The following is a 144,179-nucleotide window of genomic DNA, read 5'->3' as shown; positions in this document are numbered from 1 at the left end:
CAAAGTTTCAAGTGACTATCACCACTGGGTCCTGATCTAAGCTGATCTAAGCTTCTATCATAAGAAGCTAGAAAAAGAAGAGCAAATTAAACCCAAAAGAAGTAGAAGAAAATCGGGTGGGCGCGGTGGCTCATGCCTGTAATCCCAACACTTTGGGAGGCCGAGGAGGGGAAATCACGAGGTCAAGAGATTGAGACCAGCCTGGCCAACATGGTGAAACCCCATCTCTACTAAAAATACAAAAATTAGCTGGGCATGGTGGTACATACCTGTAGCCTCAGCTACTTGGGTGGCTGAAGCAGGAGAGTCGCTTGAACACAGGAGGCGGAGGTTGCAGCAAGCTGAGATTGCGCCACTGCACTCTAGCCTGGCAACGGAGAGGTTCTGTCTCAAAAAAAAAAAAAAATTGAAGGAAATAATATAAATCAGGGTGGAAATCAATAAAATTAAAAATGTACAAATAATAGAACAACCAATGAAATAAAAACCTGGTTCTTTGAAAAGATCAATAAAACTATAAATATCTAATTAAAATGATCACAAAAAGGAATGAAGACATGAATAACCAACATAAGGTATGAAAGAGAAGTCATCACTAAAGATCCTATAGACATTAAAGAATAATAAAGAAATATTATAAACAAATATATGCCAATAAATCGATAAATAGATGAACTGGACAAGCTTTTTGAAAGATACAAAGTATCAAAACTGACTCAGAAAGACGGTTGACTGGATGCATCTGGTATTCGTCTCTTCCATGGCGAGGAACCAAAACAGCCCACAGGTAATCACACTTTGAATAGATCATCTAAGAGAGAACACTGAATTCAACAGAGAAGCACTGAAAGCAAGGAAGGAGAAAGAAATGAGGCAGCCTATTCAGCTGAGATTGGCTAGAAGTCTGGAGTAGCCCTCTAATGTAGCGAAAGGTAAGTGAAGGACCCTAGCTCCACATTCCTGCCATGGACTCCTATAATCCTAGCCAAGGGAGAGCCTGTCGACCCTCACAAATCCCAACAGGAGCATAGGGAGCTGCCTAGAGGCTATGCAAAGGTATAAATCCAGAAAGACAATTCATGCTGGGTCCCACAAACTCCTGAGTCCTAAGCAGCTGCAACATGGCACCATTTTGAGAGTACAGGCCCCTACTAGACTAAGTCTGCCCTGGCACTGTACTGAGGCAGGAGCCACAGGCAGCAATCCCACCCAGCAGAGGGACGGTTGCACATCTTCATGCACCCCAAGGACAAATTCCACTGCTTACACCACTGCCACTGAGGGCTGCCGGGGGCCAAGGCATGAGTGTGAGCAAAGCCTGTACACTGCCCCACAGCTGCCTGTCTATGGCTGCTGCCAGGGAAACCAACCTCGTCCTCCCCAGTGGCAAGGCCACAGTGCAGCAGCTGATGGCCCGACCTGAGCTTTCCATGAGCAGCCTGGGGTTCACCCCACCTCTGCCTACCAGCCAGAGATTGCATGCAGCACTGGGGGGACCTGAGGACAGGTCCACCTGGCCTGGCTTCACCCACCTTAAAGTATCCAAGCATGCCATCCAGGGGCCTGGAGATCACCTGTGCACACGGTCCAAGGTCCCGGGGATTGCCCAGCCTAGTCCATCACTAGTGGCACCTGAGCCCTCCCCATGGGGTCTGAGGTCATGTCCACTCAAGCTCCCACTACTGCCACAGCTGGTATTCATCTGCATGTGCCATCTGTGGGTCTGGGGACCAGCCTGCCCCACCTGTCACAGCCATTACCAACTCCAGTGTGGACTGCTTGGGTCCCAGAGGGTTGTCTCACCACTGCTACCTCCATTGCTCAGAAGCTCAAGAGCCTGCCCACCCATCTGACTGCTGCCATTCCTAGCACCCAAGAAAGCTAGCAGGAGACCCAAGAATAGGCCTGCTAACACAAGTACCAGTGTATGCCACCCTGAGGCCCAAGAACAGGCATGTTCAATCCATTACTGTCACCACTGGGGACTGAAGACTGGTCCATTTAGCATCCCAGTCCTCAACAAAAGTTCATCACAGCCTCCATTAACAACCACACCCTCAGCCACTGAAGAAATTGCAGACACCACTGGCAATGTCTACAGCCAAAGAAATCATACAGAGACTACACTACTGTACACACCCAGAATTTAAACCAAAGTGCCCTACCTACCAACACCATAGATACCTCTAAAGGAAAAAGTCCTCCCCCATGAAAGCAAATTCAAAAAAAATAAAAAGGAAGAAGCAATTGTTACACCAGATGTGCACATATCAATGTAAGGACACAAGAAAAATGAAAAATGAATGTGACACCTCCAAAGGAATTCCAAGAAATCTCTAGCAACAGGTCTCAAAAATAAATTAATGAAATCCCAGAAAAAGAATTCAAAATATTGATACTAAAGAAGTTCAAGAGAAACAAGAGAATTCTGTAAAACAACACAAATCAGAAAAACAATTCAGGATATGAATGAGAAATTTACCAAAAAGCCAAGCAGAAAAAAGAACCAAGCAGAAATTCAGGAACTGAATAATTTATTCAATGAAATACAAGATATATTTGAAAACTTCAACAATAGACTAGATCAAGCAGAAGAAGAATCTTAAAATTTGGCTGGGTGACGTGGTTTATGCCTGTAATCCCAGCACTTTGGGAGGCCAAGGTGGGCAGATCATCTGAGGTCAGGAGTTTGAGACCAGCCTGGTCAACATGGTGAAATCCCATCTCTACTAAAAATACAAAATTATCTGGGTATGGTGGCACGTGCCTGTAATCCCAGTTACTTGGGAGGCTGAGGCAGGAGAATCGCTTGAATCCAGGAGGCAGAGGTTGCAGTGAGCTGAGACTGCACCATTGCATTCCAGCCTGGGTGACAAGAGCAAATCTCTGTCTCAGAAAATAAATTAAAAAAAAAAAAAAAAAAAAAAAAAAAGGAAAGAGAGAGGGAAAGAATCTTAGAATCTGAAGACAGATCTTTTGAAATAACCCAGTCAGATAAAAATAAAGAAGAAAAAGAAGGAGCCAAACCATCATGACATGTGGGACACTATAAAGTGAGCAAATATTCAAATTTTTGGTGTATCAAAAGATGAAGGAAAAATGAAAGGGTTAGAAACCCTATTTAATGAAATAATAGATGAACATTTCCCAAGACTAGCAAGAGATTTAGACATCCAGATACACAAGGCTCAAAGATCCCCAAATAGATACAATTCAAAAAGATCTTCTCCACGTACCATTATAGTCAAACTGTCGAAGTCAAAAACAAAGAGAAAATTCTAAAAACAGCAAGAGAAGGCATCTAGTCACCTAGAAAGGAACCCCCATCAGACTTATAGCAGATTTCTTAGGGGAAAACTTACAGGCTAGCAGAGAATGGGATGATATATTTTAAGTGATGGGAAACAAAAACAAAAACAAAAACCTGCCAGCCCAGGATACTCTACCCAACAAAATAATCATTCACAAATGAAGGAGAAATAAAATCTTTCCCAGACAAGCAAAAGCTGGGAAATTCATCACCGTTAGACCAGTCCTACAAGAAATGCATAAGGAAGTCCTACACCTGGAAGTAAAAGATCAATACTAGCATCATGAAAATACACAAAAATATAAAAACCACTGGAAGAGCAAACACACAAACAAGAAAGAGAAAAAAAACTGAAATGTTATGAGTATAGAATATCACAAAACCATAGTGATAAACAAAAAGAGAGAAAGAAAAGAACAAAGGGTATAGAAAACAAGCAGAAATCAAGTAATAGAATGATAAGAATAAGCCCTTCCATATCAATAATAACCTTGAATATAAATGAATTAAATTTCAACCAGGTGTGGTGGCTCATGCCTGTAATCCCAGCACTTTGGGAGGCTGAGACGGATGGATCACCTGAGGTCAGGAGTTTGAGACCAGCCTGGCCAACATGGTGAAACCCTGTCTCTACTAAAAATACAAAAAAATTAGCCAGATATGGTGGCCAGCACCTGTAATCCCAGCTATTTGGGAGGCTGAGGCAGGTGAATTGTTTGAACCTGGAAGACGGAGGTTGCAGTGAGCCAAGATAGTGCCATTGCATTCCAGCCTGGGCAACAGAGAGAGACTTCATCTCCCCCCAAATTATAATAACTGTAAAATAAAATAAATAAATAAAAATGGCCTACATTTCCACTTATATAGACTGACTGAATGGAAAAACAACAACAACAACAACAAAACATGACCTAACAATATGCTGCCTACAAGACTGAAAACAAAGGAATGGAAGAATATATTTTATGCCAATAGGAACCAAAAGTGAGCAGGAGTAGCTATGCTTATATAAGTCAGAATTTGTGTCAAAAATTGTATAAAGGAGACAAAAAAGGTCACCATATAATGAAAAAGGGATCAATTCAGCAAGAGGATATAACAATTCTAGACATATATGCACCCAACACTGGAGCACCTAGATATATAAAGCAAATATTATTAGATCTAAAGGAAGAGATAGACTCCAACACAGAAATAGTTGGAGACGTCAACACCCAATTCTCAGTATTAGACTGATCATCCAGATAGAAAATTAAGAAAAAACATTGGATTTAAACTGCACATTAGGCCAAATGGACATAACAGAAATTTATAGAACATTTCATCCAACAGCTGCAGAATACACATTCTTCTCATCAGCACATGAAATATTCTCCAGGGTAGACCATATGTTAAAACACAAAACAAGTCTCAATAAAATTTTTAAAAATTAAAATTATATCGAGTATCTTCTCAGACCATAATGAAATAAAACTAGAAATCAATAAACAGAGAAACTTTGAAAACTGTACAAATACATGGAAGTTAAATGACATATGCTTGAATGACCATTGAGTCAAGAAAGAAAGAGGAGATTTAAAAAATTTATTGAAATAAATAAAAATCAAAACCGAACATATCAAAACCTATGAGATATAGCAAAAGCAGTTCCAAGAGAGAAGTTTATAGCAATAAATGCCTACATCAAAAAGTAGAGAAATTTAAAATAAATAATTTAATGATATACTTCAAGGAACTAGAAAATCAAGAACAAACCAAACCCAAATTAGTATAAGAAAATAAATAATAAAGATCAGAACAGAACTAAATGAAATACAGACTTTAAAAATACAAAGCATAAATAAATGAAATGTTGGTTTTTTGAAAAGATAAACAAAATTGATAAACCACTTGCTAGACTAACTGGGGATAAAAGAGAGAAGGCCCAAATAAACAAAATCAAAAAAAAAAAAAAGACATTACAACTGATACTACAGAAATACAAAAGATCATGAGAGACTATGATGAGCATTTATACACTTACAAACTAGAAAACCTAGAGTAAATGCATAAATCTAGGACACATACAACCAACCAAGATGGAATCATGAAGCAATATAAAACCTGAACAGGCTAATAATGAGTAATGAGATTGAATCAGTAATTAAAAGTCCAAGACAGGATGGCTTTACTGCCAAATTCTACCAAGATTACAAAGAAGGACTAATATCAATTCTCCTCAAACTAATTTAAAAAATTGAAGAGTAAGGAATTCTCCCTACTCATTCTATGAGACCAAAATTACCTTGATACCAAAACCAGACAAAGACACAACAACAAAAGAAAACTACAGGCCAACATCCCTGATGAACACGATTGCAAAAATTCTGAACAAAATACTAGCAAACCAAATCTAGCAGCACATTTAAAAAAAAAAACAATAAAACACAAAACAAATAAAAACAAACAAACAAACAAACAAACAAAAAATAGTGCCTGCCTGTAATCTCAGCACTTTGGGAGGCCGAGGCAGGAGGATCATCTGAGGTCAGGAGTTCAAGACCAGCCTGGCCAAGATGGTGAAACCCTCTATCTCTACTAAAAATATAAACATCAACCGGGCATGGTGGCAGGCCCCTGTAATCCCAGCTACTTGGGTGGCTGGGGCAGAATAGCTTGAATTCGGGAGGCAGGGGTTGCAGTAAGCTGAGATCACACCATTGCACTCCAGCCTGGGTGACAGAGCGAGACTCCGTCTCAAACAAACAAACAAACAAATACACCATGAAAAATTAGCCAGCCATGGTGGTGGGCACCTGTAGTCCCAGCTACTTGGCAGGCTGAGGCAGGAGAATCCCTTGAACCCAGGGGGCGGAGGTTGCAGTGAGCTGAAATTGCATCACTGCACTCCAGTCTGGGTGACAGAGTGAGATTTTGCCTTAAAAAAACAAAAACAAAAACAAACAAAAAACACCATAATCAAGTGGAACTTTGAAAACTATACAAATACATGAAAATTAATCCCAGGGATGCAAGGATCATCCAACACACACAAATCAATAAATGTGATATATCACATCAACAGAATGAGAGACAAAAACATATGATCATCTCAATAGACACAGAAAAAGCATTTGATAAAAACACTGAATAAACCAGGCATAGAAGGAATATAGCTCAATATAATAAAGGCCATACATGACAAAACCAGAGCTAACATCATAATGAATGGGGAAAAGGTAAAAGCCTTTCCCCTAAGAACTGAAACAACACAAGGACGCCTTTTTTCACCATTCCTACTCAACATAGTATCGGAAGTCCTAGCCAGAGTAATCAGACAAAAGAAAGAAACAAAAGGCATCCAAATTGGAAAATAAGAAGTCAAATTGCTGCTCTTTCCATATATATATATATAAACAGGGTCTTGCTCTGTCACCCTGGCTGGAGTGCAGTGGTGTGATCTTGGCTCACTGAATCCTCCTCCCCCTAGGCTCAAGCGATCCTCCCACCTCAACCCCTGAGTAGCTGGGACCACAGGCACACACCACCATGCCTGGCTAATGTTTTGTATTTTTGGTAGCGATGGGGTCTTGCCATGTTGCTCAGGCTGAGTTCAAGTGACCCACCTGCCTTGGCCTCCCAAAATGCTGGGATTACAGGCATGAGCCATCGTGGTGGTTACCACAGGCTGGAAAGGGTAGGGAGGAGAGGGAAATGAAGACAGGTTGGTCCATTCTACAAACATACAGGTAGATAGGAGGTGTACATTCTAATAACAATACTCTAATAGCAAAGTAGGGTGACCATAGCTAACAACAATGTATTGTATGTTTCTTTTTTCTTCTTTTTTCTTTTCTTTTTTTCTTTCTTTTTTTTTTTTTTTTTTTGAGACGAAGTCTTACTCTTGTCCCCCAGGCTGGAGTGCAATGGCACAATCTCAGCTCACTGCAACCTGCGCCTTTCAGGTTCAAGCGATTCTCCTGCCTCAGCCTCCCGAGTAGTTGGGATTACAGGCACCTGCCACCATGCCCAGCTAATTTTTGTATTTTTAGTAGAGATGGGGTTTCACCATCTTGGCCTGGCTGGTCTCAAACTCCTGACCTCAGGTAATCTGCCCATCTCGGCCTCCCAAAGTGCTGGGATTACAGGTGTGAGCCATCACACCTGGCTGTATTGTATGTTTCAAAGTAGCTGGAAGAGAGAACTGGAAATGTTCCCAACACAAAGAAATGATAAAAACTAGAGGTGATGGATATCACAAATACCTTGACGTGATCATTACACATTCTACACATGCAATAAAATATCATATGTACCCCATAAATATGTAAAATATTACGTAGCATTTTTTAAAAAAAGCTCAAAAAACTGGCTCAGGAAGAAATAGAAAGTATTAATAATCCATCATCTGTTTTTAAAATTTTAATTAATTCATAATTCTAAAATTTCTGGCAAATTTTATGTATTTATTTGAATTTATTTTCTTTTGTTGAGACGGAGTCTCCCTTTGTCGCCCAGGCTGGAGTACAGTGGCACGATATGGGCTTACTGCAACCTCCACCTCCCTGGTTCAAGTGATTCTCTTGCTTCAGCCTCCCGAGTAGCTGGGATTACAGGTGTGCACCACCATACCTGGCTAAATTTTTGGATTTTTAGTAGAGACGGGGTTTCACCATGTTAGCCAGTCTGGTCTCGAACTCCTGACCTTAGGTGATCTGCCTGCCTTGGCCTCCCAAAGTGCTGAAATTATAGGCATAAGCCACCGTGCCCAACCAGAAAATTTTAGGCCAAGATGATTTCACTGGGGACTTCTATCAAACACTGAAAGAGTAAGTCATTCATAAGCATACATAAATTATTTCAGAAAGTAGAGAAGGAGAGAACATTTCCCAACTCATTCTATGAGGCAAGCATAACTCTAACAACAAAACCAGACAAAGGCATTACCAAAAAAAAAAAAAAAAAAAAAAAAAACCCCAGACCAATATGCTTATTAAATTAGGTGTATAAGTCGTCAACAAAACATTAGCAAATTAAGTTCAATAACATATGACCAAATAGGGTTTATCTCAGGAACAAAAAGCTGGCTTAACATTTTCAAATCAATCAATATAATTTACTACATTAACAGAATAAAGAAGAAAAATTCATATGATTGTCTCAATAGATGCAAGAAGAAGCATTTGACAAAATTCATCATTCATTCGTGTAAAAACAAGTTCAGCAAAAACTTGTTTTTGGACTAGAAAGGAACTTCTTCAACCCAATGAAGGGAATCTGTGAAAAATCTACAGTTAACATCACAGTCATGAAAGAGTTAATGTTTTCATCCTAAAGTTAGGAATAACAAAACATCTACTCTCACCACTTCTAGTCAGCATTGTACTTTACATCCTAGCTAATGCAATAAGGCAAGAAAATGGAATAAAAAATATACGGACCCTATAGAAAGAGGTAAAATTTTCTTTCTTCAAAGATGACGTAATACTATACATAGAAAATCCCAAGGAATGTCTGAAAGCCTACTAGAAATAAGTGAATTTGGTAAAGTCTCAGGATACAAGCTTTTATATATATGGTATATGTTACATACTAAAATATGTATATATAATATATTGTATGTATAATATATGTGTATTATATATAATATATGTATATAATGTATGTATATAATATGTATATGTTGTATGTATATATGTATATAATATATAAATAATGTATATAATATACATAAATATATATATCCAGATTTTTCTCTGCATACTAGCACGAAACAACTGAAAAATGAAATTTTAAAACATTTGCTATAGTGTCTAAAACAATGAAATTATATAGAAATACATTCAATAAGATAGGTAAGACCTTTGCACTTAAAACTACAAAACGAGATAAACGAGAGAAGACCTAAATAAGCAAAGACAGTTCATGTTCACGTTCAGTGTTACTAAATGTCTATTTTCTTGTAGTAGATCTATGGATTCAAAATAATTCCAATCAACAAAATATCAGCAGGCCTTTCTTTTTTTGGGGGGGGGTCAAAATTAACAAGTCAGTTGTAACATTTACGTGGAAATGTAAAATCCTAGTATATCCAAAACAGTTTTTAAAAAAGAAAAGCAAAGTTGGAGGACTTACAGTTAACTTCAAGACTTTCAATAAAAATAATAGCAATTAAGACAGTACGGTGTTGATGTCAGGGTAGACAGATAGATCAGTGAATATAGATTCTGAAATATAGATCAGAATAGAGGTCCAGAAATAAACCCACCGTTCTCTCGTTACTTGATTTTTATTTTATTTGTATTTTGTTGAGACAGAGTCTCACTCTGTTGCCCAGGCTGGAGTGCAGTGCTGTGATCTCGGCTCACTGCAACGTCCGCCACCCGGGGTCAAGAGATTCTCATGCCTCAGCTTCCCGAGTAGCTGGGATTACAGGCGTGTGCCCCCATGCCCAGCTATTTTTTTTTATTTTTAATAGAGACGGGGTTTCACCATGTTGACCAAGCTGGTCTCAAACTCCTGACCCCAAGTGATCCACCCGCCTCAGCCTCCCAAAGTGCTAGGATTATGTGAGGCACCGTGCCCGGCAAGGTTGCTTGATTTTTGACACAGGTGCTAAGGTTATTTAGCATCAGGAAAATGACAGTGTTCACAGAAAATGGTCCCAGACACTTGGGCATCCTTAGGCAAAACCTTTATGTCTCACCTTACACAAAAATTAACTTGAAATAGAGTAGTAGACTTAAATGCAAAATATAACATTAAGAAACTTCTATAAGTGAATAGAGGCGACAATCTTTGTGAGCTTGGGATCGGCAAAGATGTCTTAAACAAGACATAAAAGCACTAATCATAAAGGAAAAACTTGACAATTTTTTTTCCTTCATCAAAATAGAAAAAACTGCTCTCTGAAAGGCACTTTAAAAATAAAGTCTTGAAGTCAGGAGTTTAAGACCAGCATGGGCAACATGGTAAGACCCCGTCTCTACTAAAAATGCAAAAAATTACTCAGGTGTGGTGGTGCATGCCTGCCATCCCAGCTACCTGGGGGGCTGAGGTGGGAGAATTGCTTGAGCCTTGGGTGGTGGAGGTTGTAGTGAGCCAGGATCACACCACTGCACTCCAGCCTGGGTGACAGAGAGAGGCCCTGTCTCAATAAATAAATAAATAAATAAAGTCAAGACAAAAGGTATAAGACAATATTGTCAATACACAGATCTTACAGAAAGACTTGTATAATATCTTACAAAAGATTCAATAAGAAGAAGACAATTGAATTTTAAAATGGGTGAAAGATTTGAACAAACATTTCACAGGCTAAGAATCGCATGAAAAATGCTCAACATTATTAGTCATTAGGAAAATATTAATTAAAACTACAATAAGATATCAATAAGCATCCCCACTAAAATGGGCTAAAATGAAAAACACAGATAATTCTGAGCTCTGGTGGAGGAGCTAGAGCTCGAATCCCTGGCTGAAGGAAGTGTAAAATCACTCAGCTACTTTGCAAACAGTTTAGCAGTTGTTATAACATTAAACATACACTCGATAAAGAAAATGTGATATATAAATACCATGGAATGCTACTCAGCAATAAAAAGGAATGAATAATGGCATTTGCAGCAACCTGGATGGAATTGGAGATGGTTATTCTAAGTGAAATCACTAAGGAATGGAAAACCAAACATCATATGTTCTCGCTCATAAGTGGGAGCTAAGATATGAGGATGCAAAGGCATAAAAATGATACAATGGACTTTAGGGACTCAGAGGAAAGGGTTGGGGGGTGAGGGATAAAAGACTAAACATACAGTGTATAGTATATATACACTGTATCTATGTGTACACTGCTCGGGTGATGTGTGCACCAAAGTCTCAGAAATCACCACTGAAGAACTTACGCCTGTAACCAAACACCACCTGTTCCCCACAAAACCTATTGAAATAAAAAAATAAAAACGAAGTTGAACAGGGGAAAAAAATACGCTCATCACATGACCCAGAGATTCCACACTTAGATATTTACCCAAGGGAAAGAAAAATATACACCCATTAGTTAGGTGTACCGAGACTTGTACACAAATGTTCATAGCAGCTTTACTCATAAAAACCAAAAACTGGAAACAATCCAAATGACAGATAAGTGAAAACACAAATTGCGGTACGTCCATACAACAGAACACTATTCAGCACAAAAGAGGATAAACTGCTGGTATGTGCAATGGCATGGCTGATTCTCAAAAGCGTAAGTGATCTCTCAAAAGATGCCTTGGCAGGGAGAGGTGGCTCACGCCTGTAATCCCAGCACTTTGGGAGGCCGGGGAGGGCGGATCACTTGAGATCAGGAGTTCGAGACCAGCCTGGCCAACATGGCGAAAACCCCATCTCTACTAGAAAAGAAAAAAAAAATTAGCCAGGCATGGTGGCGCATGCTTATAATCCTAGCTACTCGGGAGGCTGAGGCAGGAGAATCGCTTGAACCCAAGAAGCGGAGGTTGCAGTGAGCTGAGATCATGCCACTGCACTCCAGCCTGGGCAACAGAACAAGACTCCATCTCTCCATCTCATAAAAACAAAAAACAAAACAAAATGATGCCTCAAAAATATGATGCGGGGTACGGCAAACCACCATGGCAAACCTCCCAGGTAAACACGGTACAAGTTTACCTATGTAACAAACCTGCACATGTACCCCAGAACTAAAAAAAAAAAAAAAAGCATGTTGCCAGGCACAAGAAGCCAGATACAAAAGAGTATGTGCTGTACTATTCTGTTGATATGAAATAGAAATGCTGACAAAAAGCAGATTGGCCACTGCCTAGAGCAGGGGCTAGGAAGGAAGATTACCTACTAGGCAGGAGCCGGGAAGCAGCTATAGGGTTGGAAATGTTCTATATCTTTTTTGAGTGGAGGGTGGTTACATGGTTGTATACATTTCTCAGAATGCATGGGTGCATTTTATTTTGTAAAAATTATGCCTCAATAAGTTGGAATTAAAGAAAAAAAGAAATAAAAATATTTTTATGCCATTGGGGGTAGAGAAAGTTCTTTTTGAATAATATATAAAAACTATAAACCACAAAGGACAAAGAGAATTCTACTACATTAAAATTCACAACTTCTACATATCAGAAGACACCAACCTCAATATTAAAAAACAACTGACAGGCTGGGCGCAGTGGCTCACGCCTATAATCTCCACACTTTGGGAGGTTGAGGAGGGTGGATCACCTCAGGTCAGGAGTTCAAGACCAGCCTGGCCAACATGGTGAAACCCTGTCTCTACTAAAAATACAAAAATTAGCCAGGCGTGGTGGTGGGTGCCTGTAATCCCAGCTACTCCGGAGGCTGAGGCAGGAGAATTGCTTGAACCTGGGAGGCGGAGGTTGCAATGAGTCCAGATCGCGCCACTGCACTCCAGCCTGGGTGACAGAGTGAGGTTTTGTCTTAAACAACAACAACAACAACAAAACTCCGACAGACTGGGAGAGGATATTTACAACCCATACAACAACAGCAACAAAAAAGATTAGTATCCAGAATATTTCATAAACGATTATAAAGCAATCAGAAAAACACAACCTAATGAAAAATGGCTGGGATATCACTAGGCAAATCATGAGTGAAAAAAAATCAAATCATCCACAAGCAAGTGAGAAGTTGTCAACTCACTCTCAACCAGGAAAATAGAAATTAGAATGGCAAAATGTGATTGTCAGATAACAGACTGTTGGCAAGGATGTGGGGAAATGGGAACCGTTCTGTGTTCCTAATGGGAGTGTATCTTCAGAGAACAAATTGATGAGGAATTTGGCAAGAGCTAGGGAATTTGAAGATGCACTTCCCCACATCACCTGACATTTCTTCATTTAGCTATCTGCCCTGCAATGCTCAAGGTTATGTGCACTAGGTTAGGTGCTCAAAATGTGTTGAGCACTGCACTGGTTTTTTTGCTTCGCTTTTTTTTTTTGACACGGGATCTCGCTCTGTCGCCCAGGGCTACAGTGCAGGGGCATGATCATGGCTCACTGCAGTCTTGACCTCCTGGGCTCAGGGATCCTCCCACCTCAGCATCCTGAGTAACTGGGACTACAGGCATGCTCTACCACGCCTGGATATTTTTTGTAGAGACGGGGTCTCACAGTGTTGCCCAGGCTTGCGCTTGCGTTGTTAGCCCCGAAGGAATATGCTGAATTTCTAATAATTGAGCAATAGGTTTAAAAAAAAAAAAAAGTATAGATAATGCAATGGAATACTATTGAAGAATCAAAATGAATAAACTAGATCTAGTTCTATATGTATCAACATGGTGAGCTCATATATATGAGAGAGAGGGAGAGCCAGATAGCAAGAGAGAGAATGCGCTACAGAAGGATATATACCGCCCAGAAAGAGAGGTGCTCAGCAGGACCCTAAGAAAGGGTTCCCACTGCAGCCCCATAAAAGGGGGCAGTATTGGAGCAAGTGGACAACTGAAAACTGCCTACAAATAAGGAGTTTCCCAGACTCTGGGGTGTCTCTGCAGAGATCCAATCCCCAGCTCTCTGAGAGCGATGCAGGTCTTTTGAACGCCTGGGCTGCTGCTGCCCGCACGCCTCCCCCGTGGCAATAAGCTATGAACAGGCGCTCGCAAGCGCTGCGATCCCACACCACCTGCGCGCTGCAGAATGCGAGATGAGCGAGCCCACAGGGCCTCCAGCTCCGTGCCGCATCACAGCCTCGCCTGCGTCTTTCTTCTCTGCTACCATCCCACTCACTTTGGCTCCACAGACTTGCTTTGAGGTTTGGCACTTCCACATTTTTAATATAAACTCAGATTCTGAAGACTCCAGCATCAAATCCTTTTTTTAAAAAAAAAAAAAAAAAAAAAAAAAAAAAAAAAAGAACCCCCAAAGAAATTGACTTCCTAAAGAAACTGACTTCCTAACTTTCCACCTGCCCATTGTCTTCTAAAGAACAGGTGTTTGAGTAGCTTGTAGATTGTAACCTTTTTTCCTAAAACAGAAATCTATTTTCTCCTTCCCATGCACTCTAACTTCAACAATCCCAAATCATTTTGGAGATGGAGCCCTGCTGTGATTTTATTTTATTTAGAGAGAGGGTTTTGCTCTATCATCCAGACTGGAGTGCAGTGGCACGATCATAGCTCACTGAAGCCTCCAACTCCTGGGCTCAAGCGATCCTCCCACCTCAGCCTCCCAAGAAGCTGGGACTACAGGTGTGCACCACCATGGCAAATTTCTTTATTTTTTGTAGAGAGGGGGTTTTGCTGTGTTGCCCAGGCTAGTCTCTAACACTCAGCCTCAAATGATCTTCCTGCCTTGCTTGGCCTCCCAAGTCACTGGGATTACAGGAAACAGCCACTGTGCCTGGCCATGACTTCTGATCTCCCTTCTGAGGTTTGGTACTAGGAAGGTGCGGGATGAATGGATGTGTTAGAGGTCTGCCTCTAGCCACATTTCTTTCTTTCTCTTTCTTTCCTTCTTCCTTTCTTTCTTTTTTTTTTTTTTTTTTGTTTTTTTTTGAGATGCAGTCTTGCTCTGTTTGCCCAGGCTGGAGTGCAGTGGCATGATCTTGGCTCACTGCAACCCCTCAAGCAATTCTCCTGCCTCAGCCTCCCAAGTAGCTGGGATTATAGGCACCTGCCACCATACCTGGCTAAGTTTTTGTATTTTTAGTAGAGATAGAGTTTCACCGTGTTGGGCAGGGTGGTCTTGAACTCCTGAGCTCAAGTGATCTGCCCACCTTGGCTTTTCAAAGTGTTGGGATTACAGGTGTGAGCCACTGCACCCGGCCTCTCACCATATTTCTACCTGAGTCTCCCTCTGCTTGTCTTCTATGGGGGAATTGAGAATCCATTGGTATCTGAGCTGGAGAGGATCAGCAAAGCTGTATGAAGGCCCCTTGGTACAGATCAGAGAAACCTGCTGAAAAACGAGAACCACTTCCCTACCTTTCCACGGGAGCCCAAGTGTTTCCTGTGCCTTTCATATCCGCCCTCAAGGCTGGCCCGTGTGGACCGCATCAATGTCTCCCGAGTTTTAGTTGGATCTGGCTCCTGGGATTCTCTGGCCCAAGACGGGAATGAGAGAGGAGAGTGAAGAAGGCCATTTATTCCCTCCAGGGCCATCCTCCTTCAAGGTCACAGCCCAGAGGGGCTATCACATGGCCTTTGGTTTTTTTCCCCATCCACCCACAACCAGAATTTTGTGACAGTATCCGGAGAGTGAAATAAACCTGCATTGCCATTTTCTCGGTAATTTCCGTCTCCCCCTCCCTCTTCTCTACGAATGCACTCACAGCATCTATGTGCAGCGTCTGCCACATTCTAGATGCTGGAAGGATGCTGCCAGGCGAGGGATGGATGGAGTCCCTGCCTTCGAAGAGATGTTGATGTGTCCAGAAGAGGGAAGTGCAGACACAGGGCTGCCAGCGCCGATGTGAAGGCAGGACTTCTGACCATCTGACCATCTAAAAGGCAGCCTCTCGGGCTTTCTCTATCTCTTTACTAGATAATCTTTACTAATCTTTAATAAAGATTAAATGAGAAAGGTGGCCAGGAGCAGTGGTTCACACCTGAAATCCTAGCACTTTGGGTGGCCGAGGCGGAAGGATCACTTGAGGTTAGGAGTTTGAGACCAGCCTGGTCAACATGGCGAAACTCCATCTCTATTAAAAATACAGAAATTAGCCGGAAATCGCTTGAACCAGAGAGGCAGACATTGCAGTGAGCTGAGATCGTGCCATTGCACTGCAACCTGGGCAACAGGGCGAGACTCCATCTCAAAAAACAAAACAAAACAAAACTGCCAGGCGCAGTGGCTCACACCTGTAATCCCAGCACTTTGGGAGGCTGAGGTGGGTAGATTACCTGAGGTCAGGAGTTCAAGAGACTGGCCAACATGCTGAAACCCCATCTTTACTAAAAATGCAAAAATTAGCTGGATGTGGTGGCGTACCCCTGTAATCCCAGTTAGTGGGGAGGCTGGAATGGGAGAATTGCTTGAACTCAGGAGGCAGAGGCTGCAGTGAGCTGAGATTGTGCCACTGCACTCCAGCCTGGGCAACAGAGCAAGACTCCATCTCAAAACAAACAAACAAAAAGATTAAACAAGAAAGATGATTGATAATAACTTGGCATTTATAAGTACCATCAGTCACTAAAGGGTTTCCGAGCACTTGTCACAGGGGAGGCCTGTGTTAAGTATCCCAGCACTGAGGGCAGGGGCACAAGGCAGGGTACAGCTCCTTTTCTGCTCTTCCTTGAAGAGTACAGTCTCTTGGGGGCATCAGGTGAGTGAGTGGTCAACGCGGCTGAGGGATTTCTGGTGAGGCAGCGGCCAGCGGGCCCTGGGGTGAGTGAGGAAGGTCTTGGAACAGCAGGGATTTCACTAATGCTCTCCTCCTACATGGAAGGGGCTCATTGAGTCCAAGTACCCAAAAATGCTTACAGAACAAAATGGTTTAAAAAAATCTAAATCACAACTGCTGGACTCTTATGTCATCTAGTGACTAATCAGTTCCTGACCAAGTGTTTGAACTGCTGGGAAGTTGCCATCTTGAATGAACGCCTGGCAGCAGCCATCTCAGTTTTCCCAGGGGGCCTTGCGAGCAGCTCCACACACAGGACCTGGAAGTGGGCCCGGGGGGTACGGATTCAGGTCGCTTTGTAGGACAGCATGCCCAACTCTTCCCTCCTACTAACAATACCGAAACCCCTCATCACAAGCCAATCCGCCAACAAGTATTCATTCAATAGTTGCTGTCTCTGCCCTTGCTGTTACCCCAGCAAAGGTAACAGCTGTTACCCTTGCTGTTACCCTTGCTGTTATCTCAGCCCTTGCTGAGCCCAGACAGGGCTCAGCTGTGGTGGTCAGTGGGGAGGAGTGAGCTGTTTGCTGAGAAGAGGTGAGACGGTGAGTAGTAGTAGTAATAATAATAATAATAATAATATAATAATAAAGACAATGGGCCAGGAGAGCTGGCTCACGCCTGTAATCCCAGCACTTTGGGAGGCCAAGGTGGGAGGATCACTTGAGCCCAGGAGTTCAATACCAGCCTGGGCAACAAAATGAGACCCTGTCTCTGAAAACAAATAAAAAGGTAATGTATCTTCTAAAATTATCTTTTCTAAACTTTTTGTAAGACTGAAAAAATTGAAGCCAAGTACACAGTGGCTCACACCAGTAACCCCAGCACTTTGGGAGACTGAGGCAGGAGGATTGCTTGAGCCCAGGAGTTCAAGACCAGCCTGGGCAACATAGCAAGACCCCCCCCCACCCCAATAAATAAATAAATTAGCTGGATGTGGTGGCGTGTACCTATAGTCCCAGCTACTTGGGAGGCTGAGGCAGGAGGATCACTGGAAGCCAGGAGTTGGAGGCTGCAGTGAGCTCTGATTGCACCACCATACTCCAGCCTGGGCAACAGAGACCTGTCTCTAAAAATTAAAGAAAAAAGAGAGAGAATGCACAACAAATGTTATCTGTGTCCTAGGCCACGCTGAGGGCTTCCCGTGAATTTTCTCACTCAGTCCTTGCTGGAGCCCTTTGGAGGAGGCATCAACATCCTCAATTACAGATGAGGAGACTAACAGGGAAACAGCATTGGACCTGCCCAGTAACCCAAATGTGCCTTCTCCATCGTGGTGCCAGACTGACCTGGGAGAAGACAGTTGATGGGTGCAGCGGGAGGCCAGGCAGGCTGGAGCAGGGGCCTGGAGAGGGGATGTGGAGTGGCAGGGGAAGCCTCTGCTGAGGCCTTCCTGGGCTAGGCCAGGGAGTCAGCGCTGCAGGGGGAGGGTGGAGAGGGGGAGGGGGTGGGGGTGGCGAGAGCCCAGGAGGGGAGCCTGGCCTGCAGTGGTGCTTCAGGCGGAAGCGGTCCTCCCACCAACCCCTTTCCATTCACATAAAGCTGGGTTTGTTTCCATTTATCTGCATGACTTTTCAGCCAAGATGCTGTTTGAAAAACATATTGCTCTAATTTAATCCACATGGGCACCCCAGGACAGAGTCTAAAGAAAGCTTCAGTCATGGCCTCAAAGTCTCAGCCTCATGGAGGTGGTAGGGGTGGGCCTTGTGAGTGACCCCAACCCACCTTTTAGGGCCCACCCTGAAGCCAGGGCCCACCCTACTTCTGTCCTGGACAAGCAGGTGGGGGTGTTGGTGGGACAGGGAACTCCCAAGGTAGTGTCCATGGCCCGCTCCCTGCACCTGCCCACGGGGGAAGGATGCAAAGAGGAGGAGGCCAGTGGACACATTGGGCATGATCTCGGGGTAGGGTTGGTGCTTGAGGGGGTTTGACTTTTTTTTTTTGCAATGGAGTCTCACTCTGTCACCCAGGCTGGAGTGCAGTGGCGTGATCTTGGCTCACTGCAACCTTCATCTCCCAGATTCAAACAATTCTCCTTCCTCAGCTTCCCAAGTAGCTGGGACTATAGGTGTCTGCCACCGTGCCTGGATATTTGTTTTGTTTTGTTTTTGAGACAGAGTCTCGCTCTGTCCCCAGGTTAGAGTGCAGTGGCTTGATCTCAGCTTACTGCAACCTCAACCTCCTGGGTTCAAGCGATTCTCCTGCCTCAGCCTCCTGAGTGGCTGAGGTTACAGGTGCATGCCACCACACCTGGTTAATTTTTGTATTTTTAGTAGAGACAAGGTTTCACCATATTGACCAGGCTGGTCTTGAACTCCTGACCTGAAGTGATCCACCCACTTCGGCCTCCCGAAGTGTTAGGATTACAGGTGTAAGCCACCACGCCTGACCCAGCTACTTTTTTCTTTTTGGGTATTTTTAGTGAAGACAGGGTTCTGCCGTGTTGGCCAGGCTGGTCTCGAACCCCTGACCTCAAGTGATCTGCCCACCTCGGCCTCCCAGAGTGTTGGGATGACAGGTGTGAGCTTCTAATCGGCTCCTTTCTCTCTCTTCCTCAGATACAGACTCGAACTCTGGGGCACACAGTGGTGACATACGGCAGTTTATCCAAGCATGTGGAGTGGGGGGAGATGCTGTCTACAGGGTGGAAGCCAGGATGAGCCAGGAGCAGGGCTCTGAGATGGGGCACAGGACCACCTACAATCTTGCCTGAATGCCTGGCTGCGTGTGAGGTGAGTTTAGGAAGCTTGTCTCACAGCCACAGCCCACTGGCAAGAAGCCAGCAGGGAGCAAAATCAGTATGTTCATTTCAGTATTCTCTCCCAAGTGTGCGCCTGTCACATAACTTATTTTGAATCAAATTATTTATATTATTTGGAGGGATTGGTTGCCCAAAAGGAGAAAAGCTAGAAGGACCTGTCTCACACAGGTTTATTCAGAACTGAGACCCGAGATACAGCACTAGAGCATGGAACCGAAATGTCTGACTTTGATTCAGGGCCTAGGACCCTTCTGGTGTCCTACGAGTCAGGATCCTGGTGCACTGGTCCATGAAGAAATGACACTTCCCTCTCCTTCTAGAGTCATTCCCTCCACTCCACAACTCATGGTCCGCTTGGACTGGGCTGGATTCCTGAGCAAAGACCAAGGTGGGAGGATCGCTTGACCCCAGGAATTCAAGACTAGCCTGAGCAACATAGTGAGATCCCACATCTATAAAAAAATTTTAAAAATTAGCCAGGCATGGTGGTGCACACCTGTACTCCCAACTACTCAGGAGGCTGAGGCAGGAGGATCACTTGAGCCCAGGAGTTGGAGGCTGCAGTGAGCTGTGATCACACCACTCACTACTCCAGCCTGGGCGACAGAGCGAGACCCTGTCTCTAAAAATTAAAAACAAAAGAAAAAAATTACAATGCACAACAAATGTTATTTGTGTCCTAGGCATCATGCTAAGGGCTTCCCGTAAATTATCTCAGTCCTTGCCCGAGCCCTGTGGAAGAGGCACCGACATCCCATCTTACAGGAGACCAGACTGACAGTGAAACAGCACTTGACCTGCGAGGCCATTGTGTAATGTATTCTGTCTGCTGTGGTGCCAGACGGACTTAAGAGAAGATGCTGGCCAGAGGACACCTTAGAACGCCTGGTTTGTTCTAGCCCGTTTTTATGTTGCTAAAAAGGAATACCTGAGACTGGGTAACTGATAAAGAAATGAGGTTTATTTGCCTCACAGATCTGCAGGCTGTACAAGAAGCATGGCATCAGCACCTGCTTCTGGTGGGGCCTCAGGAAACTTCCACTCATGGCGGAAGGAAAAAGGGAGCTGTGTGTCACATGGCAAGAGAGAGGGGAGAGAGGTGCCAGGCTCTTTTAAACAGCCAGATCTCGAGGGAACTCAGAGCAAGAATTCACTCATTACCACGAGGAGGGCACCAAGCCATTCACGAAGGATCCATCCCCATGACACAAACACCTCCCATCAGGGTCCCCCTCCAACACTGGGGATCACATTTCAACGTGAGGTTTGGAGGGGACACACACCCAAACCATATCACCTGGCATTTGAAGAAATCAATGTCGGGGGCAGCTCCAGAGTGTCTATATAAGCAGCGTACATCTGGGACCCTCAGAGACTCCATCTCCCCTTGTGACTTCTAAGAATTGAGTTCAGGCCAGGCAAGGTGGCTCACACCTGTAATCCCAGCAGTTTGGGAGGCTGAGGTGAGCAGATCACCTGAGGTCAGGAGTTTGAGACCAGTCTGGCCAACCTGGTGAAACCCTGTCTCTAACTAAAAATACAAAAAAAGTCAGGCATGGTTGGTGCATGCCTGCAATCATAGCTACTGAGGCATGAGATTCACTTGGACCCAGGAGGTGGATGCAGTGAGCCGAGATCGCTCCACTGCACTCCAGCCTGGGTGACAGAGTGAGACTCTGTGTCCAAAAAAAAAAAAAGAAAAGAAAAGAAAAGAATTGAGACCCCCTCTGCTGGGAAGGGCCAGGAGCAGCCCTCAGAGCCCATCTGGGTGGCATCTCAAAAGATGCTGCTGGAAAGAAGGAATTTGGGCAGATTATGGGGTTTCTGAAATGCACTAATGTATTTCTATCAGAAATGGCAAAGAAGTTGAAAATAGTATCCGAGAAGGTCAGAATGGAATGAGTTTCCATTGCCATCTTCTAACCAGAGAATAGGTCTTGTTCATGTCTGTGACCGGACAGGATTCTCAGGACTGCCTCCACCAAAGGCCGAGTATGGGGGTCTCTGGGGTCTTACATGGAAAGCTTTGGAATCTCCCAGGCTGCAAGATACTCCCCTTGGTCTCAAGACAGGGGCTCAGCTGTGCAGCCAGGATGCAGCCGTCAGGAGCTTCACTGATGCTGGGAAGGGCTTGGGAGACCCTCCTGGGGCATGGCTGGCTCCACAGATGGGCAAAGGCAGGGAGGACGTCCTGCATTTTTCAAGGACGGACATCCACGCCAGGTCTCAGTGGTTCTGGTCCTATGGGGGTATCTCCTGGCCAAATCTTTAGTGAACCCCACCTGAGAAGCCAGCAGGCATTTGCATAGCACAGACAGCGAGAACCCAGGGTCGGCAAGCAGGCAGGCAACAGAGGGCTGGAACGCTAGGTCCACAAATATCAGTCCTGTGCTTGAAGTTACCTCCAGAGGAGGAGGCCAAAGTGAAGGCCCAGGACTCCACAGCTCCTGCTGGGGAGGGAGGGACGGGAGTTGAAGGCAGGGAGGCACCCAGATACACTAGGTCCAGTAGCGGATGCTGGCCACTACACACAGGCTCCAGGGAGGAAACCTGGCCTACACAACAGTAGAGTACCTCTTCCGTAACCTCTGCAGTTTGGGAAGCCGAGGCACGAGAATTGCTTGAGGCCAGGAGTTTAAGACCAGCCTGGGCAACATAGTGAGATCCCCATCTCTACAAAACATAATTTTTTTTTTTTTTTTTTTGAGACTGAGTTTCATTTTGTTGCTCAGGCTGGAATGAAGTGGTGCAATCTTGGCTCACTGCAACCTCTGCCTCCCAGATTCAAGCGATTCTTTTGCCTCAGCCTCCCCAGTAACTAGGATTACAGACATATGCCACCAGGTCCAGCTAATTTCTGTATTTTAGTAGATATGGGCTTTTGCCATGTTGCCCAGGTTGGTCTTGAACTCCAGAGCTCAGGCAATCTGCCCACCGCGGCCTCCCAAAGTGCTAGGATTACAGGTGTGAGCTACCGAGCCCAGCCAAAACATAAAAAATTTAAAACAGTTAAAAAAAAAAAAGATTTAAAATGTTTTTGTTTTGTTTTGTTTAAAGTAAAGCACCTCCTTAGTTGGGCTGGGCCTACATTTTGGTTTATCAGATTGGTCTTTTCAACTTCCAGTGACCAATTAAGATGAAACTGCCTTTCACCATTCACTCAGTTGATAATGGCAGCACGAACATGTACTAGCTCCTTGGTTCACATGGCCAAGGGTAACAACAGCTGCCCATATTCTCCTGATGGAAACTTTTTTATGGTTTCACAAGTATTTGATGTGATTCTTTTTTCCATGAAGGGCTGGGACTCTCAACACAACACTATACAGTAACCCTGTAATCATATTCCAACAGCCTATTCTGGTGCCACGAATGAATGTTTATTTTAAACAATTTGCTGTGGCTTTTTTTTTTCTTTTAAGAGAGAGAAAGAAGGGAATTTCTGGAAGGCAAATTTCTGCCTGCCCCTAAGCTTGTCTCTCCACTCGAAAGACTGTGTCAGACACCCAAGTCGTAATTAACCACAGAGCTGTTTGGGAGAAAGGGAGACCGAGAAGGTATTTGACAAAGAATTAACAGATGTCACTTCGGCGGCGGCTGGCCCACTGCTGCTGGGCCATTTGTTGGATGGAAGCTGATTCGGCTGCTGTCGTAAACAGAGAGTAGTAATAATTATATTCAGGCTGCATTAAGCATAGCAGATTGGATGTATAACATTCTGTTGAAAACCAGCTCCTCTCCTGTTTCTCTCGAGACACAATGGAGACGACCCCCAGTTCCCCAGTTTTGAAAGTCATCTCCAAGGATCCTGACAGACTTTCCAATAGGGAAATAGGTCATGTTCTTTCATGGCTAATTCTGCTGAGGTTCCTGGGATGGCAAAGGGATCTGCTCAAAAGCGAGTTCCAGGCACACTTCAGTAAGCCAGCCACACCGCACACCACAGAGCTGCCTTTTTCCATTTGAAAAATGAAAGAATTAAATTCAAAACAAACAACTTCAATTTAACACCAAACTACAGGATAACCAATCTTAAAAATGTCACAGCGTAATGGATCTTAATACCCATAGAAAACACAAGAACAACACCATTGTTCCCCAGCAAATGCAGAGCAACCTCGCAGAATTTCAGTGAAGGAGAAAGAAGGGAAAAACACCTTATTACTTCCAACCCCTGCGAGCCATTTTGGTCTCCAAAGGTTTTAGGCTGCCTGAGGCCGTGTGTCTGCAGTGTTTCGGGAAATGACTTGCCTTAGCACGAACGCTGTTCTGTTCTGCAGCGAGGCTGCCTGCCCGGGAGCGGTGCCGCTCCATTTCTGGTTAACTCTTCCTTCCCGGGCCTGCCGCTCGAAGGAGCAGTGCGGGCAGGGCCCAGGGACTCCACTGCAACCCAGCCTCCTGCAGGGCAGCCGGACTGGCCCCTCTAGGAGCAGCTTCTCCAAGAAAGTGGCTTCAGCAGAACGGCCAGCTACCCCCACGGCTCTGGAGAGTCTGTTCGCAAACCAAGCTGTAAAGCGACTGTCATCAAAACGCACGGCACAGCTGAAACCAGGGGACAGAAACGGGGCCTTGTGGGCCAATACTGGCCGATCCAGTCTCTCAGGGTGCCCTGCTGGGGACAGCTTCCCATCTCTGCCACAAACCCAGGAAGGACACTCTTCTGGTTAGCAGGGTACAAGCAGAGTCCAGCCGGCTACCAGGGCACGACTTGGGCCTGAGGACATGGAGTGAAGGAAGCACAGGGACAGAAACATTTTTTGCCACATATCTGAGCTGAAAGATGACAGAGAACCACTTAGCACTTAAGAGGTTAATACAATTCCTAACTGTTCAGCAATCATGGCAATTTAGTGCCATTTCGATTATTACACAATAAACAGACCATGTTGTCTGGAAGCAAATTTTTATGAGTATAGCTGAAGGGGCTGCAACTTATTTAGCTGTGGAAACTCGAAGGGAAAGAGACTTCCAAATGCTAACACCATGGAGCACAAACACAGGTAGCAGAGAAAGGTTATTCTCAGGTCACCGCTCTGGCAAGTCACCACCATGACCTTCAAAATGAGTATGTCCTTAGAGGGAAATCCAGTTCACCAAAGGGTTCTTTACACAGGTTCTTGAAGCCAAATTTCTCCCTGCCATTTGAATGATAATGTTGTCGAGTTTCAGAGCGAAAGATTTGAGAATTTCCAGAAACGCGTTATGTTCGGCAAAAAAACATGATGTTAACATGGGATGGGGATGTATACAGTGTTTTGGCTACTCGGAATACGCATTGAATACAAACACCCGCAAGACAGCCCATTCATAGATAGTGGTTGCTGCTGTAGTTTATAGATACTTCAGTACGATGATCACAAACCTGATCAAATTCCTAATACAACAAGAATATCAAATATATAAATAGAAATGTGAGAGATGCTGTAACTCTCAAAGCCTCTGCAAAATGTTATGGCACACTGAGCTCCAAGAGCACATTTTTCCATTAAGGCACACGAAGGTTCGGATTTGGGGAGGAGGACAGACTTGCCCCAGCTCCACCAATGGAGGAAGGAAATCACCCCAGAGGTACTTCAGGACTCAAGGTTAAAATGTGCACGTGTGCATCTATACCTTTATGTTTGTGCATTTTTAGGCTTGTACAAGGCACCCACATTCATGAAGTGTCTGGAACGACCAAGCTGCCCTCTGCTGAACAAAGCAAAGAAGTTATTATTTTTACCCCCATTTTACAGATGAGCTAACTGAGGTTCCACCTAAGAAGAAACAGTTTTGTTAGCCCACCCCAACAGCTGCTATATTCCAGGAACTCCTCTCAGAGGAGATGGAATCTGGGGAGAACGAATACCTAGGGCCTCTTCTTGAGGGTAATTGGACAGTCTTGTAGTTAGCCTTTGTGCATAAACTGCAGACCCCGAGAGGTTGGAGGACTTTCTCCTCAAGGGTTCCTGGGACCCATGGAGCTGGCTGTGCGTGGCAGTGGAGTGGAGGGTGGGGACAAGAAAAAGCTACAAAGGCGCACCCTGTTCCCAGGGTGTGAAAAGTAATCCTGCTCTGGGTAGAATTGGGTGGGGGCTGAGAGCATAGCCTCTGCCTGGTGGCATCCATCTACCCACCCATCCACCTACCCATCCATCCACCTACACAATCATCCATCCATCCATCCATCCATCCATCCATCCATCCATCCACCCACCCACCCATCCATCCACATACCCACCCATCCACCTACCCATCCATCCACCTACACAATCATCCATCCATCCATCCATCCATCCATCCATCCATCCACCCACCCACCCATCCACATACCCACCCATCCACCTACCCATCCATCCACCTACACAATCATCCATCCATCCATCCATCCATCCATCCATCCATCCATCCACCCACCCACCTATCCATCCACATACCCACCCATCCACCTACCCATCCATCCACCTACACAATCATCCATCCATCCATCCATCCACCCACCCACCCACCCACCCATCCACATACCCACCCATCCACCTACCCATCCATCCACCTACACAATCATCCATCCATCCATCCATCCATCCATCCATCCATCCATCCACCCACCCATCCATCCACATACCCACCCATCCACCTACCCATCCATCCACCTACATAATCATCCATCCATCCATCCATCCACCCACCCACCCACCCACCCACCCACCCATCCACATACCCACCCATCCACCTACCCATCCATCCACCTACACAATCATCCATCCATCCATCCATCCATCCATCCATCCATCCATCCACCCACCCATCCATCCACATACCCACCCATCCACCTACCCATCCATCCACCTACATAATCATCCATCCATCCATCCATCCATCCACCCACCCACCCACCCACCCATCCATCCACATACCCACCCATCTACCTACCCACCCACCCATCCACCCATCCATCCATCCACCCATCCTCAATCTCATGTTGAGGAGGGCTGGGCTGGATCCCAGGGCTGCCATGGCTGATGCAGAGAGCAAAAAGAAGGTCTCAGCTGCCAAGACCAAGTAAGACTTTCTACCCCATCTGCAATAAACCAGACCGCCTAACTCCTGAAAGCTTACCTGTAGAAAAGCAGTGGTCTCAAACAGTGAAATGCACAAGAGTTACCTGGGGTGCCTATTGAAAACATGCATTTCTGATTCAGTAGGTTTGTGGTGCTGAGGCAGAGCTCAGGGACTCAAATGAATAGGGAACTCAGGTGATTCTCTCTCTCTCTCTCTCTTTTTTATTTTTATTTTTTTTTTTGAGATGGAGTCTTGCTCTGTCACCCAGGCTAAAGTGCAGTGGTATGATCTCGGCTCACTACAGCCTCATCCCCGGTTCAAGCAATTCTCCTTGCCTCAGCCTCCTGAGTAGCTGGGATTACAGGTGCCCACCACCACGCCTGGCTAATTTTTGTATTTTTAGTAGAGACAAGGTTTCGCCATGTTGGCCAGGCTGGTCTGAAACTCCTGACCTCAGGTGATCTGCCTGCCTCAGTTTCCCAAAGTGTTGAGATTACAGACGTGAGCCACCATGCCCAGCCTCAACTCAGGTGATTCTCAAAACAGATGGTCAGATGAGCACACCTTCAGAAACCTTGATTTGGGGTCACATTTTTTGGGTAAAGTATTCTTCTTAGGTCTTTCAAAAATGCTATGTTCCTTGGTGATGCAGCATATTTAGTTCTTAACAGGAATTTATAAGATACTGTCAACCACCCTCCAATCTGTTCATCCATCCACCCACTCTTCTTCCCACCCACCTACTCACCCATCTACCTATCCATCCATCCTTTCATCTATCCACCTACCCACCTACCCATCCATCCACCCATTCACCCATTCACCCACTGTATTAGGCCATTCTCATGCTGCAATGAAGAAATACTCGAGACTGGGTAATTTATAAAGAAAAGAGATTTAATTGACTCACAGTTTTGCATGACTGGGAGGGCCTCAAGAAACTTACAATCATGGCAGAAGGAGAAGCAAACACGTCCTTCTTTACAAGGCGTCAGGAGAGAAAAGTGCCAAGCAAACAGGGAAAAAATCTTTATAAAACCATCAGATCCTGTGATAACTCACTCACTATCACAAGAACAGCATGGAGGTAACCGCCCCCATGATTCAATTACCTCCCATTGGATCCCTCCCATGACACGTGGGGATTATGGGAACTACAATTCAAAAAGAGATTTGGGTGGGGACACAGTCAAACCATATCACCCACCTACCCACCCACCCACCCATCCACCCATTTACCTGTCCACTCATTCATCCCTCCACTCATCTATCCACCTACCCACCCATCCATCTACCCATTCATTCACCCACCTACCCACCCACACATCCATCCACCCATTTGCCCATCCACCCATTCCACCCAACCACCCACTCACCCATCCACCCACCCATCCACCTACCCATGCATCTACCTACCCATCCATCCATCCATCCGTCCATCCATCCATCCATCCATCCACCCACCCATCCACCCATTCATCCTCCCACCCATTTGTCCATTCATCCATGCTTCTGTGCAACAGATCTTTCCTGGACACCGATTCCATGAAAAGCCATGTTCTAGGTGCTGGAGTGGTAGAAGAGGTCCTAGCAGGCACATGAAGGGGCAGGCCCTAAAGGGAGCTGGTGACTCAGAGAGGGGACACCACTGTGGGATGCCCAGAGGTAGATGGGTTCACCGCAGTGGTATACATTGCTGACCCTAGCCTTAGGGTCCCAGAAGCAGATGTGACGGATGGCTCACAGCACATTTTGGGCCCTGAGGACACCAATCATCTGAAAGGGCCAAATTCTTTTCCCCTCAGAATGAAAAATATGATTCATGACTATTGCATGGTGAGAAAGAGGAAGAGGTCTGGGCATGAAGGAAGAACAGAAATAGAAGGAGAATGACAATGGCAGCCACAAAGAGTGCGCAGATAAAAACACCTGAGGCTTCTTTAGAGACCCAGGCAAGGCCTGTTGAGAGCCCAGAGCCACTGGGCTTAGAGCTTTCGTGTCCCTGTGCTTAGTCTTGATTTGGAATTCTCTTTGAAACATTGTTTATAATGGGCCATTCAGAACAACCTTAGTGCTTATAAAGCTGTCACCCATGTGGTCCAGTCTCAGGTCAGTGTCTCAGACAAAGAAACTGAATCCATCAGCTTAAATGTAATTTCAAAGTCAGACAAGTTCAATCCTGTCATTTCTCAAACACTCTGAAGGAGATACAAGATCACAAGTGCTGCGTCTTAAACCTGTCCCTTCTCTCCTGCCTCTTGTCTGGAAGGCTGCAGTTGCTGGTCTTTTCAACACTCCGCGGCACTCTTCCCAGGTCTCTCCCTCTTGGCCCTGACCTTCCCTCCCTCCCCTTTATTTCCAATCCTGCTGCACACAAACCCCAAAAGGGCTGGCCTGGTTGGCCAAGGAGGGTAGTGACTGGGTGATTGTGGGGCCCTTGGACTTCTTATCTGAAAAGTGGAGACTATACCATGACCTCATGGATTCGTGATCCGTTAAATGAAAGAATAGAAATAAAACAGCCTGTAATCCCAGCACTTTGGGAGGCTGAGGAGGGAGGATGGTTTGAGCCCAGGAGTTTGAGACGAGCTTGGGCAATATGGTGAAACCGTATCTCTACCAAAAATACAAAAATTAGCTGGGTATGGTGGCATGTGCCTGTAGTCCCAGCTACTTGGGAGGCTGAGGTGGGAGGATAGTTTGAACCCAGGAGGTGGAGGTTGCAATGAGCTGAGATCATGCCATTGCACTCAAGCCTGGGTGACAGAACCAGACCCTGTCTCAAAAAAAAAAAAAAAAAAAAAAGAAATTAGTGAAGTCATCAATACATGGTAGCCAATTAACAAATATCACTGTTCTCACAGGAAAACCTAAAATAGGGAGGAAATCACAGATTTTATTATTTCAGTATTTTTTATTTCATATGGGATGATTCTATATCTTATAAAAATAAATTTATAACTTTTGGAGAATGTTTGTCTAATTTATGGCAAGAAGTGGAGTGTAAAGTTACTATTATGCAACATTTTCCCCAGATAATTCCCGTATTGATATTCTAATGAAAATAGGCTCCCAAATTCTGCATTTTTATCGTGTGTGTCTATGCTAGCATTTATGTTATATTCCGAATTAACAAACTTCAAACGCTAAAAAAATTACATATGCAGAAAAATAGGGAAAAAGGATATGCATCTTTTGTAAGTCTCAGTGGAGCGTAGGCAAACCTCTAGCCCTATCTGATACTCCTAGCTTAAACCACATGGTAGTTTTGGAATGGGAGAACATTAATGACTACAAAACAATAAGAAGGCTGTTTAGACGTATGCAAAAAAAAAAAAAAAAAAATCTTTAAAATCAGGCTGTGTCCTTATCATTGAATGACTACTAATGAATATCATTCTCAATAAAGAACCTTCTGGCTCTCTCATGTTTTGTTTGTTAAAATAGCATCCAAGTCATTTTTTATAACACAAAGTTAATGCAAACCCAAAACAAAATATAAAAGAAAGAATGTCAAAAGAACAAACTTTTAAAACTCTGCACTTTTTTTTTTATTATTATATGCTATTCCTGACTTGTTAAAATTGATCAAATAGAAAGCTGTGAAAAGAGAAAAAATTAAGCCAACTAGAAAAGTGTGACTTGGATTTAATATTTTATAATTGCCAAGGGACATACTGAGATCAATGAATTTTTGCCTGAAATGAACGTCAGAAAGAGATGTACTTCAGTCTTTTAGGGAACATTGGTCTATTTAATTCTTGTGTCTGATGCATGTGAAATAGGCCTGCCTCGGCCTTCTTTCCCTGCCGGGGGCATTGCTGGCAGCGGACATTACCACTTTTAATAGGCCGCTGTCTGAGGAGTGGCAAGGGAGCCCATAACCCATCGACTCTAATGGATCAGCCTGTTTATTCACTTACACCTTTTTTTTTCCCAGCTAATTTTAGTTTTGCATGCTGAGTTGTTTCGCTTTGAATTAAATGAATAGAAACAAAGGGAAAAGCCTGTGCAGCTAATAAACCATGGTGATGTTCACGGCCCTCTCACTAGGCTTCTCCACATAGCAGGTATCCCATCTGAGAACAGATTCACTGTGGCATTTTCTCCACTTGTTGACGAAATTAACATTTTATACATGCTCACATTCAGAGGAAAAAAATTAAATTATTCAAATCGCTTGATCAAGAATGCGCCGTTGTTTGGAGTAGACCTACTCGCCCAGCCTCAGGCCACCGACATCCTCAGATTTCAGACACCGGTCAGTGACTTTTTCTGCCTGGGGGGTCATCCCAGAGCTCTCCATGGGGTCACACAAACAGGAAAAATGCCCCAGTGCTTTGCTTTGTCTAATGAAAAACCAGAGAGACACAAGGAGGCTATGTCTGCGTACCCTTCAACAGAAATAACAGGAGTCAGTGGTTTAAAAACATCCCCCTCCCAAACTCCCTCTCTATGCCCAGAGAACTTGAAGAAGGTTCCAGAAACCTTTTAGGTCGATAGCTGCCAAGGGATATGAGACAAGAATGTCCGATATAAGAGGGGGGGGAAAGGGGTCAGCTTCCCCTTATCTTCTCAATAAGACCCATTTTCCATTTGGGGTTTGGAATTGTCACAAAGACCCCAACTGCAGAGGAGGGGGCTGCACCCGCCTTTCCCCCACTGGAAACTCACACCGATTCCCTGTGGTCTCAGTAGGTTAGAGGGGCTACCATGTCCCCGCCACCGGTAAAGCCTAGGAAGGGGGGTAGTGGCCTGAACTCCAGAAAAGGCATTCTCCACTTGTGGGAGAAACAGTATTCCGCAAAAGACCACCCCAGGAGGTTGAGATGAGAAGATTGCTTGAACCCAGGAGTTGGAGGCTGCAGTGAGCTGTGATCACCACTGTGTTCTAGCCTGGGCAACAGAGCAAGACCCAGTCTCAAAAAAAAAAAAAGAACCACTCCAAAAAATTCACCCTCCAAACAGTTCAACCCCAAAGGTTACTGCTCTAAGGGTGGTGACATACGGCACGACTGTGTTGTCTCCTGGCAAACAATAAATAAATAAATAAAATTAAAAAAAATAAAATAAAATAAAACTGTTGCCCAATCAGATGCTAAGATAACTTACAAAGTAATCTGGAAAATACTGACAGAATTTAGACTAGTTGGGAAAAATAGAACGTGAACCATCATTAAATCAAATAAAAATAGGTCTCTTGGAGTATGAAGCAGAATGTCAACAACTATCTGAATGAAATCTATTTTAGACACAACAATAGTGTGATACCCCACTTTTGCCCTCATGCACTTAAAATAGGGTAATTTTTTAGACCATTTCTCGCAGCTATAATCTGTCACTAGGAGGAGAAAGCGCTTAGTGCCCCAGCTGTATCCAGTTTCACACATGGCTTTTCTTTCCCTTCTAGCCCAGAAATCTCAATAAAGCCAGAAGTCAGTCGGCTCAAACTCCTCAGCCCTGCCTTTTTAGGACTCACATTTCTTAGCTGTGCTTTCTTCCCTCAAAACCTCAAGTCACCCAAATAGCATTTTCTCCATTCAGCAGCATTTTTTTTTCTTTTCTTTTCCTTTTTTTTTTCCGAGACAGAGTTTTGCTCTTGTTGTCCGGGCTGGAGTGCCATGGCACAATCTCGGCTCACTGCAACCTCCGCCTCCCGTGTTCAAGCGATTCTCCTGTCTCAGTCTCTTGAGTAGCTGGGATTACAGGCGCACGCCACCACACCCAGCTAGTATTTGTATTTTTAGTAGAGACAAGCTTTCATCATATTGGTCAGGCTGGTCTCAAACTCCTGACCTCAGGTGATCTACTTGCCTTGGCCTCCCAAAGTGCTGGGATTACAGGTGTGAGCCACCGCGCCTGGCCATTCAGCAGCATTTCTTATACAAATATGCACTGACTCCTACCATATGCAAAGCACTGAACCTAATGTTTAATCGTGGCCATAGAGCTAAGTAATGCACATGTCTTTTTTTTTTTTTTTCTTTCTTTTTTTTTGAGACATAGTCTCACTCTGTCACCCAGGCTATAGTGCAGTGGTGTGATCTTGACTCACTGCAACCTCTACCTCCCAGGTTCAAGGGATTCTCATGCCTCAGCCTTCTGAGTAGCTGGGATTAGAGGCATGCACCACCACACCTGGCTAGTTTTTGTATTTTTAGTAGAGGTGAGATTTCACTATGTTGGCCAGGACGGTCTCGAACTCCGGGCCTCAAGCGATCTGCCCACCTTGGCCACCCAAAGTGCTGGGATTAGAGGTGTAAGCCACTGCATCAGGCCGCACATTTTTATTTGTTAAAGAATGAAGGAATGTAGTGTGTAGGGTTCCTGGCGGAACTCCCTGCACAGTGTCCTTCCACCCAGAGTCTAACAGGCTCTCTCTCATCAATACGCAAGTTACAATAAAACAGTTGATGGGCCCACAATGCATACTCACAGGATGACCGTGAGCAAGAAAATCTCACCATGCAAGAAACCATACAGTCACAGAATAATTCTGCTTCCCCTCCATTTGTGTGCCTGGACCCGGATCCTCGCTCTCAGACCCAGTGTGCAAAGCGGAGAGGGAACAACAGACTCAAGTTGGAAGTGATTTACTTCATTAGCTGGGATTACAAGTTTAACTTACAAACCAGAGGTCAAAATTTCTCATTAACAAGGGGGCCGTGAATCGCTGCAGGCTTTGGTTCAAGAGGAGACCACTCTTATTACTAACTACACATTTCAATCTGTCTTTGATGTTCTCCTTCTTCCCTCCTCCCTTTTATTTTTTGGCAGAGGAGCTGATTTTAATTGTGGCACTACAACAAGGCTCCCTCCATCCCAGGGAGCAGCCTCCTGTCTGCTGCTGCCTGGCGAGTGAGTTTGCAAGATTGGGTGCAGTCTATTGCTCAGGGCACATTTTAATGGCTCGCCTCTCCTACAAGGCTTGGATTGTTTTCCACGTGATTCTGGTTAATTTCGCTGCAGGAAAGGGCATTGGTTTTCCTTGTGAGCTTCTGATCCGTCTGCCTCAGCGAGGTGAAATAGATTAAAACAGAGAAGGAGCCATCGTCATTCTAACTTTCCCGACGCGAGGACCAGACCCAGCACATCTCCAGCACTCAGAATAGAGAGAGAGATTTGACAGAGACCATTATGCTACAAAAAGCGCTCTTTTGAGAAATCAGCTTTGGTTGTTTACAAAATACTCAGGCTGCCTTCAAGTGCCCCTTCCCTTCAAAACCACCACCAAGGGTTAAAAGAAACAATTCAAACGAGATAAAACCTCTGCAGCGTGCACTTTTCCTGGGCATCTCAGAATCCCACACCGCAGAGTCCTTTTCCAAATAAGAAGACCAGGAAATTATAGCCGCGGTTATGTAGTATTGTCCAGCACAAATAAAAGTGCTTAACACACACTGTTTCTAAAGACCAAGACCCGTGTGCAGGTCACAGTGGCACAATGACCAATGTCACTGAACCGGGGCTTCGAATGGAGTCACTGATGGAAAGGATTCCACTATCTAATTATTTCGAAGTACAGCCGTTATTGAAAATAACTAAATTGTTATTCCAGTCTAGTCTGGGAAGAAGGTCACATTCAAACCGCATAAGCTCTAAATACTCCTCAGTTACTATTCATGTGCTGTAATTGTTTGTTCTCCCTGAGAAATGTTTTCTTAGTCGCTGGGTGAAGAGCCCGTAGGTAGCACAGAAGCTATGGATGAGGGCCAGTGCCCCGTGCCCATTGGAGAGCCTACTAAGTCGCCCCCACTGCAGAGAGTAGAGGTAGCTTCCTGCAACTGCGCTGGCCTGCCCGGCTGCCCGGGACTCCCAGCATGTTCCAGGTGTGGCAGCTTGCTGTGGAAGCCACGGTGCGAGGGGAACAAAAACTCCTCGTGCAGGACCAGCACAGTGGCTCATGCCTGTAATCCCAGCACTTTGGGAGGCTGAGGCGGGAGGATCCCTTGAGCCCAGGAGTTCAAGACCAGCCTGGGAAACATAGGGGGACCCTGTCTCTACAAAAAATAGAAAACAAAAAAAATTGGCCAGGTGTGGTGGTGTGCACCTGTAGTCCCAGCTACTCAGGAGGCTGAGGTGGGAGGATTGCTTGAGCCCAGGAGGTCCAGGAGGCTGAGGCTACTGTGAGCTGTGATCACACCACTGCCCTCCCGCCTGGGTGACACAGCAAGGCCCTGTCTCCAACAAACAAACAAACAAGAAACCCCCCAAACCACAACTCCTCGTGCAAAACAAGCAGGGGTGACTGCAGTGTCCTGCCCAGCTCCCACCCTGAACCCCCAGGGGAAGCAGGGGGCTTCTCATCCGTGGAGAAATTACTGCCTTCTTTGCTTTATTTTATTATTATTATTTAGCTGCTAATGTTCAGTTTTAGTTCCTTTTATGTCTCCAGTTCCCTTTAACAAAAACACTGATTAGAACTCAAGGAATCTGTGTGACCTGGAGGTGAAGAGCAGTTCTCAGCGGGGACAATCATCGGGCTCAGACCCGGGAAGCATGGGTGGCTCCGGGTCACAGGGGCCCGAGGCACCCCAGCCATCTGGGCCCTCAGCCACTTCCTGGCGCCACCCGGCGGCACCCCAGGCCAGGCCTGGCAGTCACCTTGACCGGGCTGCTGGGGTGTCTCACCCACGCACTGTCCCTCCCCGTTCCCACCCCCTTTCTGGCAGGCAGCTGTTCAGCTCCAACAGGGGCCTCTATCTTAACAAATGAAACATCTTAGAAAGGTCCTTATTGCTGGTCTAATTTCAAACAGGCACCACAATGAAGAACTGTCTTTGTGTGGGATTAATTTTAAAACCTCAGGATTTGATGTCAGTGGGAAAAAACCAGTGTGGGGGTCAAACTGCTGCCTTCTCCTGCTTCTGGCCAGCCCGGGGGCTCATTTCTTAGGAGATGAAAACTCTGACAAGCCCTTCAGTCAAGCTGAAAGCAGGCAGCAGTCCAGCCACAGCCACAGGCCTCCCAGGCATCCTGTGACCCCTCCGAAAAGTCACATTCACTTTGCTCTTGAGAAAGGAAAAATCATGCTGGAGGCATTTTATTTGAAACCATGTGAAATAAGGAAATGTGAAGATGCGAAAATGAAGTGGAAAAAAAAAAAAGTTAGAATTCATTTCCGTCCTTGCAATGGCTGAGAAGCCAAACTGGTTCATTTTGAAAGCGTGTAAAAATCTGATCCATTCACCAGTAGGCAGAGACTACAAAATGCTTAAGGTAAAATATGTAAATATGTAAAATTATCTGTTGAAAACCATCTCCTTTTGTGCTTGAAAGAATTTTTTAAAGCATCTTTATTTCTATTCTGCATTAATGTACTATTGAGCAGAAAAGTTTCTTTTTGGCAAAACAACAAAAAAACTAAGGTGATTTAAAATTTAGTGATTCTGAAATGAAGTCCACGGGAAAAAAGGAAGGACAAAAAGGATTTCTATCTTCTCGTGCACTTGTATGGCATTTTCTTGGGATAATTTAAAGTATATCATTAATATAACAAACTATAGAATTCTTTTTTTAAAAGCATCGTTCACCTGAAAAGGAAACAAATCCCACCTTCAGGCCTCTGCTACTGTCTCTTTTGGAAGTGGGGTCCCTCTTCTCCCTGGGTGTCCTCCGCCTCACCTGACCCAGCCCCTGCTGTCCTTGATAGATCTGGGGACCTCCCAGCAGTGTGTTTGGACCCATCCCACAAATAATTGGCCACAAACAGTTTATCTCATTTCTAAATATTTCCAAATTAATTTTTTTTTGAAATATGGAAAAGAATGGCCGGATGTATGCCTATAGCTATGTAATTATCATTTATTCAGTTGGATTTGAATCCGTTGTATTGCAACAAACGTGGTTTCATCACACAACCTGCAACTTCCAGAAATAGGTGGGTTGGTGGTTGTCTTCTCCTCTCCCCAATCCCATTTCTTCTGGAGGAGGTTCAACCAATGAATGTTTTGTCTCATAAGCCAACACCTCGTATGTAGATTGCTGTCACTTCTTGTCTCCTCCACAGGCGGTGGGGATCTATCCCTGTGGACTGGGCTTCCAGCCCCACTGGCCAGGGTTGGAGGCATGAGCCTCAGACTGAGAAGGGGTGTGCCTGAAACCAAATCCACTGAGCTCTCAAGCCAGATGAACAAAACCCTCAGATCCTGGAGGGGAAGACCGTGTGTACACTTGACCCTGTACGTATGGCAGCAGCTTTGTTTGGGGAAGGGGAAGGCGCTTAAAACTGAGAAATTGTTCTTGGTTTTGCAAATCCTTGGGTATTTTCTGAAAGATCAGACAATGGAAAGTAGAAAGCTTTCTCCAAAACAGTTTTGAAATCTGCTTATTCTACTAGACACCCTCGTGTTCCTAGCCTTGTTTCTAAGTTTTCTTTTGTTTAAATCTCTTATTGTCTCAAAAAGATTATCAAAAAAATAAAAATTTTAAAAAAAAATGCATACACACACACACACACACACACACAAAAGATTGTGTCCAGAAGGCTTTCCAAGGGCTGGGAGTGGTGGCTCACACCTGTAATCCCAGCACTTTGGGAGGCCGAGGTAGGAGGATCATTTGAAGTCAGGAGTTCAAGACCAGCTTGGCCAACATAGTGAAACCCCGTCTCTACTGAAAATACAAAAAAATTAGCTGGGCATGGTGATGCACGCCTGTAATCTCAGCTACTCAGGAGGCTGAGGCAGGAGGATCACTTGAGCCCGGGAAGCGGAGGTTGCAGTGAGCCGATACCACGCCACTGCACTCCAGCCTGGCTGACGGAGTAAGACTCCGTCTCAAAAAAAAAAAAAAAAAAAAAGACAGGTTTCCCAGCTCATCCCCACAAAACCTACCTCCCAGCTCCCTTCCTGTAGACCTAGGCAGACACAGACCAGCTCTAGAGAACCCAGGAAAGGTAATGTTAGGAACCTGAGAACGGATAGGGTCAGGAAGATAGCCTGAGCAGCAAGAAGTGTGGTCTAGTATGGTGAAATTTTGTGCATCTTAGATTTTTTTTTTTTGCATTAGTTTTTATTTTTAAAATACTGCATTAAAATATTATCTATTTATTACTGAGCTCTTGGTCACCTCCTTAAAGGCTGCCCCCAGACAAGTGCTTCACTGCCGTCATCCTGGTCCTGGCCTTGCCCTGGGGAAGAGATGCCTGCCGACCCCCTGCTTCGGCCTCGCCAGGCTCCAGCCTGGACCAGCTAACATGGTTGTGGAGGAGCCACTTCTCTCAAAACTCAGGGAGGAGGAGACAACTTCTTTTTTTTTCTTTTCTGTTTGTTTGTTTGTTTATTTATTTATTTATTTATTTATTTACTTACTGAGAATGGGGTGTTGCTATATTGCCCAGGTAAGGTCTCAAACTCCTGGGCTCAAGCTATCCTTTTGCCTCTGCCTCCCTAGAAACAACTTCTTTACTGGCCATTGGCAAGCCGAGCTCATTGGAGTCTCCCTCCTAAACCTTCACAAAGATTTAGGAAACAGATTAACAATAAAACTTCAACAAACCCAGGATGGGAGAGTTACTGAATTGAATTAGAACTTTTCTCATACATCATGCTAAAGGTAAATTATTTTGTTTAAATACCATTGGAAGCCACATTCATGTTATATAATGGTTTGCTTCTCTCCCTCTCTCTCTCTCTCTCTCTCTCTCTCTCTCTCAATGAGATGAGGTCGCACTGTGTCACCCAGGCTGGAGTATAGTGGTATAATCACAGCTCACTGCCGCCTCCAACTCCTGGGCTCAAGAGATCCTCCCACTTCAGCCTCCTAAGCTGCTAGGACTACAGGTGCACATCACCACCCCTTGCTAATTTTTAAAATTTTTTGTTGAGACAGGATCCCGTTATGTTGCCCAGACAGGTCTGGAACTCCTGGCCTCAAGCAATCCTCCTGCCTTGACCTCCCAAAGCGCTAGGATTACAGGTGTGAGCCACCACACCCAGCTGGTATGCTGTTCTGATAAAGGTCTTGAAAAGACAGGAGGGGATGTATTTTATCAGCATCATTATCACTAACTAGCACCATCACTTACTGAGTGCCATGCATGGAGCTGAGAGCTCTACAATACACATTATTTTGCTTAGTCCCGAGCAACTGCGATGGCAAGTTTGAGGTTGCGCAAAGATACACATGCGGGCCTCAGGGCTGAGCTGGGATGTGAAGTCAGATCAGACTCCAGAGCCCACATGCCATGGAGCCTTGGAGACAGGTTTGCTTTCACTCTGTTATCTTGCACAGGCCTAACTCTGGGCAGGGATGCTGAGCCCAGGGCTGAGGCTTGGCCAGGCGGCCACAATCGTGGATCCACCCTGTAAGCCTGAGGACCCGCAGCTTCCGTGGGAAGGGGTAGACCTCCTGCCCTGCTGCATGGCCCTGCGCAGAGCAGGCATGCCCAGGACCACACTCCACTTCCTCTGGATGGTGCCTCCGGACCACTGATTTTTCATTCTAGGTCCCTATGCAAAAATAATCAAGACTTCCTGTCTGAGCAGTAGGGTAAACAGATCTTAGCTAAAGGGAGAAGGAGGGGTTGTGGGAAGAACCTCTGTTGTCCCAGCTGGAAACTTAAGCACCAGGAAATGCATTTCCGCGTGTTCCCAGCCTGCTGAAAAGTCAGGCACACTAAGGACAAAGCAATCTCCAATGCCTGGTCCAAATCTGGCTTTTCCCTTCCCCGCCTGCTGCTCCAGGCTTCCTGGCTTTCTCACTCTCCTCCCTTTCCCCCTGAGCAAGTCCAGAGGGTGTTTGTTTAAAGTACCTTTCACTAACATTCCTTCCCAGCCATTCTCTCAGCTTTTCACTTTGCATTACGCCCAGAGCCCCTAGATGCAGTCTCTTTACCCAGCCAAGCCTCTTTCAAAAACTAACCTCTATTTTACATGGGGAACTTTAACCCGTTTGCCTCCAAAAGACCCTGTAACATTACAGAGATGCCTAAAGTCTCCTTGGACCTCTAAAAATCCATGGCTACCCCCTTCAGCTCCCCAATAGGTAAGCACTGAAGCACTGACTTTGGAATATTTTTTTTTTCAGAAATGTTTCCTGTTTTTGCAACATACATTGGACTTCATTAAAACTATGGCGTGTGAATTTCTTTATTTTTATTTTTATTTTTGAGACAGAATCATGCCAGGCTGGAGTGCTGTGGTACGATCTCGGCTCACTGCAAGCTCCGCCTCCCAGGTTCAAGCGATTCTCCAACCTCAGCCTCCTGACTAGCTGGGACTACAGGAGCACACCACCACGCCCAGCTAATTTTTGTATTTTTAGTAGAGACGGGATTTCATCATGTTGGCCAGGCTGGTCTCGAACTCTTGGCCTCAAGAGATCTGCCCACCTCAGCCACCCAAAGTGCTCAGATTACAGGCGTGAGCCACCGTGCCTGGCCAAGGCATGCGAATTGTTGGTGAGTTTGATTGATTTTTTTTAACACATATAGTGTTCTATACTTTTTTTTCACTCAACCATACCTCTTAAAGATCTATTTGCATACACACAGATCCAAGTCACTTTAAAAAAATTTTTGTATAAAGCCCCATGCTGTGAACTGCTTCTATCTACTGAGGCATTTTGATATTGATGGGCATTTAGGCTTCTGCTATTTCCAATGCTGCTTCAAAGATGCTTTCTTTGTGCACATATACATTTCTCGAGGGTAGATAAGACAGAAGGGAAATTGCTGGGTTTCACGGTATGCACATTTCTAGCTCTAAGGGCTTCCAAAGTGCAGCTGTGCTGATACACGGGGCACCAGCATTCTCTGGGAGCAGCGCCCTTACAGGCCTGCTAGTACCTATGGAACTTTTAAATTGCTGCCCTTTTGATGGGTGACAAGTGTTGCTTAATTTGTATTTCCCTTAAGATTTGGTAGGGTCAAACTTTTTTTTTTTAAATACATTTTACAAGTCCTGTTTCACACTTCTTCTGTGAATTGCCTGTTCATATTCTTTGCCCCTAAAAAAAAAAAAAAAGAGTAGTTTGTCTTGAAAAAAAGGACACTTTACGGAGCTATGATTGACATGTAAAAAGTTGTACATACTGATACATACAACTTGATGGAGTACTTATACACAGCCATGAAACCATCACCACTATCAAAGCCATAAATATATCCACCACCTCCCAAAGATTCTCCCATTCCCTTTATTTATTTATTTATTTATTTAGTTATTTATTTATTTATTTATTTAGAGACAGGGTCTTTTTTTGTCACCCAGGCTGGAGTGCAGTGGCACAATCACAGCTCATTGCAGCCTCAACCTTTCGGGCTCAATCAATCCTCCATCCTCAGCTTCCCAAGTAGCTGGGACTATTACTTTTGAGACGGAGTCTTGCTCTGTTGCTAGGCTGGAGCGCAGTGGTGTGATCTCAGCTCACTGCAACCTCTGCCTCCTGGGTTCAAGCGATTCTCCTGCCTCAGTCTCCCAAATAGCTGGGACTACAGGCGCCCGCCACCACACCCAGCTGATTTTTGTATTTTTAGTAGAGACGGGGTTTCACCATGTTGGCCAGGATGGTCTCAATCTCTTGACCTTATGATCTGCTCACCTCGGACTCCCAAAGTGCTGGGATTATAAGCATGTGCCACCGCACCCGGCCAGGTTCTCCTTGTTTAAGGCTGAATTGTATTCCATTGTGCATATACCACATTTTCTTTATTCATTCTTCCATCAATGGACAGTTAGGTTGTTTCCATATCTTGGCTATTGTGAATAGTGCTGCAACGGACATGAGAGTGTAAGTATCTTTTTGAGATACTCAGCATTGCTGGATCATATAGTAGTTCTGTTTTTATTCGTTCCAGTAACCTTCACACTGGTTTCCATGATGGATGCACCAATTTACATTCCCACCAACAGTGCACCAGTGTTCTTTTCTCCATATCTTTGCCAGCACTTATTGCCTTTTTTTTTTTCTTCAAATAATAGCCATCCGAGCCAGGCACAGTGACTCATGCCTGTAATCACAGCACTTTGGGAGGCTGAGGTGGGTGGATCACCTGAGGTCAGATGTTCAAGACCAGCCTGGCCAACTTGGTGAAACCCCGTCTCTACTAAAAATACAAAAACTCGACTGTCGTTGTGGCGCATGTCTGTAATCCCAGCTACTTGGGAGGCTGAGGCAGGAGAATCGCTTGAACCAGGAGGTGGAGGTTGCAGTGAGCCAAGATCATGCCACTGTACTCCAGCCCGGGTGACAGACTCCATCTCAAATAATAATAATAATAATATCCATCCTAACAGGTGTGAGGAGATACCTCACTGTGGTTTTCATTTGCACTGCCTGATGATTAGTGATGTGTATTTTTTCATGCACCTGTTGTACATCTCGTTTCTCTTTTCAAACCATTGCTGCTTCCCTGCTTAGGCACACACAGGTCCTGGGGACATGTGGGATCTCAAACCACCTAATTCTCTTTGGAGATGGGTGTAGGCTACAGCAGCTGTAGACTACCCTGTGAACGCACAGAGCTGTGCAGCCACAAATGGGCTGGCCTCCTCACTGCCCTTGGCCTGGGATGTGATGCTCTGAGGGGCTCCACCTGCAGGAGCCTCCACAGTGAGTGCCTGCTTTACGCAAGTCCTGAACAAGCACAGTTGCCACTTCCTTTAACCCCACGACACTGACAGATACCAACACCTGGTTCTGAGAGTTGCCCCAAACCTCCCAGTGGGGCCTTGGGAAGATGGATTTGAGTTCATATCAGCCTGTCTGCAGTGCCCATGACCCTGGTTGAGCTGAGCCGGACTGCTCCTGGATGATGAGGAGTGTGCGGGTGAGTGTGGGCAGGGCCTGGCCTCAGCGCCCTGTACCCCTAGGCAACACCCATACTCTTCCTACGGGGTCAGCACCCTGGTTCATCCCCTGAGCCTCTGGATGCAGAGTACTGGGGAGCTAGGCTTCTTAGCGAGAGGAGCCCTCCTAATCCCCCTCCTCGCAGCTCCCACCTCAGAGGATGCTGGGTAACAGGAGCACACACAGAGTGTCCCCCAACCCCCACCGCTGAGAAAACCTTGGTGGGGGCCAGAGGCAGCAGCCAGAGGCCCACGCACCCTGGATACTCCTGCCCCAAGAGCCGAGAGAGAGAGAGAGAGAGAGAAAGAGAGAGAGAGAGAGAGAGAGTTGGGGGAGGGGTTCCTGCAGGTGAACAGATCAAATTTTGGTCAAATTCCAATAAATTCTCACTTAATATTAACATTTAATGTTGAAAAATCCTAATGGTGACCTGATTCCCTCTTTTGAATTCCAGCCTTCCCAGATAACCTATCTCTCGAGGTGACAAGCTGGTGCCACCTGAATTCATTACTGCCTGATTAATTATGCTGCCTTTGTACCAGGGAAACAGGGACTTCAATCAGCCACGGCCGCCATCCCCTGGCCGTCGCCTCAACAGGCCGGCCGCTGTCAGGGAGCCTTGCCCCTCACCCAGCTCAGGGGAATCGCTTGAACCCAGGAGACAGAGGTTGCTGTGAGCCGAGATCACGGCACTGCACTGCACTGCAGCCTGGGCGAGAGAGCGGCACCACGTCTCTCTCTCTCTCTCTCTCTCTCTCTCTCTATATATATATATATATATATATGCCCATTACACTGGTAAGAGATTAAGGGATTGGCCCAAAGGCAAAAACCCAACTGCTATATACTGAATTGTATTCCCCTAAAATTCATATATTGAAAACCCCCCACCCCTACCCCCAACAGGATGGCATTTGGAGACGGAGCCTTTGGGAGGTAATTAGGTTTGGATGAGGCCATGAGAGGGGGGCCTCATGATGGGATTAGTGCCCTTAGAAAAGGAAATACCAGAGAGCTCTCTGCCATGTGAGGATAAAGGAAGAAGGCAGCTGTCTGCATGCCCAGGAGGGAGCCCTCACCCGAATCTGACTGTCCTGTCTCTGCATCCCGAGTAGCTGTGATTACAAGCACGCACCACCACACTCAGCTAATTTTTGGATTTTTAGTAGACATGGGGTTTCACCATGTTGGCTGGTCTCAAACTCCTGACCTCAAATGATCCACCCGCCTCAGCCTTCTAAAGTGCTGGGATTGCAGGTATAAGCCATCATGCCTGGCCTTATATTATGATTTTAAAGGGGTAGTGAGTAAGAGCCCCTGCCCTGCTGTCTGCTCTTCATCCCGTCTTTTTCAGAAGCCTTTTGGCAGAGTCACACCTGGAGTACAGGAGAGTGCCAGCCTCCCCTGCTGAGAAAAATGGCCCTCCAGTGGGCTTCATGCTGTTTTCCCAGTGAGCTCAGTGGGGTAGGGGGTGGGGAGGGAAGATCCCCCTCCAAGGAACTTGGGCTAGGCACCTGGAATCCAAAGAAGGTGGTTACTGCCCCTATTTGAAGGTGAAGTCATTGATTAAGTGGCCTGTGTATCTTTTATATCCTTCAAAATTCGCTTATTTTTAAACTCTAAAGTTTGAACTTTGTAGGTTTGGCTGCCAAAGAGATTTTACAGACGCCATTGCCCCATTTTCCCCTGGGTGTGTGTACCTCAGCCTCCCTGCCCCAGCCACCTCCCTCCTATCCTCAGGAGACCTCAGGTACTAACCAGATCTTTCTTTCTGGAACCCAGCCACTGGTGTCCGGCAGGACCTCAACCTGTGTGCTCTGGGTGAAGTCAGGGCTCCGAGTGAAGGTTTAGATGCCTCAGCCCTGCTCTGCCTCTGCTTCTCCACCACAGGATCTGCACCATGGATCATCCTGATCTTGAACTTCCCAGCCTCTAGAACTTCTGTGGTTTAAGCCACCCAGGCTTTGGTATTTCATTATGGCAGCCCAAGCAGACTAAGACACCAATGATGAGTCTTCTTTTCTCTTTTCTCCCTGTCTAGCTGTGGAGTCATATTGTTGGCCAAGTGGATCAGGAGAATACCTTGCTCCAGCTAAAGAAGACATTTTACGTACACACCAGTTCCTAATGAGTATGTGAACCTTCCAGAAACTGTCAAGGGAAAGCCAGGACCATGATGGCCAGAGGATCCCCCACAAGGACCAAGGCCTTCTCCCACCTTCCCCTGCTCATCCTATCACCTGCCAGGAGACGCCAGGCTGGTGCTGAGTCCGCAGGCAGGGGGCCACAGGGTGAGCAAGGGGTGGAGGAGGCTCCAGCTTTGAACCTTACCTGGGCCATCTCTACCCATCAGGAGAGCAGATGCAGAGCCTGAAATGTGTTCCCCTGGTCTCCCCAAATGCCACTCCCAAGCCCAGGGGCTCCACAAGTGTAGAAGAAGATCTCTAGGGAGCCCACCTCTCAGCTGCCTAGTGTGCCAGGAAGAGCACTAGACCAAGAGTCAAAAGACATGGCATCTGTAGGTCAGCGCCTCAGTGTATAAGCTGGGATCTCAGAGTAAGTTACTTCACCTCCTGGTGCCCTAATTTCTAATCTCTAGTGTACCAACACCTCTCCCATCAGGTGATTATAGAGATCAATGAAATAAAAAATAATAGAGGCTTGGCTGGGTGCGATGGCTCACGCCTGTAATCCCAGCACTTTAGTAGGCAGAGATGAGCGGATCACTTGAGCGCAGGAGTTTGACACCAGCCTGTCCAACACGGTGAAACCCCGTCTCTATTAAAAATACAAAAATTAGCCAGGTGTAGTGGCTGGTGCCTGTAGTCCCAGCTACTCAGGAGGCTGAGGGAGGAGAATTGCTTGAACCCAGGAGGTGGAGGTTGCAGTGAGCCAAGATGGTGCCACTGAACTGCAGCCTGGGGGACAGAGCGAGACTCAGTCTAAATAGCAATAGTAGTAATAATAATAATAATAATAATAATAGCTCTCTAAAGGTGGATTCCCTTCCTCCTCCTTCCCTCTTTTTTCTTTCTTTGTTTTTTTTGTTTTTTTTTTTTTGTTTTTTTTTTTTGAGATGGAGTCTCACTCTGTCATCACTCAGACTGGAGTGCAGTGGTATGATCATAGCTCACTGTAGCTTTGAACTCCTGGATTCAAGCCATCCTTCTGCCTCAGACTCCCGAGTAGCTGGGACTACAGGTGCGTGCCACCATGCCTGGCTAATTTTTAGCTTTCTGTAGAGATTGGGGTCACATCACATTGCCCAGGCTGGTCGTGAATTCCTGGCCCCAACTGATCCTCCTGCCTCAGCCTCCCAAAGTCATGGGGTTATAGGCGTGAGCCACCGCATCTGGCCTGTTAGCTTTGAATTTTGTAAGTATTTCACAAAGATCAATAACTAGGAAGAAAAATCTTCCACACTCACTTTTTTTTTTTTTAGATAAAGTAGTATTTTGGAAAGAATATGGGTCTAAAGTCAAGGGGAAAAAACAGGCTACGTAGAATAGTTCCTGCCACCACCTAAGATCTCAGGCAAGTGAACTGTTCTCTTCAAAGCTTCAATGTCTTCATCTAAAATATGAGGGAATGAATCCTACCTTGTAACGTGGCTGTGAAGAACAAGATGTTACTGTGTCAAGTGCTTTAAATAAGGGCCTGGAAGAGAATAGTAACAGTTGCCGTAGCTTATTAAATGAATCTGCAGATGGAGATAATAATGACACCGAACTCTTGATGTTACAAAGATGCCCAGAGTTAAGACACTTGTGAACTGTTGAGTAGAGTCCCCCCTCTCATTTTCAATGGTTAAGCAGTTATTCAAAGGAAAACAGAGTTTCAGCCATCCAGTTGTAGGGGTACTACTACTTTATAATTACATGAAAATCATATTTTTCATCTATGAGCAAGGGGTTTATCATCTGAAAACTTAAATGATGAAGGCATCTATTTAACAGTCTCTGCAGAATTACCTGCTTTCTCTCCCAGTGTGCTAAGATTACTCCATTAGTGAGAGTCATGTCTCCAATTTCTCTTCTGAGTCAAACATCGTAACTTCAAAACAACTACAACAAAACAACATTTCTCTGGACAAAAAGGTCTCTTTTGACTAAGGTAAGGTGTGATGACAGTTTTGCTCTCAGGGGTTTGCCGGCCTTCTGCAGGAAGTTCTCTTCTCTTCTCTTCTCTTCTCTTCTCTTCTCTTCTCTTCTCTTAACGGAGTCTCGCTTTGTCACCCAGGTTGGAGTACAGTGGTGTGATCTTGGCTCACAGCAACCTCTGCCTCCCGGGTTCAAGTGATTCTCATGCCTCAGCCTCCTGAGTAGCTGGGACTACAGGCACCCACCACTGCACCCAGCTAATTTTTATATTTTTAGTAGAAATGGGGTTTCACCATGTTGGCCAGGCTGGTCTCAAACTCCTTACTTCAGGCAATCCGCCCACCTTGGCCTCTCAGAGTGCTGGGATTACTGGCATGAGCCACCGTGCCCAGCCTCTTTTTCCTTTTTTTAAATAGATATGATGTCTTGCTGTGTTGCCCAGGCTGTTAAACTCCTGGGTTCAAATGATCCTCTCACCTCAGCCCCCCAAAGTGCTGGGATTATAGGTGCGAGCCACTGGCCCCAGCCTCTGCAGTAAGTTTTTTAATCAGGAAGAAAATGAGGCTGTCCACAGCTTCTCAAAGACTCCTACCCTGAGAGGGGAGAGGCAGTAGTACAAGTTCATTTCTCAATGCTAAGCAAAGAGTCTTTTTCTCGAACGTTATTTGATTCATGATTCAAGCCAAATGGGCTGTGAAACTAAAGATGGACCCTTTCCAAATACTCACAGGTGACATGGTCCAGGTACAGCCAACTCCCAGGGAAAGGTGTCTGGAAAAGGGATACCACACTGAGGTTCTCACACAGGAAGCTTCGGCAGCTGAGAGGGGATAGAGGGGTATTCAAGGGAAAGGCTGCCTGCTGAAGAGGAAGGGAAGCCTTGGCGGGGGGCACCCCTGATCTTCCAGACAACAGATTCTGGTGTCACAGATGATTGTCACTCCCTGGCCAATTCCTGAACCAGGCCCAACGAACTGTCCTTGCCTCTGCATCCACTCCCAGTGCCCCACTGCAATGCCATGCACACGCCCTGCCCTTCTGCATCCACTCTCAGTGCCCCACTGCAATGCATGCACACACCCTGCCCTTTCTGCCTCCACTCCTGGCACCCCCACTGCAATGCCATGCACACACCCTGCCCTTCTGCCTCCACTCCTGGCATCCCCACTGCAATGCCATGCACACACCCTGCCCTTCTGTATCCACTCCCAGCTCCCCACTGCAATGCGATGCACACGCCCTGCCCTTCTGCACCCACTCCCAGCGCCCCACTGCAATGCTGTGCACACACTCTGCCCTTCTGCATCTGTGGCTCCCTCACCAGAAATGCCTGACTGTTTTCTATTCCTCCCTAGATACCTTTTCACAGTTTTAGAGCTGGCTGAAATGTCACCAGCACCAGAAGGTGAGCTCCATGGTTTTGTCTTCTTCAGCATAGAACCCACAGTGCCTCAAACAACACCTGGCACAGAGTAGGTGCCCAATACATATTTGAGGGAGGCCAACAGGAAGGAGCAAACAGACTCTCCAGGAAGAGCAGGTCGCTCGGTGGTCAGGTTCCTTGGTCTTGGGGACAGCACGTGCTCATTGATTTGGAGTCCTCTCTGTACATGTCTGCGTCTCTCTGGAGCTGTGAACTCCACCAGCTTCTGTGAGTATGGACAAGAGAGAGTGTGACCCTGTGTTTGAGCTGCTATATGAAAATGAGTAGCTTCACAAGTATCCAGGACCTAGTTGATCTGATGTAATGCACATCAGAAGAACACATTTCTACTAACCGCCACTGATAGTGGCTAATTCATGTGGTCACATTAGAAAGATCCATCCTGCTGCTGCTCAACTATTTTTGTCATTGTTGGCATGGTAGATCTTTTTCCATCTTTGTACCTTTTTTTTTTTTTTTTTTTTTTTGAGAGTGAGTCTGACACTGTTGCCCAGGCTGGAGTGCTGTGGTGTGATCTCGGCTCACTGCAAACTCCACCTCCTGGGTTCAAGCGAGTCTCCTGTCTCAGCCTCCCAAGCAGGAATTACAGGCATGTGCCACTATGCCCGGCTAATTTTTGTATTTTTAGTAGAGATGGGGTTTCACCATGTTGGCCAGGCTGGTCTCAAACTTCTGACCTCAAGTAATCTGCCCACCTCAGTCTTCCAAAATACTGGGATTACAGGCGTGAGCCATCGCGCCCAGCCCATCTTTGTGCTTTCTGCTTTTCTTGTTCTTATGCTTAAGGTGTGTCTCAACATGTAGTTGGATTTTGGTCATTTATGTAGTATGACAATTTTTGTAGTTTGATAGCAGTATTTAGTCTATTTACATTTCATCTAATTATTTATACATTTGAATTTAAATCTACAGTGTTTCTACTTCTTTTTCTATTTGTCTCATTTATTTTATGTTCCTTTTGTTCTCTTTCTTTTTTTGCAAAAAGGTGAAGAACAAGGAGGTGAAGAAAAACAATTTTTGGCCAGGCGCAGTGGCTCATGCCTGTAATCCCTGCATTTTGGGAGACTGAGGTGGGTGGATCACCTGAGGTCACGAGTTTGAGACCAGCCTGACCAACATGGTGAAACCCTGTCTCTACTAAATTAAAAAAAAAAAAAAAAAAATAGCCAAGAGTGGCAGTGCATGCCTGTAATCCCAGCTACTTGGGAGGCTAAGGTAGGAGAATTGCTTGATCCTGGGAGGCAGAGATTGCAGTGAGCTGAGATTGTGCCATTACACTCCAGCCTGGGTGACAAGAGTGAAAACTCCATCAAAAAAAAAAAGGAAGGAAGGAAGGGCAGGAGGAAGAGAGGGAGGGAGGGAGGGAAGGAAGGAAGGAAGGCAGGCAGGCAGGAAGGAAAGAAAAAGAAAGAAAAACTTTTTTTATATCATTTCCCACTCTTTTAGCTTGTTAGTGATATATATGTGTGTATGTATATATATGTGTGTGTGTGTTTGTTTTTATATATATACATAATTTTTTTTTTTTTTTTTTTTTTTTTTTTTTTTTTTTTACCATTCCTTTAGTAGTTATGCTATAGTTATGCTATGGACTGGACTGCATTCCCCCAAAATTCATATGTGAAGGCCTAATCCCCAGTGTTACTGTATTTGGAGATAAGGCCTTTATGGACGTCATTAAAGTTAAATGAGGTCATAAGGGTAGGGCCCTGGTCCAATAGGATTAGTGTCCTTATAAGAAGGGGCTCCAGAGAGCACACTCTGTCCCACCTTCACCTCCCCTCTCTCTGCCACGTGAGGACACAGCAAGGAGGTGGATATCTGCAAGTCAGAATAAGAGCCCTTCCCAGAATCTGATCTTGCTGGGATTCACATCTTGGACTTTCTAGCCTCTAGAATTGTGAAAAGTAAATTTCTTTTGTTTAAGCCACCCAGTCTGTGGTATTTTGTTAATGCAGCCCAAGAAAACTAAGATCACAAGATTCATCCTTAACTTATTAAAATCTAAAATTAACAAGTAATTTTTACCATTTGGTCAAAAATGCAAGGACCTTAACATAGCTTATAACCCTCTATTCACTCCCTCCTACTTTTTGTTCTATTGTAATGCGTTCTAATTCTTACATACAGGCCAGGCACAGCAGCTCACACCTGCAATCCCAGCACTTTGGGAGGCCAAGGTGGGTGGATCACTTGATGTCAGGAGTTGGAAACCAGCCTGGCCAACATGGTAAAACCCTGTCTCTACTAAAAATACAGAAATTACCCAGATGTGATGGGGGTGCCTATAGTCCCAGCTACTCCAGCCAGATTTGGTGGGCACACCTGTAGTCCCACTGCACTCCAGCCTGGGTGACAGAGCAAGACTCCACCTCAAAAAAAAAAAAAATTCTTTTGTACATTTTGTTAAAAATAAAACCAGAAAAAACATTATTTTTGTCAATCTTCATTAAGATTTATCCCTTTACCCTCTCTGCTGTATACTGCCTTCCATTCCTTCCTGCATTTCTAAAGTTCCATCTGTCATTTTCTTTCTGCCTGAAATATTTCCTTTAGTACTTCTTTTAGTGCACAGTTACTAGTGACAAGTGCTCTCATTTTTGTCCATTTAAAAATACCCTCTTTTAATAAGTATTTTTACTGGTTATAGAATTCTAGATTGACCTTTCAGCACTAAAATGTCATTCCACTGGCTTCTGGCTTCCATGGTTCCTGTTGAAAAGTTAGCTGTCAGTCTTATTGTAGTTCCAGTAAAGGTAATCTGTCATTTTAGTTGGATGCATTTAAGAGTATCTCTTATTATTTTGTTTTCAGTAGTTTTTCTGTAATATGCCTATGAATGATTTTCTCTGTATTCATAATACTACAATACTACAGGGCTTCTTGGATCTGTGATTCATGTCTTTCATCAATTTTGGGGAATTCCTGGTCATTATCTATTCAAATATTGCTTCTGTTTTATTATCTCTCTCCTTTTCCTCTTCTTCTGGGACTTCAATTACACTTACGATAGTATTATGTTCAATATGTGATATGCCATTTCTCTATTTTCCATACTTTCGTTTCTTTGTTTTCAGTCCAAATAGTTTCTTCTGATGTATCTTCCAAATCACTAATTATCTCTTCATCTGTGTCTAATCTGCTTTAAACTCATCTAATGTATTCTTCATTTCAATTATATTTTTTGGTTATAGAAATTCCATTGATTCTTTTTTATATGTTTCCATTCTCAACTGAAATTCTCCACTTTGTCTTTTGTCTCCTTGAATTATCAATCAGAGGTTATTCTAAAGTTTGCATCTGATACTCCAATAACTACATTTCCTGTGGGTCAGTTGCTATTTTCTTTCTTTCTTTCTTTCTTTCTTTCTTTCTTTCTTTCTTTCTTTCTTTCTTTCTTTCTTTCTTTCTTTCTTTCTTTTTCTCTCTCTCTTTCTTTCTTTCTTCCTTCCGTCCTTCCTTCATTTTTCTTTATTTCTTTCTTTTTCTTTCTTTTTTTCTTTTTCAAGGTCTCACTTTGTTGCCTAGGCTGGAGTGCAGTGGTGCAATGACAGCTCACTGCAGCCTCCATCCCCCAGGCCCAAGTGATCCTCCCACCTCAGCTTCCCAAGTTGCACACCCAGACTACAGGTGTGCACCACACACTAATTTTTTTTAATTTTCTGTAGAGATGGTGTCTCACTATGTTGCCCAGGCTGGTCTCAAACTCCTGGCCTCTAGTGATCCTCCCACCTCCCCTCTCAAAGTATTGGGATTATAAGTGTAAGCCACCATGCCAAGCCTATTTTCTATTTATTCTCTTGGTTTTGAGTCATTTGGTCTTGTCTTCTGATATGCCTCATATATTTTGAACAAATGCTGCATGTTTTGTATGAAAAATTGTAGAACCAATTCACATGCTGTAGATGATGGTATCTTTCTCCAGAGAGTTTATTTTGCTTTTGTCAAGCAGTTAGTATAGAGGCAGAGCATCTTAATCTGATTTGAATAAAAGCTGCATCTTTTTGAGAGTTGATCAGAGGCTCTAACCAAAAGCCTAGGGTATTACCAGAGCCTTTCTGAGACTGCCAGCTTCCTAGCCTTTAAATCACTGCTCCTAGAAGCAAATGCCTGGAGGAGAAGAACAGTGCCAAATGTTAGGCTTATCTTTCTAGGCACTTCCCTTTCTCTAGGATCTTCCCTCCTCAAGTCCTCACTGGGTAGCTCTCTGATTTTTTTTTTTTTTTTTTTTTTTTTGGTAGCAGGGTCTCATTCTGTTGCCCAGGCTGGGGTGTAGTAGCACTATCTCGGTTCACTGTAACCTCTGCCTCCTAGTTTCAAGTGATTCTCCTGCCTAAGCCTCCCAAGTAGCTGGGACTACAGGTGCATGTCACCAGGTCTAGCTAATTTTTGTATTTTTAGTAGAGATGGGGTTTCAGCATGTTGCCCAGGCTGGTCTCGAACTCCTGGACTCAAGTGATCCACCCCTCTTGGCCTCCCAAAGTGTTGGGATTATAGGCATGAGCCACCATGTCTGCCCAGTTTCTGATATTTTAAAACAGATTTTTAAAATTATCTAACTGTTCCGGTTGTTTAAGGTGGGAAGTTTCATTTGATCCAGACTGGCGTTCCAGAGCCAGAAGAAGAGATTTCAACTGTTTCTTTAGCATAATTCCTCACCTATAACGATGGTTAGCACAAAAATTAAGATTTAGGGTACTGGCTTTGAAGTAAAAAATTCCATCTGGGTGGGTTTAAAAAGTATAAGATGGTAAAACTGGTTGGAAAGAGTAGAAAATTATAGTTCTCTGTTAAGGTAAATTATTCTAATTAAATTAGTATAAGAAGCGTTTGAGCAGTCACTGGAAACATACAATATATCCCAGTTAACTTTCCAGTACTTTTTCTCGTAGTGAAGTATACCTTTGGTTTATAGCAGCAAGAATTAGGGATGCTTCTAGCCTTCTCAGCCTTCTGTCAGGCTCTGGGTCATCTTGTAATATGCTTGCTAGGTCCCTAAGAAGACACTGTGTTTGCCTCTCTGTTATGTCTCAGGTAAACCCATTCAATAAACACATAGCAATCATATTTAAAGATTCTCATCTTACTTATCCAAAAGTTTCAGAAATTGTCCTTTTAAAGTACACACATCCACAAAAACTGAGAAGATGGGCCGGGTGCGGTGGTTCATGCCTATAATCCCAGCACTTTGGGAGGTTGAGACAAGGGGATCACCTGAAGTCAGGAGTTTGAGATCAGCCGGGCCAACAAAACTGTCTCTACTAAAAATACAAAAAAAAATTAGCTGGGCAAGGTGGCACATGCCTCTAAATCCCAGCTACTTGGGAAGCTGAGGCAACAGAATCGCTTGAACCTGGGAGGTGGAGGTTGCAGTGAGCCGAGATCACGCCACTGCACTCCAACACCTGGGTGACGGAGTGGGACTCTGTCTCAAAGGAAAAAACATAAAAAACAACCCTGAGAAGATGAAAAGAATAAACAGAACACACACAAACAATTTTGCACAACAGAGTGGAGAGGTGATAACAGCCAGCCACTTATCAAATAACTACAGCTGTTGCAAGCTTGACCTTAGCAGGTTGTTCGTGCCACATAGGGAAAAAGGCCTTCAAAGCACAAAGTTCGACACATTCTGGGAGAGTATCAGGATGAACTAGTTAACCTGAAGGCCAGGCTGCATGCTGGACAAGAACAGCTGGGAAGACTGAGGGCATCTGCTGCAGGCACTCACATTTTGAAGCACAAGTAGGTTTTATTACCAAGGCTGTGCATAGCCACCAGCAAAAGTATAGGTAAGGCTGTTTAGTGAAATGCCTTGGGAACTGAATGAGCAGAGATGAATCTGTGAGCCCGAGAGACCATCCTCGAAAAAGACCATGGACTTGTTGTATGACAATATTTGGGTCTCCAAACACAAGCGAGAGATTCAAGACCAGGCACTCAAGTCAGATTGCTTCAGCGAATAAAATCAGGGACGATGACAGGAAGTACATGGTTTGGGGGCTGGTCCTCTCAACTCCTTGGAGAGACACACAGAATAAAACAGCTAGGCTATAATTACAGAATCGTTAGGACTAAACGGATCCTCCTTGTAGATATAGTCTAACTTTAACCACCTTATGTTACAGATGAATAGACACCATGCTAAAAACTCCTTTTCACCTGCCAGTCCTCATATCAAACATTGATTCTTCTGCAAAGCCTTCCCTGCTTCCATTTGGTGGCTCTCTCCTTCATTCATTTATTTTATTTTATTCTTTTTTTGTTTTAGAGGGAGTCTCACTCTGTTGCCCAGGCTGGAGCGCATGGCACAAAATCTCGGCTCACTGCAACCTCCGCCTTCCCAGTTCAAGTGATTCTCCTGCCTCAGCCTCCCTAGTAGCTGGGATTACAGGCATCCACCACCATGCCCAGCTAATTTTTGTGTTTTTTAGTAGAGATGGGGTTTCATCATGTTGGCCAGGCTGGTCTTGAGCTCCTGACCTCAGGTGATCCGCCCTCCTAGGCCTCCCAAAGTGCTGGGATTACAGGCTTGAGTCGTAGCACCTGGCCTTCTTCATTATTTCCTAATCTCAAGTGTGAGCTCCATCATTTCAGGAGCTCAAGAAAACAAAAGGTCCTCAGTATCATTTGCCCAAGGGACACGTGAGAAGGGGTATCTGCAAAGTGCACTGAGTCTCCATTGTCCTGAGCCCCAGCCCAGGCAATTCAGCCACACTCCAATACCGGTTCACAAGTTTCAGAATACTCTGAAAAAACAATTTAAATATGATATGAAATAAAGAGAATAACAGAATGACCCGCCATGTAGCCATTACTAATGCCCCATCATTTTCCTATCTATACTTCACTCACTTCCCTTTTCCCATATAAAACTACTTACACATAAATCCCAGATACGCTATCATTCCCTCTAAATATTCTAGCCTGTATTTTCAAAAGATAACTTTAAAAATACCACCGTAATATTACCATTTCTAAAAAATTTAAGAAGACTTTTAAAATATCAAATAATCCCATCAGTATTGAAATTCACAAGTGTCCTAAAAACGTTAGGGTTTTTTTTTTTTTCTTTTTATCATTTGTTTGACTCAGAATCTAAATGTGATTATTTTCCTTGCAATTCATTATTGAAGAACTGGGTCGTTTATCCTGCGGTTTTACAAGAGCTGGATTGTTTTGATTATGTCCCCATAGTGCTGTTTAACATGTTCCCCTGTAGTTTGCATTTCATGTAAATTAGTACAAGAGTCCCCCCTTATCCTCCAGGATACATTTCAAGACCCCCGGTGACTGCCTGAAATCATGGACAATAGCAAACCTTACATACTGTAGAGTATGTTTCTTCATATATATATGTATATATGTATCATATATAATATATATGATAAAGTTTAGAAACTAGGCACAGTAAGAGATTAACAATAATAACTAGGCACAGCAAGAGATTAACAGCAATAACTAATAATAAAATAGAACAATTACAACAATGCACTGTAATAAGAGTTACGTGAATGTGGATGTAGTAACCCAGACGGGTACTGAGTGACTAATGGGCAGGTGGCATGGACAGTGTGGATACACAAGGGGATGATCGCATTAGGGTGGTGAAGTGGCTTCATTGTCTGGGGTAAATACCTGAGGTTCATTGCCTCACGCCAAGGAAATCAAGGACCCAGACATACGTGGAATGAGATTAAGAGCGGAGGTTTAATAGGCAAAAGAAAAAGAAAAGAGAATTCTCTCCCGCAAGAGACGGGCGGCGGAGGGGGGCCCAAGTAGGAATTCCAGCCCTTGAGGAGTGCACTGGATTTCACAGACAGGCTTGAGGAGGCGGTGTCTGATTTACATCGGGAGATTGGTTGGACTACATGTGATGTTTACATAACTCGCAGGGAAGCTGGCTACCCCACCTTAATCTTTTTTTTTTTTTTTTAAACAGAGTCTTGCTGTGTTGCCCAGGCTGGAGCACAGTGGCACAGTCTTGGCTCACTGCAACCTCCACCTCCTGGGTTCAAGCGATTCTCCTGCCTCAGCTTCCCAAGTAGCTGGGATTACAGGCGACCACCACTACGCCTGGCTAATTTTTGTATTTTTAATAGAGACAAAGTTTAACCATGTTGGCCAAGCTTGTCTTGAACTCCTGACCGCAAGTGACACCCCTCCCCTGGCCCTTGGCTTCCCAAAGTGCTGGGATTATAGGCTTGAGCCACCTCGTCCAGCCCACCCCACCCTAATCTTATTATGTAAACAGAGTCTTTGCTTGGTCGGGGCCATGTTGCCTGCTCCTTACTGTACACATGTCTAGCAAAGAGAAGGGAATATTGAGCTGCCTTTTTGAACATGCCTAGTCCTAGGTAGCCATTTCCTATTGGCACAGCTGCTGGCATTCACCTGTGCAAGCTTCTAGCTTGCGTGTCTGTCTGCAGCTCGATTTTACAGGCTGCTCTTTGTTAGAAAAGAATATGATTTGGGGGCTGCTTTTCATTAAAAGGAAAACCTTACCAAGGCCTTCCTTGACCCTCATTATCTGCCTAAGTCATTTCTTCTTAACTCCTCTATCAGTGGGACAGAGCGGGCCAGCATGAGATTTCATTGTGCTACTCAGAATGGCACAAAATTTAAAACCTACAATTTTTTTTTCCTGCAATTTTCCATTTACTATTTTTAGACTGTGGTTGACTTGGTTAACTGAAATCAAGAAAAGCAAGACGGTGGGTAAGGGGGACCACTGTGGTTGATCTCAGTGGTTTAGGCACCTCTTGGGATCCCCCAGAGCTCCATATATCAAACCTGAATCTGATCAATCATGGGGGTTCAGTGGGGCCCCAAGAGATGTCTAGACCACTTCATAGTTGGTGCTGAGTTTTTTTATTTCAAGGCACATAATGTGGGGAAATGGAGTGGTCTCTTTTTCTGATGTCAGCAGCCACCGCTAATCGTGCCTACATCCATTCATTCATCAGGGATGCAAAATGGTGACATTCTATTGATTCTTCCTCACTTAATAGCTGGAAATACTTTAGGAGAAATACCCCCCTCAGATTACTTTGTGGCCACCAAAGCCCAATTTTAACACAATTGTAACCAAGACAATGCTTTCTCTCCTTACAGTCCTCTGCAGGAGCCTGAGCAACTTTAAGCAAACCTTCCTTTTTTTTTTTTTTTTTTTTTTTTTTTTTGAGATAGCGTTTTGCTGTTGTAGCCCAGGCTGGAGTGCAATGGCGTGATGTCGGCTCACTACAATGTCCACCCCCAGGGTTCAAGCGATTCTCCTGGCTCAGCCTCCTGTGTAGCTGGAAATACAGGCACGTTCCACCACGCCCAGATAATTTTTTGTATTTTTAGTAGAGACAGAGTTTCACCATGTTGGCCATGCTGGTCTCGAACTCCTGACCTCAGGTGATCCACCCATCTCAGCCTCCCAGAGTGCTGAGGTTACAGGCATGAGCTACTATTTATTCTTTATTTTCTAGCCAAGAACTGACTGGAAGAGGTGGGCCTGGCAGCTGTGGGAAACATATTCTTGCCTGGTTCTCCCGGCCAGTCAACTGAAGCACAGGCCCTGCCTACCCAGAGATTTTCTCAAAGCAGCACGGCTCCAGGGCCTGCTCTAAAGGTCTGGCCTTTCTCTTTGAAAATGTTTTCTCCTGTAATTAAGGGATTTTCTAACTTGAGGAATAGATTAAAATTCATCAAAATTATGTTTTCAGAAAGCCATAAACCTGAAGCTACTAAGGTCTGGCTCCAGGAAATCCTGAATCCAGGAAGGATGCTCAGCAGGACAGAATTGAAGACAATAGTTCATCATCTTTCCTTCCCAGGATCGAGAATATCCCAAGGAAATGCCAAGTAAAAAAGTAAAATCAGCGATTGATTTTGCGTTTGGAGAACTGACCATGTTTCTTGATCAAATGCGATTGCAAGTCTGAGTCAAGGTTGAGCATATAAAGGAATCCTCCCGGGTACCTCCCCTTGGGGTCTTCACATGATGTGATTTTGAAAAACCAGACTCGGGCGATCAGAGACCTCACTGCAGAGGAAATGAAAGATGCCTCGCTTCCAATATCTGGCTCCCGGGAACGCTCCCTCGGGTCCCTGCTGGCGCCAGCCTGGGACGGAGAGCGCTTCCTGTCCTGCTGACTGCAGAGGTTAAACGGAATCTCCACTCCCGGATTGAGGAAAGAAAGGCGTCTTCCCCGTTGATTTTCGCGAGGCTGCGGACCTTTGCGGCGCCCCGACTGGGCTCACCCCGCGGAGCTGTCGGGGCAGCAGGCGCCCAGGCCTTCCTGAATCCCCGGCCTCTCTGGTCTATCCTAGACCCCCCAGGACTCAGGCCTGGGAAAATCACGGCCTCCGCCAGGCCCCTCCTCGCAGGTTTTGCACTTTGCTAACTCGCGGTGCGGCCTTGGGGCAGTGCCTCAGTTTCCCCAAGTGTAATGAAGTAGGGCTGGACCGTGATTCTCAGAATCACCCAAGAAGCTTTTCCAAAACCCTCTGCCAGGGTGTCCCTTGGGACCCACTGGATCGGAGAGGTGGTCGGGGGCGAAAAGCGCCAGGAGTCTGGCAGCCCAAGCTGGAGCCCGGGACTCGGGCTCGCCCGCCTCGGCAGCTACTCCACCGTCGGCCAGGCCCCGGAGCTCGCCTTCGGCCTGGGCGGGGTCTTGCGCGTCTCCGGGCCGGTTCCGGGAGGCCGGGCGGGGCGGGCCGGGCTGGGCTGTCCCACCGGAAAGACTCGTTTCAGCCGGATCAGGCGGAGGCCGGGCGGAAACAGACTTGTCGCCCCTGCCTCGGGCCCTCCCCGCCCCCCGCCACCCCACTGTCCTCCCACCCCACCCCAGCGCAGCCCCGCCAGTGTTCGGGAATCGCGGGCAGGCAGCTGGGGCAGCCCCGGGTCACCCCGCCCACGCCTGCCCCGCCCACAGGACGCGCCCCCTAGGCCACACCTGAGCTCGCCCTGCGGTCCCCGGACTGTGACTCTGCAGAGCCTCGGTGGGGGAGGGGACAAGGGAGAGAATAGGGGAGGGGGCGCGATCTGAGTCTGGGACCCGTTGCCAAGAAACCCGACCCTCGGGCTCTGGCCATCAGCAGCCGCGGTGCAGCTGCCCCTCCCTCCCCCCAGGAAGCCCTGCAGAGCTTTCTAGAGCTGGGTGCTCAGAAGACTCCAGGCGGAGGCAAGAACCTTGGGCCGCGGCTCTGTGGGAAAAGCCCTCGGGGAAGCCAGACGGCGCGCTCCAGCTCCCCATCGCTGGCTTGGGCCCCGGGGTGGAGGCAGTTGGGTCGCGGCCCTGCCACCCCCATGCTGCACGGCCTCGGTCCGGTGCCACCACCTCTGTGGGCCGCCGTTTCAACCTCCAGATGGGGTGCTTGGCTCTGGGTGGCGGCGGGCCCCAGCCTTTGCCCAAAGTCTCTAAAGAAGGGTCTGGCCCGGCCAGCCCAGATCCGAGCTGCTGCGTACGCGCGGGGTTGGGAGCTGCAAGAACACGCCCGGAGCCTGGGGTGAGCAGCTGGGCCCTCGGGGCAGCCAGCGCGCGCGGGGTCTCCAGTTCCGCCCTGGTAGGGGCCAGAGCAGGAGGAAGGCCACCCCAGCTTTTTCTGGGCTGCAGCCCTGCCGGCCGCACAGGTCGGAAGATGGGCACCCCAGGTCTCCGCACACGGCCTTCCCAGGGCCACCGGGAAACATGGATGAGACACTCAGACACCTTCCCGGCCGCCGGCAAAAACGGAAAGCCTGAGCCCACGATGGGCGCGGAAGCTCTGCGGGATTGAGTCATCAGAGGAATGCTGATCTGAAGTACAGTGGCCGGAAGACACCCGCAGAAACCGCGGAACTGGAGAGCAAGTGCAGCTTTAATCTCCAGGCGTGATTTAGGGGGAAAGCAGCCTGGAGACCAGTTAAGAGAACCGCGAGCAGAGCGCACTGAGCTAGCACCAGCAGACATGAGTTCGAGACCGTCCTGCCCCTTAATCCTGTGTGACCTTGGTCCATTTTTTTAATCTCTGAGCCTCGCAGTGTTCTCATTCCTGAAAAGAGTCTGCCCCGCCTCCAGACTGCAGTGAGAACAAAAGGAGACTGTAAATATTACTTTTTGCCACTTTTGGAGCCCCACACTGAGGAAAGATTTTCCTAGCACCTGGGAGATTTTCTTTAGCACCAGCTGCTAAGAATGCTGGGAAGGAGACAGCCGCATCCCAGAAGGAAGACACCTTAAATAAGAACTTTATTTTTCCTCCTATAAAAATACAATATAATACTGGAGAAGTGTCAAAATTAAGGAGTCGTTAGAAGCCATTCGTTGTTTTAACTTTTTTTTTTTTTTTTTTTTTTTTTTGAGACAGGATCTTACTCTGTTACCCAGGCTGGAGTGAGGTGGCACGATCATTGCTCTTTGTAGCCTCCAACTCCTGGGCTCAAACAATCCTCCTTTCTCCGCCTCCCAAGTACCTGGTACTAGAGGTGCACCGGGCATGGTAGTACACATCTGTAGTCCCAGGTACTTTAGAGGCCCAGAAGGGAGGTCACACTATTTTGCCCAGGCTGGTCTCCAACTCCTGGGATCAAGCCATCCTCCTGCCTCGGCCTCCCCAAGTGTTGGGATTACAGGTGTGAGCCACCACTCCCAACCTGTTGTTTTAACTTTCTATCAAAGAAATGGATGGAGGGTGAACAGGGATGCTGGATGCTTTAGATTAGACTTGAAAGAGTTAACAGCAGAGGTGATGGAATCACACATACCCAAGTTGGAATCTTGTCTCGACCCTTTACTACCATTTTTTCGTTATGTTAGTGACTTAACCTCTCTGTGCTTCAGTTTTTTCATCTGTAAATTGAAGAAAATGGCACCAACCTGTGGGATTGTTGAGAAGATGAAATGCAATAGTGAATGTGAAAGTGCCTGACAGGACCCAGCACGTGGTAATACATAATCAATGCTAGCTAGTTTCGGTTTCCATCCTTCCTTCCTACCAATTTTTATTGTAAACTATTTTTAAACATGCAGAAAAATTGAAAGACTCGTACGGTGAATACCCACACACATTCCACCTAGCTTCTGCATTAACATTTTTACTCTATTTGCTTTATCACATATCTGTCCATCTATCTTTCTTTTCCTCTATCCATATATCAATCCATCTGTTCTGGTTACAACTGTTATGTAACAAATTCCTCAAAACTTAGTGACTTGAAAAAACAGCCATTTTTATCATGTTCTTGGATGCCATGAGTTAGGAATTCAGACAGATTGGCTTGTTGCTGCTGTAGGATGTCTGGGGTCTCAGCTGGGAAGACTTGATGCCTGCGGGCTGGAATCATCCTGAGGCACCTTCACGCACATGTCTGGGAGTTGCCAGCACTGTTGCCTGTGATCTCATCATGAAGCTCAGACTACCTCCCAGCATGGTAGCCTCAGGGTAGCTGAATTTCTCCCACGGCGGCTCAGAGCTCCGAGAGTGTGTTCTGGCAAACGAGGCAGAAGTTGCAGTGCCTTTATAACCCAGCCTTGCAAGTTACATATCATTGCTTCCTGTTGGTCAAAGCAGCCATAGATTCAAAGAGGGGAGAATTAGGTTCCACCTCTTGCTGGTGATGTGGGAGGGTCATTTTGTAGATCTGTAGCACAGGAACTGTTGTGGCCATCTTTGGAGATACCACATTTAGCCCTTTGGTCACAACAGTGCTTCTGCAATATGCACAAAATCTAATTCCATGAAATCATCAGGCTCAGGCTCAGAGTCCAAATTTATTTTTATTATTGTTGTTGGCCCTTGTTTTTTAGAGACAGGGTCTTGCTCTGCTGCCCAGGTTAAGTGCAGTGGCACCATCATAGCTCATTTGAGCCTGCAGTTCCTGCTCCAGTGATCCTCCCACCTCAGCCTCCTGAGTAGCTGAGACTACACACATGCACCGCCACACCCATCTAATTTTGTTTTTATTTTGCAGAGACAGGGGTCTCGCTATGTTGCCAGGTTTTGAACACCTGGCCTCAAGCAACTTTCCCACTTTGACCTCCCAAAGTGCTGGGACTACGGATGTGAGCCATTGTAGATGTGAGCCAATAAACCTCTTCAAAATAAGCCTTTTTTGTCCGGGTGAGGTAGTTCACGCTTGTAATCCCAGCACACAGGGAGGCCAAGGTGGGCAGATTACCTGAGGTTGAGCAACAAGGTGAAACCCCGTCTGCACTACAACTACAAAAATTAGCAGGGTGTGGTGGTGTGTGCCTGTAATCACAGCTACTTGGGAGGCTGAAGTAGGAGAATTACTTGAACCTAGGAGGCAGAGTTTGCAGCAAGCTGAGATTACACCACCACACTCCAGCCTTGGGCAACAGAGCGAAACTCTGTCTCAAAAAAAAACCCCAAAAACTAAAATAAGCCTTTCTCTCTTTTGAGTTCCCCATGAATTTGCTGTGGGACAATGCCCTTAAGATTCCTAGAAATCAGCCGGGTGCAGTGACTCATACTTGTAATCCAGCACTTTGGGAGGCTGAGATGGGTGGATCACCTGAGGTCAGGAGTTCGAGACCAACCTGGCCAACGTGGTGAAACCCCATCTCTACTAAAAATACAAAGAATTAGCCGGCCATGGTGGCAGATGCCTGTCATCCCAGTTACTGAGGAGGCTGAGGCAGGAGAATCGCTTGAACCTGGGAGGCGGAGGTTGCAGTTAGCTGAGATCCCGCCCCTGCACTCTAGCCTGGGAGACAGAATAAAACTTTGTCTCAAAAAAAAAAAAAAAAAAAAAAAAAAGATTCTTAGAAATTCTATTGTTTAACACAGAGGATCTACAAAGTATGCTGTTAGTTTCCTTAAGAAGCTTTTTGTCTGGTTGAAAGGGTCTACAAGGCACCACCATAAAATTATTTCATATCTTAAAGAAGAATTTTTACAGTGGGGCACTTGGTTTTACCCTTACCCTGAGCTGCTTTCCTAACAGTGACCTGGGTCTGATCTTTGCCCTTTTTGAATCTTCCACTGGGAGAAACCTAGAATGAGAAATAGTTTTTTGTTTTGTTTTTTGAGACAGGGTCCTACTATGTAACCCAGGCTGGAGTGCAGTGGTGCAATCATAGTTCATTGCAGCCTCAACCTTCTGAGCTTAAGCGATCCTCCTGTCTCAGCCTCCTGAGTAGCTGGGACTACAAGTGCATGTCACCATGCCTGACTAACTTTTTAAAAAAATTATTGTAAAGAACATTTTTAAAAATTTTATTTTTATTTTTTGTAGCTATGTTGCCCAAACTGGTCTCAAATGCCTGGGCTTAAGCAATCCACCCACCTTGGCCTGCCAAAGCACTGGGATGACATACTTGAGATACTGTGCCCAGCTGAGAAATAGTTTTTGAATCCACCTGGTCCCGACTTCTAAATTCTGCTTGAAGCTGAATATTTCCTTCTCTTCCTCTATGATACAGAGCTGAGAGAAACCACATGGTAGCTCAACACTCTGCTTGGAAATCTAGAAATAGCTGGAGGCTGGGCTAGGATGACTTGAAAATTAAGACAAGCAAATGGAGGAATTTCATGTGGCTTCTCAATGGAGTTGGCATCATGAGTTCATGGTGGCCTCAAGATGGTCAGACTTCTTACTGGATGGTTCAGGGCTCCAATCACAAGTGTTCCAGTGAGTAAAATGGAAGTGTCAGGAACTTTTCTGGCCCATTCTTCTAAGGTACACAGTATCACTTCCACTCAACTCTGTTGGCAGTTGAGTGACCGCTCCACTCAACACTGATGGCAGTCACAAGCCCATCTAGATTCAAGGAGAGGGGAATTAGACTCTATGTCTGGAAAGGGGAGTGTCACAGCTACATTTACCAGAGCACGTGGGAAGGGAGATGTTGTCGTAGTCATTTTTGGAAAATACAATCTGCCCCACTATCCATGTTTCGATGCATTTCAAAGGACTTTATAGACATCATTACACTTCCCCAAAATTCACCAAAAATGTGTGAAAGTTTTGACTGCCCCCGTTCTCACCCACAGATGGAGCTGAGGGCCGTTTACATTTTAATCATTCTGGTTGGTGTGTAGCAGTATCTCATTGTGGTTTTAATTTGCATTTCCCAGATAACTAAAGATATTGAGTAGTTTTTCATGTTCTTATGCACCACTCATATCTTCCTTGGTGAAGTGTCTTTTCAAATCTTTGGCCCGTTTTTTGGACTTTATTTATTGATTTTTTTTTTTAATAGAGACACCCCTTGGCTCAAGTGATCCTCCTGCCTCAGCCTCCTGAGTAGGTGAGACCATAGGCACATGCCACCATGCCCAGCTAATTTTTTTTTAAAATCTTTTGTAGAGATGAGGGCATCCGTATGTTACCAAAGCTGGTCTTGAACTCCTGGCCTCAAGTGATCCTTCCACTCGGCCTCTCAAAGTGCTGGGATTACAAATATGAGCCAAAATGCCCAGGTTGAGATTATATGTGTGTGTGTGTGTGTGTGTGTGTGTGTATATATTTTTTTTTTTTTTTTTTGCCAAATGGAAATCCGGTTGATCCAGTACAATTTGTTCATGACTTTCCTTTTCCTGTTGGATTGCATTACATTTGTCAAAAATCAAATGGTGGGGGGGTGCAGTGGCTCATGCCTGTAATCCCAGTACTTTGAGAGGCCAAGGTGGGAGGATCTCTTGAGCCCAGGAGTTCATTTGGAAAACTCAACTGATTATCTTCCTGTTCCAGCCTGGGCAACATAGTAAGACCCCATCTCTATTTTTTTTTTAATAAAAAAAAATCAAATGGCTATATTCATAAATATCTGTTTCTGGGTTCTCTATGCTGTTCATTGATCTATTTATTCCTCCTATTGCCAGTCCCACACTGTCTTGATTACTGTAATCTTACAGTAAATCTTGAAGTTCCCGTTCCTTTTTGAGTAAGATGATCCCTTTTTAATGGACAAAATATTGCTGACTTCTACATAGCTGTTGTATTTCTAGCATGTTGATTTAGCAAATAAAAAGAGTAAAAAGAACTTGTGAACACCTGAAAATGATCTTGGATCTTAGTGATCACAACGACAACTACAGATATCTAGAAATCTGTCACCTGTGCACAGGTGGGCATCACATGGTGATGTGTGATGGCCCTGAGGTGACCACACATTCCTCAGCAGGAAAAGGGGGTATTTTTCTGCTGCTGGAATCACTGGTAGCCATGAATTTAGGTGAGATTCCCAAAGCAGTGGATTTCTTTTCAACGGGAAGATAATCAGTTGAGTTTTCCAATTTGTCCAGGTGAGATTTCTTCCAGACTGAGCGAGATACACCGGGGTGAGAAAAGGTACTCTATGGGACTTAGTCTTTCCTGGGAGACACTGGACTGGATGTCTCAAGAGGACCATTATGAGTTGTGTGTCCTGCAAATTCATGTTTTAGTCCTCCCCCCTACTGCCTCAGAATATAGCCTCATTTGAAAATAAGTTGTGTCTGAGTCCATTCTTTCACAGCTATAAAGAAATACCCGAGACTAGGTCATTTACAAAGAAAAGAAGTTTAATTGGTTCACAGTTCTGAAGGCTTAACAGGAAGCACAGCTGGGAAAGCCTTGGGAAACTTACAATCATGGTGGAAGGCAAAGGAGAAGCAGGCACATCTTCTATGGCAGGAGCAGGAGGAAGAGAGAATGAGGCGGGAAGTACTACACACTTTTAAATAACCAGATGTCTTGAGAACTCACTCACTGTATAGTACCAAGGGGGATGGTGCTAAACTATTAGTGAGAACTCCGTGCCCATGATCCAATCACTTCCCACCTGGCCCCACCTCCAACACTGGGTATTACAATTTAGCATGAGATTTGGAGGATCTCCATATCAAGGTGGTTGCAGATGTAAAATGAGGTCATGTGCACTGTGACATTATGAAAAGAGGACACGGAGACAGACATGCATAGAGGGAAGATTCTATGAAGATATTTGGCGAACACCCTCTTCAAGCCAAGGAGGGCCTCAGACTGCAAGAAGCAGGACAGAGGCATAGAAGAGGACCTTCCTCAGCCCTCAGAAGGAACCACCCATTGTGCTGACACCTTGACTTCCGATTTCTGGTCTCCAGAATGGAAACAATACATTTCTGGTTTTTGTTTTGAAACAGGGTTTTGCTCTATTGCCCGGGCTGGGGTGCAGTGGCGTGAGCTTGGCTCACTGCAACCTCCACCTCCCAGACTCAAACGATCCTCCCATCTCAGTCTCCCAAGTAGGTGGGACTACAGGCACAGGCCACCAACCATGGCTAATTTTTTTTTTTTTTTTTTTTTTAGAGACAGGGTTTCGCCATGTTGCCCAGGCTGATCTCGAATTCCTGGGCTCAAGTGATCCTCCCGCCTCAGCCTCCCAAAGTGCTGGGGTTATGCGTGTGAGCCACCGCACCTGGCCACATTTCTGTGTTTTAAGCAACTCATTCTGTATTATGACAGCCCTCAGAAAAAAATACAAGTCCCCAGCTGTCTGCTTTCAGCCACGCATGCCTGCTCTTCGGTGCGCAACGAGGCCCCACTTTGCCCTCAGGGACCCACCTCTTTCCTATTTCATGTGGCTCTGGTAGGAAGTCAACCCCAGTGCCCACTGCCTGGCAAAGGGTTCAGCTCAATGCCCAGCCCCTGCTAGGAGTTTTGAGGGTTTTTTGTTTTGTTTTTGTTTTTTTTTGAGACAGAATCTCACTCTGTCACCCAGGCTGGAGTGCAGTGGCGTGATCTCGGCTCATTGCAACTTCCGTCTCCCGGGTTCAAGCGATTCTTTTGCCTCAGTCTCTCAAGTAGCTGGGACTACAGGCGCACGCGGCCACGCCTGACTAATTTTTGTATCTTTGTAGAGATGGGATTTCACCATATTGGCCAGGCTGGCCTCGAACTTCTGACCTCATGATCCACCCGCCTCCCAAAGTGTTGGAATTACAGGTGTGAGCCACCATGCCAGGACTGAGTCTTGAGTTTTAAGTGGAGGGACCTGGGTACAATGGTTTGTGCTGAGCCATTCTGACGGCAGCACCCCCAAATCCTGCTTGGACCCCCACATCCTCAGATCACCTTGGTTCCTGACCTACCTGAGGCTGATTGTCAAGCTTTTGTGTTGTCCCATGTCCTTTCAATAACAATAATGATTATTTTGATTTGCTAACATTAGCCAGCGTTGGTTTCTGTTACATGGAACAAAAAGCCCCCGCTGATCCAGTCATGCCCTTGGCCTCGGCTCAGTTCTTCTTCCCTCCTATCTAAAAGCCATTAGGTGAAGCCGAGGAAAACAGGCACCTGCTGCAGGGTGGAGGTGGGCAGTGCCAGTGCCGGCAGCCTGGCGTGGAACACCAGAGCCCAGCAAGGTGAAGGGAGTTGGTGAAATCTGGTGTAGGATTCTGGAGCCCAGTGAGATGAGGAGGATGCACTGGGAGGTGGCAGGAGCAGGCTGGGTAGCTGCAGCCCCAGCCCAGCACAAGGCGTTGCAACAAAAGCAGGAAGAGCCAGGAGTCCAGTGTGAAAAAGTAGTCTCAGTTGGATGAGGCAGTGACTGCACAGAGTGGAGTGGGGGTGGGAGGTGGTGCTGTGTGGGGTGATTCCAAAGGGGATGTGACCCGAGAGACCACAGTTGATGCCCCCTTTATCAACTAAGATGGACCCTAAGGTTAAGGAAACAAAAATTACATATGGGTTGAGGGTTCAGGGCCTGGCTGATACGGCAAATTTCTAAATTCCTACAGTTACAAGAAAAACCACACTCTTGCTACACTCCTTAACGATAGGAGCTATTGGGCAAATTGTCAGCTGATTTAAGATCAGATCACTACAACTCTGATTGGACAGGGGACCGCCCTTACAAACATTCTCTTCTGATAAGCAACTTCACCTTAGGCCAGTCTCAGCAGCTGATAGAGGCTGTGCACAAACTGTCTCTGCATCTTATAGTTCACTTTTTAATGTAAGGAGCCAAATTCCATTTCATTTTAATCCTGAAACCCCATTTCAAAGTGAACATGGGATATATGTTACATACACATACCACATACTACATATACATACATATATATTTTTCTTTTTTTTTTTTTTTTTTTTGAGACTGAGTCTCACTCTGTCGCCTATGCTGGAGTGCAGTGGCGCGATGTCAGCTCACGGCAACCTCCGCCTCCCAGATTCAAGTAATTCTCCCTCCCTCGGCCTCCCGAGTAGCTGGAATTACAGGCACCCACCACCATGCCTGGATAATTTTTGTATTTTTTAGTAGAAATAGGGTTTTGCCATGTTGGCCAGGCTGGTCTTGAACTCCCGACCTCAGGTGATCCGCCCACCTCAGCCTCCCAAAGTACTGGGATTACAGGCGTGAGCCACCACACCGGGCCCATAAATACTTTTCTAAGTGAAACTTTACAATATATTAGGAAAACATTTTTCTTTCCCCATGGGGCCCTCATAGTTCCATAGAAGCATCCAACAATAAAAGGCAAATGGAATCATGTTTTCTTTCAAATGCGTCATAAACTGTTTTCTTTCAGTGAATGGAAGAGTTCGACACAGGAATTTTAAAGAAAACATTGAGAAGAAGTTATTAGAACATGTTTCTTTGTTCAATAGGTGCTGAAAGGCCCATAGAGAAATCCACTCATAACCGAGTACAGTGGCTCACACATGTAATCCCAGCACTTTGGGAGGCTGAGGTGGGTGGATTGCTTGAGCCCAGAAGTTCAAGACCAGCCTGGGAAACCTGGTGAGACCCTATCTCTACCAAACAAACAAATAAAACAAAATATTAGCCGGGTGTGGTGGCGTATGCATGTAGTCCTATCTACTCAGGAGGCTGAGGTGGGAGGAACATTTGAGTCCAGGAGGCCAAGGCTCCATGTAAGCCATGTTTGTGCCACTGCATTCTAGCCATGGTGACAGAGTGAAAAAATAAAAAAAAAAAAAGAGAGAGAGAAAAATCCATCTATTGCACATGAACTCAGCTCCCCTCAAAAATACATATCACTTTTCCCTACAACTTGCTGAGTACATAGGACTCTATTGTGAGATACAGACCCTGCGAGGCATAAAACCAAACCTGCCCCTTCCCTCATTAAAGAGAGGGCACCTTGTGCACATGACAGAGACTGTCTCTTCCCAGTCTGCAAATTGATACCATCAATAAAGCTCTCCTTTCTACTTTTATTTATTTATTTATTTATTTGAGACGGAGTCTTGCTGTCACCCAGGCTGAGTGCATCGGTGTGATCTTGGCTCACTGCAACCTCCACCTCCCAGGTTCAAGTGATTCTCCTGCCTCAGCCTCCTGAGTAGCTGGGATTACAGGCACATGCCACCACACCTGGCTAATTTTTGTATTTTTAGTAGAGACGGGGTTTCACCATGTTGGCCAGGCTGGTCTTGAACTCCTGACCTCGGGTGATCTGCTGTCATTGGTTTCCCAAAGTGCTGGGATTACAGGCATGAGCCACCACGCCTGGCCTTCTTTCTACTCTTTAGCAATCCTGGTGGTCTTTTGGATGACATGAAATGAGGAGGGTATCTGTGTGGGAACAGGGGCAGCAACTGGTTGCATATAGAGGACTTCAATCTAATACATAAATATATGGGTATAATGAGAGCCAGGTTTCTCACAGTTAGAAAGGGGAGTTTCAAATATGGAAAGGGAGGAAAACACTAAAATGAAGCCATTATGGGCTGAATTCTGTCCTCCCAAAATTCATGTTGATGTCTTGACCCTTAGTATCTCAGAATGTGAGGATATTTGGAGATGGGGCATTTAAAGGGGTGATTAGGTTGAAATGAAATCATTAGGCAGGCCCTAATTCAATTTGACTGATGTGCTTATAAGAAGAGAAGGTGAGGACAAACAGAGAGACCCCAGAGGCATGCGTGTACACAGGGACAACCATATGAAGAGGTAGCAAGAGAGTGGCTGTATGCCAGCCAAGGAGAGAGACTTCAGGAGAAACCAACCCTGCTGGCACCTTGATTTTGGACTTCCAGCCTCTAGAACTGTGAGAAGAGAAACGTCTGTTGTTTAAGCCATGTAGTCTGTGGCATTTTGTTATGGCAGCCCTAGCAAATTAATACAGAATCTTTTAGGATTAGATGAAAATTGGAGTTATCAGGGTAGATTCATGGTTTTCAATATACATATAAATAGATGTAAAAATAAATGCAGATAGAAAAGTGCATGTACGTATATAAATGTATGCATTATGTATATTTGCATATATATTATGCACACACATACACTGATGTATTTCCTACTTCTGTTCACTGAGAGCCCCTGGGAGCAGTGACTCCCCAAAAGCCATGAGCTCATCTAGTGTCCAGATCTTGTTTTCTTTCGTTCTTTCTTTTTTAAGTGACAGAGTCTTCCTTTGTCACCCAGACTGGAGTATATTGGCACCATCATAGCTCACTGCAGGCTTGACCTCCAGGGGCTCAAGTGATCCTCCCATCTCAGCGTACCAAAGCACTGGGATTATAGGTGATATAGTTTGATTGCGTGCCCACCCAATTCTCATTTTGAATTGTAGCTCCCATAATCCCCAAGTGTCATGGGAGGGACTAGGTGGAGAGAATTGAATCATGGGGGCAGTTTCCCCCATCCTGTTTCTGTAATAGTGAGTTAGTTCTCACATGTTCTGATGGTTTTATAAGGGGCTTCCCCCTTGGCTGGGCACTTATTCTCTCTCCTACTGCCCTGTAGGGAGGTGCCTTCTGCCATGATTGTAAGTTTCCTGAGGCCTCCCCAGCCATGCAGAAGCTTGAGTCAATTAAACCTCTTTCCTTTATAAATTACCTAGTCTTGGATATGTCTTTATTAGCAGCATGAGAACAAACTAATAAAATAGGTGTGAGCCACCACACCCAGACCAGATCTTATTTTCTAAATATCAGTCTCCACTAAAAGGGTTGAGCAGGGACAGTAAAGGTGAGCTTTAAGCATCTTCTTGTCAGAAGAGTAAGGAAGTGCTTATAGGATGATGGAGGCATGTCAAGAGGACACAGAAACAGCTCCCACTGACCACATCTGGGGCAATTATAAACCACTAAGAAAAATACAAATCCATGAGTCCACACTCATATAACTAAATAATTGTGGAGAGAAACAGCAGAATGCTTCCCTGCAGTAGAATGCCAAGTGTATAAGGAATCATGGGGTGAGAAAATCATCGTCTCGCTACCTCCATAGCAATAGCTAATTCATCCAAGAATCATCAATGTGTGCTAAAACTGGTGGGTAGAGGTTTGATGAGGAACAAGATATTTAGTCTCAAAGGCACCTCCTCACAAAATGTTTATTAATTACAAAGCTAAAAAGAGTGATTTTGTAGTAAAGAGGCTTGGCAGGTACAGATATGTCTTCATCAAGTTAACATCATCAGCAACAGGAGAAATTGGAAATGTGTGCCATCTGGTAAGAAGAACAGAGCCTCACCTCTCGGATATTTCTGCCCAAAATACATAACCTGAATCTAAACACAAGGAGACACCAGTCAAACCAAAGTGAGGGGACAAACTGGCCGGTAATCTTCAAGATAACTGGCCAGTAATCTTCAAAATAACTACAAAAACTGGCTGGTAATCTACAAAATAACTGGCCGGTAATCTGCAAAACTACCAAGGGCAAGGAGAGACTGAAAACAGTTCAGACTGACAATTAAATGCATCATGTTATCCTAGACTCAATCCTTCTGCTCTTGAAACAACTGATTACATTTGAATGGGGTCCAAGGAGATGATAGTTATATATCGGTGTTAATTTTCTAAATTTAGTCATGTATTGTGGTTATTTAGGATAATCTCCTTGTTTGTAAAAAATAGACATTCAAATATTAGCAAGTGGGCCAGGCACAGTGGTTCACCTGTAATCCCAGCCCTTTGGGAGGCCAAGGTGGGTGGATCACCTGAGGTCAGGAGTTCGAGACTAGCCTAGCCAATATGGTGAAACCCCGTCTCTACTAAAAATACAAAAATTAGCCAGGCATAGTGGCGGATGCCTGTAATCCCAGCTACTCAGGAGACTGAGGCAGGAGAATCACTTGAACCTGGGAGATGGAGGTTGTAGTGAGCTGAGATAGCACCACTGCACTCCAGCCTGGATGACAGAGTGAGATTTGGTCTCAAAAAAACAAAACAAAACAAAAGCCAGCAACTTATTCTCATGTTTCAAGAATAAGGGGGTCTTTGTACTGTAAGTACTTGCAACTTTTATGTAAGTTTAAAATTATTTAAAAATAAAAATTATCTTTAAAATTATCTAAAAACTATCCTTAGAAGATACACAGATGGCAAATAAGCATATGAAAGGATGTTCCATGTCATTTGTCATTAGGGAAATGCAAATTAAAGCAATAATGTGATATTACTGCACACATATTGGAATGGCTAAAATCCAAAAAACTGACAATACCAATGGCTGGTAAGAGGGTGCAGAGCAACGGGAACTCATACATTGCTGGTAGGATTCCAAAATGATGCAGCTATTTTGGAAGACAGATTGGCAGTTTCTTACAAAGCTAAGCACAGTTTTACCATGCAATCTGGCAATCATGCTCTGATATGGCTTGGGTGTTTTTCCCCTCCAAGTCTCATGTTGAAATATAATCCTCAATATTAGAGGTGGGCCCTGATGGGAGCTGTCTGGGTCATGGGGGCGGATCCATCATGAATGACGTGGTGCCATGCTCGCAGTCATGAGTGAGTTCATGTGAGATCTGGTTGTTTAAAAGAATGTGGCATCTCCTCCCTCTCTCTCTTGCTCCTGCTCTTACCATATGACACACCAGCTCCCACTTTGCTTCCACCATGATTGTAAGCTTCCTGAGGCCCTCACCAGGAGCAGATACCAGCACCATGCTTCTCCTAGAGCCTGCAGAACCGTGAGCCAATTAAACCTCTTTTCTTTATACATTACCCAGCCTCAGGTATTTGTTTATAGCAGCACAAGAATGGACTAACACTAGTTGCTCAGCATCCACCCAACTGATTTCAAAACATATGTCTGCACAAACATCTGCATGTGAATATTTAGGGTAGATGTATTCATGATCACCCAAAATCCTAAACAACTAAGATGTTCTTCAATAATTGAAAGGATAAAGAAACAGTGGTAGGTCCACTCAGTGGGATACTATTTAGTGATTAAAAAAAAGTGAGCCATGCAAAAATATGGATGAATATTATATGTATTTTGCTAAGTGAAAGAAACCAATCCGAAAAGGCTATATGCTATATGATTTCATTTGTATGATATTTTGGAAAAGGCAAAACCTTAGAGACAGTAAGCAGTTGCCAGGGGTTCTAGGAAGGAAGAGACTTGAATAGGTGAAGCATAGGTGGTTTTTTAGGGTGGTGAAACTATTCTGGGTAATACTGTAATGGTGGATACATTACATTGCATTTATCAAATCTGTAGACCTTTACGACACAAAGAGGAACTCTTAATTACACAAATTTTAAAAATCATTTAGGAGATTGGAGGATCCCAGGAAGAATGTAGATGGTAACAAAAGAATCTAACTGTATTATAAGGGTATGAAATAACTTTACTGAAAAGGTAGGGTGCTGACCTACATAACTGTGGAGATAAGTGAAGACTTAAGGCAAAAGGAATTGTACATTGGAACTGAAGTCTAGTTGATGAAATTATTACTCAAGGGGGTAAGAGTTAGAAGTTTGAAACCACTACACCAGCATATTGGAATTGAACAATTAAATACATGGGTGGTGGAAGGTTGGAGCCAGGTTTCTCACTATTAGAGTGTAGTTTACAGATCAGTGAGGGGAGAACACTAGGATGACCCATGTGGTAATGGATTAGAGTTGGAGGCATCAGTATGAATTCATGTTTAGCTGCTTATAGATAAGTTTGGCTATATAAAAATATAGCTACAGGTATGAATTTACACTGGTTAGTATATATACTTATATTTTGTTGCTCTGTCATTTGAAAGGGTCTAGAAGCAATAAGACCCCAATAGCAGTGAGCACATCTAGTTCCCAGATCTTGGTTTCTAATACCATTCTCCAATAAAAGGAACCCCAGGATAGGATGGTTAATTTGATGTACCAATTTGACTGGGCTATGGGGTGACCAGATATTTGGTTGAACATTATTCTGGGTGTGTCCATGGGGGTGTTTCTGGAGGATGAAATTCACAGTAGACTGAGTAAAGCAGATGGCCCTCCCCAGTTGGTGGGTCTCATCCAATCTGTTGATGCCTTGAATAGAACAAAAAGGCTGAGTAAGGGAAAATTCACTCTCTCTGCTCAACTGTCTTTGAGCTAGAACATCAGTCTTCTCCTGCCTTCAGGTTTGGGCTTGGAAAGAACTATGCCATTCTCTCTCCTGGTTCTCAGGCCTTCAGACTGACTGCAGCTATACCATGGGCTCTCTCAGGCCTCCAGCTTGCTCACTGCAGATCTTGTGACTTCTCAGCCTCCATAATCCTGTAAGCCAATTCCTTATAATACTTTATCTATCTATCTATCTATCTATCTATCTATCTATCTATCTATCTATCATCTATCTATCATCTATCTGTCTCTGATTGATTGATTCTGTTTCTCTGAAGAATCCTAATACAACTGGAGAAATGGCTCATTCTAGGACTGATGTATATAAGTCAGAAGCATTGTATAGTGTGAGAAAGTAAAGACGTGCTCCCCATAAAGCGTATTTATGGAGTTACATTAAAAAGACTTGGGAACCAATTGAAAGAACTTCCAATGGCAAAGATGGGACAATTTGATCAATCAAGTAGATGATACAATGTTAGATTATAACTGAAAGTGTATTATAGATAGCCATGAGTCCATATTAATATAAATGAATTATTGAATAAGTGACTAAATGGGAGGAAATAGACAAATCTTCCATGCAGGTTTTGTTCGTTTGTTTGTTTTTGTTTTGAGACAGGGTCTCGCTCTGTTGCCCAGACTGGAGTGCAGTAGTGCAGTCTCAGCTTACTGCAATCTTGACCTCCTGGGCTCAAGTGCTCCTCCTGCCTCAGACCCCCAAGTAACTGGAATCACAGGCATGTACTACCATGCCCAGCTAATTTTTGTATTTTTTTGTAGAGATAGGGTTTTGCCATGTTGCCCAGGCTGGTCTCCTGGAGCTCAAGTGATCCACCCACCTCGGCCTCCCAAAGTGCTAGGATTACAGGCATGAGCCACCGTGCTCAGCCTCCATGCAGGATTTTATATAACTTCCACATACACCCTGCCCTCAAGGAGGTGGAACATGGCTGCCCACTCCTTAGGCATCATAACCTCTTTCCAAACAGTACAACGTGGAAGGGGAATGAAAGGGCAACTTTGCAACGGAGAACTGTGACAAACCCTTGCTCAACCAGTGACCAAGGTCATGCTGATCGCATGTACCCTTGATACCACGTGATGGGAATGGCATATCACCACCGTAGTCTTCCATCCTAAAACCCAAGTCTAATCATGAGAAAATCAGCAGTCACATTCCAACGGTGGGACCTTCTACAAAACACCTGCTCTCAAATCTGTTAACGTCATAAAGGCAAGGAATGCCTGAGAAACTGTCAGAGCCAGGAGAAGCCTAAGGAAGTATGATGATTAAAAGTCACGTGGTTTCCTCGATGTGATCCTGGAAAAGAAAAAAAAGGACATTAGGTAAAAACTAAGGCAATCTGAATAAAGCATGGACCCTACCCAACAGTAATCTATCAACACTGCTTTGTTAGTTATGAGAAATATATCATGCTGATACCAGATATTAATAATGGGGAAATTGGGTGTAGTGCGTTTTGGAACTCTCTGTTCTATCTTTGCAAATTTTCTGTTGGTCTAAAAGTACCCTAAAAGAAGACATCGATTTAAAATTACCTTTAGCATTTGAAAAGGTTTGGTATTCTGGGAGGGAAATCATCATCCTTTAGATCCATCAGTTCCTCTGGTCACTGTGCTACACATTTGCGACGCTAGTAGAGGGTCCTGCTAGATGGCAGTTATATCAAAGAGACATGGGAACCAACTGAAAGAACTTCTAATGGCAAAGATGAAACAATTTCATCAACCAAGTAAATGACATAGTGTTAGATTATAACTCAAAGTATATTATAGATAGCCATGAGTCCATATTAATATAGATAGATTATTGAATAAGTAACTAAATGGGAAATAGACAAATGTTTCATGCAGGATTTGTTTGTTTGTTTGTTTTTTTAGACAGGGTCTCGCTCTGTTGCCCAGGCTGGAGTGCAGTAGTGCAATCTCAGCTCACTGCAATCTTGACCTCCTGGGCTCAAGTGTTTCTCCTGCTTCAGTCCCCCAAGTAACTAGAACCACAGGCACATACTACCAAGCCTGATTAATTTTTCTATTTTTTGTAGAGATAGGGTTTTGCCATGTTGTCCAGGCTGGTCTCCTGGAGCTCAAGTGATCCACCCACCTCGGTCTCCCAAAGTGCTAGGATTAGCCCTTTGTGTGGAGGGGTGAGACGCACTTGGGAAGCTCTGATAGTTGGGGTGACACTGCTGTTGCTGCCACCCCTGGTCCTGAAGCTGTCCTTCCTAACGTACTTGACTAAGGCACAAGTGTAATCTGCTCCTCCAACCCTGAATGTGGAGATGCAGTCATGGCTAAGATGCAGCCTCACTCAAGAAATCCCTCCAGCTTTGTGTGATGCCTGTAAAAAAAAAAAAAAAAAAAAAAAAAAAAAAAAAAAAAAAAAAAATAGTTTCTGGGTGCTTCAGAAGTAGACTTTAAGATTGCTGCCCTCACATATTTTTTCCCTAATATTTTGGCATGTATTTGCTGCTTTGTGCAATCATTTCTGAAAATTTCTTCTTTTAAACTCTACCTCTAGAAATGCAGCAAGGCAGCAGTGTCATTGGTTTTCTATGTAAGAAAATCATCTCTGTATTAAAAAAATAAAATAAGCTGGGTGTGGTGGCTCATGCCTGTAATCCCAGCACTTTGGGAGGCCCAGGCAGGAGGATCACTCGAGCCCAGGAGTTCAAGACCATCCACGGCAACATAGTGAGACCCTGTCTCTACAAAATAATAATAATTATTATTATTTTAAAAAATAAAGGCTGGGCACAGTGACTCATGCCTGTAATCCCTAGCACTTTAGGAGCCCGAGGTGGGTGGATCACTTGAGGTCAGGAATTCACGACCAGCCTGACCAACATGGTGAAACCCCGTCTCTACTAGAAATATAAAAAAATTAGCCAGGTGTGGTGGCAGGCACCTGTAATCCCAGCTACTCAGGAGGCTGAGGCAGGAGAATTGCTTGAAACCGGGAGGCGGAGATGGCAGTGAGCCAAGATCACGCCATTGCACTCCAGCCTGGGCAAGAAGAGCAAAAGTCTGTCCCAAATAAAATAAAATAAAATGGAGTTAGTAACCAACCCGTGTTTTCTTTGAGGAAATGCAGAGTAAGGCAGACACAACATCTGTTTCTGTCTCAGACCTGAGCTCTAGCCTGGTCTCAGCATGGTTTGAGTCTTATGGATTGCCACTGGAAGAAGCTCCAGATAAAAACAGCAAAAGAATAAAGAAATGGCTCCCAACCTCTGGCCTTCTTCAAAAGCTGATGAGCTGATGGAGAGAAGCTCGGCAAACCAAAAACCTCTGCGTGTGCCCAGTTAGAGAAGTGGAAGGCTGCCTCTTGGCTTTAGTAGGAAGCTTGCGGTGGTTTCAAGTTCGTACAGAGGAACCACCTTACTCTCACAGCAGTATTCTTAGGAGTCAACCATGGCCAATGTCACCCTCTCTTTATAGAGGGGCTGAGACTGGGAGGGCAGACAACATGCCCACTGCCAGGCACAGGGTATACACCGCCCCTACTACTATCACTGTGACTGCTATTTCTGCTACTACTACATACTATGGAAAGGTGGCCTTATCTTCTAGTCAGGTTTTTAGATTAGTCAAATTTACTACCAAATGGATGGATTCATAGAAAGTTTATATTATTTATTTATTTTTGTAGAGATAAGGTCTTGCTCTGTTGCCCAGGTTGGAGTGCAATACCACAATCATGGGTCACAGCAGCCTCGACCTCCTAGGCCCAAGCGATCCTCCCACCTCAGCTTCCCAAGTAGCCGGGACTACTGGTGCCTTCCGCCATGATTGTGAGGCCTCCCCAGCCATGTGGAACTGTGAGTCCATTAAACCTCTTTCCTTTATAAATTACCCAGTCTCAGGTATGTCTTTATTAGCGGCATGAGAAGGGACTAATACAGAAGCCAACTTGCTTCTGAGATGGAGTTTTGCTATGTTGCCCAGACTGGTCTCGAACTCCTAGGCTCAAGTGGTCCTCTCTCTTTGGCCTTCCAAAGTGCTGGCATTACAAGTGTGAACCACTGCACCTGGCCAATTTTTTAAAAAAACAGGCTTTATTTTTTAGAGCAGTTTTAGGCTTATAGATAAATTAAGTGGAAAATACACTCAGTTCTCATATACTCCCTCACCCTGGCAGTTTCCCCTACTACTAACATCCTGCAACAGTGGCTACATTTGTTAGAATTCATGAGCCAATATCGATACATTGTTTGCTTCATTTGTTAGAATTCATGAGCTCATATTGATACATTGTTATTAACAAAAGTCCATAGTTTACATTAGGGTTGACTCTGTGTTGTACACTCTATGGGTTTTCACATGGATCCACCATTATAGTATCATACAGAATAGTTTCACTGCCCCAACCAACTCCCTTCATTTCTCCCTCACTCTCTCTTCCCATGAACCACTGAACCATTGTTCTTTTTACTGTCTCATAGTTTTGTTTTTCCCAAAATGTCATACAGTTGGAATCATATAATATGTACCTTTTCAAGTTGGCTTCTGTATTAGTCCTTTCTCACGCTGCTAATAAAGACATACCTGAGACTGGGTAATTTATAAAGGAAAGGGGTTTAATGGACTCACAGTTCCACACGGCTGGGGAGGCCTCACAATCATGGCAGAAAGCAAAGGAGAGGCAAAGGCACATCTTACACGGCACCAGGCAAGAAAGCATGTTCAGGGGAACTCCCATTTATAAAACCATCAGATCTTGTGAGAACTTATTCACTATCACGAGAACAGGATGGGGGAAACCGCCTCCATGACTCAATTATCTCCACCTGGTCCCTCCCATGACACGTGGGGATTATGGGAACTACAATTCAAGATGAGATTTGAGTGGGGACACAGCCAAACCATATCAACTGCTTTCACTTAGAAATATGCACTAAAGCACTTTGGGAGGTTGAGGCGGGTGGATCACGAGATCAGGAGATTGAGACCATCCTGGCTAATATGGTGAAACCCCGTCTCTACTAAAAATACAAAAAATTAGTCGGGCGTGGTGGTGGGCACCTGTAGTCCCAGCTACTTGGGAGGCTGAGGCAGGAGAATGGCGTGAATCCGGGAGGCGGAGCTTGCAGTGAGCCGAGATCGCACCTCTGCACTCCAGCCTGGGTGACAAAGAAAGAAAGAAAGAAAGAGAGAAAGAGAGAAAGAGAGAAAGAGAGAGAGAGAGAGAGAGAGAGAGAGAGAGAAAGAAAGAAAGAAGAAAGAAAGAAAGAAAGAAAGAAAGAAAGAAAGAAAGAAAGAAAGAAAGAAAGAAAGAAAGAGAAAGAAAGAAAGAAAGAAAGAAAGAAAGAAAGAAAGAAAGAAAGAAAGAAAGAAAGAAAGAAAGAAAGAAAGAAGGGAGGGAGGGAGGGAGGGAGGGAGGGAGGGAGGGAGGGAAGGAAGGAAGGAAGGAAGGAAGGGGAAAGAAAGAAAGAAGCACTTAAGATTCTTCCATGTCTTTTCATGGCTCCATAGTTCATTTCTTTTTATTGCTGTATAATATTCCACTGTGTGGTTATACCTCAGTTTGTTTAACCATTCAACCTATTGAAGGACACCTTGGTTGCATCTGAGTTTTCCTAATTATGAATGAAGCTACTGTAAACATTCATGGGCAAGTTTTTGTGTGGATGTAGGTTTCCAACTCATTTGGATAAATTCTGAGGAGCACATTACTGAATCCCGTGGTGAGAGTACATTTAGTTTGCATTCCCGCCAGAAATGAATGAGAGTTCCACTGCTCCCCATCCTCATCAGCATTTGGTGCTGTTGGTGTCTTGTGTTCAGCCATCCTAACGGGTGTGTAGTGTAGTGCATTGCTGTTGAAATGTACAATTCTCTGATGACATGAGGTTGAGCATCTTTTTGATATCTTCATTTGCTATATTTTAACAAGATGTCTGTAAACGTCTTTTATCCATTTTTAAATTGGATTGTTTTCTTATTGTTATTTTTAAGAGGTTTTTTGGGGGTGTGTATGTGTGTGTGTGTGTGTGTGTGTGTGTGTGTATTTTTAAATTTTCAGACAGAGTCTCACTCTGTTGCCCAGGCTGGAGTGCAGTGGTGCGATCTTGGCTCACTGCAACCTCCACCTCCCACGTTCAAGCAATTCTCCTCCCTCAGCCTTCCAACTAGCTGGGATTACAGGTGTGAGCCACCATGCCCAGCTAATTTTTGTATATTTAGTAGAGATGGGGTTTCACCATTTTGGCCAGGCTGGTCTTGAACTCCTGACCTCAAGTGATCTGCCTTGGCCTCCCAAAGTGCTGAGATTACAGGTATGAGCCACTAAACCCAGGCTTTTTTTTTTTTTTTTCCAATTCTTCCTTTAAAAGATCACGTTTTTGGTGTTGTATCTAAAAGGTCATTGCCAAACTCAAGGCACCTGATTTTCTTTTTCGTTATCTTCTAGTTTTATTGTCTTGCCTCTTACATTTAGGTCTATGAAGACCTCTTTTTAATTGCAAACCTCAAGTGTGGAACCAGATTATCAACATTTGGAATACCTGAAGTGAAAATAATAAATAATAATGGAAGTCTGGGGTTGAAAACACAAGCATGGCAGGTGAGATCCAATTCTGTTGGGAAGATGGCAAGCTTCTCTTTTACAAGGAGACACCAGGGATTTCTCCCCTAAGGATACACTGCTTCCCTCATCTTTCCTGATTCCTTTCCAGCCACATAGGGAGCTGATCTTATCAAGGGCAGAGTTAGGGACGGACGTATTCCTGCTTGGGAGCTATAGGTCTCCATCCTGAGTCATTTCTACCCTTACAAGGAAGGGCAAGTGAATAGATCTGGCCCCACAAGCAAGAAGGAAAATCCATTCTGCTGCTCAGGTTGTAGATGGGGAGCTGAGAAGAAAAGAAAGGGTGAGTGAGAATTTGGAATTATTACCTATTTTCAGTTAATTCTTTTCCTGCTGCTGTATTGTGTCTTTGCATCTGATTCCAAGAAAAGGATTGACCCCAAGGGGGAGGTGGGGCATCAATACAGATGACGTCACCATCACTGCATGACTGCTTTGCTCAGAGCTGGGAGCCAGGAAAGGGATGCTGCCAAGTCTGGCAACGGAGGCTGGTGCTTCACAAGGGGAGTTTTCCTGGTGGATGTGAGCCTTGAGAAAATCCCTCCTGGGGCTGGGGCTGGGTCTTCTCTTCTCCAAGTCAGTTCCAAACTCTTTTAGGAGAAAACACACCCTCCGTTTGGAATATACTGAGAAGTAGAATTGAAAGGTCTGGGTGAGGGATAGGAGGAAGGATGAATGGAGGAGGGCCAGGGAGGACTCCTGGGCTTCTGGCATGGGCAGATCTCTCCAATGAGGAGGGGAATCCAGGGATCACTGTTTAAATGTGCAAAGTCTATGCCAGGCATGGTGGCTTATACCTGTAATTCCTACGTTTTGGGAGGCTGAGGCAAGAGGATGGCTTGAGGCCAGGAGTTCAAGACCATGCTGGGCAACAAAGCGAGACCCCATCTGTACTAAAATAAAACAAACAAACAAAAAAATTAGCCAAACCTGGTTGCACACACCTGTAGTCCCAGCTACTCAGGAGGCTAAGGTGGGAGGATCGCTTGAGCCCAGGAGGTGGAGGCTGCAGTGAGCTATGATTGCATTACTGCACTCTAGACTGGGTAACAGCAAGACCCTGTTGCAAAGTAAATACTTAAATAAATAAATGTGCTTAGTCTAAAGTGCCGCTGGGATGTCTGAAAAGCAATGAATGCCTTGTAGAGAGCCCACTAAATGGGCGCAAGGGTTCTCTGTTTTCTGGGGGGTGCCCAGGGTTCTAGCTGGAATGGGACAGGCATGGAGATAAGTGGCCCCACAAAGACTCTTCTCCTTTTCCAACCTTAGTATTAAAAATCCCTTTGATGGTCCAGTGGGCCTTGGGCCAAAGGAAGAAAAGAGTTTATGAAAACCCATTCGAAGAACTAAAAATAACTTGCTCATTTCTCAGCTAGACTGGCTTTGTTCAAGACTTGGAAAAGGCAAGAAAAAAAAAAAAAACAAAAAACTTGAGAACAAAAATTCCATGGCAACAAGCATCTTCTGTTTATGGCTAGCATCCCGGGGAAATTAAGTGTCTGACTGCTAGAGAGTAGAAGTGAAGTCAAAGTCATTGTATCTGTTTACTTTTCTCAGATTGAGGGAACTGAAAGCCCATACCTGTTCTATATCTCCACCAGAAGTAAATACTTGTATTTTGTTTGACAAGACATAGCCAAATTGTTTTGGGAGTTTTGAATAAAGATGATAACATATCACTACGATTGTTGGATGACAGACTGGCTTCCATAGCATGGATTGCCAAGAAGGGAGGGCAAAATGAATTCAGTGGGTGTTGGTAGGTATAGGTTCTAATTTCTAATAAAAATCACTATCGTGTTTTCATTTAAACTGTTGACTGTTTTTCCTTCTTTGATTCTCTTTTTAAAATTTATAATTAATTTCAAACCCACCGAGAAAGTAAAGTGAACCATCCTCAATTATCTCTAAATAAGGTAAACATTTTTATTTTATTTTAATTTATATTCATTTTAGAGATGGGGTCTCTCTATGTTGCCCAGCCTGGACTGCCATGTCTATTCTCAAGAGGAATCGCACTCCCTTTTTTTTTTTTTTTCCTTTCTTTCTTTTTTTGAGGTGGAGTCTCGCTCTGTTGCCCAGGCTGGAGTGCAGCGGTGCGATCTCGGCTCACTGCAACCTCTGAGGCCTCCAGGGTTCAAGTCATTCTCATGCCTCAGCCTCCTGAGTAGATGGGACTACAGGCATGTGCCACCAAGCCCGGCTAATTTTTTGTAGTTTTAGTAGAGACAGGGTTTCACTGTGTTAGCCAGGATGGTCTCGATCTCCTGACCTTATGATCTACCCACCTCTGCCTCCCGAAGTGCTGGGATTACAGGAATGAGCCACTGCACCCGGCCGAGCAATCACACTTCTGATCACCACAGGAGTTTTGACCTGCTCCATTTCCGACCTGGGCCGGTTCACTCCTTCTTAGGCAAGCTGGTGGCCCTCTGCTCCTGGGAAGTCACTATATGGATGCCAAACAGCACATGACAGTGCAGAACTCCTAGACTTCAGTGATCCTTCTGTCTCAGCCTCCAAATAGCTGGGACTGCAGGTGTGCACCACAGCACCCAGCCATACTTATTTTAGAATTTATTTCATGTGTTCTTTTATTCCCAGTTCTTAAAATGCAAATTCTTCACTTGTTGCACACCCTCTCCCACACATTATTTATTACTGGGAATTCAACTTCAGGAAGGGGTTTTCTGAGGGTCTCACATGCTTGACCTGCAAAAGTCACATAACTGAAGCCCCTGCTGGTGGTTTATTCTCACCCAAGACCCTGGACTCAGCTCTCATCTCTAACCAAAGCCATCTGCAGGATCTGGCACAGACACCATTTACAGGTGTTTATGTCAGAGCTCATCTCTCAGGCCCAGGTCCAGAGAGAAATAATAAGTGCCACAGGTGACCCCAGGTGTTTCTGAAGTCATTACCCCCTCCCTGAACTCTGGTGCCTGTCCTGAAACTCCTTTCGCAAATGAAGACATTTACATTTCACGTCTTCTGCATCCTCCTGCCAGGGCCTTTGGCCGATCAATACTTTTAGCTGACAAGACAATATTCCCCACAAGCGAAAGAAATGACTCTCTCACCATAGAGCTGAACAGAGGCTTCTTCATAGGTTTACTGGTAATATCAAGTTTCCGTTTTACAGCTTTGTGAAAGCATTTAGAAAACCATGGTTCCTAAGTAGTGTGAACAGAAAAGAACCTATTTGTTATGACAATTTATCCTCCTCTATAGACTCAGCGATAGCCTGACTTTAGCCATACACACCTCACTTTCTTGGCTGCCACGTGTGGGACCCAGCTCAGAGGGCTAAAGAGATGGGTGACACAGAGGTGGAGGAGGGAAGAACCACTAGAAACCTTGGAGTTGGTGCGAGAGGCAAGATACAAGGAGAAGGAACCAGACCAGACACCCAGGCTTACTGAATGATGATCACAGAAGCCCAGAAAAGGAAGGCACCCGGGCAGCTAGAGGATGGAAGTTGGAAGCTGGGCACAAGGTTGTGAGCAGGTGTGCATGTGTGCGGGTATGAGGTGTGCAGTTGTGCAGTTGTGCAGGCGTGTATTTGTGCAGCTATGCAGGTGTGCAAGTGTGCAGTTGAGCAGGTGTGCAAATGCACAGGTGTGTAGATGTGCAATTTTGCAATATGCAGTTGTGCAGTTGAGGTGTGCAGGTGTGTAAGTGTGCGGGTGTGCAAGTGTGCAGGTGTGCGAGCATGCAGGTATGCAATTGTGCAAGTGTGCAAATGTGCGGGTATACAGGTGCGCAGGTGTACAAGGGGGAGCCTGGGAGACAGCCTAACCTCTCCGAGGCCTGGTTGTCTGACAAGGCCAAGGTTCCAGCATCGACCAAGAGGTTGTCATCACTGCAGCCACCTTATTGTGGGGGATCCTGGGGATCTGGGACCCACAGTTGGATCTCCATCAGCCCTGCTGATGGACTACATTGGCTGAAGGGAAGGTCTGGAGCTAGAAGACATTTCCAGGCTCCGCAATACAGCAGCCCAGGAAAACTGGAGGCTCCTCAATGAGGAGAAGCAGCCAAGCCCAGCCCTGCCAGGGTCCTGTGCCTGCTCTGCTCAGAGTGCCCCCTCTCAGGGATGCTCCGGTCCTAACCTCTTGGGTCATTTTGGTGAAATGAGAGCTGCAAAGGTCAGGCCAGAAAAGAGAGGGGAACAAAATTCCAGAGATAGGAAGAGTGGTGGAGTGACAAAGGGTCCTGTAAGACCCCACCACCCGAAAAGGACTCTGCCTGTTGCCAAATGGCAGGTTGGTAAGCAAGTGATTTCTTGCAAGGTGTCTATAAGTCAGGAGCAGGCGACTGGAAGTGCACCTGACACACACACCCAGCCCAAGATACCCAGATATGAGGATGCGAGGTGGGGCTTTCATAACACCGGCTGGCTCTGAGCCCTCCAGGTCTAATCAGTTATCCAAATACCAAACCTGCTCAAATGGCAAGGTTTTCATCTGGGCCAGGGGCCGCACGGGGTAAATGCACAGCATGTATCTGCTGTTCATTCTGTTATTCAACCAGCATTTGCAGAGTGCCTTGCAAGGGGCAGCACGGTTCTATTACTCTTTTTATTTTCATTTTTTAGAGACAGGGTCTCACTCTGTCACCCAGGCTGGAATGCACTGGTGCGATCATAGCTCACTACAGCCTCAAACTCCTGGGCTCAAGCAATCCTCTCAACTCAGCCTCCTGAATAGCTGGGACTACAGGTGCACATCACCACATTTGGCTAATTTTTTTCATCTTTTGTAGAGATGAGCTTTCACTATGTTGCCCAGGCTAGTCTCAAACTCCTGACCTCAAGCAACTCTATTGTCTCAGCCTCCCAAAATGCTGGGATGACAGGCATGAGCCACTGCACCAGCAGGGCATGGTTCCGAGAGTCAGTGTGAGTGAGACAGATTAGGCCACCGACCCGTCCTCAGGAAGCTCACATTCAGGCAGGAGAGACAATACAATGACAAATAAACAAGAGCATTTCAGAGATCCTTCTGAATGCCAGAAAGAAAATAATAAATGCTATTAATAGTGGCATACAAAGTGACATGGGGGTGGGGGTGGGGCAGAGTTGGTGAATGGGAAAAGTGCCTCACACAAGGTGGTTCGGAGCTGTGATCTAAATAGCAAGGAGAAGCCAACTGTGAAGATTAGAGAGAAGTTTCCAGGTAGAGTCACAGCCCGTGCAAAGGCCTCAAGGTAGGAAGGGGCTTGAGGAGTTCCAAGGACTGGCAGAGACCAGGGTGGCTGCAGCCTTAGGGAAGGAGGAGCGGGGAACTAAGAGCTGCTGAGGACAGGCAGGCCTGGGGCTGCGGCTACAGCTCAAGCCTACTCTGGGTGCAGTGGGAAACCATTAGCCGGGTTTAAATTGGGAGTCACATGATCAAGTCATCTTTCTAAAATAACTTTTTGTTTTATTATTATATATTTTTAGAGACAGGGTCTCACTTTGCCACCCAGGCTGGAGTGCAGTGATGCAATCATAGCTCACTGCAGCCTCCAACTCCTGGGCTCAACAGATCCTCCCTTCTCAGCCTCCAGCCTACAGACACATGACACCACACCCGGATAATTAAAAAAAAAATTTGGCCGGGCGCGGTGGCTCACGCCTGTAATCCCTGCACTTTGGGAGGCCGAGGCAGGCGGATCACGAGGTCAGGAGATCGAGACCATCCTGGCTAACACGGTGAAACCCCGTCTCTACTAAAATACAAAAAAAATTAGCCGGGCACGGTGGCGGGCGCCTGTAGTCCCAGCTACTCGGGAGGCTGAGGCAGGAGAATGGCGCGAACCCGGGAGGCGGAGGTTGCAGTGAGCCGAGATGGTGCCACTGCACTCCAGCCTGGGCGACAGAGTGAAGACTCTGCCTCAAAAAAAAAAAAAAAAAAAAAAATTTAAGAGACGGGGTCTCGCCATGTTGCCCAGGCTGGTCTCAAACTCCTGGACTCGAGTAATCCTCCCACCTCAACCTCCCAGGTTGCTGGGACTACAGGTGTGAATCACTGTGCCCGGCCATCAAATCATCTTTTACGAAGTCCTCTCTGGCTTTGTGTGAAGAGTGGGCTACAGGGGACCAGAGAGTGGCAGGACACCGGGTACAGGGCACCAGATGGGATTCTGGAGCATTAGTCCAGGAGAAAGGGGATGCAGGCTGAGCTAGGATGGGAGGGACAGCTCGCATCCCTCTCCTGGAGTACCTCCCAAACTGATTTAATGGCAGAACGCTTTCACCCTGGTGCTGTCTTCCACTGGTCCCTGCAGCATGGGAAGAAGGAGTTTGTTCTGCTCACTTCAGCTAAATTCTTCTTCACAAAAGCATCTCCTTTGCTGGTCTTGCCTCTGCCAGTTGGTCTAGGCACAAGCCTGTGTGCTATGTTTACTTAATTACAGGAGACAATTATTCTGGAATCTTGGGACACTTAGGCACTGCCTTTACCTTTCTTAACATAAGGACTCAGAAAAGAATTTAGAAAATGAACCAACCACCAGATTCCTGACCAAATGTCCCGGAGGATGTTAGAAATGGGGATAACCTTTTCTTTCCTTTTCTTTTCTTTTTTGAGACACAGTGGCACTCTGTCTCCCATGCTGGAGTGCAGTGGCGCGATCTTGGTTCACTGCAACCTCTGCCTCCCAGGTTCAAGTGATTCTTATGGCTCAACTTCCTGAGTAGCTGGGATTACAGGCAGCTGCCACCACGCCCAGCTAATTTTTTTGCATTTTTTTAAGTAGAGACGGGGTTTCACGATATTGGCCAGGCTAGTCTCAAACTCCTGACCTCAAGTGATCCACCTGCCTTGGCCTCCCAAAGTGCTGGGATTCCAGACATTAGCCACTGCACCTGGCCAGGATAACATTTTCTGTCCATGAGCAGACCCTTGTTTTTTCTCTTGAGTTTTCTTTTTGCGGGGGGTGATACAGGGGATATCATTAGGATGGGCAAAACTCTGCAAAAGTGACATTAGCATAGAGATTCAATGGTGACTTTAAGTGCAAATTATACACTTTAAAAATACCAGCCATTATTCTAATCAGAGTAATTGCTAATACTCTATGTGTGAAGACAAAGGTGAAATTCAAGAGATACAGTTTGCCTGGGTTGGGATCAATTATCAGACCTCACTACACTACAGTGCACTTCTTTTATTACCAGGAGCAATAGATTTTACACTAAAGATTCTCACTTAAATCCTACTGCTATGCATCATCTGCAAAACATGACACGAATGTAAGCATCTTAGAAAACACTTACATGTACACATGTAAATAGTGGGAAAATCAACTAAACTCAAATCAGCAAAGTCGTTGCTCTTCAGGGAGTGAACAAAAGGTAGCTCTGCAAACAAAGGTACATTGGCACCTTCAAGAGTGAGGATGGTTTACCGTCCCAAACTGTTTGCAGGACTAGTGTTGAATGATGTCACAGGGCCCCACAACCATGGCTGCTCCTTGGATTCTGGCTCCAGGCTCAGATCTGCTGCTGAGCCCGGAAACACATTTTATTTTATTTTATTTTATTTTATTTTATTTTATTTTATTTTATTTTATTTTATTTTATTTCATTTCATTTCATTTCATTTCATTTCATTTGTTTTTAATTGAGACATGGTCTCCCTCCATCACACAGGCTGAAGTACAGTGGCACCATCTTACCTCACTGCAACCTCCACCTCCCGGGTTTAAGCAATCCTCCCACCTCAGCCTCCCAAGTAGCTGGGACCACAGGCATGCCTCACCACACCTAGCTAATTTTTTTTTTTTTTTTTTTTTTTGTGGAGACAGGGTCTCACCATGTTGCCCAGGTTGGTCTCAAACTCCTGACTTCAAGTGATCTGCCTGCCTCAGCATCCCAAAGTAGTGGGATTACAGGCATAAGCCACCGCGCCCAGCCCCAGGGACACATTTTAGAGCCTATCTGACAGCACACAAAACATATCTCACACTTCCAGATTGACACGGAATTTGAGAGTTAAATCAATTGCCTTAAACTGTAATCCTACAATGTACCATAACTGAAATATCGTGAAATGGGCTGTGCTTGAATGACTGAAGCCTGCTAGAATTTATACATTAAAACCCAATTATGACAACGGTGATATGTAGAATCTCTTGTTCTATCAATAAAAGGAGAGGACAAAGGAGGCATGTGAGCATGTGGCACTTGGTTTTTCTGCCTTTTTGTTTGTCTGTTTGTTTGTTTTTTATAGAGTCTTGCTCCTCTGTCACCCAGGTTAGAGTGCAGTGGTGCAATCATAGCTCACTGCAGCCTCCAACTCCTGGGCTCAAGCAATCCTCCTGCTCAATCTCCTGAGCAGCTGGGACTATAGACATTCACCACCTCTGGCTAATTTTTTGATATTTTTGTTTCACCATGTTGCCCAGGCCAGTCTTGAACTGCTGAGCTCAAGCATTGAGATTACAGGTGTAGGACACCATGCCCAGTCAATTTTTGCTGTGTTTCTAAGGCCGAACAGGAGATGATGTTTAGGCACAGGACCTAGAAGATATTGTGCACCTAGACAGGCACTTTTCTCTCCACCCAGAAAAAAGAGCTCAAATGAGTTCAGTTCACAGCCTTTCAAGGGAAGGAGGCTGTCAATGCTGTTTGGTTCTTTCTCTGTGCCTCATCTGAGCCAGTTCTTGTTTCTACATCTGTGGGCAAAGAGAGAGAGTTGTCCTCCGATTTCCCTTTCCACATTACTGTTATGACTGTTCACAAGCATGAGCCTATGACCCACGGGGAGAATACAACCTCCACCCACACTTTCCAGAGACTGCAAGCAGCATGCCAAGACAGTGGCCTGCTTGAGACTGTGTGTGTGATTTTAGATCTTAAACTCTTGATAATGGCTTTCATTTCTGGGCAAAACTGATGCTTTCCTAAGAATCCCATTAGCTGCAGCACCACAGAGAGATGTTCAACGGATAAAGAGCTGGTCAAAATGGGATAAGGCTTAGCTTGCTGGCTTATCTCACTTCATCCCTCTCCAGGTTTCCTCCTCTATTCCTGGGACCTCAGGTGTGTCCAGGAGCCACAAGGAACTCTCGTGGGTTGGTAGGGAGACCTAATTTCCCTGGGGAACAGCACAGGGAGACTGTCTATAAAAAGGCACACAGAGGCTCTGGAGCAGGGACAAGGTTAGTGCTGTCTGGGTCTTGAGCAGGTGCCTTTGCTGCTGAGACTAGGACAGAGGTGGGGTTGGACAGAGGTGGCCAAGGGAAGGTGAAGGGGTGATGGCGGGGTGTTCTGGGGCACTGCGTAGGTAGCAGCTTGTGCTCTAGTGCCGAGTAGGGTCAGTCCCGGTGAGACTGGCCTGACTGGAAAGGGAAGAGGGGAGGTATAGAGAAAAATAGTGGGTGCCACGGCTGGACTTAGGGATTCTCAAAGAACCCCAAGAGACTGTTAGTAGAAGACAGCCCAAAGACCACTGCCCATAAGGAAATATTTTGCCATTGTATAGAATAAGGCTCTAGAGAAACAAGGCTGACAAGGGTGTATTTCAATGGCATGATCACACCCTGACCACAGACAAAGATAACAAGCTAATTCCTAAGAGCTGCAGTTGGAGAAACTGAGGCAGGATCCATGGTGACAGCACGGGATGCTGTGCTGCACTCTACAGCTCTTAGTACCACATGGCCTTCCACCGCTGTCAGGTGGCACATGTGTGATTCTGAGCGGGACTGGGGGAAACAGCCTTCCCTACCCCCTCACCCCTGAAATGAGGACTCCCATGCTCCTCTAGGGGAGCTCTGCAGCAGGGTTCAGCAGCTGCCCTGAAGCGGCACCAAGGTCCTAGTGGCTCAGACACACTGCAGCTGGCTCTACCCTGAATCAGAAAACCCAGCTCTGAGGATGACTTGAGCAGCTAAATGAAAGCTTACATCTTGGTCCCAACTTTTCCTCCTGGAATAATTACCCTGCACGTTTCTCGGGCTTCAGAATCTAAAGCTTCTCATTTAAGATCAAATCCAATGACTCCAAACAAATAAAAAACAAAGAAGTCTTCTTTCTGGCTAATAACAATTTTTGCATGCAGGTCTAAAACTTCCTGGGAGCTTCTGAATTCAGCCTTCCCCTCCCTGGGCACCAATTCAGCAGGGGCAGGTACAGCTCTGTCAACAGACTCCAGAGCAAACAGACACCCACAAGACCCAGGAATCAGACAAAAGAAAGGGGGAATGCGGGACACGCAGGGAGTGTTCATGGGACATGGAGGAAGTCCTCAAACCCTTTCTCTCCCGGCAGCTCATTGTCGGTTTTCACCTGGAATATCTTTGGCCCACATCCAGATTAAATGCCAGTTAGAAAGCTCTGCCCGCTCGGCTTTTCTGGGCAGACAGCAACGATGGTGAGCTCTAATCATTTACAAAGGTCACGATCCAGAGCGAGCCCCGGAGCAGTCATTTAAAATTCGATTGATCCCTATTTGTAGTCGGGGAAAGAAAATGGGCACTTGGACTGTATTGTAATTATGAGGCTTCCAGGCAACCATAAATAGATGTGCAATCTCAGTACTGGAAAATACCTGGAAGAAGAAATTATTACTCTGGCATGGCACGTTGCTAAGAAAGGTTGAAGACAAAATTGCGCATAAAAAAATCAATCATCTTTTAGCTAATTTGCCTCTCTCGCCACTCGTCGGGGTTATCACAATTATCAGATGTCTGCTGAATATATTAGGAGGATCTGCTGGCTGAAAATGATCCTCAAGAAAGCAAAGTCCTCAAATTTGGTGGGGACTCTGGAGATCTGGGATTTGGGACTGGGTGGGCTCCAGGGGCCATGAGCATAAGGGAAGAGCCTTGGGGTGGCTCTCTCAGAGCCTCTTGCTGAGGGATAGGTTCCCAGAGTTCTTGAGAGCGTCAACCCTGTGTGGGCACTGCAAATACCATCTCGATGCCCACCCTGCTGGGGAAATCAGCCTGGGAGGAGGAGGGTCTGCTCATTCTGTAAGTGGCAGAAGATCAAGTGGCCGGCACATCCTCTGCTGCTTAGTTCCATGGGGCTGGCCCTGGTATTTGACATTCATAACCTTAACCTTAACCACACCCCCAGGAATGAGTATTACCAGCCCCCTATTCCTGATGGGGAAACTGAGGCACAGCAAGATTCAGAAGTGTGCCCAAGATCACCTGGAGGTATGTGGCAGAGCTAAGCCCAGAGCCACCTGGAGGTGGGGACCAGGGGGCCTGGGGACCCCACTTTGTTCCAGGCAGGGCCATACCAGTGCTTTTGGAAGAGCCGAAGGCAGGGGTGCCCACTCTCCAGCTCTGTCCCTGCCCCTCTTCCATGCCCCTGAAGAATCTCTCCCTTCGAATGCTTAGGTACCTACAAGGCTCTAGGCAAAAACAATGCTTGCTGGATGGCAAATGTTCCCCATGGGAACTGTCGGGCCTTCTGAGTCTACTTCCTGAGCCTGCCACAGTCTGGAGGGCTGGCCCCAGTTCTGTGTCGGGAGGATCTCTGCTGCTCACTCTATGGGGTCACCCCACGTTCTGAGCTGGTGCTTCCAGCACCTTGACATCCCAGAAGCCCCATGACGGCCCCCAGTGGGATCAACAGAGCGCTCCCAGGAATGATGCCAATTAAATCAAGGTCCCCTTTTATCCACACGGAATGAGCCAACACCAGCCAGCAGTGCCAGACCATGAGCTGGGCTGGGCACTCCCCAGCCAGGTGAGGGTGACAAACAGGACAGCCCACTTGGGAATCACCTACTACTATGGAACTAGCATCTAAAGGGGCGTAATATGCTCAAGTCATTCCTTTTACTTTTTTCTTATTTTTAAAAAATAATTGAGATGGGGTCTTGCTGTGTTGCCCGGGCTGGTCTTAAACTCCTGGGCTCAAGCAATCTGCCCTCCTTGGCTTCCCAAAGTGCTGGGATTACAGGTATGAGTCACCGCGCCTGCTCATACTGAAGTAATTCTACTTTTACAAATCTCTCCCAGGGAAATAGAATGTAGATGGATGCACGGAGATGCTGATCCCAATGTCATTCTACAATGGCAAAGAATCTAAGTATTCACCACTGGGGACTGGTCAGATGAAGTAACGCCTACGAATTGTGTAAATATTACACCACCATTGCAAGGCTTTATATAGAGTTTCTAGTGTTGTGGGAAATATTTATGAAATAAGGCGAAACAACTACCTCAACAAAAAAACAGGAATAAAATTATATAGAACCTTGTGGAGGATAAGTGAATGGATAACTATGAAGATTACTAATGATGAGGCTCTACTTTCCTATCTTTTGGTTCTTTTCAAAATTGTCTGAAATTCAAATCAAAACCACAATGTGATACCACTTTACTCCTGCAAGAATGGCCATAATTAAAAAAATTAAATAATAATAGATGTTGGTGTGGATGTGGTGAACAGGGAACACGTCTGCACTGCTGGTGGGAATGTAAACTAGTACAACCACTGTGAAAAACAGTGTGGAGATTCCTTAAAGAACTGGAAGTAGAACTACCGTTTGATCCAGCAACCCCACCACTGAGTATCTACCCAGAGGAAAAGAAGGATCATACAAAAAAGATATTTGCACATGCATGTTTACAGTAGCACAATTCACAATTACAAAAATGTGGAACCAACTCAAATGCCCATCAATTAATGAGTGGATGAATGAACTGTGGCATAAATATACAACGGAATACTACTCAGTCATAAAAAGGAATGAATTAATGGCATTCACAGCAACCTGGACGGCATTGGAGACTATTATTCTAAGTGAAGTAATTCAAGAATGGACAACCAAACATATGTTCTAAGCGGGAGCTAAACTATGAGGATGCAAAGGCATAAGAATAACACAATAGACTTTAGGGACTCAGGGGGAAAGGGTGGGAAGCTGGTGAGGGATAAAAGACTACAAATAAAGTTCGATGTATGCTGCTCGAGTGATGAGTGCACCAAAATCTCACAAATCATCACTGAAGAACTTACTCGTGTAACCAACCACCACCGGTTCCCCCAAAGCCTATGAAAATAAAATACATAAATAATAAAAATAAAAATACATTTTTAAAAATCGTCTACAATTAGCTACCATCATTCTCTTCCCAAATCCTGTGGCCTCAGAGTGGCGGTTGGGGTCCTGGCCTGCAGCCTGGGTCATCCATGCCAACAGCAACTCAGGAACCCCAAATCTGAGTTTATCAGAAGGTGCTGGTCTTTTTTTAAAAAAAAATTTACCCTTTCAACCATTTTTAAGTGTAAAATTCAGTGGCACTAAGTATATTCACAATGTTGTGCCACCATCACCACTATCTATCTTCAAAACTTCATCTCCTTAACCAGAAACTCTGTGCTGGTTAAATAATAATGCCCTGTTCCCCCTCCCCAGGCAGCCCCATCCTGCCTCCTGTCCCTGTGATTTGCCCAGTCCCGCAGCTCCTACAAATGGAATCACACAGTCTCTGTCCTTCTGTGTCCGGCTCTTGCACGTAGCATGGTGTCTCCAAGATTTGTCCCTGTTGGCCCGCCCACCCGTCCCTACCTCCATTTAATTCTCATTGAACTCAGGATGGACAGGGCTGTTCCCATTTAACAGTGGGAGAAACTGAGGCTCACAAAAGTTGAGCCAGGACTTGTTCTCGGTTTGACCCTGAGTCCATCTCTTCTGCAGCCACCGAGACCTGCTGTGTGTGTTCCATAGTTAGGCGAGGAAGGAACCATGGGAGGTGTGGCCTCTCCAGCCACATCACCTGTGCTGAGCTGAGTATCTGCACGTCCTTCCACCCCCACTCCTGAGAATAAACAGTCCATTCACCTCGTAGCTTTCCTGAGGTCATGAAGGTCTTGGGCAAGACTCCCAGCTTTTCTGGGCAGCTGGGCCCCAACTGGTTCCTTCCCAGAGCCCGGCTCTGACACCCTGGCCACCCAACTCTCCTCCCTACTCTCAGGGAGGTAGACCTGGGCAGACGTCCTTGTCCTCACATTGGCCTACTGCCCTCCCTATGTTCTGTCTTCTCTCAGCAGCATCTCGAGGCTCCTCGAAGGTGTCAGATCCAGATGGCTGACCTGTACATGGGGAAGGCTGGGCTGCAGCCCTGGGGCCCCTCGACAGCCACTTTCACCCGAGGTTACCAAAGTGCTGAGCACGCTCAGCCAAGGATCCCAGCCAGCCGCCATAGCGAGCAGAACAGCTCCTGTGCAGGCCCCATCAGGAGCCACCTTGAATCTTCCTTCAAACCAGTCCTCCAAAGTGACCTGGTGACACTGGTCCCCAGGGGCTCACTGTCCCCAGAAACAGGACTTCTCCCAGTCCTGGCTGTTTCCACCCACCCTGGGAAGCACCCCCACTCTGAACACTCCATCATAGCCATGGGGTCTTTGTGAAAAGTATATCCCCAGTAAAGATGCCTTCTCCACAACCAAATCAGAACAGTTAAGTAATGGATGGAGTCCCCTTAAACAAGTATAATACCTGCTAACAATGCTCACCTCACATTACCTGTGAAGTAGGCAATTATCGAGTTTCCACTCTGTTTCCACAACACAATTCTTTACTACTGAGGCAAATATACCTTAGAAATGATCATTTCATCTTTCTGTCTCAGGTGTCTCTCTCTCTCTCTTTTATTATTATTATTATTATTTTAGAGACAGAGTCTTGCTCTGTTGCCCAGAGTGGCGTGCAGTAGCACGATCACAGCTCACTGCAGCCTCGAACTCCTGGGCTCAAGGGATCCTCCCACCTAAGCCTCCCAAGTAGCTGGACTACAGGTACTCGCCACCACACCTCGCTAATTTTGTTTTTACTTTTGTAGAGATGGGGATCTCAGTGTGTTGCCCAGGCTGGGCTTGAACTCCTGGCCTCAAGCGATCCTCCTGCCTCAGCCTCCCAAAATGCCAGGACTACAAGTGCGCACCACCATGCCTATCCCTGCATATCATTTTAGTCCTATAGTGATTAAACCAAAAATCCAGACAGGTGGTCCCTGTGATGCTCTGATGCTTGTGTTTGCTCCAGTCTCTCCTACCATCCCCAGCTTGGACAGCCACGGGAGTCCCTTCACCAGCTTCCCTGCCTTTCCCCTTGCCCCCTTTGAAACCATCTCTCTCACAAAAGCCAGAGGGACATTTAAAAAGGTAAATCAGATCATGTCATCCCTGTTTCAAGAGTTCCAATGGCTTCACACAGCGGCGCATGGTGCCCCGCATTAGGACCAAAAGCCTCCTGACCTCGTCCCCCCACTCACCGTCTCTCTCACTGCTCCAGGCACATGGCTTCCCCTCTCCTCCTTGAACATCTGCCCCAGGCACTTTGCACTGGCACAGCCTACCCCAGTTCTCTGCCCATCTGGTCCTTCTCGCCACCCATAAGTTGGCACAATTGTCACCTCCTCCAAGAGGTCTTCCCTAACCAGTCTAGCTGAAGTGGCCCTGTGTTATTCTATTGCATCACCCCAATTTATTTCTTCATGTTTCTTCTCAGCATCTGAAATCATGTATTTTTTGCTACATGTTTACTCTCCAAGGACAGAGCTTTGTCGTTTTTGGGTTTTTTTTTTTTTTGAGACTGAGTCTTGCTCTGTCCCCCAGGCTGGAGTACAGTGGCATGATCTTGGCTCACTACAACCTCTGCCTCCCGGGTTGAAGTGATTCTCCTGTCTCAGCCTCCCAAATAGCTGGGATTATAGGCGCCCACCACCACACCAGGCTAATTTTTGTATTTTTAGTAGAGACGGGGTTTTACCATGTTGGCCAGGCTGGTCTTGAACTCCTGGCCTCAAGCAATCCACCCACCTCAGCTTCCCAAAGTGCTGGGATTATAGGCATGAGCCACCGTGCCTAGCCAGCTTTGTCCTTTGATAACCACTGTATCTTCAGGGACTATTACAGATTAGGTGCTCAACAATGTTTGTCGACTGACTGATGGAATAGTTGGGGTTTCTTTAAGCCTTTTATCCAAGGCTCCCTTTGGCCTCTGTCCCATCCTTCTCCTCAGAGGAGTTGTCCTCACTTACTATCGTAGTCCATTTTGTGTTGCTATAAAGGAATACCTGAGACTGGGTGATTTCTAAAGAAAAGAGGTTTATTTGGCTCACAGTTCTGCAGACTGTACGAGAAGCATGGTGCTGGCATCTGCTTCCAGTGAGGCCTCAGGGTGCTTCCAATCATGGCGGAAGGGGAAGGGGACCTGTGTATCAAGTGGTGAGAGAAGGAACAAAAGAGAGAGAAGGTGCTAGGGTCTTTTTAACAATCAGATTTCGTGGTAACTAATAGAGTGAGAACTCACTCATTACCAAGCCATTCATGACAGATCCATGGCCACGGCCCAAACACCTTCCACCAGGCCCCACCTCCAACATTGCAGATTACATCTCAACATGATATTCAAAGGGGACAAAACATTGAAACTATATCACTTGTTGTCTTACCCATTCTGATGGCTCCCAGAACTTCTGCTGTGTCCTGGGTCAACCTGCCTGGACCCCCCAGGGGATGCAAATACAACCCATTGCTGAGTCAGCGTTGTCTCTCAGTCCCCTGCTCTTGTCACTGGGTTTCTCCCCCAGGGACTTGCCTAAGCCAGAAACTCAGGAGCCTGAAGCAGGTGCAATTTTTTTTTCTTTTTTTTTTTTTTTTGAGACAAGGTCTCACTCTGTCATTCAGGCTGGGGTGTAGTGGTGCAATCACAGCTCACTGCAGCCTCAACCTTCTGAGCCCAAGCAGTCCTCCCACCTCGGCCTCCCAAGTAGCTGGGACCACAGCCACATGCCACCACACCTGGATAATTTTTGCTTTTATAGAGATGGGTTCTCCCTGTGTTGCCCAGGCTGGTCTCAAACTCCTGAGCTCAAGCAATCCTCCTGCCCCAGCCTCCCAAAGTGCTGGGATGACAGGCATAAGCCACCGTGTCTGGTCTCAGATGCATTTTGTGTCCCCCGCTTCCTGTCCTTTTGAGAGACAATTTGGAGGTGTGTTTCACATGGAGTCCTCTGCAGGACTGCAGGCTCCAGCACAATCGCCCACCTTTACAGGGGTCTCTTCCCTGCCTTGCTCTCTCTGTGTTCTCTCTCTGGGCTCCCCTCCAACACCTGTAGCTGAGTCTCTGACTGACTTTCCAGGGCACCCATTGTGATGGCCCCCTAGGTGCTTCCTTCACCAAGCACAAGCAGTCAGTCCCCAGTCTGGTGGATTCCACTCATAGGTCTCTCTGACACTGTCTGAATTCATTTTCTATGTCTGCTGTAACTAATTACCACCAACTCAGTGGCTTAAGACAGCAGAAATGGACTCTCTCACACTTCTGGAGGCCAAAAATTCAGTATCCGTGGGCTGCAACCAACGCGTTGGCAGGCTCCGGAGGAGAATCTGTTCCATGCCTTTTCCAGTTCCATATTCCTTGGCTGGTGGCCACATCACTCCTGTCTTTGCTTCCATGGTCACAGCACCTTCTCCTCTTCTGTCTGCATCAAATCTCCCTCTGTCTCTTTAGAAGGACATGTGTGATTGCATTTAGCGCCCATCTGCATAATCCAGGAGACACTCCTCATCTCAAGAGCCTTAACTTAATCACATCTGCAAAGTCCTTTTTTTCTTTTTTTCTTTTTTGAGACGGAGTCTCGCTCTGTCACCCAGGCTAGAGTGCAGTGGCCTAATCTCTGCTCACTGCAAGCTCCGCCTCCCAGGTTCATGCCATTCTCCTGTCTTAGCCTCCCAAGTAGCTGGGACTACAGGTGTCCACCACCATGCCTGGCTAATTTTTTTTGTATTTTTAGTAGAGACAGGGTTTCACTGTGTTAGCCAGGATGGTCTCAATCTCCTGACCTCGTGATCTGCCCACCTTGGCCTTCCAAAGTGCTAGGATTACAGGCATGAGCCACTATGCCCAGCATTTTTTTTTTTTTTTTTTTTTTTTTAAACAGTCTGACTTCGTCACTCAGGCTGGAGCACAATGGTGCTATCTTGGCTCACTGTAACTTCCATCTCCCAGGTTCAAGCGATTCTTCTGCCTCAGTCTCCTGAGTAACTGGGATTACAGGCATGCACCACCATGCCCAGCTAATTTTTGTATTTTTAGTAGAGATGGGGTTTCATCATGTTGGTCAGGCTGGTCTCCAACTCCTGACCTCAAGTGATCTACCTGCCTTGGCCTCCCAAAGTGCTGGGATTACAGGCATGAGCCACCACACCTGGCCCTCCATTTTTTTTTTCTTTACAAGGTAACCTTCATAGATTACAAGGATTAGGACCTGATATCTTTGGGAAGCATTATTCAGCCACCACATGTCCCACCATCACCCCCCTGCTCCCAACTATCAGGAATGATCTCCTGTTTGGCCCCATCAAATCCCAGCTATAATCAGAGACATCTTTCTGAAGGCAAATCTGCCCTGGTAGCTCCACACTCAAAGCCCTCGCCTGGCTTTCTGCTGCCTGCAGGACATGGAGCCCACGGCCTAGCCAGGCCCCACTCCCTCTCTGCACCAGCCTTTCACACCACAGCTCCCAATGCCTCGAGGGACCAGGAAGGCTCTGCTGCCCCGTGAATGCACAAGGTGCGGGGCACAGCTCCAGCTGACGGCAATCAGGTGGGAATGCAGATGCCAGAGTTTTAAGAGAACCCAGAAATCCAGGTTTGTTCGCTTTTAGTTTGAGTGTGAAAACTCTCTGTATTTATATGCTGACAGCTAATGAAAGAAGAAAATGTGACATAGCACAGGCCACACAAAGCAGTCTTCCATCTGCCCTTTGGCAACCTCGGCAGGAGGATGTGGCTCCCTTCTGTCACCCGTCCTCTGCCTGTTCTCACCCCTTGCCAGAAACACCCCCGGCCCTGTCCTTACCCCCTAAGATGCCCCTTGCCTAATGAGCCCTAGTTCTCCCTTGTCCTCTGCATGGATGCCATCTTCCTGAAGACTGACCAAGGTATTCTCATGGGCTGACTCCCATCCCGGCTCACATCACCCCGCAGAGATGGCGCCTACCCAGGCTCTCTGTCTCCCACAAGACCGGGAGCACCTGCAGGGCAAGGATTTATGCCCCCGCCACCTGGCGCATAGAGCGTGCTCAGCAGATATTTGCAGAATTATGAATACAGTTCTCTCCCTCAGGAAAACACCAAACATTTTATTTTCAGGGTGTAGCCACAAATTTACCAAAGTTGGGAGCAAACACATGAGTTAAAGTGTTTTGGAATGAGTCCTTCAACTCAGACTTAAGGACTGTTGGCTACTCTTGCAGAAGACCAATAGGAAAGACGAGAGGCTGCCTGCGTTTTATGGGCAGAGTCGCTATTCACTGACTGTCAGGGTTTGCTGCTAGCACATGGAAGGCCCACCAAGACTTCCGTAGTTTGGATATTTGCATCCATTTGCACGCCGCTGCACACCCCCATGAAGAAAAGAGTCCAGCAGCACCATTGCTCTTGGGCTTTCGGTTGATAGACTCGTATTCAAGTCTTTTTTTTTTTTTTTTTTTTTGTGGAGTGTGGCTCTGTTGCCCAGTTTAGAGTGCAGTGGCACGATCTCGGCTCACTGCAACCTCCGCATCCCAGATTCCAGTGATTCTCCTAGCTCACCTCCCTGAGTAGCTGGGGCTACAGGCATGCTCCACCACAGCCGGCTCATTTTTGTATTTTTAGTAGAGGCGGGGTTTCACCATGTTGGCCAGCTGGTCTCAAACTCCTGACCTCAAGTGATCCACCCACCTTGGCCTCGCAAAGTGCTGGGATTACGGGAATGAGCCACTGCCCCCAGCCAACTCTTACCCAAGTCTATCAACACCATAGTGGCCAACATTAACCATTCTTATGAGTGTAAATGACACTCACTTATCTGCCTTGTGTGCAATACCTTGAACCTACCTGACATTGTAGCATCCCAACCCACCCATTGTAAGGAGGTGAACGTTACCACTTTAGGAGAATCAAGCAGCTAGAAGTTTACAACACTGGTAGTCATTATGACTGCAAAGGAATATCACTAAATTTAGAATGCTTCCTGACTCCCCACCCCCCAAAAATTGCACTGGAAGAGTTAATTTTACAATAACCATCACAAAGGACTGAAACAGAAGTCCAGCAATTAAAGTATAAAATCAATTAGCATAGAAGCAGAGCCTGGTATAGGTGAATTTGGAGGCACATATTTGACCAAAACAAGCGGGAACAGTTGCTTTGGAAAGAGTTTGAAAACTTTGCACTTTCCAAATTGTCTGCCATTAACATGCAGTACCTTTATAGTCAAGCAAATGGTGAAATATTTAAGTGTCTGGAGAAACAGGTATTCAGTTAGCAGAAGCCTCCCAACAGCCCACGGAGCTGCGGAACTCCAGGAGCAGAAGACGGACATGGCGAGCCTTTGCCCTGCAGGGGGCGCAGCACGGACTTGGGGGAAGCTAAAGCACCCAGTGTGGCGCTCAGACACCTCCCACCCCAGAGGCAGCTGGTGGTGTGAGGACCGTCTGGGGCGGGACCGTAAACACAGCTCCAGGTCCAGAGAGGGATATGGGGGCGGGGGTGTCGGAGAGGGTCTCATGTCTAGGAGTAAATCTTGTGAGGCTTTCAGTTGCTTTTCTTTTTCTTTGAGACAGAGTCTTGCTCTGTTGACCAGGCTGGTGTGCAGTGGCGCCATCTCGGCTGACTGCAACCTCCGCCTCCCAGATGCAAGCTATTCTCGTGCCTCAGCCTCCCGAATAGCTGGGATTACAGGCACCCGCCACTACACCTGGCTAATTTTTGTATTTTTAGTAGAGACAGGGTTTTGTCATGTTGCCCAGGGTGGTCTCAAACTCCCGAGCTCAAGAGATCCTCCCACCTAGGCCTCCCAAAGTTCTGGGATTACAGGCGTGCGGCACCGCACCTGGCCATCAGTTGCTATTTTAATACTGCTTTTATTCCACTGTGGGTTTTTTTTTTTTTTTTTTTTTCCTTTCATCTCTTCACTTTCTTGTAACTCTTGCTACCGAAGCAAATTGCTTGCTAAAGAAACAGCCCGGCACCGAGGCATTCTTTAAATGCAGGGAAACACAGGTTTTAGACTGAGCACCAATCTGAGGTGCACTGGGGCTGTGAGTGATCGTGTCAGTACGTATGTCGGCACGCTGCCTGGCATACATAGGTGATGGCTGAGTGAATCTTGAAGTATTAGAGATGCTACATTTTGGGTATTTGACCTTCCAAACCTCCTGTTGAAATGTAATCCCCAATGCTGGAGGTGGAATTTGAAGGGAGGTGTTTGCATTACGGGGGCGGATCCCTCATGAATAGATTAATGCGCTCCCAGAGGGGTGAGCGAGTTCTCACTCTTCTTAGTTCCCGAAAGAGCTGGGATCATTTGATGTCAGGAGTTCGAGACCAGCCTGGCCTACTAAAAATACAAAATTTAGCTGGACCTGGTGGCAGGTGCCTGTAATCCCAGCTACTTCCGAGACTAAGGCAGGAGAACCGCTTGAACCCAGGAGGCAGAGATTGCAGCGAGCCGAGATCGCGCCACTGCACTCCAGCCTGGGTGACTGAGCGAGACTCCATCCCCAAAAAAACTCAAACAAACAAACAAAAAACCTAGCATCTTTCTTCTCTCTCTCCCTTCTTCTCTTGCCCTATGATCTCTGCACACCAGCTTCTCTTTCCCTTCCACCATGGGTGGAAGCTTCTTAAAGACCACACCAGAAGCAAATGCTGGCACCATGCTTCTTGTACGAGCTGCAGAACCATGAGTCAAATAAATCTTTTTCTTTTTTTATTTTTTAAGAGACAGTGTCTTGCTCTGTTGCCCCAGCTGGAGTACAGTAGTGTGATCATAGCTCACTGTAGCTTCCACCTCCCAGGTTCAAGCAATGCTCCTGCCTCAGCCTCCCAACTAACTGAGCCTACAGGTGTGCACCACCATGCCAAGCTAATTTTGTTTTTACTTTTGTAGAGTTGGGGGTCTTGTTATGTTGCCCAGGCTGGTTTGGAATTCCTGGCCTGAAGCGATCCTCCTGACTTGGCCTCAAAAAGCACTGGGATTACAGGCGTGAGCCACCACATCCAGCTCTCTTTTCTTTAAAAAATGACCCAAACTCAGATATTTGTTTATAGCAACATAAACAGACTAAGACAACAGATTATATCCAAGCTTCTTCTCTAACTGAAAACAGAAAAGCTTAATGCTGGTTGTGACCACCATGGAGACAGAGTAGGGCCTTGACCTCTCTCGACCTTTCCCAGGGAGAAGAGGCTAAGGAGATTATTTGAGGGCTGCTGGCATCCACTAAGTCAATATTTAAACATCACATGGAGCCTCCCGCCACAGACAGGACTTGTCTGAAAAGGAGAAGGTGGTTTCACTCCCATGGAGGTGCCCCCGGGGTCCTTTAGTTAGAACGGGGCCTGGCTCTGTGTCCCCTGGCAGCCTCTCCCTCATGTCTAGTACAAGCTGGACCAGTCACCATAGCAAAGAGGGACTTGCTTTAAAAAAAAAAAAAAAAGGTGGGAGACACACCATATGAAATTGATGGGGATGCCACAGTTTGCAACTGCCATTTCACAACCACTTTAGAAGAGGCAGTGTGTTCTGGTGGTAATGAATTCATCATCGTATTCAGCACCACTTGGACGGTGGGTGGGAATGTGGCTGGATTTTCCATTTCCATGGCTGTAAACCAGTAAGCTGTGAAGCAGGAAGTCTCACATAGCTACAAGATGCAACTGCTAGACTCTAGAATAGAAGGGTTTTAATTCACTATTACGCTGTCTCCTGAGCTGGAAGCTTCCTCATGGGTAGCCCTCACCTCTCACCACTCACAGACCTCAGAATCCTCCCTCAGGCTGTGCTGGTTCAGGCCCTGGCGAGATCTTGCCTGGTTGGTAAAATAGCGTCTACCATGGCATTGCACAAAACCTTAGAAAATCATGTGAAAAGCGCCCCTGGCATTGTACAGCTGCAGTCAGCAGAAGTCTCTTTTATAAATTCAGATCCAAACCTGTTTATACTTGGCCCTCAATGCTGCAGTCCTCATTGCCCTGGGCCCTAACGCACACCCTCCAGGCTCATTCTCTGGGTCAGAACCTTAGCGAGTCCTTGCAGTCCCTGGACATACCATGCACATTCACTTGGCCTTGCTCTTGAACTTGCTGTTCTTTGTCCAGAGAAGCCTTGCCCTCCATTCCGGTCTAATGAGCCCCTATTCATTCTGTAAAACTCAATGCCAGTGCCACATTTCTCCACGATGCTCCCTGCTCCTGGCTGTCGCTTTCTCACTTAACAATGAGCTCTCTACCTCTGCAAATATGCATTGCTTCTGCCTGGCTCTTGCAAGCTTCTTACAGGCAGGAGATGGTGTCTTTTTCCCCTTTGTATCCCTGGTTATTTGCACTGACTCTAGCAAAGGGCAGGTGCCAGATCATGTCGGAGGAGCTGAACTAAGTGTTTGTAAGTACTGCATGAGGGCCTGTGGTTACACCCTGGATCTTCAGTAAAATTCTCAAGGTCGAACAGGTTGAGGCTCTAACAGAGGTAGCTGCTTTTGCCTGTGAGATTTCTGGCAGGTCAGTATCTATCCACCATCACCCTCCCCTTTTTTTTTTTTTTTTTTTTTTTTTTTTGACAAAGTCTTGCTCTGTTGCCCAGGCTGTAGTGCAGTGGTGCAACCTCAGCTCACTGAAACTACTGCCTCCTGGGTTCAAGTGATCCTCCCACCTCAACCTCCTGAGTATCTGGGACTACAGGCATGTGCCGCCACAGCCAGCTAAACTTTTTATTTTTGGTAGAGACGGGGTTTTTATTGGCCTGGCTGGTTTTCAACTCCTGACCTCAGGTGATCCGCCTGCCTCAGCCTCCCAAAGTGCTGGGATTACAGGTGTAAGCCAATGTGCCTGGTGGCCTCCCCTCTTTACTCCCTATGTCTGCTGGTTCCTGCACTCAGAGCTGGAACTGTGCAGAGGGCAAATGTGTCAAAGAAACCCCGCACACTCCTGCATCCTCCTAAGGTGTCCCAGAGACCTGCCTGGGCTCCTGCTGAGCCAAAAAGTCCATTTGGGGTGCCCAGACATTGACTTCTCTGCCCATCCAGCCAGAGCTCAACAGTGCACACACTAAGTACTTCTGCACCCAGAAGCATGCCCAGGTCACATTTGGAGGCTGGAGTGGCAGCCCTTTGGGACTTCACCCTATCTGCCTGCTTTTGCAGCTATCTCTCCTCTCATTCACCCATTCTCTGGCCTTCCTAAGCCACTCACATCCCGGAATGGACCATGCATTCCCACCGACTGTACCCCCATCCCGCAAGGCCTTCTGCACCTGGCAAGCTCTGCCCATTCCCCAGGAGCCCTCACAAACGTCCCTCCCTCTGTGACTCCTGTCCTGACTCCCCTCCCCTGTCCTGGCACAAGGGCTTTGGAGCACTCACCACCGTATGCTAGTGATTTGCTGCTTCTCCTTTGCACAGGTCCCATGAGGCCCTGAAGACAGGAACAGTCTCTGTGTGCTGGGTTTCCCTCCAGCCTCTGTGTCCTGGGTTTCCCTCCAGCCTCTGTGTCCTGAGTTTCCCTCCAGACTCTGTGTCCTGGGTTTCCCTCCAGGCTGGGGTGGTGTTCTGCATGCAGCCAGTGCTCCATGTGTGCTCGTGGGCACCAAATGAGATGCTCCGAATGGTGGAAAGAATATTCTAGAAAACAGGTACTCTGGTCCATCCATACCCTTCCCAGGAAGAGAAGATATTAATATAAAATCTTTTCCTTTCTCTAAAGAAATATTTGCAAATCTTTTCCAAAGTCTCTGTGAGTGAGCATGTACAATTACTGCAAATTGCAATGAGTGAGCAAAAAGGTTAATTTTCACTCCCCTGTCTGATAACAGGGTTATTTAATCAGACTCCTCAGCAGACCCTCGGACCACTGGGCTGAGCCCCTCAGCGTTTTGTTTGTTTGTTTGTTTTTAATGGGAAAACCACATGTTTAAGGACCATCCTTCTTTTTACCAATAAGAAATCTTGAGCCTTTTCCTAGTCCTGTTTCATTAAAACACTTTATGTTAATCAAGCAGTTGGAGAGAAAGCCGCTGTAACTTATTTAACTGCAACACTTAATTTTAATCAAGTAGTTGGGGAGAAAGACACTGAAACTATTTCCAAAGTATCCTATACAGATAGGACAGAAGGTAACATGCTGTTTAGAGGCACTACTGCTTCTGTGACTGGGTCCGTAGTCTAATACAGCCAAAATATTATTTTTTAAAATTAAGATTTTTTTTTAAAAAAAGACACAAGACATCTAAAGCCTCAATTCCAAAAAGTGGGGATCTCTATTACAAAAGAATATCTCAATCAAAGTAACCTGCTGTGCCCTTTCTCTTCCGGAGCACACAGGTCCCTGGGGGAAGCTGGGGAGAAGGAGCTTGTTCCAGAGAGCTCCTCTGAGGCCTGGCTTCCAGAAGCTTCCCCCTCCCTCCATGCAAGTGAACAACAAACCACCGGACCAGGCTCCAGCAGCTAAAATAAAACAGCTGTGTTTCTCACTCAACACCCTCTTTTACCAGATGAAGGGCACTGATTCATGGAAAGAAGACAAATATTTCAGGCCATTTTTTTCAGACACTGACAAGGAGTAAATTAGGAAATCATGTAAGTACAATGCGCGCGTCATCGCTTCCTATTGATCACATGGAATTTACATCTTACAAAGATGTGAATTCTTGTATTCTCACTCCACAAGGAAAATCTCGATGATTTATTCATTTCAAATGAAAAATAGAAGGTAGATGAGAAGAATGACTTCACAGACTGCATCGTTCTCGGGGCACTGGTGCGAGGCTTTCTCATACAGTGCCCGAAGGGCTCCGTGTGCAAGTCCCTCTAATTAACAAGGTGAATCACGCTGCAGCTCTCTAATTAGTGAGCCTGACAAGCCAGCGGAAACAGCCAGGCAGACTGGTATACATCGCTGGCCGACAAAGGCACAGCACATTCCAAGTGAAAAATGCAGATTTCTCCGAAATAACTATGAAAAGTAAGATGGTTGGGGAAAAACAAAAAAGACCCACCTAATTTTGGTTCTCATGTTTCATATGCAGTTTTCATTTGCTCTCATGGGTAACTAGCTCCTTGGTAAGATGAGATTTGCCTACGCTGTTTGTACAACATTTCCAGGGAAACCATCCTTTAAAACACAGGCATTTTTAATGTTATTTTATTGTGGTAAGAACACCTAACACGAGATCTACCCTCTTAACACATTTTTTAAATGGACAATAAAAATTTTTTTACTACAGGCACAATGTTGCAAAGCAGAGCTGTAGAGCTTATTCATCTTGCTTAGCTAAAACTTTGTGCTGCTCATGCCTGTAATTCCAGCATTCCGGGAGGCTGAGGCAGGAGGACCGTTTGAGGCCAGGAGTTCGAGACCAGCCTCGGTAAGATAGCAAGACCCTGTCTCTACAAATAAAATAAAATAAAATAATTAGCTGGGTGTGACTGCATGCACATGTAGTCCCAGTTACTTGGGAGGCTGAGGCAGGAGGATCGCTTGAGCCCAGGAGATGGAGGCTGCAGTGAGCTATGATTGTGCCACTGTACTCCAGCCTGGGAGACAGAGAACAACTTTGTGCCTGTTGATTAGTAACTGCCTGTTTCTCCCTCCTCTCAGGCCTGGAAACCACCTCTCCCCATTTTGATTCTATGAATTTGACAATTTTAGATACCTCATACAAGTGAAATTATGAAGTATTTGTCTTTCTGAAAACACAGGCATTTTGGCTTGATATAAGAATCAGTGTCTCAGATGGAAATTCATGATCTTCTGTGTGTATTTTTGTCCAATATGCAGTGCCTTCTAGAAATATTTCTACTTCTGCCAAAACCAGAGATGTCTGATGTCAAACCCCTTTGTGATTTACTCGGTGCCATTCAGTCCCACAGCACAGCCTACAAGGAGCCCTCAAAAGGCAGGAACAGGTAGAAACTTCTACTCTCCAAAGAGAGGTCGTACCCATGGTTCCTGAGTCATGGATCCCACTGGAGACAGCCCTGGTGCACTGGCCATTTGCCCTGGTTTTACCTGTCTTTGCTCCTCTGCCAACCAGAGGCTCTCCTTCTGTATTAGTCAGGGTTCTCTAGAGAGACATGACTAATAAGATATGTACATATGGGAGCTGATTAGGTAGTATTAATTCTCTCTCTGTATATGGGAGTGTATTCGGTAGTATTAGCTCACATGATCACAAGGTCCCACAATAGGCCGTCTGCAAAGTGAGCAGCAAGGAAGCCAGTCCAAGTCCCCAAGCTGAAGAGCTTGAAGTCTGATGTTCGAGGGCAGGAAGCATCCAGCACGGGTGAAAGATGTAGTCTAGGAGGCTAGGCCAGTCTACTCTTTTCACGTTCTTCTGCCGGCTTTTATCTTAGCAGCACTGGCAGCTGATTAGATGGTGCCCACCCAGATTGAGGGTGGGTCTGCCTTTCCCAGCCCACTGACTCAAATGTTAATTTCCTTTGGCAACATCCTCACAGACACACCCAGGATCAGTAGTTTGCATCCTTCAATCCAATCAAGTTGGCACTCAGTATTAACCATAACACCTTCCATGATCATTAGCTAGGCTTTCTGAGTGGGCCCAGCAGCTTGGGAAGTGCCCTGGGGGCAGCTGCCAGGTGACCTCTGATATGGTTTGGCTCTGTGTCCCCACCCAAATCTCATCTCAAATCGTAATCCCCACATGTGGAGGGAGGGATCTGGTGGGAGGTGACTGGATCATGGGGGCAGTTTCCCCCATGCTGTTCTCATAATACTGAGTGACTTCTCACGAGAGAGCTGATGGTTTCTAAGTAGCAGTTTCCCCTGCACTCTCTCTCTCTCCTGCCGCCATGTGAAGAAGGTCCTTGCTTCGCCTTCACCTTCCACCATGATTGTAAGTTTCCTGAGGCCTCCCCAGCCATGCAGAACTGTGAGTCAATTAAACTTTTTTCCTTTACTAACTACCCAGTCTCGGATAGTATCTTTTTTTGTTGTTGTTTGTTTGTTTGAAATGGAGTCTCACTCTGTTGCCCAGGCTGGAATGTAGCAATCTCTTCTCACTACAACCCCCGATTCCCAGGTTCAAGAAATTCTCGTGCCTCAGCCTCCTGAGTAGCTGGGATTGCAAGCATTAGCCACCACACCTGGCTAATTTTTGTATTTTTAATAGAGGCAGGGATTCACCATGTTGGCCAGGCTGTTCTTGAACTCCTGACCTCAAGTGATCTGCCTGCCTTGGCCTCCCAAAGTGCTGGGATTACAGATGTGAGCCACTGCACCCAGCCATTGGTAGTATCTTTATAGCAATGTGAAAACGGACTAATGGAAGCTCTCTCCCTGCATCAGCCAAGTTTCATAGGTGTGGCCTGCAGTCACCCACAGCACAGGGATGTACTAAGAGCTCACCACAGCCCACGACAGTGGGGACACCACCGTTCACGTTCACCTCCTGGTCAATTACTCCAGAGGACATGGCCACAGCTGCTCCCTTGCAGGCTGGTAGGCTTGACCTCACTGAGAACTGGGAATGACCTCTATGTCCTTTACCTTCCAGCAGCTTCCAGTGGAGCTTGGAAGGTATTTTCTTTTAGCATTGGAGACCAGTTGTTCAATGGATGCAAAAAAAAAAAAAAAAAAAAAAAAAAAAATCTTGTGAGAGGAGGACTTAGATTCAGATTCAATGCACTTCTATTGAACCCTCCATGCCAGATACCATGCTGGGAATTTTCTCTGGAGTAGGCATTGATGTTGCTACTGTTTTATAGGCAGAGACACTAGGTGTTGGGAGTGTTTAAAACTGTGCCCAGAACAGTTAGGAAATGAAGGGAAGAGAAGCAGAACATGAACTCTGGGTTTAGAACCCAGTCTGCACCCGCACCTCATTCTTTGTTCTAAGACTCATGTTCCCTGGCCCTAGACTTACAAACCGTAGGTTGTCACTTCGTAAAATTCACTGCTCTTCTCAGCCAAGACCAGTCACAGCAGCACACTCTAATGCCGGTGAGCAACTCAGCAGTTCTTTGCAATGAATGGTCTTCCTGCCTCTCTCTGGGGAGAAAGAGGAATGACAGGTTTAGAAATGTGGGGATCCTTTTAAGGACAGCCTTATCCCTGCACCATGACTCTCCCTGAAAGAATGAAACTCCAAAATGTTATTTCAAGGCAAATATATGTGAAAGAGATCTGAGAAGCATCACCAAGGAGAGGACCAGTCAAAAGAAGAAGCCAAAGGGAAGCTATGGCCACATAGGAGGCCACATTTGGTCCCACTCTGCCACCACCTGGGGTTCTGCCCTCCTGCTGCAGGCCATGTGGCTCCCAGGTTTAAATTTTCTAAGAGTTTTTCTCTGCATCCAAGCAAGATTGCCATACACCTTCCCTTCCCTCAAACTCTCCATTCAGAATCATACAGTATCTCATCTTCAGCACAAACTTAACATTTAAGAGTCTCCAGGCCAGGTGTGGTGGCTCATACCTGTAATCCCAGCACTTTGGGAGGCCAAGACAGGACGATTGCTTGAGGCCAGGAGTTTAAGACCAACCTGGGCAACATGGCAAAACCCCATCTCTACACAAAATACAAAAATTAGTCAGGCGTGGTGGTCCACACCTGTAGTCTCAGCTACTTGGGAGGCTGAGGTGGGAGGATTGCTTGAGTCTGGGAGGTTGAGGCTGCAGTGAGCTGTGACAGCACCAGTGCACTCAGTGTGGGTGACAGGAGTGAGACCTCATCTCAAAATAAATAAAATAAAAGTTTCCAAGCTAGAGGAGGTGGCTCACACATGTAATCCCAACATTTTTTGAGACTGAGGTGGGAGGATTGCTTGAGGCCAGGAGTTCGAGACAACCTAGTGAGAACTTGTCTCTACAAAAAAATTTAAAAAGTAGTTGGGTATGGTGGCATGTACCTGTAGTTCTAGCTACTTGGGAGGCTGAGACAGGAGGACTGCTTGAGACCAGGAGGTTGAGGCTGCAGTGAGCCATGATCACACCACTGCACTCCAGTTGGGGAAATGGAGCAAGACCCTGTCTCAAGAAAAAAAAGTTTCCAGCACACACTGGCCCACAAGAGCAGCTGTCACTGAGGGGAGATCAAGGACAAGAATGTCACCCGTGTTTCTCCATAGTCTTCACACACTTGCTCTACCAGCTCTGCCTGCAGAAGCCTTCCTGGCCCACCTCCACTGTCCAGTCTTCCAGGAAGCTGTCCCTGGTCACCCTTATTGCCAACTCCCTACCAGAGTAACTTCTCCTTCCTCTGGATACTGTAGGTTTTCAATGGCTGTTTCTTGAGACATTTACCATTTTCAATGGCTCTTTCTTGAGACATTTACCACATTGGCTTTATACTGTTGTATTTGTCTGTCCTCACACGGCTGATACAGACATACCCGAGACTGGGTAAATTATAAAGAAAAAGAGGTTTAATGTTCTCACAGTTCCACGTGGCTGGAGAGGCCTCACAATCATGGCAGAAGGCAAAAGGCATGTCTTACATGGCGGCAGACAAGAGAGAATGAGGACCAAGTGAAAAGGGTTTCCCCTTATAAAACCATCAGATCTCGTGAGACTTATTCACTACCAGGAGAACAGCATAGGAGAAACTGCCCCCATGAATCAATTATTGCCCACAGGGTCCCTCCCACAACACATAGGAATTATAGGAGCTACAATTCAGGATGAGATTTGAGTGGAGACACAACCAAACCACATCAACCATCTTCCATGTAATTGAGCAAAGATGTACTTTCAGACAGTCAGATCTGGGCTGAGATTCTACCTCTGTCAATTTCTAGCTATGGGACCTTAGTTAGAGCCTTGGGTTTCTGCTTTCTTATCTGGAAAAAGTAGAAATAGCCCTCCTACCTGGAAAAGTTATGAAAAGGATTAAATGAGAAAAAGCTATGAACTGGCTTCATGTAATGTCTGGCAGAGAGGTGGGTGCTAAGGAATAGTTTAACAACAATTTTTTTCCTTATTTCTTTCCTTCCTTCCTTTCTCTTTATTTTGAGATAAGGCCCCTCTCCTTGTCACCCAGGCTGGAGTGCAGTGGCTCCATCATAGTTCTTTGCAGCCTCGTACTCCTGAGCTCAAACGATCTTCCCACCTCAGCCTCCCAAGTAACTGGGACTACAGGCATGTGCTACCACACCCAGCTAATTTTTTTCTATGGGGTCTCTCTGTGTTGTCCAGGCTGGTCTCAAACTCCTGGGCTCAAGTGGTGCCACCTCCTCAGCCTCCCAAAGTGCTGGGATTACAGCCTTGAGTCACCACACCCAGCTAAATATTAATTTCATTTTTGGAATTGCATGGCAATATGGTTTGGCTGTTGCCCACCCAAATCTCATCTTGAATTGTAGCTCCCACAATTCCCACATGTCGTGAGAGGAACCTGGTGGGAGGTAATTGAATCATGGGGCTGGGTCTTTCTCCTGCTGTTCTCGTGATAGTGAACAAGTCTCACAAGATCTGATGGTATTATAAGGGGGAGTTTCCCTGAACAAATTCTCTCTTGTCTGCCACCATGTAAGATGTGCCTTTTGCCTTCTGCCATGATTGTGAGGCCTCCCCAATCACATGGAACTGTGAGTCCATTAACTTTATAAATTACCCAGTCTCACATATGTCTTCATCACCAGTGTGAAAATGGACTAATACACATGGTTTAACGAAAAGGTGATATATAGAAACTTCAGTTATGTCTGATACCAAACCGGTGTCAGTCATCAACCAGCTATTGACCTAGTACAGGACAGTAAGCCCATCTGAGCCTCAGCTTTCTCATCCAGAAATAGGGCTAACCATACCCAATCCACAGGTGTGTTTTCCTGAAGTAGCAGGTGCCAGAGCCTTTAGCACAGGTGATATCCAATAAATGTCAGTCAGAAGCAAGGACTTTGGGCTTAGTGCCATGGCTCATGCCTGTCATCCCAGCACTCTGGGAGGCCGAGGCAGGCGGATCATGTGAGGTCAGGAGTTCGAGACCAGCCTGGCCAACATGGTGAAACCCCATCTCTACTGAAAATACAAAAATTAGCCTGGCATGATGGCAGGCACCTGTAGCCCCAGCTACTCAGGAGGCTAAAGCAGAAGAATCATTTGAACCTGGAAGGCAGAGGCTGTAATAAGCAGAGATTGCACCACTGCACTCCAGCCTGGGTGACAGAGCAAGACCCTGTCTCAGTAAGTAAGTAAATAAATAAATAAATAAATAAATAAATAAATAAATAAATAAGCAAGCACAAGATAATACTCAATCAGCCTGCTGCAGAATATCTGTCCCTGCAGGTAGAAATTCCCCAGGGCCTAAAAGTCACCTCAGACCATGCCAACTCTGCCCAGGCACAGTTCATATTCTTAGGACAGAGCTTTTCTGGTGCTGTTAGGGACCAGGTCCGTTGCTATCAACCTCTCGCATGCAGCAATCCCGGGTAGAAAGTCTGACATGGGGTGTGTTTGTTTCCTAGGGCTGAAGTCCCACAGACTGGGCAACTTGAACAACAGAAAGTATTGCCTCATGGTTTGGCTCCTCGTAGGCAACTGCAAGTCCAAGACCAAGTTGTCGGCAGGGTGGGTTCCTTCTGAGCACTGTGAGAAAGAGAAAGATCTTGCATGCCTGTCTCCTTGCTCTTGGTAGCCTCAGGTGTTCTGTGGCTTGTAGATGGCTTTCTTCCTGGTCTTTAAGTGATCTTCCCTGTGTACCTCTGTCACCCAGGCTGGAGTACAGTGGTGTGATCAAAGCTCACTGTAGCCTCAAGCTCCTAGGCTCAAGTGATCCTCCTACCTCAGCCTCCCAAGTAGCTGGGACTGCAGGTGCATGCCACCTTGCCTGGCTAATTTTATTTTTATTTTTTTGTAAAGACAGGATGTTGCTGTGCTGCCCAGGCTGTCCTAGATTGCTGGGCTCAAGCAATCTTCCTTCCTCAGCCTCCCCAAATGCTGGGGTTACAGGCATGAGCTCCAGCACCTGGCCAAAATCCCCCCTTTCTATAAGGACAGCAGTCAAATTGACTTAGGACCCACCCTAATGAGCTCATCTTAACTTGATCATCTGCAAAGATCCTATTTCCAAACAAGGTCACCTTCAAAATATATTCTTTTGGAAGACACAGTTCAACCCATAATACAAGAAAAACTCTGCCCGTAGTCATTTGTTTACAAGCAAACTCTCCAAGGTTCTGGCTGGGCAGGGAGCTGCCCTGCTCAGGGTGACCAAAGCCTGTGGCTGGTGTGCTGTCACCACTCACCCACCCTCCTCCTCTCTGATTTCTCCACACACACAATAAAAAATAGGCTTAGTCCATAATCAATAACACACATCTCTATTTAAATAAATGATCTCGGAATAAGAAAATATTAATTGCATTGATGTTCTCCAAGTTAGAAAACCACTTTAAAATCAGCATTCAAAATGGGGAGTGGAGACCTTGGAAATAAATAACTGCAAATTTCTTACTAAATAGGAAATGATCCCCGAATCTAACCTCTGTTTACTCCGTGTCTTAATAAGAGGGAACATTTTGATCTTTACCATTTTGCTGAATACAATTAGCACCTTATTCCCACTTTGAAGTTCAGACTAATTTCCCGTTTCTACCTCTGACACCTCCCTCAGCCTAGTTGACTTGTCTGACACTTTCACCAGATACTAGGAGGACTGCCAAAGAGGGATTTGCTACCCTTACCTTTTTGGGACAGTAATAGGCTTTTCATGAGGCTTGACATGTAGAATCTTTGGCAAAAAAAGAGAAGTGAAAAGTGCTCAAAGTAGAATTATCACTAGTTTTAATTAAATTTTTTTTTTTTTTTTTTTTTTTTTTTTTTTTTTTGAGACAGAGTCTCGCTCTGTCACCCAGGCTGGAGTACAGTGGCACGATCTCACCTCACTGCAGTGTCCACCTCCTGGGTTCAAGCAATTCTCATGCCTCAGCCTTCCGAGTAGCTGGGATTACAGATGTGCACGACCACGCCTGGCTACTTTTTGTATTTTTAGTAGAGACAGGGTTTTCCCATGTTGGCCAGGCTTTTCCCGAACTCCTGACCTCAAGTGATCCACCTGCCTCAGCCTCCCAAAGTGGTGGGATTACAGACATAAGCCACCACACCCAGCCAAAAAGGAATATCTTAAGATCCCACAGATATTGGTACATTTGAAGGTTTAAAAAAAGTGTGTCTGTGATATTTGTGTGGAACAGCAGAAACTGCATGGAAGATAAAGATCCCTTCATCCTGCCCCAAATAAAGAATTCTATGACCAAGACAAAAGATTCGGAGCTAAGCATTAGCCTCAGAAATGAGAATTGAGAATCCAGGGGGGATTCCACTTGCGAAGGGGCCAACAAAGGACTCTGAAATCAACCAAAAGGCCTGGGCAGAGGTTAAGAGAACGGGGCTTGCGAGTCACGCAGCCCTGGGTGTGAACTCCAGCGTCTGCCTTCCCCAATTAGTGCTCCCTAATTACTTTCACCTTCAGTTTTCTCATCTGCAAAATGGGACTAATGATAGTGCTAGTGGAGGAATTAAATGAAGCAGTGCGTCCAGAGTGCTCAGTGTGGTTGCCTGGCCCACAGTAAATGTGCAAAAGTCTTTGGTCACCATCAACTGCATCATGAAAGATATTAATATGTTCTGTTTGTCTGTAATGGTCAAAGTCAACTGCAGTGAACAAATCCCAGGACACTGGCCTGGGCCTTGCTCTCTGGCTGTGGGGCCCAAAACTCAGGCCAGCAGGGCCTTGTCTTTGTGTGAATGTTTTAATTTTTTTTTTTTTTTTTTTTTTTTTTTTTTTTTTAGATGGGGTTTCACTCTGTCACCCAGGCTGGAGTGCAGTGGCACGATCTTGGCTCACTGCAACCTCTACCTCGCGAGTTCAAGTGATCCTCCCACCTCAACCTCCCAAATAGCTGGGATTACAGGTACCCACCACCACACCAGGCTAATTTTTATATTTGTATAGAGACAGTGTTTCACCATGTTGCCCAGGGTGGTCTTGAACTCCTGAGCTTAAGTGATCTGCATGCCTCAGCCTCCCGAAGTGCTGGGATTACAGGTGTGAGCCAACATGCCTGGCCAATTTTTAAAATTAATTTATTTTATATATGCATTTTTAGAGACAGGGTCTTGCTGTGTCACCCAGGATGGAGTGCAACAGCACAATCATGGCCCACTGCAGCCTCCAACTGCTGAGCTCAAGCAATCCTCCTGCCTCAGCCTCCCAAAGTGTTGGGATTACAGACATGAGCCACCAGCCACTGTGTGAACTTTTAAACCTTCTCTGTCTTTCCTGCTTCTCTGACTTTCTCATATCCCTCCATTCTGTTATATAAATGCTACTTTCCTACCCACATCTCCATTGCATGTGTAATAGTCAAGTCAAGTCAAGTCAAAATGAACAGGTCTAAGGCCAAGTCCCTGAAAATTCTCTCTCTAACCTTCTCTGCTCACAGCTTCTCCATTTCAGTTAAAGGCAACTCTCTTCTTCCGGATGCTCAGCTGGAAAAGCTTGGAGCCACTCTCAATTCTTCTTTACCTCGCACTCCATGTCCATCAACAAACACCGTCCACTTGGCCTTCAAAATATATCCAGAATTCTGTCCGGGCATGGTGGCTCATGCCTGTAATCCCAGCACATTGGGAGGCCCAGGTGGGTGGATCACTTGAGGTCAGGAGTTCGAGACCAGCCTGCCCAACATGGTGAAACCCCATCTCTGCTGAAAATACAAAAATGAGCCGGGTATGGTGACATGCACTTGTAGTCCCAGCTACTCAGGAGGCTGAGGCAGGAGAATACTTGCTTGAATGTGGGGGGCAGAGGTTGCAGTGAGCTGAGATCGCACCATTTGCACTTCAGCCTGGGTGACAGATTGAGACTCCATCTCAAAGCAAAACAAAACAAAAATCCAGAATTTGACCACTTCTCCCTCCACCGCACCACTTCCACCAAGTGCAGTCTGCCATCTTCTGCCCCCCAGTAAGTGCATTGGCCCCTAATCAGCCTCTCAGCTTCCACCCTGACCTCTATGGTCTGTTCTCCACTCAGCAGCCTGAACAGGCTGGTGATCAATTGGGTCAGGTCTTGACCACCCTATGACTCAGACCCCTCCAGTGATTCCCCATCCTACTCAGAGAAAAATCTGTCCATGTCCAAGTCTTAGATGTGTTTTTTATGTTGTTATTGTTTTTAGTTCTCTGCTGTGTTTTGTGAGAAGTGGCTTGGACTGAATGGAAGTGGTAAGGATGGAGAGGGGATGAAACAGGAAAAGGGGGAAAAAAGCAGGTAGTCACATCTAACACAAATTTTCATTTTAATAGTTTTTCCACCACTTCTTAGCTTAGAAAGTCTCCCTTTCTCTAGAGATTTGATGCATAGTCAGTTAAAATTTTCATGTGCTTCTTTCTTATAGAGTGAACTTTTTTCTTTCTTTCTTTCTTTTTTTGCCTGCTGTTATCACCCCTAAGCTGCAAAGATCTTAGGAACTTTTGCTTCTGTTGAACGAAATGGCTTTGGAAAAGACAGGAGAGCAAGAATGAGTGCGGGTCATTTCCTTCCTTCCTTTTTTTCCCTTTTTTTTTTTCTAGACAGGATCTCACTCTGTCACCCAGGTTGAAGTGTAGTGGCACAATCTTGACTCACTGCAATCTCCATCTCTCGGGTTCAAGCAATTCTCCTTCCTCAGCCTTCCGAGTAGCTGAGACTACAGGCATGTGCCACCACGCCTGGCTAATTTTTGTATTTTTAGTAAAGACAGGGTTTCACTGTGTTGGCCAGGCTGGTCTTGAACTCCTGTCCTCAAAAGATCCACCTGTCTCAGCCTCCCAAAGTGCTGGGATTACAGGCGTGAGTCATGACGTCGGCCTCATTTCCCCTTTTTGATGCCAACTCACTTTCGTGTGCTCAAACAAATCTTATTACGCTATCAACTGGCTTTTTCTTTACATTTATATGGAATCAAAAAACACAATTAGTGAATATTTATTAATCAATAGAATTATCTTCCTTTAGCCAGAGTCAAGATAAACACTCTATAACTATCAATAACTTTTAGAAAGATATTCAGCAATATTCAAATTTATCAGTTCATTTTGAACATCTCCAGTAACTGATCACTAGAAAGACTGATCATATTTTAACTACTTTATAAGTCTCACAGAAAAATCCTAATTTAGTGTAGTAGGCCCTTTCAAATATGTAAGAAAAATTCCCTTCCAACTCTCATAAGTTACAAATTCACTCACTATTAAGAAAGACAGTTTTACATTAAGAATGGAAATAATGGCACTTATTTCTGTTTAAGAAATGTAACTAGGCCAGGCGTGGTAGCTCATGCCTGTAATCCCAACATTTTGGAAGGCTGAGGCAAGTGAATCACTTGAGGTCAGGAGTTCAAGACCACCCTGGCCAACATGACAAAATCCTGTCTCTACCAAAAATACAAAAATTAACCAGGCATGGTGGTGCGTACCTGTAATCCAGCTACTTGGGAGGCTGAGGCACAAGAATGGCTTGAACCCTGGAGGCAGAGGCTGCAGTGAGCCAAGATTACACCACTGCGCTCCAGCCTGGCCAAAGAAGGAAGGAAGGGAGGGAGGGAGGCAGGGAGGGAGGGAGGGAGCGGGGAGGAGGGGAGAGAGAGACACATGTCCCTAGAGGGATGATGTGGTTTGGCTCTGTGTCCCTGCCTAAATCTCATATCGAATTGTAATCTTCAATGTTGGAGGAGGATCCTGGAGGGAGGTGACTGGATCATGAGGGTGGACTTTCCCCTTGCTGATCTCATGATAGTGAGTGAGTTCTTAGGAGATCTGGTTGTTTAAATGTGTGTAGCGCTTCCCTGCTCCACTTTCTCTCCCCTGCTCAGCTATGTGAATATGTGCCTGCTTCCCCTTTGCCTTTCGCCATGATTGTAAGTTTCCTGAGGGCTCCCCAGCCATGCTTCCTGTACAGTCTGTGGAAATGAGTCAATGAAACCTCTTTTATTCATCAATTACCCAGCCGCAGGTAGTTCCTTATAGCAATGTGAGAACTGACTACCACAAGAGGGGGAACACATTTTTGAACAACAACATGCTAAGCATCATCTCATTATTTAATTGCGATGACATCCTTGTAAATCAGAAAGCTCTTTAATAAGCTGAAAGATAAGGTATTTCCCATGCAAGGTATTCCCATGCAAATATATTCCCATGCAAGGTATTCCCATGTAAAGATAGGTATTTCCTATTTTTAATAGGAAGTTAAAAATAGATCTTCAAACAAGCCTGGTCTCAAACTCCTGGCCTCAAGTGATCTGCTTACCTCAGCCTCCCAAAGTGCTGGGATTACAGCTATGAGCCACCGTGTCTGGCGGCTTCTCTTAAATATTCATATTCTATATTCAAGGAACATGAACTTTGGCACCACAGGTTCAGCAACCCTCATCAGATGTCCTTGAAGCTTTGCCTTGTCTGTTCCAGGCCTGCCACGTGAGCTGTCCTCCCTCATTATCTGCCAAATGCAAGTCACCCCTCAGCTAGTGCTCCCAGCTTGGTCCTTGATGGCACACCAGCCTGGGATGACTGATAAGAGCCAGACCTGCATCCCTTTGGTGGGCCAGCATCACTCAGACCCCACTTGGGAGAGTTCAGGTGACTCTCCTCTTGCCCACCCATTCTTGGCCTTCTCCACAACCCAGTGAAACCAGCCTGAAATCTCACACCTGTGAAGGGCTTGGTATCCTTTTCAAGTCTAATTTCCTGTGCTCTGTGACCTCCAGATTAAGGATAAAGATGTCCAACAAGGGTGACTCTCCTGTAGTTCCGAAGAATCTAATATCAGTAAGGTTCCAGGTCATTCATCTCTATCCTATCGTTTCTTTCAGCCCTCTGTGCACACATTCCAACCATCATCCCTCACCCACAATGGAGCTACCTTTTTTTTTTTTTTTTTTTTTTGAGACAGAGTTTCGCTGTCTTCCAGGCTGGAGTGTAGTGACACGATCTTGGCTCACTGCAAGCTTTGCCTCCCGAGTTCACGCCATTCTCCTGCCTCAGCCTCCTGAGTAGCTGGGACTACAGGCGCCTGCCACCACGCTCGGTTAATTTTTTGTATTTTTAGTAGAGACGGGGTTTCACTGTGTTAGCCAGGATGGTCTCAATCTCCTGACCTCATGATCCGCCCACCTTGGCCTCCCAAAGTGCTGGGATTATAGGCTTGAACCACCGTGCCAGGCCTGGAGCTACTTTTTAAAAAGCATCTTCTATATGAAATGTTGTCAGTGTCCCCACTGTTAGCCCTGCAGATGCTTACGACACTTAGGGACATCACTGGGTCTGATTTCTTCTTTTCCTCTATCACTCAATCCCTCTTCCTTTTTTTATTTTTCCCAATGCTTTTTATTCATTGGGAACTGTTACATTCTTTATTTTATTATTTTATTTTATTTTATTTTATTTTATTTTATTTTATTTTATTTTATTTTATTTTGAGACAAGGTCTTGCTCTGACACCTAGGCTGGAGTGCAGTGGCACAATCTCAGCTTACTGCAGCCTCAACCTCCCAGGCTCAAGCAATCCTCCCACCTCAGCCTCCTGAGTTACTGAGACCACAGGCATGCATCATGGTGCCCGGGTAATTTTTTTGTATTTGCAGAGATGGAATCTCATTATGTTGCCCAGGCTGGTCTCAAGCTCCTGAGCTTAAGCAATCTGCCCACCTTGGCCTCCCAAAGTGCTGGAATTACAGGAGTGCGCCACTGCACCCAGCCTCTTATATGCTTTGTTTAATTAAATTTTTAACTTAACAAAAACGTTAGCATTATTCCATATTTGTTTTAGGTTTATCTTTTGCTTTTGTTGTGTAAGAAATAAAACATTCCACTGGAGGTGAAGACCCCATTTCTTTCCTCTGTCCCACAGCTTACCCCCTAGAAGTAACTGAAAGTTGGTGTGTATTCTTTCCATAAAGATGTTGTTATATCTTTACAGCCTCTGTATGCATCTTAAAAGAAGTGATAGTATTGTTTTCCTTAGTTTTAAGCTTTGGGCCAAGCACTGTGGCTCACACCTATAATCCCAGCACTTTGGGAGGCCAAGGCAGACGGATCACTTGAGCTCAGGAGTTTGAGACCAGCCTGGCCAACATGGTGAAACCCTGTCTCTACAAAAATACAAAAAATTAGCTGGGCATGGTAGCATGTGCCTGTGGTCCCAGCTACTTGGAAGGCTGAGGTGGGAGGATCACCTGACCTCGGGAGGTGGAGGTTGCAGTGAGCAGAAATCATGCCACTGCACTCCAGCCTGAGCAACAGAGCAAGACCCTGTCTCAAAAAAAAAAAACCCACAACTTTGCATTATGTCATACTGTACTGTACATGTCAGCACCCAACATGTTCTTTTCCCATTAATATGGTCTCAAGATTTATGCATGTTGATGCACATAGATCTAGTTCAATAATTTTTGCTGCTCTTTGTTAATTCATAATATAAATGTATCTCAGTTGTCTTAATCCATTTTCCTATTGATGGACACACAGGTTGTTTCTCTTTTTTTTTTTTTTTTTTTTTTTGGTCATCACTATAGTGCCGTAATAAAGACTCTATCGAAGCCTCCTTTGTACACATTCAAGAGTATCTCAAGGATATATGAGTAAGTTTGGAATGACTGGATCAAAAAGAATGCATATAGTCCACTTTCAGTAGATACTGCCATCTGAAGCACAATTGGCTGTTCTAATTTACACTCTGGCTTACATGGTGGCTTCCTGTTTCTCCAATCTGTTTCAAACCTTGTCAGGTTTTTCTTTTTAATTTTGGCAATAGAATGGGCATGAAACATGTCATTGTTTTAATTTCGAGTTCCCTAACTGCTAGAGAGTTGGGCATCTTTTCATGTGCTTATTGATTACTAAAACATCCTCTTCAGATCATTGTCTGTATCTTTAGCCATTTTTATTGAGTTGTTTGTGTATTATGTTTGTTCATTTCTCTTTTTTCTTTTTTTTCTTTATTCTGGATACAAATATTTGGTCAATTATAGATATTTTTGAAAAATCTTTTCCCAAAGAGGCTTACATTTTAATTTTAGTTTTGATGACTATTGTCGTTAAGAACTTTTACATTCTATTCTGGCCTAATTTATCAATTATTTCCCCTAGATATGCTGTGTGACTACTTCTATCTTAAGAATGTCAAGATAGGATATTCTATTTTCTTATAAACTTTTCTTATTTAAGTCTTTAATTTATGTGGAATGTATTATTGTATATGAAGCAGGTAGCAATTCAATTTTCTTTTTTCAAGACAAGTCAATTTTGGAAAAACAAGAACAAAACAAGCCCTTCTACTTTGAGTAATGCAGAACCAGTTTCCACCAACCCTACAACTAAAAACAATTAGAGAACCTGGAAAAAAAGTAAAATCTGCTTAGAAGCACCAGAGAAGTCCACCATGATAGTGAAGGATTACCAGGCTAGGATCTGGGAAAGGATAGAGACCCCGGGCGCAGAGAATAGCATTTGGGGCCACTTTCCCCAAGAAGGCATCTGCCGATTCTGAGGTGGGAAGTCTGAGAAGCAAAAAGTTGAAGCTACAATGTTGACATCCTTGAAAGTGAAAGGGATTGGTATTCAGGCCTGCCAAGTAGGGAGATGACTAGTGAGCCCCCAACAATTTTGCATAGAGCCACAAGTCTGTATCCTGGGAGTAAGGAACCACAAGTAGGCTCTTGCAGGGACTGCAACTCAGTTACAAATCATCTCAAGTCCCAACACTGGATTAAAGTAGTGCTGGATGGCTAATGTCCTCAGCTGCTTGGCAGAAGCAAAAAATCTGTTCTCCAGGAAGCTAACATGATCCCAGGCCTCAAGACTTTCTGTGAACAATATTGTACATACGATGTCCAAGGCACAATAAAAACCAACCAGTCCACCAGAAAATACGAATTAAAATCAACAGAAGTAACAGTCAATAGACACATATACACAGAGGCACCAGACATTAAAGCTATAAGACACACACTTTAAAACAACTATACTTGCTGTGCTCAAGAGATGAAATATTAGATTGGGGAATTTCAGCACTGATCTGGAAACTAAAAACATAAAGAAATAAAACCCAACTAGGTGGAAATTCAAAAAGTGAAAAAAATCAATCACCCAAATTAAGAACTCAGTGCTTTTTTTTTTTTTTTTTTTTCCAGCAGGCTATACACAGATGAAAAGATAATTAATACACTGGAAGATAAAGCAGAAGAAAATATTTAAAAGTAAGATGAAGTGATAACAGGCTGGAAAATTTTGAAGAGAGGATTAGAGATATGGAAAATAGAAGAAGAAGGTCTAACATACCAGTGATTGAAGTCCCGGAAGAAAAGAGAGAGAATGATGACAGTGACTGAGAATTTATCAAACTGTTGAAAAACATTAACCCATCAACTCTGTGTCACTTCAACCTGGGAGGTAGTGGTTGCAGGTGAGCCAAGATTGTGCCACTGCACTCCAGCCTGGGCAATACAGCAAGACTCTCAAAAAAAAAAGAATATATTTAAAGTAAATTTTGACAGACATCAAACAACAGAAATCATAGATGTTAACTTATTACAGTGTAATCAGGCTATTAATAAGAAGAACTAATAAATTCCTATGTATTTGAAAATTAAAAACCCATAAGTCATAGAAGAAATTACATTGTAAATTATAAAATCTTTTGATTAATGAAAATATTACACACCAATGTAGTGGGGTGCACATGAAACCATGTTTAGAAGAAAATTTTATTTAAATGCATGTATTAAAGAAATGATATCTAAAAGTGAATGAACTAAGCATTCACTTGAAGAAGATAGAAAAAATTAAACCAAAAAAAGTCAAAGGAAATAAACAATAAGAAAAAGTGTAGAAAATAGGGAAATATAGAGCCAACATGCAATAAAAAAATCAACAAAGGTAAAAGTTGTTATTTGAAAAGACTAATAAAATGGAAAACCCCTAACAAGACAAAAAAGAGGGAAAGTGAGTGAAAATGGCACATTAATATCCTTTAAAAGAGGATATTAATACAATGTGAATGATTAAATTTCTAAAATTATGGAAATTCTTCTAGTTATCCTTTTAAATAATTGAGTTCTAGCTTAATTGCACTGTGTCTCTAAATGAAGTGAATCCCTTGAAATTTATGGTCAAGTTTCAACATATTCCAAGTATGCTTGAAAAGAATGGTTATTCTGTAGCTGCTGGTGCAAGGTTTTATATAGGCCAATTAGGTCAAGTGTATCAATCCTATTTCGTACCCTTGTTGATATTTTTGTTTACTGTTCTATTAGATACTAAGAAAGATACCTTAAAATCTCCCACTATGAATTAGGATTTATATATTTGTATTCATAGTTTTGTCAATTTTTGCTTTATAGATTTTAAGTCTGTATTATTAGGTACATATATATTAGAATTGTCATGTCTTGATGAATTAAAACTTTTGTCACTAGGAAGTGGTGCTCTTTGGCTCTGTTTCCTTAAAGTCTACTTTATCTGATGTTAACGTATGGCTGTGCTTTCTTTCTTTTAGCGTTTGTATGGCATTTTTTAAAAATCCAGTGTTTGTGTGGCATTTTTTAATCCACCTTTTGTAAAAACATTTTTTCATAATTTTTTGTTAATACATAAAGCTTGTACATATTCCTCAGGTACATGTGATATTTTGATACATGCATACAGTGTGTAGTGACCAAATCAGGGTGATTGAGCTATTCATCACTTCAAACATTTATCATTTCTTTGTATGGGGAACATTCCAAATCTTTCTTGTAGCTATTTTGAAACACACAATAAGCTATTAAGTATAGTCACAATAGGGTGACTATACTTAATAACCAATAGCTAATGAGCACTAAAGCTTATTCCTTCTAACTGGATTTTAGTACTCATTAACCAACCCCTCTTCATCTCCTCCTTGCTACCCCTTCAGCCTCTGATAATCACCATTCTACTATCTCCATGAGCTCAACATTTTTAGCTCCCACACATATGAGTAAGAACATGCAATATTCATCATTCTGTGCCTGGCTTATTTCACTTAACATAATGTCCCCTGGATTCATCCATGATGCTGCAAATGACAAGATTTTATTATGTTTTGTGGTTGAATAATATTCCATTGTGTATATATACCACATTTTCTTTATCAATTCATTCATTGTTGGGCACTTGGGTTGATTCCATATCTTGACTATTATGAATAGTGCTGCAATAAACATGTGAGTGTCAATATCTCTTTGATATATCGATTTCTTTTCTTTTGAATATATTATACTCAGCGGTGGTATTGCTGGATCATATTGCTGGTAGTTCTGTTTTTAGTTTTTTGAGGAACCTCTATACTGTTTTCCATAGTGGTTGTAGTAATTTACACTCCCACCAGTAATTTACACTCCCACCAGTGGTGTATGAGGGTTCACCTTTCTCCACATCCTAACAAGCATCTGGTTTTTTGTTTGTTTGTTTTGTTTTGTTGTTGTCTTTTTGACAAGAGCCATTTTAGCTTGGGTAAGATAATATCTCATTGTGGTTTTAATTTACATTTCCTTATCATTCTTTTATTTTTAACCTTTATGTTCCTTTATATTTTAAACATGTCTCTTGTAAACACCATACAGATAGATTTTAAAATCCATACTTACAGCATTTAGATTTTAGTTGGAACACATTTCGTTAACATTTAGTGTATTTATTGATACATTTGGGCTTAAATCTAAAATAGAATATTTGGCTCACGTGTTGTATGTTCTTTCCTTTCTTGCCTTCATTTGAATTGACACACACACTTTTTTTTTTCTTTTATTAGCTTAAAAATTATACAGTCTTAAAACTCTTTTAGTGATTACCCTAGAGATCAAAATAAGCATCCTTGATTTATCAAGGTCTATATTAATTTATATTAAATTAGCACTTTTACTTCTTTCCATGTAATTCAAGAACCTTGGAAAACTTTAACTGCCTCCATCCTTCTCTAGACTTATGTGTTATTCTTGACATGTACTTTATTTCTCTTTATATTTTAAACCTTAGGAGACATTATTATAATTGTTTAATACAGGTAACATTTATTTATATTTACTCTCATATTAATCCCTTTTTGTTATTGTTCTTCATTACTTCCTGAATAACCAAGTTTCCATCTGGGGCAATTTTTTTCCTTTAGCACGTCCTTTAGTGAAATTCTGTTAGTATTTAATTCTCTCCAATTTTTGTTTATGCAAAAACATCTTCAATTAATCTTTATTCTTGAAGGAAATTCTAACTGTGTATAAAATTCCAGGTTGACAGTTTTTTTTTCTCCCCAGCATTTTGAAGTTATCATTCTAGCCCAGTTCAATTTTTTTTCATTCCATGATTGACAAGTCAACCACTAGTCTAAGTGTCACTCCTTTGAAGGTAATCTTTATTTTTTTCTAGAGCTCCTTTTAAGATTTTCTCTGTCTTTAGTTTTTAACAGATTAGATAGATAGATAGATAGATAGATAGATAAATAGATAGATAGATAAATCAGAGTGTGTAGTTTTAGTCATATTTACCCTTCTTGAAGTTTCAGACTTCATGAATCTGTGGCTTTGTCTTTTTGACCAATTCTTACCTGTTATCTTTTCATATATTATTTCTATCATATTATTTCTCTCCTTTCCTTGGAATCTAATTACATATATGTTGAACTTTCTTACTATATCCACGTTATCTCTTACCCTTTCTTCTGTCTTTCCCATTCTCTTGTTTTTATAATTCATTTTGGATATTTTATCCTGGTTTAACTTCTAGCATCTTGCTATTCAGATGGTCTATGACAATATTGGCATATCTGGGAGCTTGTTTGAAATGCAGCATCCTAGCCCTACCAAAGCCTACTGAATCTTTGATAAAGGAATATTAAAGTCTCCTACCGTAATTGCAGATTTTGTCTATTTCTTCTTGTAGTTCTATCAACTTATGCTTCATATATTTTGAAGCTTTGTTATTGGGTGCATAAACACTTAGAATAGTTATTTATTCTATCATATTTATCATTGATAAATGAAAATGATAATGATAATCCCTGTTTTTCTAAAATCTATTTAATCTGATATTAATATAACAACGAACTTTCTTTTGACTAAAGTTAGCATAGTAAATCTTTTTCCATTCTTTTACTGTTAACCCATTTGTCTCTTTATATTTAAAGTGTGTTTGTAGTAAACAGCGTATAGTCAGGTCTTGCTTTTTTAGCCAATCTCGGAATCTCTGCCTTTTAATTGAGGTCTATAGACCATTTACATTTAATGTCATAATTGATGTGGTTAGATTTAAGTATATTATCTTGCTGCTTGTTTTTCACTTGTTTCTTCTGTTCTTTGTTCCCCTTTTTCTAACTTCTTTTACATTAATTGAATTTTTATTCCATTTTTTTGGCTTATTAGACATAACTCTTTGTTTTATTATTTTCACAGTTGTTTTTGAGTTTATAATACATTTTTAACATATCACAATCTACAATTAAATAATATTGTACCACTTCACATATAGTATAAGAGCCCTACAATAGTATATTCTCATTTTTCCCATCAAGGCCTTTATGATGTTGTTGTCATACATTTTATACAAGCTTATATTACTCTGTAATATTTGCTTCTTTTATTCTGTTATGTATTTTTCTGCTGGTTCTTTCTCATGATGCTTTGAGTGTGTATGTATTTTTTTTTTGTATGTTTTTATTTATTCATTTTTATCCATGTGCTCCTTTTTTTAGAACTTTATCCAGGCAAATTCTTGAGATTGTAATGAAGGTGGATTCCTTTAGAAATAGAATTTTCATTTGTTTCTGTCTATTGCACTGGAGTACTACCAGTATGGCAATACTTTATACTAAAACTTCAGATTAAGATTTTTTTGGACCATCTAGACAGTGTGAATTTTGGGTGCAAACTAGCATGAGAAACTGTTTGTTATGGTAAATTTTCAAAGGAGACTGAACCCTGCTCCAATCCTATACTAGCACCATTCATATTTTTTCATAAAATTCCCTGAGGATAGCAGGACCAGTTTATTTCTAGTTTGTCCTTGCTTTAAGGATATAATCTTGAAGTCTCAGCTTTATGATGGATGTCTTCCATTAGACTCTGTTTTGGATAGTCCCCAAGCTTTGTGTCCTGCATTCCACAGCCCAGAAGGAAATAAAACCCAACTTCAAGTTCATCTTATCTAGTAAATACTCTCAAGGTAAAGAGGCAGCATCTATGCTTCCTTTTCTGAGTTCCAGTCTTCACTCGATTTTTGGTTTGAGTGCTTCTTACTTTCTTGCCAGATCATTGATTCATTTAATAATTTATTAAAAGTTTTTTTCTTCATCTGGCATTTCTAGTTGTTTTCCACTGGGGATGTTGGCCAGGGTCCCTCATCCACTGAACTGCCAATAATGGAAGTCCTTCATAGCAATGCTTCTGAGACGCCAACCAGATCACTTAATTTTACTTCTTATACATCTTTAGTAGCTCCCCACTGCTCGCGCAATCACACGGAAACTCCTTAGCTTGATATCCAAAACTTTCTGATCTGGCCTCTGCTTGCCTCTCTAGCCTCTCTGAAAGTCATTATGAGACACATTGTACCCTGCACTGCATTCTCACACCTTGTTGCCTTTGTGCGCATACTCTTTTCTCTACTGCAACTTTATGGCTCAGCTTAGGTACCATTCCTCAAGGAATCTACCCACAACTCAGTCTGGGTTTGGCAGTCATGGTCTGTTCACATACACTGCCATGCTTACCCTTACTGCGCTGCAAACCAATTAAGTGCTAAATCAGCCCCTACAGAAACCACATAGGCTAGCCCATAATAAGTATTGCTCTATTTTGAAGGTTTGTCCCCTAAACCTCTTGTGGAAATTTGACCCCCAGTGTCGAAGGTGGGGTAATGGAAGGTGTTTGGGTCATGGGGGCAAATGCTTCACAAATGACTTGGTGCCATCTGCGTGGCAGTGACTGAGTTCTCACTGTATTAGCTCCCATGGGAGCTGGCTGTTTAAAAGAGCCTAGGACCTTCTTCCCTCTCCTGATTCTCCCCTCTCTCCTGCTTCTCTCATCATGTGGTCTCTGCACACCCTGCCTCCCCTTCCTCTTCCACTACAAGTGCAAGCAGCCCGAGGCCTCACCAGGAGCAGATGCTGGCACCATGCTTCTTGTACAGCCTGCAGAACTGTGAGCCAAATAAACCTATTTTCTATCTCAATTACACAATCTCTGGTTTTCCTTTTAGCAGCACAAACAGATTAAGACAGGTATTTAACAAATATTTCTTGAATGAATGAAGAAATGAATGAATGAACAAACAAACCATTATTGCCATGGTACAGATGATACTGAGTGTTAGAGTGGACTAAGAAGAGTTTATAAAGGATAGGGGATTTGAGCCAGAAAACTTTATAATATTTAAACTTAAAGAAGCTTTAGGTAACCTTAACTAGATACTAATTTTCAAAGAAGTTCGATGTCTTAAAATTTCTCACCAGTCATATGTTCTGAATCCCGTCTGCAGGAAAACCTTAGGCAGTTAAATTGAAGAAGCATTGTCTTCACAGGCTGCCATCTTCCTAACAAAATTCTGAGTAGCACAGGATGCCCATTTCTGACTTGCTTAAGAAAACAACACAGGCAGGTCAGGTCTTACCAAGCACAGCAAAAATGAAACAAGAATTGCTGTTGGGGAATAGGGTGGAATTGGGACAAGAAGGAAGAGATTTGTCCCTTTTTCATAAATAAGGTGGTTGATTTTGTACTAGAGCTGACCTGAGTATAATGCCATTAGTAGTGTCGATCTTTACTCACATTGGCTGCAGAGAATTGTCCTTGCTCTTTCTTTCCCCTCACGGAACTGTCTACCAGCTGGACTTTTACCATCCAAAACAGTCCAATCTGGAATATAAACCCAGGAAATGTGAAAACACCAACTGGGACAAGAAATCATATGCAAAGACATTAATTTTCACTTTTATTGATCCAGCTGTTTTATTGTTAATTGACACAACCTATTTATTCATAAATAAATGTATTCACAACAAAAATGTGGATAATCAAACCTGATATAACCATCTGCCTCAAGATTTAAATTTCTTCAACCTTAGAAAATTCTTAAATGCAATGATTATTCAGTGGCTGGAAAGGACTCCTCTTAGCTTATAGTACTTTCTGCAGTTTGGTGAAGATAAGATTTTTTTAATTTGGTAATTTGGAGTAGATTAGTATGTTTTCATAATGTCAAGCTGAAGGGTCAAAATTAATTAAGGATACAAAGTATTATTTAATTATTATGCTAATACATGTATCTGGTGACTACTATGAAGAAAAACAAAAGCTCCATACATTTGATGGCATTTGCAATTTTGTATATTAAAGCTTATGGTTAGTTACTATGTTGCTACTTACTAAAAACCAATAGCAAATAAAGCAATCTCAACATTCAAGAAATGAGCATGATAAAATGATGTGATTAAAGCTAAATGGAGGCCAGGTGCGGTGGCCCACACCTGTAATCGCAGCACTTCGGGAGGCCGAGGTGGGCAGATCACCTGAGGCCAGGAGTTTGAGACCAGCTTGGCTAGCATGGAGAAACCCTGTCTCTGCTAAAGATATAAAAATTAGCTGGGCTTGGTGGTGTACATCTGTAATCCCAGCTACTTGGGAGACTGAGGCAGAGGAATTGCTTGAACCCGGAGGCAGAGATTGCAGTGAGCCGAAATCGCGCTGCTGTACTCCTGGGTGACAGCGCGAGATTCCATCTCAAAACAAAGAAATTCACAAATGAGTAGAAACTTACAAATGTACAAAATAAATGTTAGTTAAATGCTCCAGTTATGTTTGGTTGCATAACAAATTACCCCAAAATTTAGGAGATTAAAACAACAAACATTTGTTATCTCCTACCGGTTCTGAGGATCGAGACCCTAGAAGCAGCTTAGCTGGGCAGTTCCAGCTCAGAGTTTCTCATGAGGTTGCACTCAAGCTGTTGCCTGGGGCTGCAGTCATCCTGAGATTTGACTGAGGCTGGAGAATCCACTTCCGAGCTCACTCACATTCTGTTGTTAGGCCTCAGTTTCTCACTTGCTGTTGGCTAGGGGCTTCCTCTTGGCGTAATACTCTGCTTAGGACTGCCCACCACACGGCAACTGGCTTCCTTTGGCCTCAGCCGAGAGACAGCCCCCAAGGTGAAACCCACAGTGTCTTCTATGAACTAATGTTGGAGGTGATACAACATCACTCCACCAAATGTCACTGGCCACACGGACTAGTACAATATGAGAGTACAATATGCCAGTACAATATGAGAGTACAATATGCCAGTACAATATGACAGAGGACTACACAGGGTGTGAATACTGAGAGTAGGGGTCATTGGGAACCATCTTGGAGGCTATCACATTAAATGAATAAACACATCCTTTAGGAAACTTGTGTAGCCTATTTATCTGGTTCCCCTGAGGAATTTCCCCCCAAGATACTCCTGGCCCCTTACCCCTTCTCCCACCCTTTACTACTCAAGGGGTACCTGGATAGCGGGTCATAGGCACTGGTCCATACTTCTTGCCTGGATGGAGGTCATCTATTAACATTTATGAGTAAAACTACCTTCTTCTCTCTGAGCTAGTTCACGACAGAAATCTTGGTTAAGTGAATCCACTTTGCAGACCAAACTTGCCTTCAGATGGAGAGTTCCAAGGTCTAAACTGCCTACAGAAAGTCAGAGAAGCCATCGGCCAGGATGTCTGGCCAATCTTTTCAATATATTGTTGTGATGGAGATGATATTTAATCTCCAATCATCTGATTTTCATTTCTTCCCTTGGTTGGTTCTGAACTCAGCTAGGGAACAAAGGCATTCTTTATCAGCAACTCAGACCCCAACTACAAAGAATGCCTTGACAGAATGAGAAAACCTCATCCAATGGCACTGGGACATTTTATATAATTGCAGTTGACTAGATTCAAACATCAGCTTAGGAATTTTATTCATTGATTGTCCTGACTGACATGGAGGAAATTTTTAATATATTAATTAGGCTAACTTTTTTTTCTGGAGATTTAAATCCTTAAAATTGTCCTTTATTTTTGTAGGGGTGCTTTCTCCCTATGGGATGCAAAACTGGAAATGAAGCCATGGCATTGTAATGCATGCAGTTTTAGTTATTTGCACTCCAATTGCCATGGAATAATCAAGAGGTGCAAAAGGATTGTTACTTTATAATATTCAGTCACTTCTGCTTCTGTTTTTGCATAACACTGGACTCCAGCTGAACCTACCTTTGTGATCTGTTTTGTGGGTTCCTGTAAGATGTTAATGTAATTCCTCAATTTAAAATACACTTCCTCCCACCTCTTAATGTTTCTGGGATCAAGACGTCAAAAGAAACTTGCCAGTGCTTTGTTTCACTATTAGAAGTAGGATGTATTCTAAAACTAGTGATGTTTTGGAATCAAAGAAATGTAAATGTAAGGCACCTGGGCTGATGGCAATCTTGCAGCTTGAACTGTCTAAGTGAGAGTTGTTCAACAATAACATTTGGTATGTTTTATCTGATGGTTTTTGATATGTAACGTGACTGTGTCTCCTGGCAATCTTGATTAGCTTTTATTTCTAGGAGGGTTGGGGGTTTCTTGGGAAATTTGGAGAATACTAAATCGAGAACTTGTCTAGCTGGATAGGCCATTCTCACAGACATGGGTGGGAAATTCATTGGAGGACAACATGATACCCTTGGTTCCTAGGCTGTCCTAATTCCTGCAGGGGCTATCTAAAGAGTGGGCCTTTCATTTTGTGTCTCTGAGCCCTCAAACTTGACTTTACTGTACTTCCTGCTAAGTGACATAGAACCAGGACCCCCCAGAAAAGCGTCAGAGGGAAGAAGTTGCTTAGGATATCTAAAGCCTAGAAACACAGCCTGGAGGAGGGCCTTTGGTTGGAAAAGTGGAATATGCTGTAATATGTCTAATAAAGCAGCAGTGAGAGATCCTACCTGTGAAATAGGATGGAAAAGGAAAAGTTGCAGCCCTTAGGAATTAAGCATAGTATGTATGTTGGGGGCATTTGAACCAGAGAAACTCCATCTTGAATAGGAGCTGGGTAAAATGAGGCTGAGACCTACTGGACTGCATTCCCAGACGGTCAGGCATTCTAAGTCACAGGGTGAGATAGGAGGTCGGCACAACATACAGGTCATAAAGACCTTGCTGATAAAACAGTTTGCAGTAAAGAAGCTGGCCAAAACCCCAAGATGGCCACAAGAGTGACCTCTGGCCGTCTTCACTGCCCCATGACAGTTTGCAAATGCCATGGCAACGTCAGGAAGTTACCCTATATGGTCTAAAAAGGGGAGGCATGAATAATTCACCCCGGTTTAGCATATCATCAAGAAACAACTGTAAAAATGGGCAACAGCAGTCCTCAAGGCTGCTGTGTCTATGGAGTAGCCGTTCTTTTATTCCTTTACTTTCTTAATAAACTTGCTTTCATTTTATTCTATGGGCTTGCCCTGAATTCTTTTTTGTGCGAGATCCAAGAACCCTTTCTTGGGGTCTGGATTGGGACCCCTTTCCTGTAATACGTATACATTTGTGTATAAAATAGGGAATGAGGCAGAAGCAAGAAGGTGACATTCCCAACTACACCAAGCATTACTACACCAATGCAAGAAAAAGAAAAAGTCAGAAAAGAAAAAGGGTGGGGAAGAAGATTGGATTCACCCTGGAAGAGCAGTATTCATAGCTTTATGTTGCTGGCTAGGAAATATGCTCCCCTCATTGGAAAGTATTTATATTCAAAAGAATTTCTGTATTGGATTTATCTAGAAGCCCAGGCAGGGTGAAGGTGAATATAAATTAGAGACAAAGAGTCTGCTATAAGCCATAACATGACCCAAGGCAGAGCAAAGGATTCACTAGCAATAAGACAGCACCACCAAGCTCAGGAAAGGGCGCAACCCCAGGCCAAATATTCTCATGGCAATTTACAGAAGCTTTAATTTGGATGCGCAATGTAAGGGCAGTTATTCTAAGCAGTTCTATTGTCGCATGCGTAAAATGATCCCTTACGTGGCCTGTGTAGATTTATGTTATTCCTGCATAATCAGATAGCATAAAGAAAATACCCACTCCATCTTTTGGGGTGTTACCCACACCCAATATAAAGGTGATTCCCTACCAGCCATGTTTATATCACATGATCAGGCTCTCTGGCCATAGTTGGCTGGACCAGGAGCAGACAAGTGTCTGGCTGAGCCACTCTGATAATGAGAATGGCGATCTGTGATAAAGAAGAAAACAACTTGCCGGGCGCGGTGGCTCAAGCCTGTAATCCCAGCACTTTGGGAGGCCGAGACGGGCGGATCATGAGGTCAGGAGATCGAGACCATCCTGGGTAACACTGTGAAACCCCGTCTCTACTAAAACTACAAAAAATTAGCTGGGCGCGGTGGCGGGCACCTGTAGTCCCAGCTACTCAGGAGGCTGAGGCAGGAGAATGGCGTAAACCCAGGAGGCGGAGCTTGCAGTGAGTGGAGATCGCACCACTGCACTCCAGCCTGGGCGACAGAGTAAGACTCCGTCTCAAAAAAAAAGAAAACAACTAATATGCTTTTTTTTTTTTTTTTTTTTTTTTTTTTTTTTTGCCTTATTCTCATACTCAACAATCAACACAGGATACTTTTGTGACTAGGTACATGGGGATATTTCCCACACACCAAGCAGCCAATTTTGCAGATTCTCCAGGTGACACCAGCTGGTTATCCTCTAATTCAGTTCAATTCCATCCCAACTCTATCTACCTAGAGATAGCATCAGATCCTACAGGGTGAGGACTCAGTCCCACATGACAGTCATAGCCAGGCAGATACCAGTCGCAAGCACAGGCTGTGCCCTGTGCTTCTCACCAACAAGCTATAAGTCAGAGCTCCCACAGCTCTCTTATGGGGTTTGATTAATTTGCTAGAGTGGCCCACCAAACTCAGAGAAACACCTTCCTTACTTTTACCAGTTTACTAATAAAGGACACAGGCAACCAGTCAAATGGACAATGCCTTTCCATGAGGCAAGGTACAGAAGGACAGGCGTGGAGCTTCCATGTCCTCTCCAGATGCACCACCCTCCCGGAGCCTCAGGTGTTCCACCATCTGCAAGCCCATCTGAACCCTGTCCTTTTAGGGCTCTATGGAGACTTTATTACATAGGCATGATTGATCACATTGTTGGCCATTGGTGATTAACTCAACAACCTTCAGCCCCTTTCCTATCCCCAGAGGCTGGGGGTAGGGCTGAAAGTCACAGCTCTCTGATAGTGCCTTGGCCTACTCAGCGACCAGCCACCATCCTGAAGCTACCTAGTGGCCCCCAGCCACCAATCATCACATTAGCACACAGAAGATACCCTTATCATGCTGAAGATTCCATGAGTCTTAGGAACCCTCTGTCAGGAAACAGGAAGAAGACCAATATATATAGATTGTATAATTCCCGATATCACAGAGGAACCACTTCTATACCTGGATTGTCTCCTTAAATGACAAGACATGAGGCCAGGCATGGTGGCTCATGCCTATAATTCCAGCACTTTGGGAGGCCAGGGTGGGAGGATCACTTGAGTCCAGGACTTTGAGACCAGCCTGGGCATCATAGTAGACCCCATCTCTATATAAAAAAAATTTAAAAATTAGCCAGGCATGGTGGCACACACCTGTGGTCTCAGCTACTCTGGAGGCTGAGGAGGTTAAGCCTGGGAGGTGAAGGCTGCACCGAGCCATGATCGCACCACTGCACTCCAGTCTGGGTGACAGATCGAGACCCTGTCTCGAAAAAAACAACAAAAAAGACAAGACATAAACTTGGAACTTGGGGTGTGTCTATCTCAGCCTCTGCGGCAGGAAGAGAGGAATGAGCACACTCCCCAGGGGAAGTAGAGGCTAGAGACCTAGAGAGAGGGAAAGAACACAGGTACGAAGGGTCCTGGTGGATCCTGGCTCCAGTCCTTTCTGAAGCTGCATGGCCATCTCTGGACTCTCTTAGATGACCTCACATCTGTACAATGGACGTAGTTCCCGCATTTACTTATGCTAGCTTTAACTTGTCTATGTTACTTGCCACCAAGAGACGAAGATTCTTAACTAAGACAGGCCACAGGACTTACTATAACTTAATATACCTCATATTCTCCTTGTCTAACTTCGATCCACATGTTCTTTCCTTTCCTCCCCTTACTCCTCTCCTAGTCCAGAGTGGGTCAGCAGGATGAAAGAATGGGAGATTCAGTGTTAATATAGAAACGGATCTTGTAGGCCGGGCGGTGGTTCATGCCTGTAATCCCAGCATTTTGGGAGGCCAAGGCATGCAGCTCACCTGAGGCCAGGAGTTCAAGACCAGCCTGGCCAACATGGTGAAACCCTGTCTTTATTAAAAATACAAAAATTAGCCAGATGTGGTGGTGTGCACCTGTAATCCCAGCTATTTGGGAGGCTGAGGCATGAGAATTGTTTGAACCCAGGAGGCAGAGGTTGCAGTAAGCCAAGATCACACCATTGCACTACAGCCTGGGTGACAGAGTGAGACCTTGTCTCAAAAAAAAAAAAAAGATCTTGTAGTAGAAAAGAAAGATAGCTTTCAATATAAGAGAAAACTAGTATGACCTCATTTCCTGCTAGCTATATTTCAGCTTCAGAGCAATCACTTATATATGGTGGTACTACTAAATATTTATTAACTGAATTTAATGTGACTGAATTTAATGTCTCAAACTAATGTCTAAAGCTGAGCGTCATATTTCACAGGATAACATTAGAGGCATTCTCAGTGAATAAGGAGAGAGAAAAGAATAGTCATTATTCCCATTATTTAATGCTGTCCCAGAAGCACCACTTAGTACACTAAGCAAGGAAAAGATTTGAAGTAAAATACTATATAAAGTTTCAGAAAGATGGAGTAGATGTACTTTTCCTCACTTCTTCAGCTAACTAAAACTAAAAACCCATGACATAATATATAAAATGAACAGAAGAAAACTCCAAAAGGTGGAGAGAGAAAAAATAGACTCTCTAGGGACCTCAGGACCCAAGGAATAATATAGTAATGTGTTCTTTGAATTTTGTTTTACCTTAAATATCCTAGACATGTAGCTAAAGAACCCACAATCCAGACACATCAAAATGCATGCACACACACACAAAAAAAAGTTCCAACAAAACATCTGCTTTTTCTAGCCAAAGGACCAGGAAAGAGACAGCCTAGCAAGACAGAAAACTTTTAGACAAGAACTGCTCTACTCCAGCCGCATACCACAGAAAAAGCCTGACACTGCCTGGCCAGCAAAGTGTGAAGAAGAGCCTAGACCTCCACCACCACCAGGCTGTAATGGGGTGCCCCAAACCACCTGCCAGGGTGATGTTAAAGAAGACTGAGTAGGGAGCTGATATTTTCATCCCCATCTGGCAGTAATGAGGCACTTCTCACTCTCCCCACTGGAGTGGTATCAGACAAGACCTAAAGAAGAGTCAAGACTTTCAAGACTGCCCAGCAGTAATGAGGCCACCTCAACCTTTCTCCTATGGTGTCAGAAGAGGTCACATGAAGAGCAGTAATGAGACACCTTTATCCTTCCCCAGCTCGTGAGAAACTTGAACTCTCATCCCCAACCAACAGTAATGAGGAGTCTCTCTATCCTTGGGTGTCAACAGAGGTCACATAGAAACGTGCACTTTGACCAATTTTTGGTAGTAATGAGGCAGCATCCCCTTTCTTCTGCTGGAGTGTTGTCAAAAGGGACTGTCTACAATAGAAGGTTTAAATAAGACCCAGATTCTCATAACATAATACTCAAAATATGCAGGTCTCAATCAAAAATCACTCTTACCAAGAACCAGGAAAATCTCAACTTAATGATAAAAAGACAATACGTAGATGCCAACACTAAGAGGACAGATGTTGAAATTGTTTGACAAACGTTTTAAAGCAGCCATCATAAAATGTTTCAACAAGCAATTATGAACAAGTTTGAAATAAATGAGAAAATAGAAAATCTCAACAAATAAATAGAAGATATAAAGAAGCAGCAAATGGAAATTTTAGAACTGAAAAATACAATAACTGAAATTTAAAAATTCAATGGATGGTCTCAACATGAAGGGGACAGAGGAAAAGGGATACAAGAAGGAATCAGTGAACTTGAAGTTAGAACAACACAAATTACCCACACTAAACAATGGAGAGAAAACAGACCAAAAGAAGAAAAAAAGAAAAAAAGACCAGAGACTTAGGGACTTTTGGAACCCTAACAAAGATCTAACATTCATGTCATCAGACTCTCAAAAGGAGGGGAGAAAGAGGGTGAGACTAAAAAGTAGTCAAATAAATAATGGCCAAAAATTCCAAATCTGGCAAATGGCATATGCCGATAAATTCAAGAAGCTGAGCAAACACCAAACAGAACAAACTCAAAGAAATCCACACCAAGATACATAACAGTCAAACTTCTGAAAGCTGAATGCAAAGAATGTATCTTCAAAGCAGTGAGAAAGGACAACTTACCTATAGGGGAATAACAATTTGAATGACTGCAGATTTCTCCTCAGAAACAATGGAGGTCAAAAGAAAATAACACGACAATTTTCAAGTGCTGAAAGACAGGGACTGTTAACTCAGAATTCTATATCCAGTGAAAATATCCTTTAGGAATGAAGGAGAAATCTGGACATTTTCAGATGAGGAAAAGCTTAGAGGATGTGTTGCTAGCAGGCTAATATAGAAGAATGGCTAAATAAAATTTTCCAAGTAGAAATGATATGATAAAATAATGAGTCTTGGAATATCAGGAAGGAATAAAGAAAAAAGTAAAGAGTGAAAATTTGGATCAACACAATACATTTCCCTCACCTCTTGAGTTTTCTAAATTCTGTTTGATGGTCGAATAAGAAATATAACATTGTCTAATGTTATAACTGAGATGAGAGTTTCAGTTCCCCACTGGTTTTAAATGTGTGTACAGCAATGTTTAAGACAATTACAAATAAGGGAGGGCAAAGGGACATAAAAGAAGGTAAGGTTTCTATGCTTCACTTGAACTGTTAAAATGTCAACACCAGTAGACTGTGCTAAGTTCTGTCTATATCACGTAATACTTAGAGCAACCACTAAGAAAGCTACACAAAGAGACATCTTGAAAAATCACTATAGATGAATCAAAATGAAATTTGAAAAAATTCCACAGGAGTACAGGGGCAAAAAAGAGAGAAAGGAAAAAACAGAAGGAACAAACAGAAATTAAAATAGCAGACTTAAGTTCTAACATGTCAATAATTACAATTAATGTAAGTGACCTAAACATACCAATGAAAAGAAAGAGATCAGCAGAATGGGTTGAAAAATATGGCCCAACTATATGCTGTCTACTAGAAACTTACTTCAAGCATAATAATGTAGGTAGGTTGAAAGTAAAAGGACATAAAAAGATATATACCATCCAAACATTACTCAAAAGAAAAAAGGAATGTGTATAATCATATCAGAAAAAGTAGACTTCAGAGCAAATAAAATAACCAGAGACAGAGAGGTACAATTACATATTGATAAAAGGGTCAATCCACCAAAAGGACACAGCAATCATGATCATGTATGCACCACACAAAAGAGCTGTAAAACATGTGAAGCAAGAATTTATAGAACTGAAAGGAGAGATACAAAAATTCCCAATTATAGTTGGAGATTTCAACACTTCCCTCACAACAATTGATAGAAAAACTAGACAGAAAATCAGCAAGGATATGGGAGAACTGAACAATGCAATCAACCAACAGAACCCAGCCAACATGTACAGAACACGTAACAACAAGCCGGGCGCGGTGGCTCAAGCCTGTAATCCCAGCACTTTGGGAGGCCAAGACGGGCGAATCACGAGGTCAGGAGATCGAGACCATCCTGGCTAACATGGTGAAACCCCGTCTCTATTAAAAAATACAAAAAACTAGCCGGGTGAGGTGGTGGGCGCCTGTAGTCCCAGCTACTCGGGAGGCTGAGGCAGGAGAATGGCGTGAACCCGGGAAGCGGAGCTTGCAGTGAGCTGAGATCCGGCCACTGCACTCCAGCCTGGGCGACAGAGCGAGACTCCGTCTCAAAAAAAAAAAAAAAAAAAAAAAAGAACACGTAACAACAGCAGAATACACGTTCTCTTCAAGTGTCCGTGGAACATATTCAAGATAGACTATATCTTGGATCATAAAGCAAACTTTAACAAATTTAAAAGAACTGAAATCTTACAGAGTATATTTTCTGGCCACGATGGGATCAAACTAGAAATTAACAATGGAAAGATAATAGGAAAATCTCCAAACACTTGGAAACTAAACAACAAACTTCTAAATCATCAGTGGGTCAAAGAAGTCTCAAGATAAATCAGAATCCACTAAAAAATAACTGTTAGAATGGATAACAACGGCCGGGCATGGAGGTCATGCCTGTAATCCTAGCACTCTAGGAGGCCAAGGTGGGCAGATCACTTAAGGTCAGGAGTTCGAGACCAGCCAGGCCAACATGGTGAAACCCTGTCTCTTCTAAAAATACAAAAATTAGCCAGGTATGGTGGTGGGCACCTGTAATCCCAGCTACTCAGGAGGCTGAGGCAGGAGAATTGCTTGAACTTGGGAGGCAGAGGTTGAAGTGAGCCAAGATTGTGCCACTGTACTCTAGCCTAAGCAACAGAGCAAGACTTTGTCTCAAAAAAAAACTGATAACAAAATTTTGCAAGGTAATCAGTTACAAAATAAATACAGAAAAAGTGATGGCTCACACCTGTAAGCCCAGCACTTTGGGAGGCCAAGGTGGGTGGATCACTTGAGGTCAGGAGTTCAAGACCAGCCTGGCCAACATGGTGAATCCTCATCTCTACTAAAAATACAAAAAATTAGCCAGGCATGGTGGCACAGGCCTATAATCCCAGCTACTCAGGAGGTTGAGGCAGGAGAATCGCTGGAACATGGGAGAATCACTGGAACCTGGCAGGCAGAGGTTGCAGTGAGCAGAGATGGCACCACTGCACTTCAGCCTGGGAGACAGAGCATGACTCAGTCTCAAAAAGAAAAAAAAAGAAAATATGAAGGCACAATAATCCTAGTTACATCTTCTGTATAGCTATAGTACCAAGTCTGTATAGTATTTTCTATATTCTTGAATAAGTAAATGTAATATGGGAAGAAATCCATTAATCCTCAGATAAATCTGTAAATATAAAGCAATTCCAATTAAATCCTTATGGAATTCACCTGGAAAAGAAACACCTGATTCAGGTGTGAACATTATGCAAAATGGGGTTAGAGTCACCATATCAGATATAGACATGACATAAAGTTTCAATAATTAAAGTATTTTACTGAGAAAGGATTGAACAGACAGGCCAGTGGAACAGATTAGAAAACCTAGAATCAGGTCCATGCATATGCATGAATCTAGTATGCATTTAAGTACATAAATGTTTCATATATTTTGACTGGTTTTCTAGTTATTCATGGCAGAAGGGTAAATTGGGCCTCTTTATCTCCCTTAGACCAGAAACAGACATCCCTGGCAGCTTTCAGAGAGTAGACTGCAGAGGGCCTGGCACATAAAGGGGAGACTGCCTGTGGGGCTCTGTGGGGATTCAAGGGAGAGTTGACCATAGTTTGGAACAGGAGAGTAACAGATCTCAACAAAAAGTGCTTAGATTCCAAGTGAGTTTGGAAGATAGAAAAGACAGAGCTTGCTGATGGATTACATAGATATGGGGGTGAGAGAGAAACCGTGGGTTCCAGTGCAACAGAACTACTGGAAGAATAGAGGCATCTAGTCCTGAGATGGGCAAGTCTTAGGGTGATTCAGGCCAGCACCTATTAGACATCCAAACGAAGACATGGGGTAGGCAGAAAACACAGAGCATGCCGATGAGCAGGCACATCTGTTTTTCCAACTTTCCATCATACATTATTCCATTTTTATATGACTTTATTATTTGAAAAAGTTACCCAAAAAGCCATTGTCTATATTTCATTGAATTCAGAACTTCAGGATTATCCTCATTTCTCAAGTTAGCAGATTTGCCCTTTAACAGTTCAAAAGAGATTGAGAATGGCTCATGCCTGTAATACTAGCACTTTGGGAAGCTGAGGCAGGTGGATTGCCTGAGCTCAGGAGTTCAAGACCAGCCTGGGGAACATGGCGAAACTCCATCTCTATGAAAAATACAAAAGATTAGCCGGGCATGGTGGCAGGCACCTGTAATCCCAGCTACTCAGGAGGCTGAGGTGGGAGGATCACTTGAACCCAAAAGGCGGAGGCTGCAGTGAGCCGAGATCATGCCACTGCACTGCAGCCTGGGTGACAAAGCAAGACTTCATCTCCAGAGAGAAAGACAGAGAGAGAGAGAGACAGAGAGAGAAAGAGAGAGAAATGCATGTGAATGTATGTGAGGAGGCAGACTCAGAGTTCAGAGTCCTGGAGAAAACCCTCCCTGGGAGGAAGTGGGGACGACGTAACACATCTGACAGGCCCACACTCCCACTAAGGAACACCCTCACTCTCCCAAGTTTTCCTTTTTCTCCTTTTTTAAGTGAAGAACCCAAAGAGGGAGAAAGACTTTCCCTCATCTGCTCACAAAGACAAAATGGCGACTTAAACATGGAAGAGACCTGGTTAGACCAAACATTCCAGACAAGGAAGTGGGTTGAATTTCACAAACATTTCTTGAGCCCTTGCTACTTGCCAGGTATAGGAGCTACAAATAGGAATATAACAAGGAATTTGTAGTGCAGTGGGGAGAAAAACTACAATCATGAGCAAGAAGGGGAAAGGATTTGCAACTTTATCAAATGTGTAGCTTTTAACTATCACCACTATTGAGAACCAAAACTTTTTCATTAACAAGGTTATCTCATGCCACCTCTTTAGAGCCACATCCTAACCCTTGATAACCACTAAGCTGTTTTGTTATTTCAAGAATGTTATACGAATAGAATGATACCATATATAACCTTCTGAGATTGGATCTTTACATTTACCATAGTTCCCCTGACATCTACCCAAGTTCCAAGTTGTTGCATTAACAAAGGTTTCTTTTTAAAAAAAAAATTTCAATCTGTATTTTAGATACAGGGTACATGTGCAAGTTTGTCACATGGGTATATTGTGTGATGCTGAGGTTTAGGGCACAGATCCCATCACCCAGGTAGTGAGTGTAGTACCCAATAGGTAGTTTTTCATCCAGTGCTCTAGTAGCACCCAGTGTCTATCATTCCCATGTTTACGTCCATGTATGCTCAATGTTTAGCTCCCACTTACAAGTGAGTGCATATGGTATTTGGTTTTCTGTTCTGCATTAATTCACTTAGGATAATGGCCTCCAGGTGCATCCGTATTGATGGAAAGGACATGATTTTGTCATTTATCAGGGCTGCATGGGATTCCATGGTGTATGGGTGCCATATTTTCTTTATCCAATCCACCATTGATGGGCACCTGCATTGATTCATGTCTTTGCTATTGTGAATAGCACAGGGATGAACATACAAACACATACATCTTTGGCAGAATGTCTGTGTCTTTTAATTACTGAGTCTCTCACTCAGGCTTATGCCCCTCGAATGAATTCTTTCCTTCAAGGAGGCAAGAATCAAGTTGCTACAGACCTGTATGGATTTGCTGCTGCTAACAGTAGGAGTATGCCTGGATAATTCAGATTTAACTCAGTGTTAACTACAGCATCTCATATTGGGAACCCTGCTCTCTAAAGGCCTCTAAACTCACCAATATTGTGAAATTATAGGGAAACTCCAAGATCCCCTAAATAACGGGGAAGCAGAGTGGCAATAGAGGATTAGGCCCTAAAAGTTTCACACGAGCTGCAAAAGACAAAAACAGTCTACATGAAAAAAAAACTATCTGCTTTAAGAACTACCTAAGATTCCTGTGCCCAATATAGTGGACTAGGCAGTTATGATTTATGTTCTCTTTGCCTTAGCCAGAGACCCAGAAGGAAATAGAAAGATACTCAAATTGAATCACTCAAGGAGATTTTAATAAAGGAATTACTTACAAAGATATGGGCAGGGTATGGAGAAACATAAAGCATGGGCAGTACCCCAGGGCCAGAGAAAGCAGGGGCCCTTTGCCATGACTGGCCTGGAAAGGTGAGGCTCCTGCCATCTCAAGCCCAAAGGCTGTGTGAAGAGGCCACCATGAAAAATCTGTGGCCCTTAGTAAGGGACTCAACCAGCCTGAGACAACCTCACAGGGAGGTTGTTGAAGGCATAAATGCCCTGGCCTCACTATTTCCTCTCTCTGACCTTCTGCGGGGACTCCCATTGGCTGAATCCAACCAGAAGGCAAAGGGAAGGAAGCTGGTTAATGTGTCTATATGGTCAGCCTCCTCAAACAAAGATAACGGTGGGAAAGGATGAAGAGATGGGAGGAGCGGCAAATGGAAGACACCTGGCATACCCTTCCTCCTAACATCCAGGGGAAATGATGGTAAAAGAATAGAAAAGATTCACTCCCA

The sequence above is a fragment of the Chlorocebus sabaeus genome, chromosome 6 (genome assembly GCF_047675955.1).
Source record: "Chlorocebus sabaeus isolate Y175 chromosome 6, mChlSab1.0.hap1, whole genome shotgun sequence".
Taxonomy (NCBI): domain Eukaryota; kingdom Metazoa; phylum Chordata; class Mammalia; order Primates; family Cercopithecidae; genus Chlorocebus; species Chlorocebus sabaeus.
The sequence above is the reverse complement of the archived record's forward strand: the minus strand, read 5'-3'. Positions refer to the sequence as shown.